The sequence below is a fragment of the Amblyomma americanum genome, chromosome 1 (assembly GCF_052857255.1).
Source record: "Amblyomma americanum isolate KBUSLIRL-KWMA chromosome 1, ASM5285725v1, whole genome shotgun sequence".
Classification (NCBI taxonomy): Eukaryota; Metazoa; Arthropoda; class Arachnida; order Ixodida; family Ixodidae; genus Amblyomma; species Amblyomma americanum.
Window position 1 is genome coordinate 99829331 of NC_135497.1, and position 124031 is coordinate 99953361.

Genomic DNA, 124031 nt, shown 5'->3' on the forward strand with positions numbered 1-124031 from the left:
GCTCATCGGAGCGCGATGAGAGCGCGACCGGTCCTTGTCCCTGCGATACGAAGGCGAGCGGCTGTGGCTACGGGTCCCCGCCGCGACGTTCGGCGCCTAGGCGGCGAGCGGTCCCTCTGCGGTCTTCGCGAGCGGTCGTCTGGGCTGGGACGGCGGCGCTCCTCCTTCTTAACGGGGGGTGGCGCAGTGTGCTGAGCGCGCGCATGGTCGATGATGCGCTGCATCTCGGCGCGGGGAGCTGAGCAGTAGCTTGATGCGCACCTCCTTGATCTTGCCGCCGTCGCGCTCCATGGCCTGGCGCGCATCTTCGTCGCTGCCAAAGGCGATGAACGCGTCTCCCTTCTCGCCGCCCACGATGTGCACACCGCCCTCCGGGATGCTGAGCCCCTGGAAGTAGCGGCGGATGTCCAGAGAGTTCGCCGCCCAGGGCAAGTTCTGCAGACGGATGATGATGAGGACATGCTGGGGTAGTTTCCTGCAAGGACAGATGGCGGCCACCTTGAGCAAGAGATTGCGGCACCGCGCACCGCGACGCTGACGGCAAGCAGGTGACTGTTCGCTCGATGCTTCCTTGCTCTGACCACTACTGGCAGCATTCGGTAACTTTGCCGGGCCACTCGGGCGCCGACTGACAATACAAACGGCGGATGGTGGCTCCAGCCGCTACATATGTGGAGTCTGCTAAATAATGTTACAAGCTGAATTCTGAAGTCAGGGGGGAAAAGTTGCGTGTTCTGTGTTTCATGACAATAACACTGTTTAAATCACCCTTTCTTTGTATCCTACTCCGGCTGCTTTCTACAGGCTTGCGAAATTTATGCCCGCAGTGAAATACCACCAGCGAAAAGGCAGGGCGCCCTCGTCTCCAAACTAAGGCAACTTAGCACCTAACGCCTCGACGTGAGGTTCATCGTACGAAATATCTTCGACCAAGTTTCACTACAAGACATCATCCCTCCCTTCAAACATCGCCAGTTCATCGGGAGCTAAAAAAAAAAGCACACCCTATTTTTTCCAAGCGAATGAAATGACCGGCATCATTGGTCCGTGTTACGTTCAGGATGTGGTTGGCACTTTGTGATGCGAAGGCAGCGCCTCTTTCATTTCGTTTCTCCATTCTGCCTGCTATCCTTTATTTCCGCTACCCCCAGCTCATGTGCTTCAGTATCGATTGGCAGGATGCCGAGGCTAGCAAAAATCTTTTCCTTCCTTTTTACTATTATTTTAAAAACCACTACCACCACCACCCTGTACGGCACGTGTAGCAACGAAGCGCACTTGTGTTTTGAATTAGAAGCACCTTTCAGAGCTTATAGAGGCGCCCGTAGTATCCGGCAGGCAAAAAGTTTGGCAAAAGAAATTGTTGAATGCAATTAACAGATTAATTCTTCCCTATAAATTGCTTAATAAAATTAAAATTTTGCGTTCGTGTTTCGCGACAGCGTCAACAAAGTGTCCGGACTGGCATGTCGCTGTTATGCTGTTTAAAACCGGAGCAGGATTGCCTGTTAGGATGGTACGAAGATATCTGAACCTTTTGCTTGGTCTTGGTTTGCTCTGTCTTGGTTCATTGTCATTCGCTTCCTACTTGAACCGTGTAGAGCAGCATTTCATGTGACATCTTAGCGAGCCGTACTTTCCCGCCTTCCGTTTTTGTGTGTGTGTGTGTGTGTGTGTGTATATATATATATATATCATGATTTGTTAAACAGCTTTGCTTTTTTTCGAGAACATAAAAAACGGCCAACAAGTGCATTTTTTTCTTAGGCGTGTAGGTAAGGTGGCAAGTATCATGAACTCATGATAAATGCATTTCTTAAGGGGGCTCTGAAACACCTTCAGAGGAGAGGACATCAACTTGCTCAATCGCTGCATTGTGTAGTCCATGAACACCTGAGCCAAACAATACACTTCTACACGCAGCAGAGAACCACAATCAAGCGCAAAAGCTTGGCGAAGCCGTTTCCGGCGACTTTTTCCATGCTCGCACCCTCCTCCTTAGTGCGGCCCGTGTTGTTACAATGTTTAAGGTCTTACGCACTAATGAGAGAAATAAGCACAGCGAATGTCTTATATGGATGAATATTTGAACCCGCAGTGCAAGTTGCCAAGGGAACCTAGTCTATGCAAAAACGTATCTAGCCTTCAATGTTCTCCTTGCGAATCTGCGCGAATTTGAAAGGCAAGCATGTTTGTGACACCGCTTGCAATACGTGAAAAATCAAATCAGGCTCAGCATTCTGGAAACGAATCTCGCAAACTGCGTTGCTTTTCTTGTTTGAAAAGTGCACCCCACAACTATTATCGCGCCCGCAAGGGAAAACGGCAGCGGGGCGGCTCGTATGCAATTCACAATTCGGCTGTCAAAACTTATTCCCTCGCGCTCACATCAAATTCAAAGCAGCTATTTGCCAATGCGAGCCATATGAACATCATAGCAGGCGACAATCGGGCGATACTAACTGGGGTGCACAGCTAAAAGCGCACTACGCAACGCTGCTTGTTATGGGGTCGCAAATGCTGCAGACGACGCGGATTTATTTCTATCGAATCAGCTAAGTACATAATCCAAACTTTGTATTGAAAAAAGCAAGACTGTACGTATGCCGTTTTGCGTCAATTCCAGCGCGAATAAGCGAGCGGTTTAAGCTATAGAATGAATCGTACGCAGTGCGCGTGAAAGCGTTGGTCTATTACATGCCCGAATATCGACGTCATTGCAATACGTCCCAGGTGTCTAGTGTAACACTGAACGCAGAACCCAGAAGTTCATGCGAGGCTGTCTCTCCTGCTCGAGATGAGCGAGTATTAGCTTTCCTTACCTTTCAACAGCAGCACGGTCATTTCATGGGACAGCCTCTTGCGCGTTTCAACGCATATACAGCTAGCTGCACGAAATGCGTTTCGGGCACTGACCGTAGTATATATGAAACGCTGCCTGGGTAACATCTTTTATTCGATGAGAAAAGTTGACTTATATTGTCACGGTGTTGGTGACAAGAGAGGACCTGTTAGAAGGCAGGGCTCGGCAGCACGTCCTTCAGTTGGCGAGACGGCGAACTTCAACGTCTTTCAAAACGAGAGCACCACGAGCGTCGTCTTCTTTCCGAGCGCCACGAACGCCACCTGGCATTCCTCCACCTCTTAAAAAAAAAAACACGCGCAGAAGAGCGCGCGAACACAAGCACACACACAAGCACACACAAGCACAATTAATCACACAAGAGAGGCACGAAGATTCTGGGTGGGTCACCGTGCCAAATACGGCTTCAGCGCAAAACATGGACGATTCTCTGGACGGGGGCTTTCGACGGGTTCTCTGCTGGGAAAGTTCAGCGTCCGGTTCTACCTCGTAATTAACGTCGCTGACGCGCCGCAAGACTTTGTAGGGACCGAAAATAGCGGCAAATGAGTTTTTCGGACAAGCCGCGTCGTCGAACAGGTATCCATACCCAAACCTGGTCGCCGGGATGGTAGGAGACTTGTCTGTGCCGGAGGTTGTATCGCCGCGAGATCTTTGTCTTGTTGCTGGGTGATGTGAATACGGGCTAGCTGACGAGCCTGCTCGGCTTCGTGGGTAAACTCCTCAGCGTCAGCAGAAAGATGGTCATCGGTTTGCGCAAGGGAGCATTGCGTCGAGCATCGTCTGAACCTCCCTGCCGTAGAGGAGGCGGAACGGTGTGAAACGGGTCGTCTCTTGAACTGCTGTGTTGTAGGGCGAATGTCACGTACGGTATGATCGTTATCCCAATTCCTGTGTTGTACATCGACGTACATCGCCCAGCATGTCCGCATAGTCTTATTAAGCCGCTCTGTCAGCCCATTTGCCTGCAGGGTGGTAAGCAGTAGTTTTCCGGTGGGTCGTCCCGCTTAGCTGAAAAATTTCGGCCATCATCTGGGAAGTAAATGTAGGTTCCTCGGTCGGTAATGACGTAGGTCGGGGCGCCGTGCCGAAGTACGATCTGATGCACGAAGAAATCCGCAACCTCGGACGCTGTGCCACGGGGTAAGGCTTTGGCCTCGGCGTATCGAGTGAGGTAGTCTGTGTGGCAATGATGATGTACCGGTTGCCACCCGAGGACAAAGGGAAACGGACCGAGAAGGTCAATGCCGACCTGATCGAATGGGGCGCGTGGTGGTGCAATAGGTTGGAGGAGTCCCGGAGGCTTGGCGGTCGGGGCCTTACGGCGCTGACATTGCCGACAGCTCTGCACATAGCGTTTGACAACAGTGGCGAGTTTGGGCCAGTAGAACAGCTGGCGGATTCTGGAAAGCGTGCGAGAGTATCCTAAATGGCCAGAGGTTGGTTCGTCATGGCACGCAGAAAGTATTTCCTCCTGAAGTGTTGTCGGCACGACGAGGAGATACGCGCGCGAACTGGAACCAGGGTTCTTCTTATAGAGCACGCCTCGTTGCAGGGAAAACGACGACAGGTGTCGAGAAAAACATTTAGGAACGGTGGCTGGCTGGCCTTCCAAATAATCGATGAGGGGTCGTAGCACTGGATCGGCGCGTTGTTGGGTTGAGAAATCAGAAGAATTGATAGCCCCAAGGAAACTGATGTCGTCGTCCGTGTCGGGGGTTGCGAGTTCGACAGGCGCACGAGAGAGGGTGTCGGCGTCTTCATGCTTATGTCCGGACTTATAAACAATGGTGAGGTCAAACTCCTGCAGGCGAAGGCTCCATCGCGCCAGGCGTCCAGACGGGTCACGCAGGTTGGTCAACCAACACAAGGAGTGGTGGTCAGTGACCACTTTGAAAGGGCGTCCATAAAGATAGGGGCGAAATTTCGCAGCAGCCCAAATAATGGCGAGGCATTCTTTTTCTGTCGTCGAATAGTTCATCTCTGCGCGTGACAGAGCGCGGCTTGCATAAGCGATGACTCGTTCAACGCCATCCTGGCGTTGCACGAGAACCGCGCCGAGGCCGATGTTGCTGGCGTCGGTGTGTATCTCAGTGTCACCTCGCTCATCAAAATGGGCAAGAACGGGCGGCGTTTGAAGTCGCAGGCGGAGCTCGGCGAAAGCCATTTCTTGCTCGTGGGACCAAACAAAAGGTGTGGTGTCACGGGTGAGGCGAGTCAGCGGTTCTGCGAGGTCAGCGAAATTTTCGATAAAACGCCGATAGTAACTGCAGAGCCCTAGGAAGCGCCGAACAGCTTTCTTGTCACGTGGCAGTGGAAATTCCGCAACCGCGGCCAGCTTGTCGGGGTCGGGCTTCACGCCGGCGGCGCTGACGACATGGCCGAGAAATTTTAGCTCCTGGTAACCGAAGTGGCATTTTTGGGGCTTCAATGTCAGGTTAGCTGAACGAAGGGCTTCGAGGACCGTCCGCAGGCGATCAAGGTGTTGGCTAAATGAGTCGGCGAAAACCACCACGTCGTCGAGATAGACTAGGCAACACTGCCATTTAAGACCAGAAAGGACAGTGTCCATCATCCGCTGAAATGTGGCAGGCGCAGAACAAAGACCGAAAGGTAGAACTTTAAATTCATAAAGGCCGTCGGGAGTGACAAAGGCCGTCTTCTCACGATCCCGCTCATCGACCTCAATTTGCCAGTAGCCACTTTTTAGGTCGATGGACGAAAAATAACGAGCGCGCCGAAGGCGGTCGAGAGAGTCGTCAATACGTGGCAATGGGTAAACGTCCTTCTTCGTGACTGCATTCAGCTTCCGGTAATCGACGCAGAAACGGAGGGTGCCGTCTTTCTTTTTAACGAGGACGACCGGCGAGGACCATGGGCTGTTGGAAGGCTGAATAACGTCATCTTCGAGCATCTCCTTAACTTGGGACTTAATGACTTCGCGCTCTGTAGACGATACCCGATAGGGGTGTTGACGGATCGGGTGTACGTCATCGTACGTCACGATGTGGTGCTTGGCTATGGTAGTTTGACGCACTTTCGACGAGGAGGCGAAACACTGTCTGAATTCGAGCAATAGTGCACACAGCTGCTCCCGTTGGCTGGTTGACAGCGCGGAGTTGACATCGAGGCTCTCGAGGGGAAAAGGAGGCTGCACTGGTTCTGAGGAGAAGCACTCGGAAACATCGGAGATGCGTTCGATAAAGGCTACGGAAGTGCCGCGAAAAAGATGCCGATGCTCGTGCGAAAAATTGGTAGCAAGTACCTGTGACTGGCCACTGTGAAGATGGATCAGACTGCGGGCCACGCACACGCCTTGCGTCAACAGTAATGACAGGTTGGTTTCGGCGATGGCGTCACCGTCTTGAAATGATTCGCACTCAACCGTAATGAAGGCGCTGGTTCGAGGCGGCAGGGTGACTGTGTCCGTAGAAACTCGAAGTGTCTGGCTTGGTCGCGGCGCGTTGGGGAGGGCGACAGCACTCTCAGTTGAAAACGTGACCTTGTTATCGCGTAGGTCAATAATCGCCCCATATTCACGCAGAAAGTCGACACCTAAGATGAGGTCGCGCGAACAGTTATTCAGAACAAGACAGCAGACGACAAATGTGGACTCCCGGATTTGAACTCGGGCGGTGCACATGCCGAGAGGTGCAATCAAATGACCGCCCGCAGTGCGAACGTGTGTGCCAGCCCATGGCGTGAGAACCTTTTTGAGGACGGCGGCGAGCTGGCTGCTTAAAATCGAATAATCAGCACCAGTATCTAATAACGCTCGAACGTGGCGACCATCCAGCATCACAGGTATGTCTAAGGAAAGCCGCTCACGAGATGCAGGCTCCGGAGAGGATGATCGGGCACAGGCGTCGTTGTCTGCAGGCTGTGCCACCGGTAGTTCGTCGGCGTGGCGTGTGCTTTCTAATGGGGTCAGTGCGTCGGAAGTATCGGAGAATGCGGGCGTCTGAATCGGTGAGGCGCCGTCATGTGTCAGTGTCGATGTGTCGAAGCGAACGGGTACTGCGGACCTCGGAACCGTCGAAGCGTCGTTATGTCGAGGGAGTGTCGCTGTGTCGGAGTGAATGGTGACCGCGGACTTCGGAACCCGCGAGGCGTCGGCATGTCGTGCCCGCGGCGATGGGGGTTCCCCTCAGAACGACGTCCAGCGAGCCCACCCCCTAAGGTCGCTGGTTGCAGTTTTCCCGCCGTGGGCTGGGCGATCGGCCTTGCGCCGCCCGGGAAAAACTCGCGGTAGAAGGTGAAGGACGACTCCCGGGCGATGGGGATCGAGCCCGCTGGCGACGAGACTGTTGCCAACGTTGGTCTTCAAGAAAATCCGCGACGGCCCTGGGTCGTTCGCCATAGCGGGGTCGAGGAGAATCGGGGGGAAACCCTTCGAGGCCCAGACGGCGGTAGGGGCAGTGCCGATACAGGTGACCTGGTTCCCCGCAGTGAAAGCATAGGGGGCGTCTGTCGGATGTGCGCCACACGTCGGCTTTGCGCGCGGACGGTCGGGGAGCTTCCACGTACTGCAGCACGGGTGCAGGCGGCCCCGGCACTTCAGCAGGAGCCGGAACGAAGGACGCCGGTGCTGGAGCAGGGGACTGCAGGGCTTCGGCGTAGGTGAGACGACGGTCAGGCGCGAAAGGAGGAGGGGATGGACGAGCCTCACCGGCAGGTAAGGACGGCCGGAGCACTTGCTGCACCTCCTCGCGGACAAAGGTCGCCATGGAGCTTTGAGCTGTGGTAGGGGCCCCGTACAGCTGCCGGATTTCTTCGTGCACAATCGACCGTATGAGATCGCGTATCCGGGAGGCATCGGTGCCGTGGAACGGTAACTCGCTGGAAACGGAGGCGGCGGATACGGGTCGATCGTACGCGGATGCTCTTTGCTGAAGAACCCTCTCGATCGTGGAAGACTCAGTGAGGAACTCGGCGACAGTCTTCGGAGGGCTGCGGACAAGGCCGGCAAAAAGTTGCTCCTTGACGCCACGCATGAGATGGCGCAGTTTTTTTGTCCTCGGGCATTGCAGGGTCCGCGCGTCTGAAAAGGCGCGTCATGTCCTCGACATACGCTGCAACATTTTCATTGGGCAGCTGAACGCGAGATTGCAGAGCGCGTTCTGCCCGTTCGCGACGATCCGAGCTGCCGTATGTGTCTAGGAGCCGACGCCGGAACTCACTCCAAGAGACCAGCTGATCTTCGCGGTTCTCGAACCAAATCCGAGCGCCGTCCTCCAGGCTAAAGTAGACGTTCCGGAGCTGGGCGGCGTCATCCCACTGGTTGAATGCGGCAACGCGCTCGTAGTGCTGCAACCAGTCTTCCACGTCTTCAAAGATGTCGCCGTGGAAGGACTTCGGGATGCGGGGGTTCTGGAGCGTGAAGTAGGGTGTCGACGCCCCAGGCATTGGGATGCTCAAGGCAGGTTGCTCCGTGGACATACCGGATGGAACAGGCTCGGGGGGTAAGCCTCGAATCCGGCGGCGAGTACGGTGAACAGGCGTCGTGACGGGAATTGGACTGGAGCTCCGACTAACGGTTGGGGTACGGGACATGAGATCGATCCGACCTCCACCAGATTTGTCACGGTGTTGGTGACAAGAGAGGACCTGTTAGAAGGCAGGGCTCGGCAGCACGTCCTTCAGTTGGCGAGACGGCGAACTTCAACGTCTTTCAAAACGAGAGCACCACGAGCGTCGTCTTCTTTCCGAGCGCCACGAACGCCACCTGGCAATATGAAGGGCGCTTAGCTTTCGCCAGCAGGGAAAATCTTCCAAGCCATGGAAAACTAAGAGGCGGTTTTGCGCGTCAGAAATCAGCAGCTGAGGAAGAAACACTGGTACCTTTCAGAATGTGAAGCAGTGTAGAAACTGCAGGTAGCAAAAACAAGGCCAATCAGAGATTTGCGCCACTAGAGACGGAGTGTGATTAAGCGAACCCACCAAAGGAGGTTCGTCGTGTATCACACATTAGAGCATCACAACGCCAAATGCACAACAACACTTTTAATGAATGATTATGGGCTGAGTAACAATGAAATATATGAACACTTTCTTACAAGCCGACGGCAGGCTATACACGCACGCACGCATGCACGCACACACACACGCACACATGCACACACACACACACACGCACACACGAAAACGGCACAGTGATTTTCACGAGTGGGTGATGCTGACTGTTGAACCCCTTGATTCTCTCGACTTGTGGATGGACAGCACAATCGGCCAGTTCACATTATGCCCAGCGATATGGATCGGCCGTGCATTGGTCGGTTGTTGAACTTGGAGAGGGCTTCCTGCGCGTCGCGCGGAGTGGGGAAGGCGATCCGCGCGTCACCCGTCGGCTGGCCCCGGTCGTTGAAGCGGCGCATGACGTTCTCCTTGGTCAATTCGTAGCCCTGGAAGAAGTGGATGATGTCGTCAACGCCGGCGCGGTACGGGATGTTGGTGGCGGTGACCACGCAGCCGGGCTTGCCGAAGCCGTCCATGCGCGGCTCCTCGTGCCGCGGCGCCCGCAGCAGAGGCCCGCCACGCTCTGGGAACAGCGGCCCCCGCCGGGGCTCGGGGAACAGCGGGGGTCTCGAGGAGCGCTCGAGCAGCGGCCGTTTGGCCGGGGGGCCGTCGCGCTCCCGAGGAGGGCCCGCCGGCGGCTCGAATCGGCCTTCGGGCCGCATCAAGCCCGGCCGCCCGCCGTCGGGTCGACCGTTACCGCGGTCATGGGGACGGCCGTCGAAGCGACCCTCGAAACGGCGGTCGAAGCGGCTGTCCGGGCGCCCGTCTGGACGACCGTCGGGCCGGCCGTCGGGACGCGGGTGGCCTCCCAGCGCTTGCGCTACTTCGCTGTACGGAATCGTCTTGAGCGCAATCACGTGAGGGCCAAGGTTGGCGCCGTCTTGCAGGAATGCCCTCTCACAGTCGGCGTGACTCCCGAACTCGGCGAAGGCGTGGCCGGTGGGAACGCCGTTGGCACCGAGCATTATGTGAATGGCGCGCGGTATCACGCCCTGTGTGCTGAAGAAGTCTGCGATGTCCCTGTCTGTGACGGTGCTCGGCAGTCCCAACATGGAGACGCAGGTGTGCCCAGGCGGCACGAGCGAGTGGCCAGGCCCATGAGCCGGGCCCATCCCCGGGCCATGCATAGGACCGGGCCCGTGACCGGGTCCAGCAGCAAGCTCTGGCCCACGCTCCGGACCCACTCCGTGCATAACGGGCGGCTCTTCTTCGCGCCGGTTCATCGGCATGGCGTCCGGGCCGACACTCTCGCCATTTCGCGCAGCGTACATGACCTCACGGCTGCCCACACCAAGCTCGATATAGCGATGGCCAATTTTGCGCCGCTGCATGTTCATCGCAGTCTCGAAGTCTCTCTTGTCTCCAAATTCCACAAAGGCCGTGCCCGTAACGCGGCCACTGCGGTCGTGTTCGACAACGATGTCCAGAACATTGAGACCGGAGAAAAACTGCAGCACGTCTTGCTCGCTGGTGTTGTAAGGGAGGCCCTTCATCATGACGACCATGTCAGCTTCGCGGGGCGGCCGGCCCTGCTGGCCCACTGGTGACGCGACCAGCAGCTCGGTTTGTTCGAAAAGGTCCTCGGGGAACGGACATATCTGGACAGGGTCGCCACACAGCACCTTGAAGTCGCCCTGAAGTGCCTCGCGAGCGTCCCACTTGTTGGCGAACCTCACCACAACGCTCTTGATGCCGTTATCTGAGGTGGCCACGCGTATGCAGCCGCCGAATATCCGCAGCCCGCGAAACAGGTCCTTCACGTCTCTTGGAGTCGGAGCCCCCGTCAGGCCTCGAATCTCGATGCAGCAAGTCTCTTCCGCGTGACGAGGCATGTCCCGCGCTCCACCTGAGGGTGCCCCGCCATCACTCTTTCGGCCCCCTTGCCATCCATTCGGCGATCGACGAAGCCTGGAGCCATGTTGCCCACGTTTTCCACATTGTTGGGCATCGCGTCGCCCATTCCAAAGGCTCCAGGCATATTGGCGCCCATCTGCCCAGGCATCCCTGCAGCCATGCCGCCGCTCGCACCTGCTCCCATGGCACCCGCGGGCATTCCGCCTAAGTGGCCGGGCATGTTGCCCGACATCCCACTGGGCACTCCGCCAGAGACGTTCCCAGGCAAGCCACCAGGCATGTTGACGGCCATGCCGCCGCCCATGTGACCGGCCAGCCCGGTGGAAAGATTTCCGGCCACGTTAGCGGGTACACCATCGCCCACGCTACCCGCCATGCCGCCCATAGCCTCGCCGCCCGCCATTATGCCACCCATCATGTTGGCAGCCAGGCCAGACAGGTTGCCCATCAGACCCACGGCGGGTAGGTTGAAGGCTGCCAAGTTGGGAAGCGCTGCGGGCTGCTGGCAGGCCATGTTGACAGGTGCCGAGCCAATTTCGTTCTGCTGCCGGGCCGGCAGGCTGCCGATGGGGAAGGTGGGCGCAGCAGCTTTGCTGGGATCCGCGAAGGCAGGCTTTTCGTCCCAGCCTTTGCGCTCGGGCACCTGGCCGTTGGACACCTTTGCGGGCTCAGCCACCCGCCCGGGCTCGTCAAAGCTTCTGCGCCGCTCATCGGAGCGCGAGGAGCGCGACCGGTCCTTGTCCCTGCGATACGAAGGCGAGCGGCTGTGGCTACGGTCCCGCCGCGACGTTCGGCGCCTAGGCGGCGAGCGGTCCCTCTGCGGTCTTCGCGAGCGGTCGTCTGGGCTGGGACGGCGGCGCTCCTCCTTCTTAACGGGGGGTGGCGCAGTGTGCTGAGCGCGCGCATGGTCGATGATGCGCTGCATCTCGGCGCGGGAGCTGAGCAGTAGCTTGATGCGCACCTCCTTGATCTTGCCGCCGTCGCGCTCCATGGCCTGGCGCGCATCTTCGTCGCTGCCAAAGGCGATGAACGCGTCTCCCTTCTCGCCGCCCACGATGTGCACACCGCCCTCCGGGATGCTGAGCCCCTGGAAGTAGCGGCGGATGTCCAGAGAGTTCGCCGCCCAGGGCAAGTTCTGCAGACGGATGATGATGGACATGCTGGGTAGTTTCCTGCAAGGACAGATGGCGGCCACCTTGAGCAAGAGATTGCGGCACCGCGCACCGCGACGCTGACGGCAAGCAGGTGACTGTTCGCTCGATGCTTCCTTGCTCTGACCACTACTGGCAGCATTCGGTAACTTTGCCGGGCCACTCGGGCGCCGACTGACAATACAAACGGCGGATGGTGGCTCCAGCCGCTACATATGTGGAGTCTGCTAAATAATGTTACAAGCTGAATTCTGAAGTCAGGGGGGAAAAGTGCGTGTTCTGTGTTTCATGACAATAACACTGTTTAAATCACCCTTTCTTTGTATCCTACTCCGGCTGCTTTCTACAGGCTTGCGAAATTTTGCCGCAGTGAAATACCACCAGCGAAAAGGCAGGGCGCCCTCGTCTCCAAACTAAGGCAACTTAGCACCTAACGCCTCGACGTGAGGTTCATCGTACGAAATATCTTCGACCAAGTTTCACTACAAGACATCATCCCTCCTTCAAACATCGCCAGTTCATCGGGAGCTAAAAAAAAAAGCACACCCTATTTTTCCAAGCGAATGAAATGACCGGCATCATTGGCCGTGTTACGTTCAGGAGTGGTTGGCACTTTGTGATGCGAAGCAGCGCCTCTTTCATTTCGTTTCTCCATTCTGCCTGCTATCCTTTATTTCCGCTACCCCAGCTCATGTGCTTCAGTATCGATGGCAGATGCCGAGGCTAGCAAAAATCTTTTCCTTCCTTTTTACTATTATTTTAAAAACCACTACCACCACCACCCTGTACGGCACGTGTAGCAACGAAGCGCACTTGTGTTTTGAATTAGAAGCACCTTTCAGAGCTTATAGAGGCGCCCGTAGTTCCGGCAGGCAAAAAGTTTGCAAAGAAATTGTTGAATGCAATTAACAGATTAATTCTTCCCTATAAATTGCTTAATAAAATTAAAATTTTGCGTTCGTGTTTCGCGACAGCGTCAACAAAGTGTCCGGACTGGCATGTCGCTGTTATGCTGTTTAAAACCGGAGCAGGATGCCTGTTAGGATGGTACGAAGATATCTGAACCTTTTGCTTGTCTTGGTTTGCTCTGTCTTGGTTCATTGTCATTCGCTTCCTACTTGAACCGTGTAGAGCAGCATTTCATGTGACATCTTAGCGAGCCGTACTTTCCCGCCTTCCGTTTTGTGTGTGTGTGTGTGTGTGTGTGTATATATATATATATCATGATTTGTTAAACAGCTTTGCTTTTTTTCGAGAACATAAAAAACGGCCAACAAGTGCATTTTTTTCTTAGGCGTGAGGTAAGGTGGCAAGTATCATGAACTCATGATAAATGCATTTCTTAAAGGGGCTCTGAAACACCCTCAGAGGAGAGGACATCAACTTGCTCAATCGCTGCATTGTGTAGTCATGAACACCTGAGCCAAACAATACACTTCTACACGCAGCAGAGAACCACAATCAAGCGCAAAAGCTGGCGAGCCGTTTCCGGCGACTTTTTCATGCTCGCACCCTCCTCCTTAGTGCGGCCCGTGTTGTTACAATGTTTAAGGTCTTACGCACTAATGAGGAAATAAGCACAGCGAATGTCTTATATGGATGAATATTTGAACCCGCAGTGCAAGTTGCCAAGGGAACCTAGTCTATGCAAAAACGTATCTAGCCTTCCAATGTTCTCCTTGCGAATCTGCGCGAATTTGAAAGGCAAGCATGTTTGTGACACCGCTTGCAATACGTGAAAAATCAAATCAGGCTCAGCATTCTGGAAACGAATCTCGCAAACTGCGTTGCTTTTCTTGTTTGAAAAGTGCACCCACACTATTATCGCGCCCGCAAGGAAAACGGCAGCGGGCGGCTCGTATGCATTCACAATTCGGCTGTCAAAACTTATTCCCTCGCGCTCACATCAAATTCAAAGCAGCTATTGCCAATGCGAGCCATATGAACATCATAGCAGGCGACAATCGGGCGATACTAACTGGGTGCACAGCTAAAAGCGCACTACGCAACGCTGCTTGTTATGGGGTCGCAAATGCTGCAGACGACGCGGATTTATTTCTAATCGAATCAGCTAAGTACATAATCCAAACTTTGTATTGAAAAAAGCAAGACTGTCGTATGCCGTTTTGCGTCAAATTCCAGCGCGAATAAGCGAGCGGTTTAAGCTATAGAAGAATCGTACGCAGTGCGCGTGAAAGCGTTGGTCTATTACATGCCCGAATATCGACGTCATTGCAATACGTCCAGGTGTCTAGTGTAACACTGAACGCAGAACCCAGAAGTTCATGCGAGGCTGTCTCTCCTGCTCGAGATGAGCGAGTATTAGCTTTCCTTACCTTTCAACAGCAGCACGGTCATTTCATGGGACAGCCTCTTGCGCGTTTCAACGCATATACAGCTAGCTGCACGAAATGCGTTTCGGGCACTGACCGTAGTATATATGAAACGCTGCCTGGGTAACATCTTTTATTCGATGAGAAAAGTTGACTTTATATTGTCACGGTGTTGGTGACAAGAGAGGACCTGTTAGAAGGCAGGGCTCGGCAGCACGTCCTTCAGTTGGCGAGACGGCGAACTTCAACGTCTTTCAAAACGAGAGCACCACGAGCGTCGTCTTCTTTCCGAGCGCCACGAACGCCACCTGGCATTCCTCCCCTCTTAAAAAAAAAAACACGCGCAGAAGAGCGCGCGAACACAAGCACACACACAAGCACACACAAGCACAATTAATCACACAAGAGAGGCACGAAGATTCTGGGTGGGTCACCGTGCCAAATACGGCTTCAGGCGCAAAACATGGACGATCTCTGGACGGGGCTTTCGACGGGTTCTCTGCTGGGAAAGTTCAGCGTCCGGTTCTACCTCGTAATTAACGTCGCTGACGCGCCGCAAGACTTTGTAGGGACCGAAATAGCGGCAAATGAGTTTTTCGGACAAGCCGCGTCGTCGAACAGGTATCCATACCCAAACCTGGTCGCCGGGATGGTAGGAGACTTGTCTGTGCCGGAGGTTGTATCGCCGCGAGTCTTTGTCTTGTTGCTGGGTGATGTGAATACGGGCTAGCTGACGAGCCTGCTCGGCTTCGTGGGTAAACTCCTCAGCGTCAGCAGAAAGATGGTCATCGGTTGCGCAAGGGAGCATTGCGTCGAGCATCGTCTGAACCTCCCTGCCGTAGAGGAGGCGGAACGGTGTGAAACGGGTCGTCTCTTGAACTGCTGTGTTGTAGGCGAATGTCACGTACGGTATGATCGTATCCCAATTCCTGTGTTGTACATCGACGTACATCGCCAGCATGTCCGCCATAGTCTTATTAAGCCGCTCTGTCAGCCCATTTGCCTGCGGGTGGTAAGCAGTAGTTTTCCGGTGGGTCGTCCCGCTTAGCTGAAAAATTTCGGCCATCATCTGGGAAGTAAATGAGGTTCCTCGGTCGGTAATGACGTAGGTCGGGGCGCCGTGCCGAAGTACGATCTGATGCACGAAGAAATCCGCAACCTCGGACGCTGTGCCACGGGGTAAGGCTTTGGCCTCGGCGTATCGAGTGAGGTAGTCTGTGGCAATGATGATGTACCGGTTGCCACCCGAGGACAAAGGGAACGGACCGAGAAGGTCAATGCCGACCTGATCGAATGGGGCGCGTGGTGGTGCAATAGGTTGGAGGAGTCCCGGAGGCTTGGCGGTCGGGGCCTTACGGCGCTGACATTGCCGACAGCTCTGCACATAGCGTTTGACAACAGTGGCGAGTTTGGGCCAGTAGAACAGCTGGCGGATTCTGGAAAGCGTGCGAGAGTATCCTAAATGGCCAGAGGTTGGTTCGTCATGGCACGCAGAAAGTATTTCCTCCTGAAGTGTTGTCGGCACGACGAGGAGATACGCGCGCGAACTGGAACCAGGGTTCTTCTTATAGAGCACGCCTCGTTGCAGGGAAAACGACGACAGGTGTCGAGAAAAACATTTAGGAACGGTGGCTGGCTGGCCTTCCAAATAATCGATGAGGGGTCGTAGCACTGGATCGGCGCGTTGTTGGGTTGAGAAATCAGAAGAATTGATAGCCCCAAGGAAACTGATGTCGTCGTCCGTGTCGGGGGTTGCGAGTTCGACAGGCGCACGAGAGAGGGTGTCGGCGTCTTCATGCTTATGTCCGGACTTATAAACAATGGTGAGGTCAAACTCCTGCAGGCGAAGGCTCCATCGCGCCAGGCGTCCAGACGGGTCACGCAGGTTGGTCAACCAACACAAGGAGTGGTGGTCAGTGACCACTTTGAAAGGGCGTCCATAAAGATAGGGGCGAAATTTCGCAGCAGCCCAAATAATGGCGAGGCATTCTTTTTCTGTCGTCGAATAGTTCATCTCTGCGCGTGACAGAGCGCGGCTTGCATAAGCGATGACTCGTTCAACGCCATCCTGGCGTTGCACGAGAACCGCGCCGAGGCCGATGTTGCTGGCGTCGGTGTGTATCTCAGTGTCACCTCGCTCATCAAAATGGGCAAGAACGGGCGGCGTTTGAAGTCGCAGGCGGAGCTCGGCGAAAGCCATTTCTTGCTCGTGGGACCAAACAAAAGGTGTGGTGTCACGGGTGAGGCGAGTCAGCGGTTCTGCGAGGTCAGCGAAATTTTCGATAAAACGCCGATAGTAACTGCAGAGCCCTAGGAAGCGCCGAACAGCTTTCTTGTCACGTGGCAGTGGAAATTCCGCAACCGCGGCCAGCTTGTCGGGGTCGGGCTTCACGCCGGCGGCGCTGACGACATGGCCGAGAAATTTTAGCTCCTGGTAACCGAAGTGGCATTTTTGGGGCTTCAATGTCAGGTTAGCTGAACGAAGGGCTTCGAGGACCGTCCGCAGGCGATCAAGGTGTTGGCTAAATGAGTCGGCGAAAACCACCACGTCGTCGAGATAGACTAGGCAACACTGCCATTTAAGACCAGAAAGGACAGTGTCCATCATCCGCTGAAATGTGGCAGGCGCAGAACAAAGACCGAAAGGTAGAACTTTAAATTCATAAAGGCCGTCGGGAGTGACAAAGGCCGTCTTCTCACGATCCCGCTCATCGACCTCAATTTGCCAGTAGCCACTTTTTAGGTCGATGGACGAAAAATAACGAGCGCGCCGAAGGCGGTCGAGAGAGTCGTCAATACGTGGCAATGGGTAAACGTCCTTCTTCGTGACTGCATTCAGCTTCCGGTAATCGACGCAGAAACGGAGGGTGCCGTCTTTCTTTTTAACGAGGACGACCGGCGAGGACCATGGGCTGTTGGAAGGCTGAATAACGTCATCTTCGAGCATCTCCTTAACTTGGGACTTAATGACTTCGCGCTCTGTAGACGATACCCGATAGGGGTGTTGACGGATCGGGTGTACGTCATCGTACGTCACGATGTGGTGCTTGGCTATGGTAGTTTGACGCACTTTCGACGAGGAGGCGAAACACTGTCTGAATTCGAGCAATAGTGCACACAGCTGCTCCCGTTGGCTGGTTGACAGCGCGGAGTTGACATCGAGGCTCTCGAGGGGAAAAGGAGGCTGCACTGGTTCTGAGGAGAAGCACTCGGAAACATCGGAGATGCGTTCGATAAAGGCTACGGAAGTGCCGCGAAAAAGATGCCGATGCTCGTGCGAAAAATTGGTAGCAAGTACCTGTGACTGGCCACTGTGAAGATGGATCAGACTGCGGGCCACGCACACGCCTTGCGTCAACAGTAATGACAGGTTGGTTTCGGCGATGGCGTCACCGTCTTGAAATGATTCGCACTCAACCGTAATGAAGGCGCTGGTTCGAGGCGGCAGGGTGACTGTGTCCGTAGAAACTCGAAGTGTCTGGCTTGGTCGCGGCGCGTTGGGGAGGGCGACAGCACTCTCAGTTGAAAACGTGACCTTGTTATCGCGTAGGTCAATAATCGCCCCATATTCACGCAGAAAGTCGACACCTAAGATGAGGTCGCGCGAACAGTTATTCAGAACAAGACAGCAGACGACAAATGTGGACTCCCGGATTTGAACTCGGGCGGTGCACATGCCGAGAGGTGCAATCAAATGACCGCCCGCAGTGCGAACGTGTGTGCCAGCCCATGGCGTGAGAACCTTTTTGAGGACGGCGGCGAGCTGGCTGCTTAAAATCGAATAATCAGCACCAGTATCTAATAACGCTCGAACGTGGCGACCATCCAGCATCACAGGTATGTCTAAGGAAAGCCGCTCACGAGATGCAGGCTCCGGAGAGGATGATCGGGCACAGGCGTCGTTGTCTGCAGGCTGTGCCACCGGTAGTTCGTCGGCGTGGCGTGTGCTTTCTAATGGGGTCAGTGCGTCGGAAGTATCGGAGAATGCGGGCGTCTGAATCGGTGAGGCGCCGTCATGTGTCAGTGTCGATGTGTCGAAGCGAACGGGTACTGCGGACCTCGGAACCGTCGAAGCGTCGTTATGTCGAGGGAGTGTCGCTGTGTCGGAGTGAATGGTGACCGCGGACTTCGGAACCCGCGAGGCGTCGGCATGTCGTGCCCGCGGCGATGGGGGTTCCCCTCAGAACGACGTCCAGCGAGCCCACCCCCTAAGGTCGCTGGTTGCAGTTTTCCCGCCGTGGGCTGGGCGATCGGCCTTGCGCCGCCCGGGAAAAACTCGCGGTAGAAGGTGAAGGACGACTCCCGGGCGATGGGGATCGAGCCCGCTGGCGACGAGACTGTTGCCAACGTTGGTCTTCAAGAAAATCCGCGACGGCCCTGGGTCGTTCGCCATAGCGGGGTCGAGGAGAATCGGGGGGAAACCCTTCGAGGCCCAGACGGCGGTAGGGGCAGTGCCGATACAGGTGACCTGGTTCCCCGCAGTGAAAGCATAGGGGGCGTCTGTCGGATGTGCGCCACACGTCGGCTTTGCGCGCGGACGGTCGGGGAGCTTCCACGTACTGCAGCACGGGTGCAGGCGGCCCCGGCACTTCAGCAGGAGCCGGAACGAAGGACGCCGGTGCTGGAGCAGGGGACTGCAGGGCTTCGGCGTAGGTGAGACGACGGTCAGGCGCGAAAGGAGGAGGGGATGGACGAGCCTCACCGGCAGGTAAGGACGGCCGGAGCACTTGCTGCACCTCCTCGCGGACAAAGGTCGCCATGGAGCTTTGAGCTGTGGTAGGGGCCCCGTACAGCTGCCGGATTTCTTCGTGCACAATCGACCGTATGAGATCGCGTATCCGGGAGGCATCGGTGCCGTGGAACGGTAACTCGCTGGAAACGGAGGCGGCGGATACGGGTCGATCGTACGCGGATGCTCTTTGCTGAAGAACCCTCTCGATCGTGGAAGACTCAGTGAGGAACTCGGCGACAGTCTTCGGAGGGCTGCGGACAAGGCCGGCAAAAAGTTGCTCCTTGACGCCACGCATGAGATGGCGCAGTTTTTTTGTCCTCGGGCATTGCAGGGTCCGCGCGTCTGAAAAGGCGCGTCATGTCCTCGACATACGCTGCAACATTTTCATTGGGCAGCTGAACGCGAGATTGCAGAGCGCGTTCTGCCCGTTCGCGACGATCCGAGCTGCCGTATGTGTCTAGGAGCCGACGCCGGAACTCACTCCAAGAGACCAGCTGATCTTCGCGGTTCTCGAACCAAATCCGAGCGCCGTCCTCCAGGCTAAAGTAGACGTTCCGGAGCTGGGCGGCGTCATCCCACTGGTTGAATGCGGCAACGCGCTCGTAGTGCTGCAACCAGTCTTCCACGTCTTCAAAGATGTCGCCGTGGAAGGACTTCGGGATGCGGGGGTTCTGGAGCGTGAAGTAGGGTGTCGACGCCCCAGGCATTGGGATGCTCAAGGCAGGTTGCTCCGTGGACATACCGGATGGAACAGGCTCGGGGGGTAAGCCTCGAATCCGGCGGCGAGTACGGTGAACAGGCGTCGTGACGGGAATTGGACTGGAGCTCCGACTAACGGTTGGGGTACGGGACATGAGATCGATCCGACCTCCACCAGATTTGTCACGGTGTTGGTGACAAGAGAGGACCTGTTAGAAGGCAGGGCTCGGCAGCACGTCCTTCAGTTGGCGAGACGGCGAACTTCAACGTCTTTCAAAACGAGAGCACCACGAGCGTCGTCTTCTTTCCGAGCGCCACGAACGCCACCTGGCAATATGAAGGGCGCTTAGCTTTCGCCAGCAGGGAAAATCTTCCAAGCCATGGAAAACTAAGAGGCGGTTTTGCGCGTCAGAAATCAGCAGCTGAGGAAGAAACACTGGTACCTTTCAGAATGTGAAGCAGTGTAGAAACTGCAGGTAGCAAAAACAAGGCCAATCAGAGATTTGCGCCACTAGAGACGGAGTGTGATTAAGCGAACCCACCAAAGGAGGTTCGTCGTGTATCACACATTAGAGCATCACAACGCCAAATGCACAACAACACTTTTAATGAATGATTATGGGCTGAGTAACAATGAAATATATGAACACTTTCTTACAAGCCGACGGCAGGCTATACACGCACGCACGCATGCACGCACACACACACGCACACATGCACACACACACACACACGCACACACGAAAACGGCACAGTGATTTTCACGAGTGGGTGATGCTGACTGTTGAACCCCTTGATTCTCTCGACTTGTGGATGGACAGCACAATCGGCCAGTTCACATTATGCCCAGCGATATGGATCGGCCGTGCATTGGTCGGTTGTTGAACTTGGAGAGGGCTTCCTGCGCGTCGCGCGGAGTGGGGAAGGCGATCCGCGCGTCACCCGTCGGCTGGCCCCGGTCGTTGAAGCGGCGCATGACGTTCTCCTTGGTCAATTCGTAGCCCTGGAAGAAGTGGATGATGTCGTCAACGCCGGCGCGGTACGGGATGTTGGTGGCGGTGACCACGCAGCCGGGCTTGCCGAAGCCGTCCATGCGCGGCTCCTCGTGCCGCGGCGCCCGCAGCAGAGGCCCGCCACGCTCTGGGAACAGCGGCCCCCGCCGGGGCTCGGGGAACAGCGGGGGTCTCGAGGAGCGCTCGAGCAGCGGCCGTTTGGCCGGGGGGCCGTCGCGCTCCCGAGGAGGGCCCGCCGGCGGCTCGAATCGGCCTTCGGGCCGCATCAAGCCCGGCCGCCCGCCGTCGGGTCGACCGTTACCGCGGTCATGGGGACGGCCGTCGAAGCGACCCTCGAAACGGCGGTCGAAGCGGCTGTCCGGGCGCCCGTCTGGACGACCGTCGGGCCGGCCGTCGGGACGCGGGTGGCCTCCCAGCGCTTGCGCTACTTCGCTGTACGGAATCGTCTTGAGCGCTATCACGTGAGGGCCAAGGTTGGCGCCGTCTTGCAGGAATGCCCTCTCACAGTCGGCGTGACTCCCGAACTCGGCGAAGGCGTGGCCGGTGGGAACGCCGTTGGCACCGAGCATTATGTGAATGGCGCGCGGTATCACGCCCTGTGTGCTGAAGAAGTCTGCGATGTCCCTGTCTGTGACGGTGCTCGGCAGTCCCAACATGGAGACGCAGGTGTGCCCAGGCGGCACGAGCGAGTGGCCAGGCCCATGAGCCGGGCCCATCCCCGGGCCATGCATAGGACCGGGCCCGTGACCGGGTCCAGCAGCAAGCTCTGGCCCACGCTCCGGACCCACTCCGTGCATAACGGGCGGCTCTTCTTCGCGCCGGTTCATCGGCATGGCGTCCGGGCCGACACTCTCGCCATTTCGCGCAGCGTACATGACCTCACGGCTGCCCACACCAAGCTCGATATAGCGATGGCCAATTTTGCGCCGCTGCATGTTCATCGCAGTCTCGAAGTCTCTCTTGTCTCCAAATTCCACAAAGGCCGTGCCCGTAACGCGGCCACTGCGGTCGTGTTCGACAACGATGTCCAGAACATTGAGACCGGAGAAAAACTGCAGCACGTCTTGCTCGCTGGTGTTGTAAGGGAGGCCCTTCATCATGACGACCATGTCAGCTTCGCGGGGCGGCCGGCCCTGCTGGCCCACTGGTGACGCGACCAGCAGCTCGGTTTGTTCGAAAAGGTCCTCGGGGAACGGACATATCTGGACAGGGTCGCCACACAGCACCTTGAAGTCGCCCTGAAGTGCCTCGCGAGCGTCCCACTTGTTGGCGAACCTCACCACAACGCTCTTGATGCCGTTATCTGAGGTGGCCACGCGTATGCAGCCGCCGAATATCCGCAGCCCGCGAAACAGGTCCTTCACGTCTCTTGGAGTCGGAGCCCCCGTCAGGCCTCGAATCTCGATGCAGCAAGTCTCTTCCGCGTGACGAGGCATGTCCCGCGCTCCACCTGAGGGTGCCCCGCCATCACTCTTTCGGCCCCCTTGCCATCCATTCGGCGATCGACGAAGCCTGGAGCCATGTTGCCCACGTTTTCCACATTGTTGGGCATCGCGTCGCCCATTCCAAAGGCTCCAGGCATATTGGCGCCCATCTGCCCAGGCATCCCTGCAGCCATGCCGCCGCTCGCACCTGCTCCCATGGCACCCGCGGGCATTCCGCCTAAGTGGCCGGGCATGTTGCCCGACATCCCACTGGGCACTCCGCCAGAGACGTTCCCAGGCAAGCCACCAGGCATGTTGACGGCCATGCCGCCGCCCATGTGACCGGCCAGCCCGGTGGAAAGATTTCCGGCCACGTTAGCGGGTACACCATCGCCCACGCTACCCGCCATGCCGCCCATAGCCTCGCCGCCCGCCATTATGCCACCCATCATGTTGGCAGCCAGGCCAGACAGGTTGCCCATCAGACCCACGGCGGGTAGGTTGAAGGCTGCCAAGTTGGGAAGCGCTGCGGGCTGCTGGCAGGCCATGTTGACAGGTGCCGAGCCAATTTCGTTCTGCTGCCGGGCCGGCAGGCTGCCGATGGGGAAGGTGGGCGCAGCAGCTTTGCTGGGATCCGCGAAGGCAGGCTTTTCGTCCCAGCCTTTGCGCTCGGGCACCTGGCCGTTGGACACCTTTGCGGGCTCAGCCACCCGCCCGGGCTCGTCAAAGCTTCTGCGCCGCTCATCGGAGCGCGAGGAGCGCGACCGGTCCTTGTCCCTGCGATACGAAGGCGAGCGGCTGTGGCTACGGTCCCGCCGCGACGTTCGGCGCCTAGGCGGCGAGCGGTCCCTCTGCGGTCTTCGCGAGCGGTCGTCTGGGCTGGGACGGCGGCGCTCCTCCTTCTTAACGGGGGGTGGCGCAGTGTGCTGAGCGCGCGCATGGTCGATGATGCGCTGCATCTCGGCGCGGGAGCTGAGCAGTAGCTTGATGCGCACCTCCTTGATCTTGCCGCCGTCGCGCTCCATGGCCTGGCGCGCATCTTCGTCGCTGCCAAAGGCGATGAACGCGTCTCCCTTCTCGCCGCCCACGATGTGCACACCGCCCTCCGGGATGCTGAGCCCCTGGAAGTAGCGGCGGATGTCCAGAGAGTTCGCCGCCCAGGGCAAGTTCTGCAGACGGATGATGATGGACATGCTGGGTAGTTTCCTGCAAGGACAGATGGCGGCCACCTTGAGCAAGAGATTGCGGCACCGCGCACCGCGACGCTGACGGCAAGCAGGTGACTGTTCGCTCGATGCTTCCTTGCTCTGACCACTACTGGCAGCATTCGGTAACTTTGCCGGGCCACTCGGGCGCCGACTGACAATACAAACGGCGGATGGTGGCTCCAGCCGCTACATATGTGGAGTCTGCTAAATAATGTTACAAGCTGAATTCTGAAGTCAGGGGGGAAAAGTGCGTGTTCTGTGTTTCATGACAATAACACTGTTTAAATCACCCTTTCTTTGTATCCTACTCCGGCTGCTTTCTACAGGCTTGCGAAATTTTGCCGCAGTGAAATACCACCAGCGAAAAGGCAGGGCGCCCTCGTCTCCAAACTAAGGCAACTTAGCACCTAACGCCTCGACGTGAGGTTCATCGTACGAAATATCTTCGACCAAGTTTCACTACAAGACATCATCCCTCCTTCAAACATCGCCAGTTCATCGGGAGCTAAAAAAAAAGCACACCCTATTTTTCCAAGCGAATGAAATGACCGGCATCATTGGCCGTGTTACGTTCAGGAGTGGTTGGCACTTTGTGATGCGAAGCAGCGCCTCTTTCATTTCGTTTCTCCATTCTGCCTGCTATCCTTTATTTCCGCTACCCCAGCTCATGTGCTTCAGTATCGATGGCAGATGCCGAGGCTAGCAAAAATCTTTTCCTTCCTTTTTACTATTATTTTAAAAACCACTACCACCACCACCCTGTACGGCACGTGTAGCAACGAAGCGCACTTGTGTTTTGAATTAGAAGCACCTTTCAGAGCTTATAGAGGCGCCCGTAGTTCCGGCAGGCAAAAAGTTTGCAAAGAAATTGTTGAATGCAATTAACAGATTAATTCTTCCCTATAAATTGCTTAATAAAATTAAAATTTTGCGTTCGTGTTTCGCGACAGCGTCAACAAAGTGTCCGGACTGGCATGTCGCTGTTATGCTGTTTAAAACCGGAGCAGGATGCCTGTTAGGATGGTACGAAGATATCTGAACCTTTTGCTTGTCTTGGTTTGCTCTGTCTTGGTTCATTGTCATTCGCTTCCTACTTGAGCCGTGTAGAGCAGCATTTCATGTGACATCTTAGCGAGCCGTACTTTCCCGCCTTCCGTTTTGTGTGTGTGTGTGTATATATATATATATCATGATTTGTTAAACAGCTTTGCTTTTTTTCGAGAACATAAAAAACGGCCAACAAGTGCATTTTTTTCTTAGGCGTGAGGTAAGGTGGCAAGTATCATGAACTCATGATAAATGCATTTCTTAAAGGGGCTCTGAAACACCTTCAGAGGAGAGGACATCAACTTGCTCAATCGCTGCATTGTGTAGTCATGAACACCTGAGCCAAACAATACACTTCTACACGCAGCAGAGAACCACAATCAAGCGCAAAAGCTGGCGAGCCGTTTCCGGCGACTTTTTCATGCTCGCACCCTCCTCCTTAGTGCGGCCCGTGTTGTTACAATGTTTAAGGTCTTACGCACTAATGAGGAAATAAGCACAGCGAATGTCTTATATGGATGAATATTTGAACCCGCAGTGCAAGTTGCCAAGGGAACCTAGTCTATGCAAAAACGTATCTAGCCTTCCAATGTTCTCCTTGCGAATCTGCGCGAATTTGAAAGGCAAGCATGTTTGTGACACCGCTTGCAATACGTGAAAAATCAAATCAGGCTCAGCATTCTGGAAACGAATCTCGCAAACTGCGTTGCTTTTCTTGTTTGAAAAGTGCACCCACACTATTATCGCGCCCGCAAGGAAAACGGCAGCGGGCGGCTCGTATGCATTCACAATTCGGCTGTCAAAACTTATTCCCTCGCGCTCACATCAAATTCAAAGCAGCTATTGCCAATGCGAGCCATATGAACATCATAGCAGGCGACAATCGGGCGATACTAACTGGGTGCACAGCTAAAAGCGCACTACGCAACGCTGCTTGTTATGGGGTCGCAAATGCTGCAGACGACGCGGATTTATTTCTAATCGAATCAGCTAAGTACATAATCCAAACTTTGTATTGAAAAAAGCAAGACTGTCGTATGCCGTTTTGCGTCAAATTCCAGCGCGAATAAGCGAGCGGTTTAAGCTATAGAAGAATCGTACGCAGTGCGCGTGAAAGCGTTGGTCTATTACATGCCCGAATATCGACGTCATTGCAATAAGTCCAGGTGTCTAGTGTAACACTGAACGCAGAACCCAGAAGTTCATGCGAGGCTGTCTCTCCTGCTCGAGATGAGCGAGTATTAGCTTTCCTTACCTTTCAACAGCAGCACGGTCATTTCATGGGACAGCCTCTTGCGCGTTTCAACGCATATACAGCTAGCTGCACGAAATGCGTTTCGGGCACTGACCGTAGTATATATGAAACGCTGCCTGGGTAACATCTTTTATTCGATGAGAAAAGTTGACTTTATATGAAGGGCGCTTAGCTTTCGCCAGCAGGGAAAATCTTCCAAGCCATGGAAAACTAAGAGGCGGTTTTGCGCGTCAAAAATCAGCAGCTGAGGAAGAAACACTGGTACCTTTCAGAATGTGAAGCAGTGTAGAAACTGCAGGTAGCAAAAACAAGGCCAATCAGAGATTTGCGCCACTAGAGACGGAGTGTGATTAAGCGAACCCACCAAAGGAGGTTCGTCGTGTATCACACATTAGAGCATCACAACGCCAAATGCACAACAACACTTTTAATGAATGATTATGGGCTGAGTAACAATGAAATATATGAACACTTTCTTACAAGCCGACGGCAGGCTATACACGCACGCACGCATGCACACACGCACACATGCACACACACACACACACGCACACACGAAAACGGCACAGTGATTTTCACGAGTGGGTGATGCTGACTGTTGAACCCCTTGATTCTCTCGACTTGTGGATGGACAGCACAATCGGCCAGTTCACATTATGCCCAGCGATATGGATCGGCCGTGCATTGGTCGGTTGTTGAACTTGGAGAGGGCTTCCTGCGCGTCGCGCGGAGTGGGGAAGGCGATCCGCGCGTCACCCGTCGGCTGGCCCCGGTCGTTGAAGCGGCGCATGACGTTCTCCTTGGTCAATTCGTAGCCCTGGAAGAAGTGGATGATGTCGTCAACGCCGGCGCGGTACGGGATGTTGGTGGCGGTGACCACGCAGCCGGGCTTGCCGAAGCCGTCCATGCGCGGCTCCTCGTGCCGCGGCGCCCGCAGCAGAGGCCCGCCACGCTCTGGGAACAGCGGCCCCCGCCGGGGCTCGGGGAACAGCGGGGGTCTCGAGGAGCGCTCGAGCAGCGGCCGTTTGGCCGGGGGGCCGTCGCGCTCCCGAGGAGGGCCCGCCGGCGGCTCGAATCGGCCTTCGGGCCGCATCAAGCCCGGCCGCCCGCCGTCGGGTCGACCGTTACCGCGGTCATGGGGACGGCCGTCGAAGCGACCCTCGAAACGGCGGTCGAAGCGGCTGTCAGGGCGCCCGTCTGGACGACCGTCGGGCCGGCCGTCGGGACGCGGGTGGCCTCCCAGCGCTTGCGCTACTTCGCTGTACGGAATCGTCTTGAGCGCTATCACGTGAGGGCCAAGGTTGGCGCCGTCTTGCAGGAATGCCCTCTCACAGTCGGCGTGACTCCCGAACTCGGCGAAGGCGTGGCCGGTGGGAACGCCGTTGGCACCGAGCATTATGTGAATGGCGCGCGGTATCACGCCCTGTGTGCTGAAGAAGTCTGCGATGTCCCTGTCTGTGACGGTGCTCGGCAGTCCCAACATGGAGACGCAGGTGTGCCCAGGCGGCACGAGCGAGTGGCCAGGCCCATGAGCCGGGCCCATCCCCGGGCCATGCATAGGACCGGGCCCGTGACCGGGTCCAGCAGCAAGCTCTGGCCCACGCTCCGGACCCACTCCGTGCATAACGGGCGGCTCTTCTTCGCGCCGGTTCATCGGCATGGCGTCCGGGCCGACACTCTCGCCATTTCGCGCAGCGTACATGACCTCACGGCTGCCCACACCAAGCTCGATATAGCGATGGCCAATTTTGCGCCGCTGCATGTTCATCGCAGTCTCGAAGTCTCTCTTGTCTCCAAATTCCACAAAGGCCGTGCCCGTAACGCGGCCACTGCGGTCGTGTTCGACAACGATGTCCAGAACATTGAGACCGGAGAAAAACTGCAGCACGTCTTGCTCGCTGGTGTTGTAAGGGAGGCCCTTCATCATGACGACCATGTCAGCTTCGCGGGGCGGCCGGCCCTGCTGGCCCACTGGTGACGCGACCAGCAGCTCGGTTTGTTCGAAAAGGTCCTCGGGGAACGGACATATCTGGACAGGGTCGCCACACAGCACCTTGAAGTCGCCCTGAAGTGCCTCGCGAGCGTCCCACTTGTTGGCGAACCTCACCACAACGCTCTTGATGCCGTTATCTGAGGTGGCCACGCGTATGCAGCCGCCGAATATCCGCAGCCCGCGAAACAGGTCCTTCACGTCTCTTGGAGTCGGAGCCCCCGTCAGGCCTCGAATCTCGATGCAGCAAGTCTCTTCCGCGTGACGAGGCATGTCCCGCGCTCCACCTGAGGGTGCCCCGCCATCACTCTTTCGGCCCCCTTGCCATCCATTCGGCGATCGACGAAGCCTGGAGCCATGTTGCCCACGTTTTCCACATTGTTGGGCATCGCGTCGCCCATTCCAAAGGCTCCAGGCATATTGGCGCCCATCTGCCCAGGCATCCCTGCAGCCATGCCGCCGCTCGCACCTGCTCCCATGGCACCCGCGGGCATTCCGCCTAAGTGGCCGGGCATGTTGCCCGACATCCCACTGGGCACTCCGCCAGAGACGTTCCCAGGCAAGCCACCAGGCATGTTGACGGCCATGCCGCCGCCCATGTGACCGGCCAGCCCGGTGGAAAGATTTCCGGCCACGTTAGCGGGTACACCATCGCCCACGCTACCCGCCATGCCGCCCATAGCCTCGCCGCCCGCCATTATGCCACCCATCATGTTGGCAGCCAGGCCAGACAGGTTGCCCATCAGACCCACGGCGGGTAGGTTGAAGGCTGCCAAGTTGGGAAGCGCTGCGGGCTGCTGGCAGGCCATGTTGACAGGTGCCGAGCCAATTTCGTTCTGCTGCCGGGCCGGCAGGCTGCCGATGGGGAAGGTGGGCGCAGCAGCTTTGCTGGGATCCGCGAAGGCAGGCTTTTCGTCCCAGCCTTTGCGCTCGGGCACCTGGCCGTTGGACACCTTTGCGGGCTCAGCCACCCGCCCGGGCTCGTCAAAGCTTCTGCGCCGCTCATCGGAGCGCGAGGAGCGCGACCGGTCCTTGTCCCTGCGATACGAAGGCGAGCGGCTGTGGCTACGGTCCCGCCGCGACGTTCGGCGCCTAGGCGGCGAGCGGTCCCTCTGCGGTCTTCGCGAGCGGTCGTCTGGGCTGGGACGGCGGCGCTCCTCCTTCTTAACGGGGGGTGGCGCAGTGTGCTGAGCGCGCGCATGGTCGATGATGCGCTGCATCTCGGCGCGGGAGCTGAGCAGTAGCTTGATGCGCACCTCCTTGATCTTGCCGCCGTCGCGCTCCATGGCCTGGCGCGCATCTTCGTCGCTGCCAAAGGCGATGAACGCGTCTCCCTTCTCGCCGCCCACGATGTGCACACCGCTCTCCGGGATGCTGAGCCCCTGGAAGTAGCGGCGGATGTCCAGAGAGTTCGCCGCCCAGGGCAAGTTCTGCAGACGGATGATGATGGACATGCTGGGTAGTTTCCTGCAAGGACAGATGGCGGCCACCTTGAGCAAGAGATTGCGGCACCACGCACCGCGACGCTGACGGCAAGCAGGTGACTGTTCGCTCGATGCTTCCTTGCTCTGACCACTACTGGCAGCATTCGGTAACTTTGCCGGCCACTCGGGCGCCGACTGACAATACAAACGGCGGATGGTGGCTCCAGCCGCTACATATGTGGAGTCTGCTAAATAATGTTACAAGCTGAATTCTGAAGTCAGGGGGGAAAAGTGCGTGTTCTGTGTTTCATGACAATAACACTGTTTAAATCACCCTTTCTTTGTATCCTACTCCGGCTGCTTTCTACAGGCTTGCGAAATTTTGCCGCAGTGAAATACCACCAGCGAAAAGGCAGGGCGCCCTCGTCTCCAAACTAAGGCAACTTAGCACCTAACGCCTCGACGTGAGGTTCAGCGTACGAAATATCTTCGACCAAGTTTCACTACAAGACATCATCCCTCCTTCAAACATCGCCAGTTCATCGGGAGCTAAAAAAAAGCACACCCTATTTTTTCCAAGCGAATGAAATGACCGGCATCATTGCCGTGTTACGTTCAGGAGTGGGTTGGCACTTTGTGATGCGAAGCAGCGCCTCTTTCATTTCGTTTCTCCATTCTGCCTGCTATCCTTTATTTCCGCTACCCCAGCTCATGTGCTTCAGTATCGATGGCAGATGCCGAGGCTAGCAAAAATCTTTTCCTTCCTTTTTACTATTATTTTAAAAACCACTACCACCACCACCCTGTACGGCACGTGTAGCAACGAAGCGCACTTGTGTTTTGAATTAGCACCTTTCAGAGCTTATAGAGGCGCCCGTAGTTCCGGCAGGCAAAAAGTTTGCAAAGAAATTGTTGAATGCAATTAACAGATTAATTCTTCCCTATAAATTGCTTAATAAAATTAAAATTTTGCGTTCGTGTTTCGCGACAGCGTCAACAAAGTGTCCGGACTGGCATGTCGCTGTATGCTGTTTAAAAACCGGAGCAGGATGCCTGTTAGGATGGTACGAAGATATCTGAACCTTTTGCTTGTCTTGGTTTGCTCTGTCTTGGTTCATTGTCATTCGCTTCCTACTTGAGCCGTGTAGAGCAGCATTTCATGTGACATCTTAGCGAGCCGTACTTTCCCGCCTTCCGTTTTGTGTGTGTGTGTATATATATATATCATGATTTGTTAAACAGCTTTGCTTTTTTTCGAGAACATAAAAAACGGCCAACAAGTGCATTTTTTTCTTAGGCGTGAGGTAAGGTGGCAAGTATCATGAACTCATGATAAATGCATTTCTTAAAGGGGCTCTGAAACACCTTCAGAGGAGAGGACATCAACTTGCTCAATCGCTGCATTGTGTAGTCATGAACACCTGAGCCAAACAATACACTTCTACACGCAGCAGAGAACCACAATCAAGCGCAAAAGCTGGCGAGCCGTTTCCGGCGACTTTTTCATGCTCGCACCCTCCTCCTTAGTGCGGCCCGTGTTGTTACAATGTTTAAGGTCTTACGCACTAATGAGGAAATAAGCACAGCGAATGTCTTATATGGATGAATATTTGAACCCGCAGTGCAAGTTGCCAAGGGAACCTAGTCTATGCAAAAACGTATCTAGCCTTCCAATGTTCTCCTTGCGAATCTGCGCGAATTTGAAAGGCAAGCATGTTTGTGACACCGCTTGCAATACGTGAAAAATCAAATCAGGCTCAGCATTCTGGAAACGAATCTCGCAAACTGCGTTGCTTTTCTTGTTTGAAAAGTGCACCCACACTATTATCGCGCCCGCAAGGAAAACGGCAGCGGGCGGCTCGTATGCATTCACAATTCGGCTGTCAAAACTTATTCCCTCGCGCTCACATCAAATTCAAAGCAGCTATTGCCAATGCGAGCCATATGAACATCATAGCAGGCGACAATCGGGCGATACTAACTGGGTGCACAGCTAAAAGCGCACTACGCAACGCTGCTTGTTATGGGGTCGCAAATGCTGCAGACGACGCGGATTTATTTCTAATCGAATCAGCTAAGTACATAATCCAAACTTTGTATTGAAAAAAGCAAGACTGTCGTATGCCGTTTTGCGTCAAATTCCAGCGCGAATAAGCGAGCGGTTTAAGCTATAGAAGAATCGTACGCAGTGCGCGTGAAAGCGTTGGTCTATTACATGCCCGAATATCGACGTCATTGCAATAAGTCCAGGTGTCTAGTGTAACACTGAACGCAGAACCCAGAAGTTCATGCGAGGCTGTCTCTCCTGCTCGAGATGAGCGAGTATTAGCTTTCCTTACCTTTCAACAGCAGCACGGTCATTTCATTGGACAGCCTCTTGCGCGTTTCAACGCATATACAGCTAGCTGCACGAAATGCGTTTCGGGCACTGACCGTAGTATATATGAAACGCTGCCTGGGTAACATCTTTTATTCGATGAGAAAAGTTGACTTTATATGAAGGGCGCTTAGCTTTCGCCAGCAGGGAAAATCTTCCAAGCCATGGAAAACTAAGAGGCGGTTTTGCGCGTCAGAAATCAGCAGCTGAGGAAGAAACACTGGTACCTTTCAGAATGTGAAGCAGTGTAGAAACTGCAGGTAGCAAAAACAAGGCCAATCAGAGATTTGCGCCACTAGAGACGGAGTGTGATTAAGCGAACCCACCAAAGGAGGTTCGTCGTGTATCACACATTAGAGCATCACAACGCCAAATGCACAACAACACTTTTAATGAATGATTATGGGCTGAGTAACAATGAAATATATGAACACTTTCTTACAAGCCGACGGCAGGCTATACACGCACGCACGCATGCACACACGCACACATGCACACACACACACACACGCACACACGAAAACGGCACAGTGATTTTCACGAGTGGGTGATGCTGACTGTTGAACCCCTTGATTCTCTCGACTTGTGGATGGACAGCACAATCGGCCAGTTCACATTATGCCCAGCGATATGGATCGGCCGTGCATTGGTCGGTTGTTGAACTTGGAGAGGGCTTCCTGCGCGTCGCGCGGAGTGGGGAAGGCGATCCGCGCGTCACCCGTCGGCTGGCCCCGGTCGTTGAAGCGGCGCATGACGTTCTCCTTGGTCAATTCGTAGCCCTGGAAGAAGTGGATGATGTCGTCAACGCCGGCGCGGTACGGGATGTTGGTGGCGGTGACCACGCAGCCGGGCTTGCCGAAGCCGTCCATGCGCGGCTCCTCGTGCCGCGGCGCCCGCAGCAGAGGCCCGCCACGCTCTGGGAACAGCGGCCCCCGCCGGGGCTCGGGGAACAGCGGGGGTCTCGAGGAGCGCTCGAGCAGCGGCCGTTTGGCCGGGGGGCCGTCGCGCTCCCGAGGAGGGCCCGCCGGCGGCTCGAATCGGCCTTCGGGCCGCATCAAGCCCGGCCGCCCGCCGTCGGGTCGACCGTTACCGCGGTCATGGGGACGGCCGTCGAAGCGACCCTCGAAACGGCGGTCGAAGCGGCTGTCAGGGCGCCCGTCTGGACGACCGTCGGGCCGGCCGTCGGGACGCGGGTGGCCTCCCAGCGCTTGCGCTACTTCGCTGTACGGAATCGTCTTGAGCGCTATCACGTGAGGGCCAAGGTTGGCGCCGTCTTGCAGGAATGCCCTCTCACAGTCGGCGTGACTCCCGAACTCGGCGAAGGCGTGGCCGGTGGGAACGCCGTTGGCACCGAGCATTATGTGAATGGCGCGCGGTATCACGCCCTGTGTGCTGAAGAAGTCTGCGATGTCCCTGTCTGTGACGGTGCTCGGCAGTCCCAACATGGAGACGCAGGTGTGCCCAGGCGGCACGAGCGAGTGGCCAGGCCCATGAGCCGGGCCCATCCCCGGGCCATGCATAGGACCGGGCCCGTGACCGGGTCCAGCAGCAAGCTCTGGCCCACGCTCCGGACCCACTCCGTGCATAACGGGCGGCTCTTCTTCGCGCCGGTTCATCGGCATGGCGTCCGGGCCGACACTCTCGCCATTTCGCGCAGCGTACATGACCTCACGGCTGCCCACACCAAGCTCGATATAGCGATGGCCAATTTTGCGCCGCTGCATGTTCATCGCAGTCTCGAAGTCTCTCTTGTCTCCAAATTCCACAAAGGCCGTGCCCGTAACGCGGCCACTGCGGTCGTGTTCGACAACGATGTCCAGAACATTGAGACCGGAGAAAAACTGCAGCACGTCTTGCTCGCTGGTGTTGTAAGGGAGGCCCTTCATCATGACGACCATGTCAGCTTCGCGGGGCGGCCGGCCCTGCTGGCCCACTGGTGACGCGACCAGCAGCTCGGTTTGTTCGAAAAGGTCCTCGGGGAACGGACATATCTGGATAGGGTCGCCACACAGCACCTTGAAGTCGCCCTGAAGTGCCTCGCGAGCGTCCCACTTGTTGGCGAACCTCACCACAACGCTCTTGATGCCGTTATCTGAGGTGGCCACGCGTATGCAGCCGCCGAATATCCGCAGCCCGCGAAACAGGTCCTTCACGTCTCTTGGAGTCGGAGCCCCCGTCAGGCCTCGAATCTCGATGCAGCAAGTCTCTTCCGCGTGCCGAGGCATGTCCCGCGCTCCACCTGAGGGTGCCCCGCCATCACTCTTTCGGTCCCCCTTGCCATCCATTCGGCGATCGACGAAGCCTGGAGCCATGTTGCCCACGTTTTCCACATTGTTGGGCATCGCGTCGCCCATTCCAAAGGCTCCAGGCATATTGGCGCCCATCTGCCCAGGCATCCCTGCAGCCATGCCGCCGCTCGCACCTGCTCCCATGGCACCCGCGGGCATTCCGCCTAAGTGGCCGGGCATGTTGCCCGACATCCCACTGGGCACTCCGCCAGAGACGTTCCCAGGCAAGCCACCAGGCATGTTGACGGCCATGCCGCCGCCCATGTGACCGGCCAGCCCGGTGGAAAGATTTCCGGCCACGTTAGCGGGTACACCGTCGCCCACGCTACCCGCCATGCCGCCCATAGCCTCGCCGCCCGCCATTATGCCACCCATCATGTTGGCAGCCAGGCCAGACAGGTTGCCCATCAGACCCACGGCGGGTAGGTTGAAGGCTGCCAAGTTGGGAAGCGCTGCGGGCTGCTGGCAGGCCATGTTGACAGGTGCCGAGCCAACTTCGTTCTGCTGCCGGGCCGGCAGGCTGCCGATGGGGAAGGTGGGCGTAGCAGCTTTGCTGGGATCCGCGAAGGCAGGCTTTTCGTCCCAGCCTTTGCGCTCGGGCACCTGGCCGTTGGACACCTTTGCGGGCTCAGCCACCCGCCCGGGCTCGTCAAAGCTTCTGCGCCGCTCATCGGAGCGCGAGGAGCGCGACCGGTCCTTGTCCCTGCGATACGAAGGCGAGCGGCTGTGGCTACGGTCCCGCCGCGACGTTCGGCGCCTAGGCGGCGAGCGGTCCCTCTGCGGTCTTCGCGAGCGGTCGTCTGGGCTGGGACGGCGGCGCTCCTCCTTCTTAACGGGGGGTGGCGCAGTGTGCTGAGCGCGCGCATGGTCGATGATGCGCTGCATCTCGGCGCGGGAGCTGAGCAGTAGCTTGATGCGCACCTCCTTGATCTTGCCGCCGTCGCGCTCCATGGCCTGGCGCGCATCTTCGTCGCTGCCAAAGGCGATGAACGCGTCGCCCTTCTCGCCGCCCACGATGTGCACACCGCCCTCCGGGATGCTGAGCCCCTGGAAGTAGCGGCGGATGTCCAGAGAGTTCGCCGCCCAGGGCAAGTTCTGCAGACGGATGATGATGGACATGCTGGGTAGTTTCCTGCAAGGACAGATGGCGGCCACCTTGAGCAAGAGATTGCGGCACCGCGCACCGCGACGCTGACGGCAAGCAGGTGACTGTTCGCTCGATGCTTCCTTGCTCTGACCACTACTGGCAGCATTCGGTAACTTTGCCGGGCCACTCGGGCGCCGACTGACAATACAAACGGCAGATGGTGGCTCCAGCCGCTACATATGTGGAGTCTGCTAAATAATGTTACAAGCTGAATTCTGAAGTCAGGGGGGAAAAGTGCGTGTTCTGTGTTTCATGACAATAACACTGTTTAAATCACCCTTTCTTTGTATCCTACTCCGGCTGCTTTCTACAGGCTTGCGAAATTTTGCCGCAGTGAAATACCACCAGCGAAAAGGCAGGGCGCCCTCGTCTCCAAACTAAGGCAACTTAGCACCTAACGCCTCGACGTGAGGTTCAGCGTACGAAATATCTTCGACCAAGTTTCACTACAAGACATCATCCCTCCTTCAAACATCGCCAGTTCATCGGGAGCTAAAAAAAAGCACACCCTATTTTTCCAGGCGAATGAAATGACCGGCATCATTGGCCGTGTTACGTTCAGGAGTGGTTGGCACTTTGTGATGCGAAGCAGCGCCTCTTTCATTTCGTTTCTCCATTCTGCCTGCTATCCTTTATTTCCGCTACCCCAGCTCATGTGCTTCAGTATCGATGGCAGATGCCGAGGCTAGCAAAAATCTTTTCCTTCCTTTTTACTATTATTTTAAAAACCACTACCACCACCACCCTGTACGGCACGTGTAGCAACGAAGCGCACTTGTGTTTTGAATTAGAAGCACCTTTCAGAGCTTATAGAGGCGCCCGTAGTTCCGGCAGGCAAAAAGTTTGCAAAGAAATTGTTGAATGCAATTAACAGATTAATTCTTCCCTATAAATTGCTTAATAAAATTAAAATTTTGCGTTCGTGTTTCGCGACAGCGTCAACAAAGTGTCCGGACTGGCATGTCGCTGTTATGCTGTTTAAAACCGGAGCAGGATGCCTGTTAGGATGGTACGAAGATATCTGAACCTTTTGCTTGTCTTGGTTTGCTCTGTCTTGGTTCATTGTCATTCGCTTCCTACTTGAACCGTGTAGAGCAGCATTTCATGTGACATCTTAGCGAGCCGTACTTTCCCGCCTTCCGTTTTGTGTGTGTGTGTATATATATATATATATATATATATATATATATATATATATATATATATATATACATACATACATATATCATGATTTGTTAAACAGCTTTGCTTTTTTTCGAGAACATAAAAAACGGCCAACAAGTGCATTTTTTTCTTAGGCGTGAGGTAAGGTGGCAAGTATCATGAACTCATGATAAATGCATTTCTTAAAGGGGCTCTGAAACACCTTCAGAGGAGAGGACATCAACTTGCTCAATCGCTGCATTGTGTAGTCATGAACACCTGAGCCAAACAATACACTTCTACACGCAGCAGAGAACCACAATCAAGCGCAAAAGCTGGCGAGCCGTTTCCGGCGACTTTTTCATGCTCGCACCCTCCTCCTTAGTACCGCTCCTGAGTATACCAGTTCAGAGGTGGCTATTGGTTAGATTCTTCCAGGCATTAGGCAGCTACCATGGCCGCGGCCAATAAGCGGCGTAATTCCGGCGGGTCAGGAAGCTCCGCCCCCGACAGTGGGGCCGCCGACCTTTCAGAGTGCGAAAATTGAGAGAGAGAAAGGCGGGAAGACGCCGGCATTCAAATTTTGGCTACATGCAAGTCAGCTTTTAGAAAGGCGATCAAAAAAAAAATCTTGCTGGAGAATATTTGTGAAGTGACGTCCTTTAAAGGGCCACAGAAAGGAGTGTTTGAACTTTGGCTACATGCAAGTCAGCTTTTAGAAAGGCGATCAAAAAAAAATCTTGCTGGAGAATATTTGTGAAGCGACGTCCTTTAAAGGGCCACAGAAAGGAGTGTTTGAGCTTGGGTTTAAAATGCTTGCACTATGTAGAGCACAGGCCACCGAGCGTCCTTGCCGCATACGAGACTTCAAAAGCGAGTGGGAAATTTACAATCTTTTTTCAAAATTCCCGCTTTCGCACCTCGCGGCGACGCGCGGTGCCGGGCCTTCGCACGAAAACCTGGCAGACGTCACGTCTTGCAAATGACGTCAGCAGCCGGAGGTAAAAAATGGTTCACAGCGCCAAATTCTTTCAGACGTCACGCGCTACCGCGGCCACTCCGCGCGCACCGCAGCCGGCGGAGGTAGGGGAGGGGCCGACTGTGTGGGGCCGGCGGAGGAGCGCCGCCGTTTTGGCGTGAGAGGAGAGGGAAAGGCGCGAAGACGCGGAAGTTGTGTTGTGTTTTATGGCACATAGGCAGCTAAGGCCATCATGCACCAAGCTCAAGGTATCGAATTGGTTTTCTGTAGAATGTTTAGGAATATGAAGAATCGTCGATGGTGTAGATGGCCTAAAAATATTGAACTGCCTAGTAAAAAACAGAGAAGAAATCTGGAAACAGCTAATGGTAAAAGCCCCAGAGAAGGTAAGGTAGCCTCAGCAACTATCCTTGGCTGGGCAAGGATCCTGAGGCTCCCAACCAATCAAATAAAAACCTCAGCCTTTTCATGAATGAGAAAGTGGCTGAGGTGTATCATGCAATAAAGCGAACCAGTGGTTCAAAATTTAGTTTTTCAAGTACCCCTGCTTCTTTTAAAAAGCTAAAAACGGAAGGTATGTTAACAATGGCATTATCATAAGAGCAGTGCTGGATGAAAAGGAATGCATTCATTATAAAATCGCAAAAAGGTTTGTCTTGTTTTGTTAGCAGGAAGTTGTGCGTAAGGTGCGTGTGGCCTCTCCGGAGACAGCATAAAATCACTTAATAGTTGAGGGTTCGACGGAAACCCGTCTGGCGAGGGAAATTCAGCATATCCTTTTAAACGAACACTCACCAAAGTCATAAATGAAAAAAAAATAACCGTAAGAGAATTGACGTTCCGGCGCCACTACGGGTGCCTTGTTCACAATGGGATGAAAAACGTAGCGTATCGTGCGGATGTATATCTCGGGTAGATTGCCCTGTGTCCTGTTAATCGCTTGGCTTGTCATTTGTATGTGAAGGGATTCCTTGAGCAGACGAGTAGATAATGATTTTTCTTTCTCAAGTATGCGCGTGGAATCCCAGTCAATTAAGTGGCCCGTGTTTTGCTGGTGTTCGGCGAGAGCGTTAGAAGTCACTTTTTTTGTTTTTGACGTCACGCTGGTGTTCTTTGAATTGTCTCCTGAAGTCCCGTTTCGCCTATATAGGCTGCACCGCATTCTTTGCAAATAATTTTGTAAACTACCCCAGGGTAGCTGGTCTTTTCAAGCGGGTCCTTTGCTCGTACCAAATGGTTTCTGAGCTTGCTGGATGGGACATGGGCAACTTGGATGTCGTAGTCAGCCAGTATCCGGCATGACGTCTCGCTGACACCAGGGGCATATGGGATGGCTGCACATTTTTTCTTATTGGCTGCTTTTGCTTCGGCTTGAGGGGCTGCAGCGTGTCGTTCTTGTGATTGTAGCACTTGACGCGGGTATACGTTCTTTGAAAGCTCCTTTCTTATGCGGCGGACTTCACGAGTTCTTTTGCATGGGCTTGAACAAAGCTTGAAGGCATGATTGTAAAGCGCCGCGGCAACGGAGCGTTTCTGCCCTATTGGGCGCGCAGAATGAAAATTCAGGTACTTCCCTGTGTGGGTAGGCTTCCTGTACACGCTCGTCGTGATGCCGTTTGCTGTTCGTTCGATGAGGACGTCGAGGAAAGGGAGGCGCCCATTGCTCTCTTCTTCCATCGTGAACTGAACGCTCTCTTGAAATGAGTTCAGGTGCCGTAGAAATTTTTCCGCATCCTGTCGTCGGATGATGCAGAAACAGTCGTCGACGTACCGCAGGAAAAACCTAGGTGGCGGGTCGAACGATGCAAGCGCACGACTCTCTATCGTTTCTAGGACCAGGTTAGAGCAGACTACGGAAATAGAGGCTCCCATTGCTGTGCCGAAGATCTGCTTGTACATCGTCTTGTTGAACACAAAGTATGTGTTTGACAAGCAGAATTTTAGGAGCCGGCACAAGTCGTCTGTCTCTACGGGCGTACGTTCTGGCAGAGACAAGTCGTTCTTCAGGGCATTCCTGCAACACTCGACTGCGAAGTCCACCGGCACGCAAGTAAACATGGACCTCGCGTCGAATGACACCATAATGTGATCATCGCCAAAAGTCGCAGTCTTCAGTTTGTCAATGAAATGTGCCGAGACTTTGACGTGCGTAGGCGTGTTTCCTGCCAATGGCGCCAGTACCCGGTGGAGGTATCCCGACAACTTGTTCAGTGGTGACCGTGTGAAGTCAACAATCGGGCGAAGTGGTACCTCCTTCTTGTGTATCTTGGGCACCCCGTATATAGCTGGCGCCGAGCCATTGTGACAAAGTAGGCGATTGTAAAGATAGCCTTTGTCGGGGGGGGGGGGGGGGGAGGGGGGGGACGAACTTGAAAACATCAGTAAGAAGTTTTTGCAGCTCGGACTCGATTTTCTTTGTACGGTCTCGCGCCAGCTTGGCGTACGTCGTTGTGTCCTCCAGAAGGGCGTACATTTTTCACACATAGTCGGTGCGGTCGAAAACGACAGTGGCGTTACCCTTGTCAGCAGGCAAGATGACGATGTCTTTGTTCTTCTGCAGCCTGGTCAGTGCTGTTTGCTCTGCGGGTGTGATAGTGCGAGTCTTGCTTTTAGCAAGCTTAGAAAGAGCTCCAATGGCCCTTGAGCGTGCTTCGCTTTGTAAACTGGGGGCGACCTTGCGTATAGCCTCTTCAACAGCGCAGGTCATGTTAACAGCATTTTGCAGGAGCGCCAGTATTGAAGTTGAGGCCACGGAGAAGTAGGCTGCGTTCATGCGGATCAAGCGTGTGCGAAGACAGCCCCGGCCTCAGGCGGACTGGCCAACAGCTGCTTGAACTTGGCATTTTGTGCCATGTTTCAATTCTTGATTCTTGGCGCCCTCGCTGTTGGCATGCAGAAGAACATCAAAGAAGTCCGCGGGAATGAGCTTTTCCAGGAACTGTTGGGCGCAATAAATGTCATTCTCCAGGCATTTGATTGTGCATTTTGTCTCGAGGATCCTTGCATGCAGTCGTCGCTTTTCAGCTTGAGCAATGGTTTGTCTTCCAGGCCTCAACTTCAATACTGGCACACCTCCAAATGCTGTTAACATGACCTGCGCTGTTGAAGAGGCTATACGCAAGGTCGCCCCCAGCTTACAAAGCGAAGCACGCTCAAGGGCCATTGGAGCTCTTTCTAAGCTTGCTAAAAGCAAGACTCGCACTATCACACCCGCAGAGCAAACAGCACTGACCAGGCTGCAGAAGAACAAAGACATCGTCATCTTGCCTGCTGACAAGGGTAACGCCACTGTCGTTTTAGACCGCACCGACTATGTGCGAAAAATGTACGCCCTTCTGGAGGACACAACGACGTACGCCAAGCTGGCGAGAGACCCTACAAAGAAAATCGAGTCCGAGCTGCAAAAACTTCTTACTGATGTTTTCAAGTTCGTCCCCCCCGACAAAGGCTATCTTTACAATCGCCTACTTTGTCACAACGGCTCGGCGCCAGCTATATACGGGGTGCCCAAGATGCACAAGAAGGAGGTACCACTTCGCCCGATTGTTGACTTCACACGGTCACCACTGAAAAAGTTGTCGGGATACCTCCACCGGGTACTGGCGCCTTTGGCAGGAAACACGCCTACGCACGTCAAAGACTCGGCACATTTCATTGACAAACTGAAGACTGCGACTTTTGGCGATGATCACATTATGGTGTCATTCGACGTGAGGTCCATGTTTACTTGCGTGCCGGTGGACTTTGCAGTCGAGTGTTGCAGGAATGGCCTGAAGAACGACTTGTCTCTGCCAGAACGTACACCCGTAGAGACAGACGACTTGTGCCAGCTCCTAAAATTCTGCTTGTCAAACACATACTTTGTGTTCAACAAGACGATGTACAAGCAGATCTTCGGCACAGCAATGGGGGCCTCCATTTCCGTAGTCTGCTCCAACCTGGCCCTAGAAACGATAGAGTCGTGCGCTTGCATCGTTCGACCCGCCGCCTAGGTTTTTCCTGCGGTACGTCGACGACTGTTTCTGCATCATCCGACGACAGGATGCGGAAAAATTTCTACGGCACCTGAACTCATTTCAAGAGAGCGTTCAGTTCACGATGGAAGAAGAGAGCAATGGGCGCCTCCCTTTCCTCGACGTCCTCATCGAACGAACAGCAAACGGCATCACGACGAGCGTGTACAGGAAGCCTACCCACACAGGGAAGTACCTGAATTTTCATTCTGCGCACCCAATAGGGCAGAAACGCTCCGTTGCCGCGGCGCTTTACAATCGTGCCTTCAAGCTTTGTTCAAGCCCATGCAAAAGCACTCGTGAAGTCCGCCGCATAAGAAAGGAGCTTTCAAAGAATGGATACCCGCGTCAAGTGCTACAATCACAAGAACGACACGCTGCGGCCCCTCAAGCCGAAGCAAAAGCAGCCAATAAGAAAAAATGTGCAGCCATCCCATATGCCCCTGGTGTCAGCGAGACGTCATGCCGGATACTGGCTGACTACGACATCCATGTTGCCCATGTCCCATCCAGCAAGCTCAGAAACCATTTGGTACGAGCAAAGGACCCGCTTGAAATGACCAGCTACCCTGGGGTAGTTTACAAAATTTCTTGCAAAGAATGCGGTGCAGCCTATATAGGCGTAACAGGGGACTTCAGGAGACGATTCAAAGAACACCAGCGTGACGTCAAGAACAAAAAAGTAACTTCTAACGCTCTCGCCGAACACCAGCAAAACACGGGCCACTTGATTGACTGGGATTCCACGCGCATACTTGAGAAAGAAAAATCATTATCTACTCGTCTGCTCAAGGAATCCCTTCACGTACAAATGACAAGCCAAGCGATTAACAGGACACAGGGCAATCTACCCGAGATATACATCCGCACGATATGCAACGTTTTCCCTACATAAGCAGCAGCCCATCTCGTTTTTCATCCCATTGTGAACAAGGCACCCGTAGTGGTGCCGAAACGTCAATTCTCTTACGGTTATTTTTTTTCCTTTATGATTTTGGTCAGTGTTCGTTTAAAAGGATATGATAAAATCACTTCCTTAAAACGTTCCTGCTGAACACGATTTAAATTCACCTAAAACCGGTTTTACCAAGTGTAGTTTATTATTCACTTCGCCATTCCATGCCGACTGCCATTTTTCTCTTAATTTATGCTGTACAAAGTTTATGCAATCCTTAAAAGGTATATTTAATTTTTTTATTTCCTTGCCATGAGCTTAAGCAGCACAGAAATCTGCCCTCTCGTTGCCTCTTATTCCGACATGACTGCGAACCCAGCAGAACTTAATGTTTTGTCCCCGAGCTGTCGCTGTTACTATCTTGTGTATGATGTCACCAAGAATCGGAGCGACTGCATTTCTAGAGAGCACAGCTGTAAGTATACTGAGGGAATCTGTGTAAATAATTCAAATTTTGTCTGCATATAACTAAGCTCCCACAAAATGCATTAAAATAATTCTTACTGGGGGATAATTATGAACCGTCTTTTAATATCCCAGAACTATCGCACCTTTATTGGGACCCCCTTTCTGGGTCCCTTTAACATCCCAGGAATACCGCAACTTTATTAGAGCCCCCTTAAACTTTGTGCATGACAATAAAATGTGGTTTAAATTGGCTTCTCCACACATTTCATATGTACGTTTCTTGTTTTGCGTGAATAAAGCCATGTGTAAGGCTCCCGTGTCCAATGCAGAGACTGCGTAAAATCCCTATGAAATTTTCTTGGCGTGTGCAGGACCCCATTCTTCCAAGAAAAGGCTTAACCAAGTGTAGTAGACTCAAATTATCTCAGTTTAGAGTCCACTAACCTCATATAACACAAGGCGCATTTGCTTTCTTGATGTTGCTGTTGTCAGCTAGTGCGGCACGTCCGCTTTTTCATTGCCCTTAATTCCGATGTTACCTGGGACCCAGCAGAATTTTATTTTATATCCTTGTGTTACGCCTGCTGTGACACTGTGTATATCTGTCAGCAACGGTATGACTGCATTTCTGGAATCAAGTGCCGTGAGTATACATAGAATTGGTGCACGCACAGTGAAACCCCAATCACGCGCCGGTCGTTCACGCGACAACCGCATTTTATGACGAACTGGCCCGGCGAACCACCGACAGGGATGATGCGTCAAAAGCAGAGATTATACGGCTGAAAATTACGCACACGACGATTCGTACGATGACCGGCGGGCACAGCGCAGAATGTCACGGGCTGGCGGAACACTTTACTGGCAGATGCCACGTCAGCCCAAGGTGTCCCAAAGTGCGCACAACGCTGAGATCCTGCGCACAACGACCTGTCATGACGGCTTTGCCAACGACGTTATGGAAATCAATCGTACATTCATACTAGCATGAAGTTTTAATGCGAAAGCATTACTAGGCTATGTCCCGTGTTTCGTGTCTGCAAAACTTGTCCGCACGATTACACCATTCTGTGAAGATAAATGTGCAAATTTGATTGTGTTAGCTAGTGCGTGATGAGATCTTGCTGTGGAAAAAATCTGGCAGACGAGTTGTAATAAAACATCAAAATTACACTTAGACGTCACAACAGCCACGAACGTCAACATAACACTTGGACGTCACCCGATGACGTCATTCAACACGTACTGGCGTCGCGGGAATTTTAAATCAAGAAAAATTAAATCAAAAATTAAAAATAAATAAAAATGCAGGGAGAAAAACACGAAAAAGACAGGCTTTCGCATTTCCTCTCTTAAGCAGACTTAAATGTAATCCTTTAAGTTTTGTGCAGGCGGTAAAATTAACGTTTCTATGATCAGCGATAGCTAGCTACGCTGTGGCTTCAGTGCGGAGCACGTTAGGTCTAGCCACACCGAGCGGGCGGCGCGCTACCACCCGGCGGGCCGCACATCACTGCAGCAAGAGCGCCGCGGGCGAGCACCGTAATTCATCTTTATTTTTTTCCTTCATGATGCGAATTAATACAGACAGTGCTGCCGCAATCAATGGCAAGGTCGTATCGCGCGTCGTTGAAAGTCTTTGAAGAGTCAGAGCGGCCATATTTCTGGCGCGTCGTCCATATCATCCGTCTAAAGCGGCCCCTAAGAATTCTCGCAGAATGCAAACAAGGCACTTTTTTATAACGCAAGGGGAAAAAGAAATATAACTGATAGCCCTGTACAATGGTTTTGCACGGTCCCTATAATCAGGGTACTACTGTAATACTATTTTCGATGTAGAGCAGACAAGGGCAGGACATGAGGGGCTCGTTATGATGTACATTTGGAGGAACCCAACAATCACCGAAAGCAAGGGAAGCATGGGGGAATGTTTTTCTTTTAATGCATGAGCATTAAAGGGGACACGTAGTGGAGAAAGTCGCGGATTAGTAAGAGAGTGAAGCGCTGGCCACCGGATTGTGAGCAAACAGCCCACCGTGGAAGGTGGCAGTTAAATTATAGATTGGTCGCAAGAGGTTGCCCAGAAAGAGCAACCTGGGTCGCACAAGCCCCACCGATGGCAGCAGCTGCCATCACACGGCAATGGTGCATTGCTTAACTGCTGCACCACTGCGCCAATAGTGGTATGAGGACACTCAGCAATCTATGATTGTAGAGAATGACCGATGTCACGGCGGTAAAAGAAGATTACGAGAATGAAGTCAGCACAAACAAAAGCTAAAATAAATCGGTGTGTGGTCAATGAGCGCAATCCGTAAAGGGGACCGCTCACACATTTCCGTCGTGTAATACATGCGACTGCCATTCAGTTTAATTTGTGGTGTTGATAAATGGAGAAATTAGGAGTGCAATCATGTTTTACATGAAATAAAATTGATAAAAAAGTAGAAGAAAAAACAACCACATGGCACCAATGGGATCTGAACCTACGACCGCCGTACGTCATGTACAGTGCTGTGCCAACTGTGGCAGCGGCTGTCCAACCTACTTTCGAGTGTATTCGTGCTGCATGTAACCTAACCTTGAGTGTTCACCAGCACCACTCTTGACCATAGCGAAAAACATAGAACATCCTGTAATAGCACAAGTGCCACGTGGAACTAGCATGAATGGTGAGGGCAGAAGCTGAGCGAGAATCCCCTTATGCTACTTGTGCATCAAAATACCATCAAGATGCTGCCATTTATTTTTTCTACACAGACACCGACAGCATAGAAGCCATATGCACAAACAGTGCAGAGAGCGATGGATGGGAAAATAACTGGTGTAACACTATGACAAAGAAAGCAGCCTGGTCCAAGCAGCCATGTGAGATAACTTCCGTTAAAATTAAAAAGAAATGGATGTGGGCAAGTCATCTAATGTCGAGATATAATAACGGTTGTTTTTTAGGGAGTCAGAATTGATGCCAAGACAAGAAGAATGTAATCCGACCAGGCCACGAGTCAGGTGAAGTGAGCAGCTCAAAAAAAAAAACATATATATATATATATAGCAGACAAGGTAAAGTAAATGAGGGGCCCGTTTGACAAACTTATGAAGGGAGCGAACAGTCACCGAAACCAAGGTGCATAGGGGAACGTTATTTTTTTTTAATATGTTGTGCTTATCAGTGAGATAATACTACTTAGATTAATAAATTGCTTAAAGAAAATTACTTGTAAAGCAGCAGAAAAAACAACCATGCCGCCGGTGGGATCCGAACCCACGACCTCCGAATATCGCGTCCGGTGCTCTTACCAACTGAGCTACGGCGACGGCTGTCCAATCTGCTGCTCTCGTGGGTATTTATGTTTTATTTGGTGTACGCGAACCTTGAGAGTGTTCACCAGCGCCACCCTCGACCATAGCGGCGGACGTAGCACGTCCTGTAATACCGCGAGCGTGACGTGGAGCGTCATCTAACGGCTTTGTTCAATGTATCCAAAATGTTGCTGTAAACAGAGGCTTTACATTACAAAGAAAGATTTCGGTTTAGAAAATCCCTCCAAGCTCTGGAAAGCAAACTGTGACAGGCTGCCGATTTCCCAGACAAAGGCCAGCATCTTGAAAAGTGAATACTCTTGATGGCCTACAAAGTTATTCATGTCCAGAAGTATAAACTTCAGTGACACAGATTTAGTCCATGAGACGCGCCTGTTCTGAACTCAAGTTCATTGCTAAATGTACTCACAAATTGAACCTGAGATGAGCATTGGTTATGTGAACTGTAACATCTATTTTGGCTGCCTGAAGTAGCAGTCAAAAGAAGCTGCTTTTATTCATGCATCCGCACAGCTTTGCTGACCCTATCGGAAAAAAAAATAATCAAAGCTGCACAGCTGGGCTCCAGATATCATGAGGCAAGTGACAAAAAAAAAACTTGTGGAACACCTGTATATGTATTTTTTTTTCTACAGTTGCAAGTCTGCACCTTGTCCCTGTGTCCAGTCTACCTTTTTCACGTTTGTCAGCCCATCACACAGTGCAAAAATGGATAAATTATAGACCGAAGAATTATAGACCGAACACTCTGATCCAAAAAATGCAGGTGCATGAATGAGTGGTAAGGTCCTTCCACTAGCATGCTACACCTTCCAAGATTTGTTTTCATAGCAGACTGGAGATACCTGTCCATCCAATTCGTCATGTTTAAGCATGGCTCCCTCTTCTTCACACTTCTTTTCACAGTCCTAAGAAACTTTAATGGCACCACAGAGCTAGTGCTTTCAACAGTAGTGCACTGCTTCTGTTCTGGCCAAAAGAAAAATTCAGGAAAAATGATTTCAAAGAAAGCACCGAATATGCATTTCAGTGTCACAAACCCGTGCAAACTATCACACACACAAGTGTTTGATGAAAAGATTTGAACCTAAATGTGAAGAAGCTATGAAGAGGGAACAGCAATTTTATTTTTCTACAGAGAGGAAATTCTTTTACACACTCCTCGGTAAGTTACCCATTTTTGAATGGGTTAATGACGAGTGAGGTGTACACAGACTGGTAAGGAATGCTACAAGTCTATGCTCCACATAAAACAACAATGAAGTGGTGAGTGGCTCTGCTGAAGAGGATGGCAGTCCATCACACATGAGCACCATTCTGGCCGCTTGAAAAGTACAACAGTGGAAAACAGTGTGGCCCATGTCCTCAACCGTATCATGGAGGATCTGCCTTGAAATACCAAAACAAATGGTAATCCCAAAAAAATGTGGGGATGTGGCTCAACCATATCATACAGGATCTGCCTTGCAATACCAAAACAAATGGTAATCCCATATAAATCTGGGGGTGTGGCTGGCCACCCTTTTTGAAAAAATTGAAAATTGGTTTTTGAGGAAAGGAAATGATGCAGTAACTACCTCACATATCTTGGTGGACACCCAAACTGCGCCATAAGAAAAGGGATAAAGGAGGGAGTGAAAGAAGAAAGGAAGAAAGAGGTGCACTGACATCCCATAGCACACAGGCGTCTTTTGCGTTTGTTTTGCCTCCATCGAAATGAGACCGCCGCGTTCGCACATGAAAGTTTTCAGAACATGGATGATGAAAACCTGATAGCAGAACAAAAGCAACAAAGGCCAGTGATTGCTCTTGCTCACATCTATCATAGGTTGGTTGGCCACCAAGACGAAAGAAGGGTGCACCATACTGACAGAGAAGCGAAGCAAAGCATCCCAGCTTCCAATAGCAAACATTTGCAGGAAAGGTCACAGCCTCTATCTTTATCTAAGACTCTAAGGAAATTCTGACCGTTGATTACTGCCAAAAAGGCAACAAGATCAATGCTGCTACTGAACTAATGAAACTAAAAGACAGAAATTCAGTGAAGGCAAAGATGCGTGCCACTTATCATAGGTTTAGGCTCTGCGAGCAACAAAATACTACAAATCAGCGGATGCCTACAATGCACGAGGCGGAACAAAAAGTAAAGCAGCCCCATTCTGCTTCAGAAAACATTTACTACACAATTCATTCACGAAAGTGAGAAAGAGTTCCACCTGGTGGCGTGCCAGACATGACAAAAATCAATTTTTTGTTTTGTCACACACCAGTTTTCCAAGCATGCAATAATTAAAGGACAGCCTACCAGTTGATAGTGCACAAACTACAACACCTACAATTGAAAAGACAAATAGCATTTTCACCCCACTGACCTATATGCTCTCATACCTGTTCAACCCACAGCAGCACTCTTGATGAAATATTACTTCAAAAAATCACCCCTGTGGAATTCCAGTACTAAAATTGAAAACCTCTTGTTCCTTGTTTAGAAAGCATTACTGATGAATAAAACTGGAGGGGACATTTAAGCTCCGCCTTAAATGATACGAAAGTGTTAATGGGAAGTATTTTTTCAACTTTTCACTGCTCTTTTTACATATGTTCAGCAGCGAATTTTTTAAACCTAGATATCTTACTTAGCAACTTTACACATAACAGTGATAAAATGAAAAGGCATAAAACATGGCCTGAAATATAGCAGTCCCTGGCAAAGGACAAGTCATCTGCTATTCTCTACATTTAAACATGGTCTCAGCGAAAAAAAGGCTACACAAAAAGCAAAAAAAAAAAGCTCCAATATACCTGCCTGCCACTGCGCTTCGCATTGGAAACATTTCTGAGTGCTGCCAGGAAAACATTTCATTTTCTTCATTTCTGCTGCAGAGATCATAACCAAACTTGGAAGGCAGGATCCTTAGTAGTATATGAACCACGTGTATGACCAAAATCCAGGTTTTTTTTTATTAACAAAATTTTTGCCCCCATTCCCCCTCTAACGTACCTAATCCATACTGCCAAAGTGTCTGCACATCAACGTGCATCATTTAGTTTACACAGTGGCATGTCCATTAAATATCCTTCAATTTTTCTTGTTTCCTCACAAATTGGGGTTAATAACAAAGGAGTATAGACACCGAACTTTTGGGTGCGTTTTTCTTTGTAATGTTGCTTAAGGCATTATTACACATGGATTACGACTTGCCATTCTCCCATAACCACTAAATAATTTATAACCGAATTTCTTTCTAGTGCTGTTTTGGTTTCAACAGCCGAACTGCGACTGCGATGTCAAAGTGTGCCATGAGTATCGAGACATGAAAAAACTGAGGTATAATTGCTGCTTCATAGTTTTAATTCACTGTAATGCCAATGGCAGCCTACCTCAAGAGATACTAGACATGAAAACCAGCTCTAAAGGAATGCAGACATGAGTGCACCATTAAGAAGTAAGATAACCAGTGGTACCTTTACAACAAAGAAATTACAATAAGGAAAAGCACGAGGGCACTGTTTAGGTCAGCGTACTTTCTAGACCACCAGTCTACTCCATGTCTCCATGCCACCCTCGACCTCCTCCTCCCTACTTTTCTTCCCACTGAAACCATTTAGCCTCCATTCATATCTGTGATATGCTCCTAAATTTCCCCTCCCCATTTTTTTTCCACTGAAACCTTTTAGCCTCGATTCATATTGGTGATCTGCTCCTAAATTTCCCCTCCCCATTTTTTTTTCCATTGAACCATTTTAGCCTCCATTCATATTGGTGATACTTGCTTCTAAATTTACAGTGTTGCAAATGTAGCTATGCTCTTAAAGCATTTTGTGTACTAGATGTTTTCTACATCACAAATCCAAATGACATTCAGAACACTGGCCAGTAGTGCTGAGCAAAGGACCGTAGTCACATGCTACAATTTCTTAGCTGAAGTGACACATATGGAACCCACACTGGCCAGAGGGCATGCCTGGATGGATGGATGGATGGATACGGCTGAACCCTTTACATCGGGCGGTGGCTCAAGCCACCTAGCCATGTCTTGTGAAATTTTACTCCTGTCTTGCTTTTAGCCACCAATCAGATAACCTTCGCTTGGTTACTTCTAAACTCTTAAAATCCACTTTCCCTTCACTATCCCTAAACCCCAATGCCTTGGGTAAGTCAGCCCCGCTGCCTTCCACTGTAGGGTGAAGCCCTTTACAGAAAAGTATCAAGTGTTCAGCCGTTTCCTCCTCCTCTCCGCACGCAATGCACAAAGTGTCTATCTCCTGGTACCTGACTCTATACTTCTTAGTCCGCAAAACTCCAGTCCTGGCCTCAAACAACAAAGAACTTCCCCTACAATTATCATAGATATTTTCTTTGACAATTTCCTGTTTAAAGGTCCGGTATGTTTCTAGTGCCGATTTCGTCAGCATCCCTGTTTTCCACAAAGCTCTCTCTGTTCCTTTAACCTTTTTCTTAACCGATAATTGCTGATTTGCCCCCTTACTGCTGTCCAGATATTTGCTTGTCAATTTTCTAGTTCGCTTTCTCCATTTCATGTCAACATTCTTTATATACAGGTATCTGAAAACTTTCCTAGCCCACCGCTTTTCCTCCATCCTTCTCAATCGTTCCTCAAATGCTATCTTACTGCTAGCCTCTCTGCTCTCGAAAGACGCCCATCCCATATCACCCTGTACCCCCTGATTTGGTGTATTGCCATGTGCTCCCAAAGCTAACCTCCCTACTCCCCGTTGCCTAATTTCCAGCCTTGCTTGAACATCTGGCCTCATACACAGGACCGCATTCCCGAAGGTCAGGCTAGGGACCATCACCCCTTTCCAGATCCCTCTTACCACCTCATACCTATTGTAATTCCACAGTGCCCTATTTTTCATGACAGCTGCATTCCTACTAGCTTTATTCATTACATATTTTTCATGCTCTGTCAGATACTCAACACTGTTATTTATCCACACCCCAAGATACTTGTACTCATTCACTACCTTTAGCACGAACTCCTGTATTCTATGCTCGCCGCCCTCTTCATTAAATGTCATGACTGCAGATTTTTCCTTACTATACTTGAAGCCTAATCTATCTCCCTCTGTACTGCATATGTCTAACAACTTCTGCAGGTCTTCCTTGTTGTCAGCCATTATCACTATATCGTCCGCATATATTAGTCCCGGTAATGTCTGTTTAATCAATTCCCCTTGCTTGAAAAAAGATAGGTTGAAACCTAGTCCGCTCCCCTCTAGCTTGGCCTCCAAACCTTGCAGGTACAACATGAACAACAAAGGGGACAGAGGACATCCTTGTCTAAGCCCCCGCTGTATCTCTACAGGCCCTGATACATTTTTTTCCCATTTTATGAGCACTCTGTTACCTCTATATATATCTTTTAAAAGATTAATTACTCCATTTTCCACATCCAATGTGCCCAATATGTCCCACAAATGCTCCTGAGTAACGTTGTCATAGGCTCCCCTAATATCCAGAAATGCCTAAATCTTGCACCCAGCGCCACCTGGTTTCAAAATGGGCAATCACATAGTAGGACGGAGCAGACGAGCCACTGGAGCTTGGCTGGCTTGGTAATTTGCTCCACGGCTTTCTGTTTCGTTCGCAGACTTCTGTCTGAGCTTTACTGCTCTGAAGAGCAAGAGCTTTTCGAGATTAGTTTAGCGACACGACTTGATCGCCGCAGCTTCTTGACAACGTCGATACTGGCCCTGCTGTAACTGCTTTGCGGAAAGCATGCCACTGTTGATGCTGCGCTAGGGGTTGCGATGTAAAACTCCTGTTTAGTATTTCTTTTGCGCTCCAGTTTTCCAGTGAACAGCGGAAGCATTTGCACAGCAAATTATTTGCACGCCGCTCAAGAAACACTCTCAAGCAAAACAAGCTTCGTGCCAATGCACGTTGTTAACATCCAAGTGTGGCAAAGTGGTTGTTTGGGCATGTTGGTGAAATATTCCAAGAACTTGAAGTGCACAAACAGACGAGGCCGAAGAAAGATGTGACACACACAAGAGCTCGTGTGTGTCATGTCTTCTTTCTTCATTCTCGTCTCTTAGTGCGCTTCAAGTCTTTGGAATCCATATGTGCTTCCGCGCTCTACCCGTCGTACACATAGTAAACCTATTTGACATTTAGTTCTGTGTGCTTTCGAAAAAATGCGCCATTATCTTAACACGGCCAAAATCTGTCCACTTTAGTTGCACTTCGCGCGTCGCAATTTATAAGACATGCAGCTGTGTGTGGGAGTGAATCAATGTAAACATAGCTGGGCATGAAGCAAGTGCTATCCTTAATACATGCGTACTACAATATAGCTTATGATCGTGTATGGCCATCTTTACGTGGGTGTCATGGAGGTTCCCACTCTTTACGCTTCCGAATCAACAGCAAGTGTGACTTCCGCAGGTGCATCATATATATCATGCATCTCCAAAGCTTGTTTTGAGGGCACTGCAATCATGGCACTGCTAAAACACTGATGCCATAATTTACGACGGTGGTAAGCCACCCTAAAAAAACGAAGGCATGAGGAGAACACAGTGACCACCTGGGGCAGACTAGTCCGCCTGAGTACGTGCTATTTTTAGGTGTAAAAAATTACTCAGCATTGGAAATTGTTTTTCAGTATCATGCAACAAAAGCGGTTCGGAGAAATTAAGAAAATCAAGTTGCTCTGCATCGCTTGCAACGCCATGCCAAATTTACGGCCTGATGGCATTAGCTGTGCGAAGTCTGCGATTGAATCAACATGCCTCCCCTGCTGCTTTAGTACACCTGCTATGGTCAAAAATCAGTGCATTGAACAAAGCGGAATGTCTTCGTGAAGCACAGCCTACAGCAGCACATTTAAATGCAGAAAAAATGTTTCTATGCTCGATGTAAAACGAATAAAGCTATGTAATCACTGGAAACTAGCATGCATCCTAAAACAAATATTGCATGAAAGTTTTCGTGCTGTGCACGCAAGCAAGCAAGTACTAACATTGAAGCTACTGAAGAACAAAATCGCTCCTAATGCTATTGAAGCAATATGGAAATATGGAGCAACTCCTGCCCTGTGAATTGTTCTTAGAGTTTATGCTCCTCAACCATCTTTAAGGATTCATTGTAGGAGCCTCGCGGTTGTATATGCTTCGAGGGAAATTGTCAACAATGCAGGGTGGTACACATACGTGGCTTAAAACCCCTGGCAAAATACTTGCTTTTTTGGGTGTCAACTGCTGGCTGGCAGACGTGATTTGCCGTCAGGACTGCGCAGTGAGTAAACAGGTTGTTATATACATGCGCCACGAGTAGCGAAGCCGCCTTGCGTTAAGCAAATCAAACCTTGTACGACAAAGCAACCAACAAATAAGGTGCATGCGGATTTGCCATACTCGTACAAGCGTCTTATTCGTACGGCCACGACGGAAACAAGTAGAAAACACTGTTGTCGTAACCCTCTTCAGTGTAGCACTTGCAAACGCCGTGGTATGCCGATGGTTTCGGGGTTTTTTTCGGGCCGCCCTTCCGTACCTCTAGCCGCAGTAGCCGCCTTCGTCCTACCAAGAAGTGCGGCGATGGCTGATAGGTGGCACTAGTGGTAGGTGGGGAAGCTCCAGCACAGGTTTCCTATAGCACAAGTTATTCAAGCCATTCTGAGCTAGCAAAAACCGTACAAGCATTCCGATGCCACTGTCAGTACATATGTACCAACAATGACAAGCGTTGGTACATAAGTTCAACTAGCCAAGGCATATATTAATGGGTGAAGTATACAGCCATTACCTTCCAACTGCCCTTAATAACAACATTGGAACTGCTCACAGTAAATTACCATTTTCAAGAAAAAAAAGATGGGACAAAGAAAGGGTGCACAGCTGCTCTTAAATATTCGACTGAAGTTTAAAAAAAAAACTGCTGTGTAGTTAGAATGGAACTAAGCCAGGTTGCCTGGAGCCAGAAGTCCTTTTATTTCATGCAAATTATTTGATTAGTTCACATTAATTACTCAACACGAAAAGTTGCAATCAGAAAGCTGAATACAATTAACATAAAACTCCTCCAGCATTTTCACCATTTTAACCCAAGTGTGATGAAAAGAAAAACGAGAAGTCCGAAACGACAACAGCAAGACTGCTTTGAGCATCACTTTTCCGATGGCATAAAAGTTCACTCAACTGCACAAGCCATCAGCAGATCTTATGCTGCTGAGCATTTTGTGCACTCAAAAGCAAAAACACAGAACGTATATTTTTGGCAACTTTGCCTCTGTGGTTTTGGTGGATGCTCTAAAACATCTCAGTACTGTCAGCACGGCTCCAACACTTTAAAAGCTAGTTAATTGGACTGACATGAAGCTGACTTGACTGTTTGCAACTGCCAACCATCAACATAGCTTCATCAGTCAATATCCTGAATACCAAGTGTGACTATCAGCTCATATTACACGGAACATCATGAAGGATCAGAAAAGCTACTGAATCAACTTTGGGCCTACACCAGTCAACTAAAATAATGTTACGAACTATAGTCGCATACAAGTCAACAAGGCAGTGGCGAATGCCCCTCAAAGAAGGCTCTCCACCAATGGCATCAACCAGTTCTCATGACGTCGCGGTTAATCGACCCTAAAGTAAAATTGCAGGAGACTGGCCAGCGCCTCCATGATATGGGATTAAACACTGCCATGACAACAGTCCTTTCCTGGCCTATGTTATGGATGATGTTTCGAAAAAGGGGTAAAGGGCATATCATGATGTGGTTCCCAAAACATTCCACTGTTGGCGGCATGGTGCAATGGATTTGGTCTCACGTAGTGACAATTTGCTTTGTTTTTCTCAATGCCGTCGAGCTGTTGCACGATGGAATGTGCTGATTGATTGAAGAGGACCAGCCTCATATATTCCTTCCGCTTTTTGGATAGCGAAAACAAGTGAAAAATGGGTTTTAGAGCTGTGCAAAGAGCTAAGTGACAGACATCAAGGGCTGTCAGGATCAACGGCATGCACTTGATTGCAGGCAGATTTACTCAGTTACTTGCGCACCCATGTATTTCTGGGTGAACAAGCAAGCACTTAGCTTGCTTTATTATCCTCCAAAATTAATTATACTGAAATAAATGACCAATCAAGTGCGTAACGGCCCAGGTGGCATGTGATGGCTGGAAGTACTCCTGATGGCTGGAAGTACTTCTAGACAGACACTTGTAGTTTATTCCAATGCGGCAGTACCTGTTCAAGAAGCTAGTTTCGGTCAAGAGATGGCTCGCAAAGGCATGCCAGCACCTTGCCCATTCAATCTCAGTCACATTTCAACCACGAATCGTAATGTACTGTGAACGATCGAGTGCTGTCATGTCCGAGTCGAAAAGCTGTTTTGCTTGCGTCATTTAAGTGACCTTTTATATATTATTGCGCTCTGCATGAATGTTCTGCAATGTTGCACAAAGCACACTTAATTACCCAGCTATTTTGAGTACAGCTAGCTCTACCGATGCGCATCGCACTGGTTGTTCCACACTGCACTTATCCTGGTTGGTGCCTGTTCTAGGAATTATATATGTTTGTCAGGAAGAACTAATTTAAACGAGACACACTAGAAATGTCTGCGCCTGAGAAAAATCACCCAGCCAAACACGGCGCTCATGCGTACACTGCTGTCTTCACTCACGAGTGCCCATGTGCACTTCGTAGGGCTCTACAGTCGCTTTTGTGAAAGGCATTTAGAATACAGTAACCTGTGCCAAGATGTGCAATAGCCCTTTTTCAACATCCCTTCCACTGCGAGGTCCTATTTTAGAGCGAAGCTCTACTCCTCCCGTACGAAGCTGAAGGTCATGTGGCTATGAAATCTGACCTTCAAACCAGGAGGAGCGGAGGCTTGGCTCTAACGTCATGCCACGTGACTCGCCACGCCTCGCCACTGCTGCGTGCTTCGAGCCGACGGCGCTCGCTTGCCTCACAACTATTGAATCACTGGACTCGCTGCGTCTTGCCACAGCTGCGTATGCGCAGCCAACGGCACTCTTGCAACTGCCCGAAATCGCGTGACGCACCGTTCGCTATATAAAAGCATGCGGCGTGTGCTTACCTTAACAGAGCTTTTGCTCACCTTAATAGGTTCAGCCAGGTTGAACCACAGCTAATGTTTTTCTTCAAGTGGTTTGTAGGATTTAAGTGCCTGCAGACTATAAGCGCCAGGCTTGTTCTAACTATAGACCTTTCCATCGGGTGAAGAGATAATCGAAATGCCCCTCTTTAGGCTATTGCAAACTGGTTCCACTGCCGCGCCCACCGCGCTAGTGCGGGGTGCGCACAACAGCCCTGCGAGCTGTGTGGCGACGCCCAAGGAGCCTTTATTGGAAAGGTCTATAGGTACACGAAAATATCTCAGAAGTGCACGTTTGCTGGAGACTTGAAATCATTTTCCAGCTGCCAATCGCTAATGGGCCCGGTACTGGGGCTGCATACTTGGTTCGTATGTAATATAGTTATAAATGTCTGGCAGAAAATGCATGTCATCAGACAGCTCTCGGATGCTCCGCACAGCAAGTAGATCAGACCAGAAAGGTCGCTTTTGCCAACCAAGTGTCCCCTTGCCCACGTGCTCCCTTGATGTCCCACGATTTGAAAAAAGGGAGAGGTCTATCGGTCGATGCCAGTGGCTGGATGGCCCCCTTTGAGGGGTGTCTGCCATTGCTTTCTTAACTTGTATCCGACTACAGCAGCTATGCCTTCAGGCACTGTAGGCACAATTTTGTGCATACTAAGCGTGCGTGCTACCCCTTAAAAGAATGGATTTCTTTAGGTTAATTATATATCTAACAAATGCAGTGTTTTCTACGTTCCCTAGTGAATACCGTAAATATCAAAATAGTCAACCAGGCAACATGTTCTTCGCAGTCAGGTAGGCCCATTCCGATATTTTCAACAACTGTAGTTGAAAACTAAGTGACTGCACTACCTCTAGTGTGCTCATTTAATTCATTACATGCTGCATTTCCTAAGCATGGCCACATGCAGGTACAGGTAGAAGCAATATGAGAGGGAACATGGGAGCGTGTGTCCTCAGCGCTTCGCAAAGCGCTGCCGCCGACAGCCGACAAGAATGGGGGGGCACCAGAGCATGCCCAGAAAGAACAGCCAACCATGCTTACTGGGCATGTGCCTTAGCAGATTTTTGCCACCTCTCAGCGATAGCGGTTCGCACAGTGCGGCGGCCACGCGCTCCTATGTTCCTTCTCATATCGCTTCTACCTATACAAAGGGTTTTGGAACTGTCCCCACTGAGTGGCACATCAAGCAGCACAATGGAAGATGGGGCTGTGTTTAACTAACAACCCGTGATATTTCATTTACAAATTTTACTGTGCTGCCTTGGTCACAGTTTTACACTGAGAAGCCATATAATACAGCACAAGGCTGCCAACAAGCTATACAAGATCTGATTGGGTGAATGTCTTGTACATGTGCAAGTAAAGGTAACTTTGCAGGGACATGATTACGGCACTGAAACCTTTCCAAGTGAACAATGAAAAAGCAAATGAAGTAATGTCATCAAAAAAAAGGCAGAAATGTCAATTTTTTTTTTAACAGCAGAAACGGACCAGAAAACCACAACTATGGGAACCGCAGAAAAATTCTGCGAATTTGTGCCTAGGTGTTGGACTTGGCGGTTTTCAAAATTTGGCACACTTTTTTCAGTTCATTTCAGGGCATGATTTTCAGTTTTGAGATGGTTGTGTTCAAAGCTCTCCTTGCACAAGAAAATCCTATCAGTGCAACAAAAAGTAAAAAGGTAAGAGTTATGTGACAACACAGTGCAACAAAAACATATGGAAGCTTAGTCCTTGTCATGCTCTTGTTGCACTCCGGGTTTATGGAAGAGCCATGCATAACATGCTCCACGTACTGACATCAGCAATATAACTACTGCTGAACCTTTTAGAAGCTAGAACATGACACTCGACAGTGCTAGCTCTTAAGATGAAGGTTCCCCGCCTTTGCGCAACAGTCGGTGCCATCATCATCATGTGTTTGGGGTGCATCTCAACCACACACTGATGGAAGCGAAAAAGGAGGGAGTCAAAAACAGGTGGTGGTTTAGCTTTGGTTAAACCTGGAGTAATGCGATAGCTATAGCTGGCCGAGTGGAACTTGGTCACGTGATCAGTCACAGCACCGCCACGCTGAAGGCTCGAAATGCTACCGTAATCTAGGTATCGCTCGAAAACGGAAGAAAGAAGCTCTGTAGTGGCACCAACATCTCACAGCACATGGGTGTAATTTTCTGTTTCACTTTATCAAAACGCGGCCACTGTAGCCGGGACTGGCCTAGCGTTGCGTCTGGCCAGAGTGAAAGATGCACCAGCCAACTAGCACCAATCGCCGGCCTTCTACTCTGCATCATGGGCTGCCTTTTTCACTGCATCCTTCACAGTACAGACTAGGTGTGCACCCAGAGTGAAATTGCTACTGGGTCTTTTTTCCTTGTGACTGCCAATGACCCAAATGCAGATGTACACTCTGTAGCTTGAGCGTCCCTTGCTACTCTTAGTGAACAGACGCAGCCTCCACAAAGGAAGGACGCTTGTGTTTTGACCTTTGCAATGACTGGTGGTGCCGGAACATCACTCTGGGGTCACTGCCTCAAAGCTGCTTCCTTCGGTGGCTAGGCTATGTCTTAGGGCATTCCACTCAGCTTGGGAAACTTCATTGCTGGGGGACGCCAACATTTTGCTACCAGTCCTCGAATTGCTATGCTGCCAAGGAGCTACCAGGATGCAGAACATTAACGAGCAGCTAGGGCTCGCAAGAGGGAAGGGGCGCAAATAGAGAAAGTGCCATTGCATCTGTCCAAGCGTGGAGCAAGGGGCAGAGACCAATGCACGGCACATGTGAGGTGTGCAATGTGTGGACGCGCAAGCTCCAAGCTCCAAGACTGCAATATCCTCAAGTATGGGGTTGCCGGGTAGAACACACCCATTAAAGACAGCAGGACTTTACTGAAGTTCATCTGCCTGCGGTAGTGGTGCATCCAACATAACCATGCTGAATCGACTAGATAAATTATAAATCCCAAAAGTATAAACCACGAAAGCACAATGAGAAAGCTATTGGTGCTCATCATCCGCATTACCACATGAGAAATTTTTTTTTTTCATGCCACTTATGCATGGTTTCACATTGACAGTGGTTTGTTTGTCTTGGTCACAAACATTGTCAATGTGTTTACATGCAGTAGAAAGCCTACTTGCAGTGTAAAAACCTACTAAACCAAGCTACAGTCCTAAACGGGTGATGACAATCTGAGTGCATGATGCAATGCTACAGACTTTGCCAGGCGAGGAACTGGAGCCTCTCAGTCTGCATCAGTGTGTCTGAGGTCACAGAGCAATGCCTCAAAACATACAAAGGATACCAACCCTTTACAGTTAAAACTGAAAAATCCAACCTCTACTTATGCCATGACGACCTCGTGGAGGCATTTGAAAAAGCCACTACTACAAGGACACAGAGGCCTGAGTAGCCTGCCTTCAAGGATAGAAGTTGCATATCTAAGCACTAATGCATGCTATGACGACACTGACTACTGGACACAAGCTTATAATCAAGGAAGGTAAACTGATGCGAACTTATGTGTTGTGGTGATGAATAAAGAAAGGTGAGCAAGGAAGTCGTTTTTCGACAGAAGCTTGTTTCAATTTTGACACCACCAACACTTTGTACAGAACACCAAATATTGGTGCCTGAAGGCAAAGACACTACACACGAAATATCCTAAATTTTTTTTTTTTTTTTCAAAGAGGAAAAGTAGCAGCCAGTTTACAATAATTTGAATCATTAACGTCCCCTTCCCACCCACTGCCACTTAGTCTACTCAACATTCACCGTTGGTCCTGGAATATGCTTAGCCATTATGGCCACATTATATGCGTCAGCACCTTTTGTTTCTATTTCTGCTGCATAGCAAGACCCATTACCAGTCTGTAGTTTTATGAATATTGTCTCACCTTGCACTAAACCTCCTGGAGTTTCTTGCAACCAGTGGTAGCGGTCACCCAACCTACAACACGACTGGCGACAGGTGAGGTTGGCGCTGTCACAGATGTGAAGCCGTTCTTTCAGTGTTACTGGCTTTTGCAAAACTTTCAGCCACAACGCCTCCTCTATTCAGTGCCAGCCACACCACTCGCTTTGCAACAGTACCCCTTAGAACGCCTAGTTTGTTTACTAATCATGATGCAGCGCTACTTATGTGAAGCGGCAGCTTACATCATAGCACTACTGCTGGCATGACTGCCAAGTGATCTTCTATAAAGCACTACCAGGAGTAGGAAACTCCAGTTAGGTTAAGTTTAAACTACATTAGCACACCTGGTGAAGAGAAATTATGCTTAAACACAAATAATTTCTGCATATGCAGGCAGCGAGAGAGGCTGCAGTGATGTTTGAATTGCATAAAGCACCGAGAAAAAAGTTGGCCTGCTTCCACCGACAGTGGTTCGAATCCCGCACGGGGGTGCAGTTTTTTTCTTCTGGATACCGCTCCCATGACAATGATATGATGGTCCAGTTGGCTTTCTTCTGGCCACTATGAGAGGAACTGGCGCCAATGTCTGCACTGGCTGGATAACGGTATATATAGGAAGTTTTCTACTCCTGGCGTTGCTAAAGGAACATTTCTTCACCCATTTCCCACAATATGTCGCTAGCCATGGGATGCTCTCTCGCTCTCACTACACATGCAGAGCAGGCACAAAGGCTAGTGACTGGGAAAGCGGATGAAAGGTTGATGGGAGATGCTTGATTTGCTGAAACTGGCCGATCCAGCAGGCATTGGAATCAAGGTGGTGCTGCCAAAGACAAGCAGTCGCACTGCTCTGCTGTATGATTCAAAATCTTAAATGCGAATCTCCACGTGCACTGTGGCCCCCCACAACTAATGCATTTTTTATTCTTACAAACTTCATTCAATGCAGAAACTTGGCGATGCATTTGATCTGAACCAAAACTGTTTGATCTGAATTTACAGCCACTGAAGGCTAAGCAAGAGAATCTAATAAGCTATCAATCTTCCAATCAGTACAAAGGAAGCTGTGAAATAATTTCAGCCCTAGAAGTGTGGTGACAATGTTTACCTACCCAGCAATGCAGCTAATAACAGACTGAAAACAAAAACATCTTACAAAAAAAAAGTCTACTGTAGTTAAGCCCACCATTCAGTTGTCATTGGTGGTAGCGTAACCTTCATTTCAATGGCTCCCCCATCACCAAGCCCCAGTAGAATACCTTTAGACATGTCACAAAAGCAAAGATGTCAAGAAAATCAGCTATATTATCAATAGGAGGCGAAATTTGCAGTCTCGATGGTTTGTAACGCTGGATGTGCATGCACAAAAATTAACATTAATTCAGTCAGCAGTCCTGAAGGACAGCTTACATAGCACAGAGAATCTGACATTCAGCTCACCTTCAAGGAGTTGCAAGCAATGTTCAAATATGCAGCAGCACATAAAAGGCTGTCAATGAATTTTGGATCACCTTCAGAAGACAGTATAGGTGAAATTCAATGAAGACTGTTTCCAACAAGTACCCAGGAGTCAAATGTAAGCATCCACAGGCATGAAGACACTCTGCCAGCCTGTTCCTTGTTGGGCAATATGAGAAGACCTGTCACAAATCTCAGTGAGTGAGCCTACCTTTAGTGTTCTTGCTGCTGCATTGAGATATGGCAAGCTGTTAGAAAACAAAAACCCTCCCCCCCTTACAGACTGGTGATGCAATGTCAAACCACGGTGCTACCCTGCTGCACTCATTTAACTGAAGCAGGCCAGAAAAGTAAATCCTGGTAATTGCACAGATTAGAATACAGCTATTCATCAATCTCCATTTAGATGTGCCATGAAGATGCACTGTCCATTCACATTTTTATAGGGCAATTTTACTGTGCGTGTGCACACTTTCCTTTGAATGCTTGTGCATCACTGGAATCTGCGAAACAAAATGGCACAGGGCTAATTTTATCAAGTTTACAAAGCAAAGCCATGTGCATATGCATGTTTTTCTGTTTTGTTACAGCAAACTATGCATGAAAGTGCTGCCTTTGCTTTACATTCTATATTCTAAAAATGTAAACAAATTTGAAGAGCTCTATCGCCTCATTCTTCTCACCCTCTTCACTTCTTTACACCTAATTTTGCTTGCCTAGCCAATGATATCATTATGAACAAGGCAGCTTGATTAGGTTTACAGGACACCTCAAGCATTCCCATGATAAATGACCATATCACAGGGCTGGGAATCAAGCCAAGAGCTCAGTACATTGGTAGTGCACATTATGTACCATATGAATCATCGTTGCCCTTACCCACTGTATGCGTCTAACTGGACCCTGTGCGAGTCCTGGCTTACCTCTATTATTCCTTTTAACAAGAAGTCTGACAAGGCTGCCTACCCCGTCATGTAGGTAGCCTACACTGGGAGCCCGCATATTGATCACAGCACAACACACAGCTCAGCTAGTAGAGGAAGTAGCTTTGCAATGCATGGACAACACTTTCATAACTCCACTTGTCCACTCGATCATCAGGAGATACGAGCATCAGCACTCTGCCACAGCCAAATATAGCGTGCATCTGCGTGACCAGGCCATATAAAATACAACAAAACGAGAAATGCTGTCAGACATGCATCTCTTTAAACTTCAGATTATGGTCCATTTTGCCATGAGTCAAGCGGCTGTCAACTAACTTCTGGCAGTACAGCGGGGCAGTTGCAGCACCACCTGGCCAGTGCAGATTCCCTATAGTGCAAATCCACGTGGGCCAATTTTAACAGTACACAACAAACAGTCAACTAGCTGAACGGTTTCCATGCCTTTTAGAAGTACTGTTTTACCATGGACATGCCACAACCTCTACTCAAAATGTCAAGTTGAGATTCATCTTCAGCCCATTCTTATACATGTAGTATTCCTCTTCCCAATTAAAATACAAGCAAGCAAAAAGGTGTTCTACACCTCAAGCTCCCACCTTGCATGAAGCTCCAAGGCTCCTAAACTACCACGCTTCCGCTGTAGTTCAGTACACAACCGTAAGTTTAGAAGTACTACCTAACCTTGAAAACACCTCCTTCACAAGATTTATCACTTGTCTTTAGAAGTATCAATCATACCACCAGCTCATCGCCTCTCCAGTCAGACAACCCACCACAAGGCCACCTACGCTCCTAGTGAAAAAACCACTGCTCATCTCTACTCACTTTTCAGCAAGCCATTATGGACTGGAATGATTTACTGTTCGACGCCATCCACCCTATCGACTCGTATGCATCTTAAGAATGCTAGAGAGGCCACCATACCATAACTGTCATGCCCACTCTCATGCAATGCCCCATACCAAGGAACTGCGATGAAGTGCAACCACACTGTCACATTTAGCACTGCCAAATTTTGCTCTTAATTTATGCAACACGAGACATTAAGCATAACTGCCAACGACTTGGTTTGAACTCTATCTATGTAATCTCTCATATACCTGTTGCAAGATAGTTTCCAGTCAGACAAAAGATAAAACACACAACAAAAGCCTAGCTTCTTAGTCACCTTGGTGGCTAGCCAATCACTGGGACTTGCTAGGATACCACATTCCTGAACATGTATGTCAGTGTCCTTTTTAAATCCTACTCTTTCTTCCCTCGTGTATTGCATCCATTGAGCACTTTTATTCAAGATTACTGCTGATAGAAACCTGCAGCTGAATGTCCTAATGGTTGCGCACCATGTGTAGGGATTTGTGAAAGACCACTGCAATCAATGAAGGCAATGCCAAGCAGCTGGAGGTGCCAGTTCCCACAGTACACATTATCAGGTACAAGGTAGTTAATCTTCTTCATCTTAAGAAAAAAAAAAGAATTTAACATCACAAGCTACCTTAGCAAGCTCAAGCAACCCAAGGAAACAAATGTACTTCGGTTCTTTTATGATGAGAACTTAAAATATATATTAAAAAAATCAAACAGCAGCTAACATGAGCATTTTCAAGCAGGCCCCAATGTCGTCCTCTTAAGTGCAGTGTTTCAGATGCCTGCGAAAGTCGCAGTTGTGGGCGATGAGGCACACCATGCTAACCTACTCCTTTCAAAAGGACAGTGCATCCATAACCACACGCAAAGATGTTGGATATTGCAGCAAGGCCTTATATCAAGGAATGGCCGTGCAGAGCCCCTGTGCACTTTTCCCCCTCCCACATTGTCTATACATGATAATAAAGCCCGACAGACATTTCCCACGATCCCATCACTCCCTACCCGCAGCCTTTTAATTCAGACCCCATGGTGTATTTTACAGTACTGTTGGAAGATCAACAAGCAGTGCTCCCCACACCAACGAATAGTTAAGGCTGCCAAGGTGGACTCAATGGCCAGTTTTGAGAGCCACTCTTAAAACAGCACCAAGCCACTGCATGCATCTTTGATAAGACAGAACTATAGGTGTATCAAATTGCATGTCAAACATTTCATTTCTCAAAAATTTAAGGCCATTTTTTCGTGGGCAACCCACGAAAACCCCACGCAGTATGCTCAAGGATTGCACAAGTATTATGCGAGGTAATATTAGCCCCCACTGGCACTTTGCTTTCTTCGCACTGTATGAAGAATGTTCAAATATGTGATGACCTCACGAAACATACTAAGCCTCCCTCTGCTGGCGTCAGTGTGTATTTTCTTTAGCAGTGGCAAACCACTGTGCCACCTCCGAGGCCAGTCAGCTTGGCCACAAAAAACTAAGCTGGGCTGACTGGAACGGCAGCAGCATCTGCCAGAATTGCACAGAACTATAGTCCAAGAAAACAGATTCTGTTGAAAAAAAGTGATGGTTCTGTATGGCAGATTATGCTTGGCAGTATGTATTCCATTCATTTCTGCTAACACCAGCGGCGAGTTATAAAATTCAGGGGGGCACTTTGTTGACCTAAAGTGCGGTGAGGTGAAAGCATTTAGCAGGGTGCTGCTGCTTGTGTCACTGATGTGTGGTAAGATGTGAAGTACACAACTGTTTGTGAATCTTAAATGCTGGAGACACTGGAGGGCGTTTGGGAGGCATCCGCCTGATTCGACGCCTTTCCGCAAACACTCTCAGCGTCCTAGACAAGGGAAGCTACATATGTGTTGGCAGGAAGTAGCGTAGTCGTTACCACGCTTGACTGCAGAATGCAAGGATGGTGGTTCGAATCCCATCGTGCACAGTTTTTTTTTTCTTATTGAGTTGAAGAGTGTAACCATTGGACAGACAGGGTCGCGAGCATGAGACATTAAAGGCTTTCGCCTTAAAAACAAAGCCACGCCAACTGCCAAGAGGGCGGTCAAAAATACTATGGAGATGCAACAGCAGTTCTGTACAGTTTTCATCAGTTTTGGGCACATGATTGGACAACACATTCTTCAACAGGCCAGACGGTCTTATAAAATGCACACTACATTAAAGGGTCCCTGAAATGATATTGATGGTCATATTCTAATATAACAAATCTGTAGAGATGTTCTTTGCAAATATTTAAGTCAAATTTAAAGGCTCTCTGCTGGGACCGTATAATTATCAAATAATTTTTAAAAATCTCTGCTTGCAGTAGCTCACAACCAATTATAGTCAGATACAACTTGAAGTCTCCTCAGCACAGAATTCAGCCACGATGAGAAAGTAGTCCGTAGTTAAAAAAAACTCTTTGTTTACCTAAACAAGAGGCTAACCACCAGACGAAATTATAAGCTAAAAAATTTTGATGCCTCTGGCTTGTTAAACAGTCAAACACCAAAAAGCAGATTCCGTTTACTGGTTTGATTGGTCAGTGGAATAACACAGCAGGATGCCGCAGACCGTGGCCCATGGTTATCAACTGCTGCCTTTTAAACTTGTATAATACTAGTGGGAGACACACCACTGTGCATCCCCTACCCCGATGCTGTCAGTGGGCAGTCTGGGCGGCCGTTCTCATTGCGCATGCCCAGGAAACGTGTGTGGGTGGGGATAGATGGGGCACAAAGGAGTGCAGTTCGGACCCATTGTTTCTTTTTCTGGCATGTAGGCATGTATGAGTTGAGGGGGCGAGGAGGAGCACTATTTTGAATTGCAGGTATCTTCGGTGTTAATAAAGCTAGCTCAAAAAACTTTTCGGTGCAGCGATGCATTATGCAATACCAATCACGTGCGTTTTTGCAGACGTCAGGGTACACCATTTCATGATCTCTTTAATACCACATGTACTGTGCCTGCACCCACTGAACCTAAATATAATTAAATCCTTCACTGCCCCTAGAAGCACTACATATCATCAGCCAGCACAGATACCATGATGCTTTCTCTAAACATATCCATGGTGCCAGTTGCAGGTAATATTAAATTTTCCTTTGGTAGTGCCCATTATTGTCAAGTTATAATACATTCCTCAAAGTTTCAGGGGCAAAAGCCACAAACCACACTTTATTCTTTATATGACAGTAACGAGATCAAGTCAAAGTTCACTGCAGATGTTGGGTTGCTCAGGTTAGTGAAATAACTAATAAAGAGCACTTGCCTTCAGCAACACCAAACATATAGTTACCAGAAGTCATTAAAAATGTACAGCCAAGAATAATTCCAGCTGCTTGCCTTTCTTTCATTTCTATCAAATTATGTGTATGTATCACCATGTGCAGTCTTAGCATTTTCGTGTCCGTGTCGTGTTGTGCCTTACCTTAACTGAGAGAGAGAGAGTCCTTTCGTTGCAGCTTCCATTTGGAATGCACTAGAGTTAACACAGTGCAGAGGTGATCGCGGTACACTGAGGCTAACAAGAAAATGCATCTAACAAGGCATGGCATGCAATATGGCCAAAAGATTCTGTTTATGATGATGTTTATGGATTTTTATGGCACAAGTGCATCTATGACCAAAGAGCGCCATGGCACAAGGTAAATTTGACTTTCAATGGGGTCAAAGACCCATTTCCCAAGCATTTCACCTTAATAAGTCGAGCACCAGACCAGGGGATAGCTTGTACCCATTGTATCATCGGTGGGTATGCGGCGGCACTGGGGATCGAACCATGCACCTCCCGCATATACGAGGCGGATTCTCAACCAATTGGCCGCCACTGCGGTCAGATTCTACGTTTAAAAAGCGGTGCATACTGCCAGAAAAAAGTGCATGTTGGTGGTCGCGCAGCACAAGCAGAAGTATGACTCCATTCCAGTGCAATTATTATTTTTATACACAACTTCTGCACACAGGAAAGAGGAAAAGATTCATTGTAAGCATAGTTTTTCTACGCTTGAAGGAAGCTTGTGAAACCCTGGTGGACAGGAGTGCAAGACTGTGAAAACGCGAGTGTATTAAGACATCGAGGTGCAGCGAGCTCAGCCTTTGTGTTGGTGCCAACAGGGGACTGCGATTGTATGTAAAATGTTCCGTGCTGGACAGGCCCACACTTTGTTCAAAAGCACAAAAACCCTTAATGAAGGATACGGTTTTGTGGGTTTTTTGTTTCTCTGCAAATTTCGAATTTAAAACATGTGTGCTGTATCCTCAGTGTTTTGAAAGTTGATTTCAAACAGCTTAGATTAACAATGCTGCCTTTTCATACCTGAAACATTTTTTTTTTACCGCAACGGCTGCACGAGGAACCTTCAGAAGGATAAACAGCGTCAGCGTCCAAAGGTCGGCAAACTCAATATACTCCGTTTCGTACATAGCAGGCAACGCTGGGGAGGCTGCAGAAGTAGTGCGTCCGCCACATATCATTCGTTCTTATCGAAACTTCGACGAGCATTTGGACGAAAACAAAGAGTGGTACAAAACGAAGTGGTAGCATTGAAATCACGGTCGAAGCTGTGAGGCGCTCAGTATTCGGGCCCTCTGATTATAATCTTCAGTGAGTGTGAACTATTTTAGGGCGCGGACTGAGTGAGAGTGATTCGCCCTAACAACTGCCACATGTTGCCACGTCATTCTTGCGTCTCGAATTCTCATTGAGCCACAGGACAAAATTGTGGCAAGAGGTAAAGCAAAGCCAGAAGGTGCCAGCCATGGCACTTAATGTCTGTCGCAGTGAAATATGAATGTGTGCACTTTGGTTGTATGGTGGACTATTTTTTGCGTGTGGACTTAACCCGAGTGAACAAAGAGCACTAGTTTTGGCAGCGTTGCCTGCTATGTATGAAACGCAAAATACAGAGCTCATTCAGGATGATCCGAGTGGTCGGGATGACTGGGAAGTCCTGCTCACGTCTGCAGACCCAACATCGCAGCTTGCTGCAGTGACTCGGGCTGCCGACGTCATGTCGTGGCATGACTAATCTGATGCAGTGCGGGACCATGCAGTGGCCCAGGGACCCAGCGGGGTCTAAAACTCGCTTGCAAAAAAAGTTTTTCTGTCTGTCTGAGCGAGTCGGGACTCTCACTAAAATCATGTTACGAGTCATGAAAGAGTTCGGACTCACATTCAGATCATGTACGAGTCGTGAGCGAGTCCAAACTGACATTAAGGTCATGATCTGAGTCGAGAGCAAGTCCAAGCTTGGGCTCAGATCATGACCGGCATTTTCGCGATGACAGCGTAAGCTTGGTTTCTTATTTCTTGCTGGCTGGCAGCGGAAGAGAGGAAAGATTTATTGCCACAACAAGCATGCTTGAGAGCGAGGCAGACTGGCGACGTCCATGGGGGACCAAAGAGGATTCCGCAGAAGCGAGGAAGACGGTGTTTTGTCCTTTCCCCAATGCTAGTTTACATGGATGAGGGTGCAGTAATGAGCCATGCGAAAATGTATCAGAAGCTTTGTCAGTTTCACCATGTCACTGCGCAGGGGGTGGAGGTCCCTTGACACATACCTAGGCAGGCTCAGGGGCATGCCACTTGGGCACTTCAGTGAGCCCATCTGTGTCTTGGCTTGAAACGAGTGAGTGAGCAGCCCAAATGAGTTGAGAGTCGAAATGGATGAGTGAGCCTAAAGTTGGGAGTCGAAGTGAGTCGTAACGAATGGCCGACCTTGGATGAGTCGCGATTCGGAGGGAATTTACACGAGCTGTGAAACAGTCTGAATTCATGGGTTTGAGTGATTAAACCACTGTGCGAGCCTGAGTGAGCCCATAGGTAGACGAAACTTTTGTGAGTGAGCCCGAGTGAGCACTCATGATTTTGCCAAGGTATGTCAGCGTCAAAGTTTACCGGAAAAATAACTTCGACATTTACACACTACCTCAAAAGTGTTGCCCAGGAGGGCACGAGTCCCAGCAGGCATAGGAGGCACGACTAACAGTGTGCGATTTGTGGTCATGCGACACAGGTGGACAATTCGGAAGGAGAGGAGGTGCAATGCACCTATTGCAGCCAGTTATTTACCCCAAGGAAAGGAGAGCAGTTTTTTGTTTTGCTTTCTTACCAGTTCATGTGTTACTGGCCACCCTGTACACTCCTTCAACCACTGCTCCCGGAAAATAGAGCAGGTCACTGTTAGCAGCTGCCGTCCAACTCTCCAATGTGAAGCTATGTGTTGGGTAACAAGGATCAAAATAGCTAAAAGATAGACCAATTTGACTCAAAGACCTTTCTGGAGAACACAACCAGTTGGAGTTTGTGGGGAAGTAGCTTATCAGGGAAAAATAAGATCCAACTCCATTGTTTAGTAAACTAGTTCTGGGATTACGGCAATAAAACTGCGTTTTGCACAAAGTTTTCGAAAAAGGGCTCATATATGTCTATGAAAAAAACGAAGTTCCACTAGTCAGCATCACTCGTCAGCTGTTTGCTTAACGCAATGTGGAACGCTGTCACCAACATGAAACCAGTGTTCTGCGCCAAGTACTGGCACAGTTGTATCTGCCGGCAGAGTACAATACTATCCAAGAGCCATGTGACTGGTGGGGCAGTAGGCACCAACAAATAGTAAAACCCATCGTTGTCGGTAACGCGTTACAAGTAACAGCGTTACCAGTAACGTGTTACTTTTTTCGCTACCTTTGTAATATACTCGTTACCATTTCGGAACTGTGACGGGTAACATACTTACGTTAACATTTTTCGGTAACATGAGGTGTCACACTACTAGTTACTTTGTTTCAATTGTAACCCACTCTGCCCCCTTTTTTAGAAAAAAAAAGCGCAGAGCACCTAAAGTGATGTTGTAAAACAAAATGTACAGGTGCTCTCGAGGACGTAAACACCTGCCCTTGAGGACGTACTCAGCAAAAGAAAAACAGAATACCCATAAAGCGTGAAACGCGTGCACGAACACGCATTCACTCATTTGCCTTCACCTACCTCCCCTTCCCAAACCACTCACACACACAACTCTAAAGAGTGGAAGCATGCGGAGCATTTTGGAACATCACATTTTTCAGAATTACTTTAAATTTGTTGAGAGTTCAGCGATGTTTTCTTTGTGAAGTTATAACTGATGATGAAGTGTCATTTTGTGTTTAATGTCACGTTCAGAAAATGGCTTCACCATGTGCCATAGTGCGGTGGAAACACTAAAGCACCTGCTCCTTCACTGTGCCGCGTAAGCCAATGCTCGTCGCGATGTGCTTGCAGCCTATAGGGTGCTGGGCATACTACCAGACTCCCTCAAGACTCTATTGTGGCCGCAGGGCAGTGCGCGCACTCGTGAGCGAACCAAGGTCAGTTTCTGTGCATTCCTCGAACAGACTGGCTTGACGTCCTGTCTGTTCTCCACAAGGCATTTACACGCAGTGATCGAACGCTCCCAGAGTTCTACCTTGGACGATTAACAACTGGACGCCCCACTCCAGTTGTAGCCAACAGTGTTGTGCGTGCGTTATTACTCCATCATGAACTAATCGCGCGCACAACCTTGACACATTTCTTATTGCGTAAATAGTTTGTGTATATTACCTCTCCCCCATCCTCTCTTCCTGTCCCCTCACCTCTTTCATTTCTCCATTGTGCCTGCTATCCTTTACTTCCACTGTCCCAGCTCAGGTGCTTCAGTATCGATGGCAGATGCCGGGGCTAGCAAAAATCTTTTCCCTCCTTTTTATTATTTTAATAAAAACCACTTACCATGTGCCATAGAGCTAGAAGCCACAACATGTAACTATGCAGGGACCTCTGTACCTGTTTCCGTGTTTTTTGGGTGATTTTTATTTAGATGGCACTCTAACATTGCTAAGCTCCTGCACATTTGTTCAAAGTATTCTCGTTAAATCAGGATTTCGCGTAAAATCTTGTTTGGGCTGGAAGTTTTATGTGAAATGTGAGCTTTATAAGATTGTTATCGCAAGTTCTTAAGGCGAAGACTAATTAAAATTAATGGCCATGAAGTAACGGCAAAGTAACATGCGGTACTTTATTTCGGTAACGGTAACGCGTTACCTTTCTCTGTAGGTAACGTAGGGCGGTAACGCGTTCCTTTTTGTTTAGCGTAACGAGTAATGTATTCAGTTACTTTTTTTCGGTAACGCCTACAACACTGGTAAAACCTAACATATCACTTGCATACATTAACAGTAACTTAATTCCAACCAACTGCACTGCTTACAGGGGCAGCCAACTATAGAAACATGTTTCATAGATGCATCTTTAGCAGCCCACCTTGATGCACCTTTAGCAGCCCGCACCATCCAGTGGAAGCTACCATACACAACGCAGTTTTCTTTCATTCATACTGTTATCCTATGCAACTTTGTATATGTCCTGTTGGAATAACATTGTGCAATCTTGAGACCAGGCAAAAGCTTAGGTTCTTCACGAATCAGGTTGAGCAGGTGCAAAAAACTCGCTGGGATGGCAGATGCTAGAAAAACGCAGATATTGTTTGAGGTTAAAATTTTTTCATAATATTTACAATTGTAGAACTGGCATAAACTGTGACCTGTATATCTATGCACCAAACTATGTTTCGCTACGCCGTGACCATCCATTAAAAGTGAAGGAACTGTAAATAAGAAATGTACACGTATACCTTTTCCACCAAGGTCTAAAAGAGACTGGAATAGGCTCCCTGAAGAGGTAGTGTTAATTACGCCATGTGATTTATTCTCATCTCTGTGAATGCTGTTGTTGGCTTGTATTGATGTTGCGTTCGTGGTTGCATTGTATGTGTAGCAATTTGTAACCTTTTTTCGTTTGCCATGATGTGCTTCCCCCCCTCCCCCCTCCCCTGTAATGCCACATGTGGCACTGTGGGTATTACAGTAAATAAGTAAATGTGTTGCCAAGCATGCCCTGAGGCTAGAAGTTTCCATCGTAGACTGGAATAGGCTCTCTGAAGAGGTAGTGTTAATTACGCCATGTGATTTATTCTCGTCTCAGTGAATGCTGTTGCTGGGCTGTAATGATGTTGCATTCGTGGTTGCATTGTATGTGTAGCAATTTGCAACCTTCTTTCGTTTGCATGATGTGTTTCACCCCCTGTAATGCCACATGTGGCACTGTGGGTATTACAGTAAATAAATGTGTTGTCAAGCATGCCCCGAGACTAGAAGTTTCCACCATCATGCTGCAATTTACTCTGCACTGCTTAACAAAAAAGATGAGAAACGCAAGTATAGTTGAACTGATTTCTTTAGGGTGCTTTCGGCCGAAGTGAAGAGTTTTCACCACAAGGTGGATAAAGTGCTGCTAAGTGTGGTATCAAAAGTTTGTGCTACACTGCATTAAAGTCACCAACAAGAAGGTTTTTGGGGTGACCAGCTAGATGCTCAGCCCTTCAAATAAAAAACGGCAAAAGAAGTGTGGAGGAGACAGCTCCTATCTATTGTCCTGAAGAGTTTCAAGCACTGATCATTCCACACAATGTACATGAAGGCTTCACAGAGTGGTGCTTTGCTTCTGAGACAGTCTAAGGTCTTGTAAGTTCCTCCATTTGTGTTAGTGTGCCAATTTACTCCGATACATGCCCAAATGAAAACGAGCAACATCAGTCATGTCGCAAGTCATCCTGTTAATACCACTAATGGGCTGTATTGTTCAAAGTGTACTATCTGGGACAAAAGCCTCCAGGACGTGTTACCTGGAACCGAAGTTGATAGCTCCCTGATTAGTGGCGGGTTGGTGAGATACAGTTGTCGAGGTGAAAGTGACTCGCGTGCTGTGATGTGTGCTAGTAGTAGCATGTGATCGCTAACAAACATGGCAGCTATTAGCCAAAATCGCTTGTCACGCGTCCTGGAGAATTTTGTCACCGATAGTACATTCAGCTGTTCTGAAGAGGTAAGATCAATATACAAATAAGTCAAAGTACAACGCAAAAGGAGAGATTCTAAAACTGTTATAAAGGATAGTGACAAATATGAAATTAGGCCTCACAAATTCCCTCGATGACAATTGCAGGAAATGACAATGGTGCCTGCATGCAGAACCCTTCTGTCATTTTGTGGGCCTTTGGTTTCAAACACTTATGCCCCCATTTTCTAGACAAAACATGAGGGCTCTTACACCTTGCCTTCCTCACCACACTAGAATCGACGCTAATATAAGGCAGACTTTCAGTGGTCAGAAAGGTATGTAAAGCTCTGAACGCATAAGCAGTACAGCAAGAGTGGGGAAATAACACCAACAGAAAAGGGTCATTTAGTTAGCACACACGTAATGACTATGAACACTGCTTTCATTCTGCACGACTCAAGTGCAATAAAAAAAAGGCGCTGGCTAGGCGAGTAGGGGCACATTCTTGGAAGTAAGCAGTACAATCATAATGAGAACACTACGATTGGTTCTCTCGAGTGGTTCTGGCGACTCAAGATAAAAAACCATATAAGATGGTAAAAATGGAGGCCTAGCTAATGAACTTCTCAGGAGTTTCGAAAGCAAGTCAGGCATATACTGAATTCATAGAAAAAAAAACTTGGGGCCTTCTTAACCACATTCTCAGAGAAGAAAATTCAATGGCATTTAGTCTAATGTCTAATGAGCGCAATGTTTTTCATTCAATTTTCCCACCAAAACTCCATTTGAAACCCGTTCCACTGCCCCTAAACTGTATGCATGAGTCATCACCTTTGAGTGGTCACAAGACACAAGTCTTGTTTGCTTTGTTTCATAAACAGTCACTTATTCAGCTGCTACACGTAGCAGATAGTTACAAGCTTGAACAAAAAAACTATTACAAAAGGGATTGTATATTGGTATGTATATTACAAAAGGGATTGTATATTGGTATTGTGTACCAGAACAAACACTAGCAACAGCTCATATAGGTGGCATAAATTGTATTCAATAGCCCTACATGCTGTCCGCCAGGTTGTTAAACATAGCAATGAGTCCAGCAAGCTGCTTTTAAGCACCAGCCTTTGGCTCCGAGCGCTCTGGTCCATGCCAGAGCAGTTGAACCAGTGGAGTCGCAAGGCCACTTTGGCTGAACTTGTGCAGTGCCGATGGTGCAACTTGGTTAGAATATGGATTCACTGTTGCAATGCAGACTTGTACGAATGTTTGCTGATCATTCGTGCCTTTAAGCAGTAACCGCATGAGGCAATAGCTGACAGTAATGCAATCAGCAACAACTTTGGGCAACAGGCTCAGAGCCACAGAGTTGCCGTCTATTGCCGCTTTACTTCACTCTGGGTTTTTAGAAAACATCACCCACTAATCAAATGGCTCATAAGACTAGCAAATGACAGACCTAACAAGTACTTTATATTTGGGTCATACTGCACACGAAAAATGTTTTCTCGGCACACTTTCAGCAGAGAACCTGCCATTGCTTGCTTCATCATGGCCCAGGCGTCGGTAACCAGCAGTGGAACCGGAAAGGGTGTTACGAAATGTTTCACGGACACGACAGGTCTCAGCACCTTTGCTTGGCACATCGCACTGTCCCTAGGGTTCATGTAATAAATGCAATTCATTACCAAAAATTATCAGAGCATCTACTGAGCTTTGTTATTTAATGTCTTAAAAACGGGTTATCAACGCCGTTCTTGTTTGATAATGCAAGGTGACTTCACACTGAAGCAGCCATAATCAAGCAACACGGAAATGCGCTGCTCGGCCTGCAAGCAGACCAACGTGCACTGTGCACGCAGTGACTGCATGCGAGCAGCAGGTATAGAGAACGGCCATCGCCACCGTACGTCATGTCAGGAGGAAACATCACCTCATGTGGTTACCACTTTATTCTTTTTGCGGCACTTGGGAGCAGCTAAACGAGTACCTGTCAAAAGTATTGCTTATTGAGAACTGGTACAAGAGTTTAATGTATGCAGGAAAATATTTTAAACTGAAGGTATTCTTTAATTATGAAGTATGGGCTGAAACATTGTGCCATGAGTTGTTTGCAGTCATGCTGCCTTCAAGTGCTGCCTCAATGATACCACCAGTTTGAAGGTGGGTTGAGTATGCAGGTTAAGCATGAAGCTTGTGCGATGTACACTGGGTTTTCTTGGGTAAGCACTATACCCGACGGGTCTGAGCAAGCAGCTGATATATACCTTTTAGTGAAACCGGTATGTTACGTCAGAAGTAAACTGAAACAAGGATTACGATTATGACCCTGCATCACATGCAAAAAAGGAGTTCTACAGATCGGTTATGTTGCATCCATGACTTTTTCGCAGAGAGAATGTAATGTGTCCCATGTACAACGGACTGTCCCACAGCTTGCATGGACGATGTGAGCAATGTAAGTGTAAACTAACTGTCAAGTTTCTACTGAGAATTATTGTGGCCAGAATTACTCATGCAGAGCAAAGCTGGCTGCGCCTCCAATGGCCAGACGACTTGTGTTTAACTTTGCTCTGCAAGATTGTTCTTCACTACTTCCATAAAAAAGAAATCTGTTGAACATAAAAAAAATGCCCTCACCATTAGCAGACTGAGAGGCACAAGTGCTACACACCTCTGCTGCAACAGTTAGCCAAGCAGAAATATTTACGTGTCAGGCGTGCTATGTATAGATAGTTCGAGTCGCATCAAGAGCACCATCTCTGGGCACAGAGGCTTTCTTACAGTGTACGCGAGAACCGGTGGGCGATAAGAAGATTAGGAAAATGCCGAAGCTTTCGCTCCGCTTTCAGGTCCCAACAATGGTGGCTGCTATGACGTCAGTCCAAGGTATGTGTATCATTGCCTTCATGAATGAAGCCCAAGGAAATATTGAGCACATTCGCTGTTCTAATTGTGTCAGTGATATACAAGCAGTGGTGTTGAGAGAACCTACTTACAGTGCTCAATCAGCATACAATATCTGCCCAAGTGTCTAATACTTTCTTTTTCTAATCATTTAGGCAGATCTAAATAGCAGCCCTGACAAATGAGCTGGACAAAACTATTGTGCTTTACGAGCTCAAAAGTTTGTTCTCGAAACAATTGGCACATTACTGCAGCACTTACTGCAGTGCCTTTATGTAAGGTGTAGGTATGCCAATAAGTGTCCCATCTGAATATATGCCCCTGCCAAGTTTTCTGAGAGCAGTTCCTCTGGTTGTAATTATTCAAGCACTAGGTAGGCCAACCAGATTGTAGTCAACTGGTTTCAAAAAGTCCTTCACGTAAATGCTGAGTGCACGCAACACTGGATGAAATCGGCAGCTTACATACACAGGCGTAAAAGCATGTGAAATATTGGGTTTTAAACCGTACAAATCATACACGAAGCTGAATAGAAATATAACAAAGAAGGCCGGCAAGACTTGCATGTGTAAAATGAAGTTTGTACACCTTTCCATTGTGAACACGCAGATATGAAAACATCCTCACCGGACTGTTGCAAACTGGCCTAGTGAGCTCACACTACCACTCCACTGCGCTAGGGCCGGGTGCACACAACAGTCCTACTAGAAATGTGGCAATGCCCAGGGACTTATTGGAAAGGTATATAGGTGGCGACATTGGCTCAATGCTCGCCTTTGGGGTTAAACTTGTAGCATGTCTTTAGTACATGGCAGCCATTAACTTAGTGACAGGTTTGACTGCTTGTTTCCGGTGTGGTAATAAGCTCTAGATCTGTTTTGCCTTCAACGGCTGAGGTCACGGCGCCGTCAAAAGTAAGGCTTGATTACGCAGAAATGCCAACGGCTGCTTTTGAAAGCCATGGCAATGGTTTGTCGCATGCTACAGCGATATGCCCAACGAGATGCAAGGGCGAGATGTAACCCGCCTTAGGTCGGTAGTACTGTCAACGATCAGGCGTATCGAAGGCCGCCGTCGCTGTCACGAGCCCAGACTGCATGAAGCAGATAAGGCGGGCGGGTCCGTTCCTTTCGCAGCAGCATGGAGCCCGTTGCTCGTGGATGCCTGTGCTGTCGCAGGTTCGTCAGAAACTTGTCGCGTTTCCCTTTGAACGCTCTGTGGTCAGTGCACGATTTCCCACCGCGACGTCACGCCGGTTTTAGCAAACAGCAGTTTTCTTTTTATTTGTTCAAGTATAAGTGCAAGCACGTAACCATAACGCGATTCTTCTGTGTACAGTGACAGATGTAGGAACCTCCGCGTCAAACAATGTAATCCAACAAGCCATAGGGCCGCCCGCGGAACAACTCAAGTGTTACATCACTAACCTTCAAAGTGACTGGAAATAAATGAGCATTGGTCGAGACTTCGTGTAGCAAGCTGCCACCTCAGGCGGATCGCTTGATAAGTCTTCCTTTGAAAAACGGCAACAACCTGCAAGAGAAACAACACAGGCAAATCAGTTCGTCCCGAAACTACCCTGATAAAGCCAGTTTCACATGCAAGCGAAAATGCTAGCAAATCCAGCCGGCGTGGCGGAAAAACCTAAGCCTGTTTCACATGCAAGTGAAAATGCTCGCGATTCCTGTCGCCACGGCGTAAAAACCTGTTTCGACCAGTCGCGGCAGCTGCGCCTGCCAGAGCGAAGGGGTTCGAACAAGTTGGAAATTTTTCGCAGCGACAGAGCGACAGCTCCGCCCGCTGACCAATGACTGCACGGCGGAAAAGACACGTGACAAGAAGAGGATTCGTGCGGGAAAGACCGACCAGCGCCGTGGCATTGGGAGCTCCAGCAACGCTTTTTTTTTCTTGGGTAGACAGTAGGTCTCTTCGATTTGTCTGCACTTTCTGCACCAGTTCAAGGAGTGCAGCACTTTCGCATTCGTTTTGCCAGTGCAGCGCGCGCCCGCGGCACTTGCGTCTTCGTTTTACAGAAGTGCCACACTAGTGCAGCGAGAGTTCTTGGCTGACTTGCACTCTCCCAAGTGGAAGTGCAGCTGTAGTGCAGCAATATGGCAGTGCCTATGTGTAGATAGGAGAAGCGAAGATATGGCAGTGGTCTCTAAATTAAACTATGTCAGTTCTTTCTTGAAAGGAGGAGGTGAAGTGTTCATGGCGTCATAATTTTAAACCTAAGCGGCCAAGTCGAGCATCAGGGGCGGCATTTCAGCGCATATTCGTAAATCGTCTGCGTGTATACATGCAACGACACTTTTTTTCTATGAAACGACTATTTCCTGGGACTGGTTCATGGCGACACTTCATTGGGATTTCTTGCTTGAAAAATACTTAACGTAGTTTGGGATTTTGGCACCCGTTGATGTCGGCGGCACGCAGTTGGCTGTAATTTGGTAGCGACGCTAAGGCTAGCAGACGACCAGGCCTGCACTCGACCATTCGTTTTGGAAGCAGCCACTGCCAAGATGCACTTGAACTGACGCTGCACGCTGGCGGCACCGCCGCGGAACTAGTGCAGTGAGTGCAGCCAAATCAAAGAGACCTAGTATCCCTCTAGCAAGAGATGGCTACGACGAGTCAAATGTTTCGCATACATCCATTTCGGACGACTCCACGGTACCGGCGCTCGATCCACCGTGCCGCTGGGCTCCAACTGAATATACGTGCAGAAACACTGCGCATTCTCACTGGTATATTATAGTTTGCTCACTTAAATCAGATTGCGGTGACAGTTTATGGGAGCGTCTTTACTAAGCCGAGTGCACAGGCACCGAACGAAAGCACACCTCGCCTGTGGATCCGTGATTTGACTTCGTCTCCGCAAGCACGCCGGCTTGGTTATCTCCGCTGGCGTAGCGGAAATATTTATTTTTCCCCGACTATGAGGCACACTCACTAAATTTTGAGAGAGAGAACAGTTACGGGCCTGTTTATTAAGCTCGTGCGCGCAAGCACGGAGTCCGCTGGCACGTCGCGGGTGCGCGTCACCAGCCGCCTTCGCTTGCATGGAGGTTGCCCACTAAGCGACGTCGCCGCGGCGCCTCGCTCTCTTTTTCTCGTACACGGAGCCCATGCCACACATGCAAGCGACATGAGCGGCGCGTCGCAGCGAAGATTTCCTACTTGTTGGAACCTCGTCGCTCACCACCGCGACGACTCAAAACAGGTTTTTTCCGCCGCGGCGGCAAGATTCGCTAGCATTTTCGCTTGCATGTGACCACGCACATGAAAAAATTATGGCGGCGAAAGGGCCACACACAGCTCACCGCCATTTTGTCTACGCAACCACAACGTTAGGCCTACAAAGATTGCTAGATCTGCGCACCCATCTAGTCCCTCGGAATGCGTTCAATGTAAGAACACGGAGAACCAGTTGCATCACACTTTACACGTTGCTTACAATTCATTCTTTACCGAACACTAACATATGACTAACGCCAACCTACACACAATACCAAATCTGACCGCTCCAAGAGCATAGGCACCACAACGCACTCAAGCTTACCGTTTGCGTGCGGTCTTCGTTTGGATGCTTAATGCCGGTACCTTCGAGATAATGTAGCCTGGAAAGAGTAAAATCCCGAAATATTAAAAAGGACGGGCAACAAATATACAGCCGAGGTAGACCGTGACCGCCTGTCTCTAGCGGCTTACAGAAAAAAAAACACGGACCTATTGGATCAATGTGGCCAGACCAAATTCCGCTGCAAGGTCCGCTGAGCGCTCCTGCCGCAGGCCTCTGGGGTGATTCTCGATAATCGCCACTCCACCCAGAGCGGGGCGTGCCCGTGACACAAACCACGGGGCGGTGCCAAGGTACGTAAACGCGTAATAAGATGACGAAATTGAAGATGAAGAAAAAGGTACGAAAAAAATAGATACTGTCGTCTGCTACTTGGCGCCAAGTACAAAAAACACTGATGCCCTAAAGTAGAGTGAACTAGAATAGGGGAATATTCTAGTGCACTGTACCAGTGCTGTGGCATGTTGCAAGTTGCGCGTCCGCGCCATAAGTGTCGCCACGGTCGGAACGATTGCAGCGATCCTGGTATCTGGCGGCTCATGTGTTCTAGGTTTCCATAATGGAATTTATTAATTTTGATTTTTAGAACGATTGTCACTGATATTGCAATGCCCAAGATGCCTAAAATCACTTTTGTACATCGATTGTCACTACTGATGTTTCCTTTAATAAACTGTTCTTTGGAGAAAACTATTTACGTTTTTGGTACTCGAGCGAGCGCCCTAAGCAGCTGCTAATCAGCCGCGCTGGCCGCGCCGCCAACTCCCAGGCACCGCCACCGTCGCATTTCAAAATCGTCCCCATTGGCTCTACGGGAATGTCACACCCTTGACTGTACCTAAAGCACTGCCTGAAGCAAAGCTTCCTGAAGAACATGCCTGAAGCGTCAGGGGTTTTTCTGTCCGCCGTATGGCGGCGCTGTCAGATGACCCTCTAGCAGACGACACGCAGGCAGCAAAGAATTTTATTGTGACTGCCGTTGCAGCAAAAAGTGTGCCTTCTGGTGCGCTGTTTCTTATAATATTTGTGTGGTGTGTTTAGTGTTACCGTTTGACAAGTGACGGGTCGATGACTGCAGTTGCTGGAGGGAGTAGCGAGTGAAAATGTATTGCTTTTGCGTTCCGTTTTGCATGTCCAGTCAGCGAAACTAGAAGCCCAGCGTTTCGTTCCATGAAATTCCTGTCGACTTAGAACTCCGGGAAAGACTGCTCAAGGTAATTAGAAGAAAGTACTGGCAGCCAAAAACAATATCAAATTATTCTGCAGTTTGTAGCTTGCATTTCCAGCCAAGGAAATGCTGCTGTAGACAGTTTGACTGCCCACCAAGACAGGGGTGGACTCTTTTACCCGACGTCAGCGCTCCGAAGAGTGTTACATGGCCTCAAGAAGTGTGTCGATATCATGCTCAAAGACCGAACGCATTTTCAAAGGCCACTGGACACATGCTTGTTCTACAGTGTGAATAGAATCGCGGGTTTGCCTGTCCGGACCTGTGAGAACAAGGATAGCGGCATATTATATGCAAGAAGTTCATCAAACCGTTGCTAATTAAACCACGCACTTGACATAACAGACCAGAACGCAGTTGCAAAGATGTACAACAAGAAACCTCCTTCCCGAAAATTCTTGAAACTGCTGCTGTATAAAACGATTTCCGCCGCTTTCATCGTACCGACGCATGCCATTTTTCCTTGTAAGTGCGCACTTGTGTGTGCATTCAAGCGTTTTTTTTTTATATATTCACAAGTCACTTGCCATGCATATGTCTGATACTCCCCTTGTTCCAGTTGTCATTTCATTAACGCACGTGCTTGTCATTTCAAGAAATCCTGTTAGGCCTGCATGTGTTACTCCCAAAGTAACTTTGCGCGTGTGCCTCCCACAGGAACCTAGTGAGCTGTGTTTCTTGCAGAAAGAATAGAAAAGAGGGGTATGGCTTTATTTGATGTCTGTCAACGTTATTCAAGGAGGTACCGTTCGGCGAAATCTCGTCGGAAAAATGACCAGAAACAGCGCAGTCTGGGCCTTCCAAGATCTGCTTCGAACGATAGAAACATCTCCCGCAATGCTCCGCAGCAAGATTGTAACAGATGCGCGCTTCGCAAAGTTCCAAGATTAGATATGAGGGATGTGCCACCTGCGGGCCAACACCTCCCCAGGCAGGTTACCGCGACGCCTCCGACTTACATCCATTGAGCGCCATGCAGTCCTTCTTTCCTACGGGTCACCTAGCTACAGTTGAGCACTCAGGTGATTCCGGGCTTCCTCCTGTCCTTATTCTATTATGTGGAGTATTCTCCCTTTTTGCTTGTCCGAAGTAGTTATTGATTTCTTGCTACTGGCGGCAGTGCATATACAACCATGCGTCATGCAGTGTAAATACTTATTTTACGGAATTTCTAGCCACTTTAAGCACTTGTTGCAATATGGATGGTTCGACCATGTTCCTTCTGTTGTAAACCGTGCAAAAGTTACTGATTATGCAGCAGACAAAAGGTCCTAACGGCATGATAGAACGGCGTGCATAGCACGCTTTCAAATTTCGAAATCGAAACTATTGATCCTCTTTCAGTATTATGTGGAAGTAAGCTCAGACTTCTTAAGCATTTGCTGCACTCTTGGACATTCAAAAACATTTTTTTTTGTCATTAACAAAATAAAAGTTGTTGCTCAAAGCCCGAAAAAAAGGATGAAACAGCATGATTGGGAGCTGCGCATCTCAGTCTCCAAGCCATTGAAACCGAAATTGAGGGTAATCTTTTTGCGCCGCCTCGCGGCCAGTCTGCGCAACATCGTGGCGATCTCGGGGCCCATTGAAATTGAGGCGACGCTGCAGGCATGTTCTTCAGGAGGCATTGCCTGAAGCCGAGCCAGGCCGAGCGCAGCTGCGGCGCGAGGCGTCGCACCATAGCTAGAGTGTACTAGAAACATTCTAGTACACTCTACCATAGCATGCACCACAGAAAAGCTGCGTCGCACAGTAGCGCCGAAACGTTGTTGTTGTTAGTGGCTATTTATTAATAAAATAACAATGGAAGGAAAAGATGTTGCTAGCCGCGGCATCTGCCATCGAAATCAAGCATCTGAGCTGCGGCTAGCGGGAATAAAAAGACAGGGAGAGGGAAAAGAAAGGGGGTAGAGATAGTGAGAAAGGATAGTGGTAGGGAGTAATATACACTACGTGTGTACAAATACAGAATAAGAAATAAATGCGGGGTGCTGCGCCGCGCTTCATAGGAGCACTGCGCCGAATAGAGGAACAGTGAAATGCGGTGAAATATTGTATCCTGCCAGTACTAAAAAAAAAAAACAGCTAAACGTCCACTGACAACAGAATAGATGTCGCAGTCCTAGAATTTCAAGCAATCTGAATAGGACATATACCTCATTAGCACGCCGTGAGGTACACATCTTTTGCTTTGTGAACATTAAATATGAAGTTTGGTTTATGGATTGTGGTGGTTTAACGTCCCAAAGCGTCTCAGGCTATGAGGGACGCCGTAGTGAAGGGCTCCGGAAATTTCGACCACCTGGGGTTCTTTAACGTGCACTGACATCGCACATCACACGGGCCTCTAGAATTTCGCCTCCATCGAAATTCGACCGCCGCGGCCAGGACCAAACCCACGTCTTTCGGGTCAGCAGCCAAGCGCCATAACCACTGAGCCACCGCATGCAGACTTCACAAAAACTTTATATAAAAGCATGTCACATGTGCACTGTGTAGAGTGGCAGATACATGTTTTCATTCAAATAAAAAAAGGTTCTCAATAGTGCTACTTGCGTTTCAATGTTTGGAAAGGCCCTCAATCCTGTTAGTTTTGACATGAGCACAAAACGCTTACCAAAAGCATATAGGCAGCTACACAGCTCGTGTGATGCAAATGAGAGGTGAAACAAAATTTGTGATGCACAGCCCTACAATTCTTTTGCTGTATGTAGGACAACAGTAATGCATCTACAGCAGCACCAGGCAGCTGCTTTCAATTCAGCAAGACTCCTCATAAAAGGGAAAGGTTTAATGTCAGGAAAGGTGAAGTCGGCTGGAAGAAAACTTCTTCACATATGCTATACTCAACTATGGAGAAGGGGAGGAACGTAGAGGTGCAGAGCGAAGATGGAATTAAGGTGAAGACATATTACAATGGCTTTAATTTTCTACTGCTCAAAGAAATTTCACGCGTGTGACAGAAGCCTTGAAGAAGAGTCGTGTTTTCATCCCCATAGTTTTGGCGAGCAAAAAAGAAAAAAACAGTTCAGGGATGAACAACAAGAAAAATTGGTGGTGGTTTAGCTCTGGTTAAATCTGGAGTGATGCGATAGCTACAGCTGGCCGAGTGGAACTTGGTCACCTGGCCAACCACGTCATCAGACACGGCGCCGCGCCGCCGGCAGCTGCTCCGCACCACGTGACAGTGTGTCGGCGCAGCCACAGGGTGGCGGCGCCGCCACGCTGAAGGCTCGGAATGCTACCGTAATGTAGCTATCGCTACAATAAAGGGCTAAGGGCATCTGCAAAAGGCCGGAAAGAAGTGTCCAACAGATCATCTAAAAGACAAGCGAGGCAAAATGCAGTTGTGACCAATACGTGTAGTGTGTGTATAAAAGTTTGCTCTGTACAGAATATGTCCAGCTGCAGTATGCAGCTAGCCTGATTCATGTTTCCGAGCAAAGGATTAACTGAAGTACACATTTATAAACTCTTTCTAAATGGATATCTCACTGCAAAGTAGAAAAGTACGCCATATGCGTGTTCACGATCGATTCCGGCCTGACTGTCTGGCTGACCAAATGTGCAGCACGCAGCCCTTCACGAATGCCATAGGCACGTACAACCACATAACACATCAAGCAGATCGACAATACATATCATAAATGCTTGGTAACCTCCTTAGAGAAACTTATCAGGGAACAAATTGAAGGTCTTCTTTAGAAGCCAAATAACTTACAATATGGTTGCATTGGAGCCCTCAAACAACACTGTGCATCGGAGTGTGAAAAGCATAAAAATGCTTAAAAATTGTCTGCTTGCGAAGTCTTCAGCTGTCACTTTTAAGGAGTGGTAGCTTCGCGCATGTGGTGTCCCTCTGACTTGTGCGCGCATGGTTGTGTGCAACTGTGGTAATGCTACACATGTACATATCTTATCACCGCACGCCGATATATAAGGAAGGCAGAAATAAACAGAAGGCTTTTTGCCTCTTGGCTGTTAGCCAGCGTGTCTGAGTGCTCTCTTAACACGTGCCATGCCCTAGACACGGCAATGCATTGCACATCTTTGCCTTTGTTCCCAAAAGGTAGAAAATATGACTGTATCTGCTGAGGTACCAATGCCGCAATAAAGCACTACCAATTACTGAAGCTTACATGCATCCATAATCCTTTCCTTGACTGAAAAGCCGAACAAAAACACAAAAGAATTTTTCCATTTTGATCCTTAATTTCAGTCACCCAGCCCATTTCAACAGTCATTTATTTATTCATTTGTTTAATGATGCCTCAAAAGGTCCTTGCTGGGGCACTTAAGTACTGAAAACTGGGCAAGCAGGAGCGAAATAATGTTCATCATCGTCATTAGCCTGACTGCGCCCACTGCAGGGCAAAGGCCTCTCCCATGTCTCTCCAATTAACCCTGTCCTTTGCCAGCTGTGGTCACTGTATCCCCACAAACTTCTTAATCTCATCCGCCTACCTAACTTTCTGCTGGTCCCCTGCTATGCTTGCCTTCTCTTGGAATCCACTCCATCACTTAAGGACCAGAGGTTATCTTGCCTACGCATTGCATGCCTTGCCCGAGCCCCTTTCTTCCAATGCAATGCAAAAAGCACAGACAGCAGACAGAGAATTTTAGACAACACAAGCACACCAGTATTACGGCAAGGGCGGATTGTCACACCTCATAGATTTTTTCAGTAAATGCTTTAAGCGCACAAGATTAGAGTGGTGAACTGCATCGGCACGAAGACAATTGCAGTCCTCGGCTGTATGAACAAACAAAAATTAAGATGCACAGTGGTGTGTGCACATGGAGAGTAACTTGCTTTTTTAACATGATTAAGGCAGTGTGAAACATAGCAAGCAAGTAAGACGCTGAATTTTCAAGTCTCAAGTGGTAAAATTCAAGAATAACACAAACAATTAATCTCTAATATAATGGTAGAAAAGGTTTAAAAATGCGTAAATTTTAGGCTCCCTGATAAATATAACTTTACCTACTCCTGTGTTGGCAATTTTCTTTTGAAGGTCAAGCAGAAGTATCAAAGCAAAGCAAGTCAGGCTTTTTTCTTTATACTGCCACCACTAAAAAAAAGTTTTTTTTTTGTCATACTACCAGATAATAGCACCAGTGCTGTACAGCATGTGGCAAAGTGTTAAGAAGCAACTTAGCAAATGTGCAACAGTAGAAAAAAGGTATAGAAATCCTGTGCACATCACAGTAATGGATAGATTTTTTTGGGAGCAAGACACATTGCTATGCCTAAGAGGAGTGAGGTGTGTTTTTTGCCCACAGTTTACACATTGTGGAAAGAAATGTTGGTGAAATTTAATTCCATCACTGTCCTTCATGCATGCTGGAAAATACATTATGCAGCCTAATCGCAATTCAATACCTATAGTGCAACATTAAATATTGACCAGTATGGCTCGCACACAAAGAAATTTTTTTCGACAGAGCTGCCTTCCATAATCATCAAAGTGGAGCAGAAAAAGTCCCCCTTGTTAAACTGAAAAATGGCAACATGTTCATCATTGTCCAGTCACATTAAGAGTGAAGAGGCTAATCAGGTTGTCTGCAATTTTCCTTAAAATCACCTAACAGCATCACCACCTTACACGGAGCAAAGTGCTCATCACTAAGTCAGTGAAGCAGGATCTAACACAGTGCCACTAAGCTCACAGGTGGGCAGTGATCTTGTGTCGCATGCATACAAGGTTGACAGCCCATGTCAAAAAAAAAAAGATTCCATTTCAAGTTCGATCATTGAGGTGGAAATCATACCCTTCCAGCTGCAAACTACTTTTGCACCTTAATTATTGACACAGAAATTATGTACAGCTTAATAAATTATACTTCCAAATGGCATGAGGCACAGCATGTTGCGAGATTATCAAACAAACTGTGCCACACAAAATGTGTTGCACCCTGAAGACATGTTGTAAATGACTACAGACACAGCGACCATGCTGCATGTTGAGCATGTTGTGCACTGCTGGCTCTCCACGAACACCAAAGCAAACAGAAAAGCACTGGTGAAAGCATGTCCAGTCAACTCTGGTGCTAGAAGGAAAACATTTTGGTACCTTCCTGTCTTTCACTGAACTGAAGCAACAAATCAAATGTGTGTTGTGTACAAGCAGAACACACAAGGAGGCACTACACAAAGGAATGGCATTTCTTCACAATCACCAAAGAATGTGTTGAAGCACACACTGAGCAAGTTGGCCAACGGTAGGCGGAAAGCACATGGAAACTTCTCGACTCACGAAAAATTGCAGCACCAAAGAAAACTAATCTCTATTGTCATGCATACTACTAATAAATTGAAATCCAAAAATATGGTCTGTTTAAAGAAGAGCACCAAAATGACTAAGATTCACCAGCTTCCCAGCACTATGCGATCAAACTTGAACGCGAGAAAATTTACATTGATTGCTTGTGGCATAGCTACCCGTGAAAACCACGGCAGTGACTGCATTCCCACATGTAGCTGATCACACACTTCCTGTCTGCCAGGCAGAATCCAAATGGTGCTGTGTCCTCCTCCTTGTTGTAGATGTTGATGCTCCTGCTATTATCACCATTTGCCGGTGGTGCCACGGTCCTGCAGCTGAGTGTGGACGAATACATTGTGTTGCACAATGCAAGCTGTGCTGATCTTCGTAGAGAACTCCTGATCATGCCATAGAGCACTTGACACTTTTGCAGACACCTCATGCAATTAATTGTTCAGGAGTCTGGTATGGCCACCCAGCTAGGTAACCAGTCCAGCCAAGGGGTGAGCGAAGATGAATCTGGCATCAGGACTTCCGAGCACACGAGACCCCATGGGGAGAGTGGTCCGCCACGTCTGCATAAGACGCACACTATCACCTGCACGCTAATCAATGTTGTCCACTGAAAACTTCGAACAAGTTAGATACTGGATTTCCAAACATGTGAAATTGTTGAAGCTGCAAGTTCAGCTACAGTCTAGTTTAAAATATGCTCAGTGCAAAACCAATCATTAGTAACAAAACGAACTGTTTCCATAATAGCTACAGGCACTTGATTGCAGACTTTCCAAACTGATGGGCACAAATAATTTAGTATTAGAGTTTTTTAATCTCAAGTAAAGGAAACCACTACAAAATACATTGCACGGAAGGGCACAAGTTCAATTATTTATAATTACTTTGAGTATTTTAGTATAAGCATGCTTTTGCATTTTGCACCCATCAAAATGAGGCTGCCTTGACATGGTGGTATTAAGAGAAATCCAAATCCACAGAACAACACTGCGTGTCACCCACATCTATCCCTGCTATCATCTGAAAACTATAGACATGATTTAGTTACATTATTTTGATATGCGGTTCTATTTACACTGTCCTTCCTTGCTCAGTAAGCTATATATACAAGTGCAATCAGATGTCACTAGCCATACGAAATCTTACTCCAAGTAAACATGTTATCCCTTCATGCCTGCCACAACACACTGACGACATGCTCACCAGATTGACGATTTCCATGCGGGCAGTACAGGAGAATGAAGATATTCCACACAAATGGGTCATGGATGGATCTCGCACACACTTCTTGTGCGCTGGAACCTTCACCGGCAGAACAGCACACCTGTAAAAAAAAAATGTACAAGACTCATATACTTTTGTTTTCTGCGTGCCCTTACAGAAATATTTTTTTTCACCCTCCTGTGGTCATTTCCACGTAAGTGCTGTGCAACTGATGCTGTCACACTTCTTTGAAAATTCCAGCTGGAGTAGCGAAATCACATTTATGTGCTTCATTAATAATGCTTAAGCCCGGTTATAGTATTCTTATACGCTTTCACGCATTTTTTTCTTTTTTTTCACACTTAAGGAAACTCCTCTCAGCTGATTTCACCTATGCTGCCTTTCACATTCATCGACACCAAAAACCAAGAAATCGACCAACGTACTAGCCTACTAGGCTTTGTTTCCTCAACTTGGCGCTGTGTGCAAAAACTGAAACACAATATGGTGCAAAAAGCAACGCGAAATGCCGAATAGAAATTCCGGATTCGCAGCATGTGACCTGCACATACTCCTTTGCCTGATTTAAAGTCATTTCCAGCCTGCATGCAGAAGGAATGAGAATGACGCTGGGCAAACTGTTTCCTTACCTCAATGATGCTGGAGGCGTTGTCACGTTGTTCGTTTCCCGACAGAAGTTTACGCTGTCTTGCTGACAGCGCTGTGGTCAGACAGTGCGCCAGCGCACATGGACGCCTCGTCGAGAAGCCCGACACATTCCTGGAGTCTGTTGCTCAGCCGCGCGAACACCTATCGTGCCAGCCACTCATCACGCGCCCAAAGCCCATCCGTTCAGCGACGTTCACTGCTGGCGATCCCACCTCACAGCTCGACAGTTCGGCACTGCCTCTCATCGCAATGCATCCTTGCATAGTCACCGCATCATACGCCTCGTCAGATGACTGCACAAAGAGCTGTCTAGTCGGAGACAACTCGAAAGCATTGTGGTGCTCTCGAAGGTAGCTTCTAGGGCTTAACAAACGACGAATAAATGCAACGAGCAGCAAAACTCACTTAGCAAAACGCACCGCCAACGCTGCCGCGCTACATTAACCGCACGGACCGATGATCTCTCACTGCGAGCAACGTTGCTGTGAGCGAAGGGTTTGCACCGGGAGAGCAGTTAGCGCCCATATGCGGCTGCACATTTAAGCTTCAGATGTTGATGCCGTTTCATTGCATTTTTAATTTTTTTTTAATTGGTTTTTGGGGAAAGGAAATGGCGCAGTATCTGTCTCATATATCGTTGGACACCTGAACCGCGCCGTAAGGGAAGGGATAAAGGAGGGAGTGAAAGAAGAAAGGAAGAAGAGGTGCCGTAGTGGAGGGCTCCGGAATAATTTCGACCACCTGGGGATCTTTAACGTGCACTGACATCGCACAGCACACGGGCGCCTTAGCGTTTTTCCTCCATAAAAACTCAGCCGCCGTTTCATTGCATTGTGCAATCAAAACAAGACTTTTATCAAAATAAGACGGGATAGTTTTGTGCAGATTCATTGCAGCGCCATATGAGCTGGATTGTTTAAATAGCAGTGAGTAGGTTGTCTTTGTAGCTCGGTTTTGAGATGGCTCCAGCTGTATGGTGAACATCGGGAATAATGCTTCTTGTGCAGTGATGTTGGAAATCTCTTGCCTGTTGTGCCCTTATATGAACTACACCACGCAGATGAGAAACGGCCTGTTTGGTGATGCTGTGGCAGTGCGTTACAGATATACGCAACTGTATTTGTCTTATCTTTCAGATATCGATCGAAGTGGTGAGGGTATTACCAAGAGAGGACCATCTTGGATGATGGCACAGGAAATCAACCATCAACTACTTCTGTCTCAGCTACATTGTGCAGGCAAGAGAAGCCTGTTTGCAAGACACAAAGATATACAGCACAGGAAGGACTGTGAGTACATACTTTTCTTTTGTCTAAATTTATCGCAAACTTCTGACAGGGACAGGCATCTCTTTCTCAAGGTAAAGAACAAAACACAAAAGTCGAATGTTCTGAACTCAAGTTTATGGTAAGGCCGTGCACTTGCAATTGACATTGACGGCATGTCCATGAGTCACTTCGTGGGTTTCGGTGTCTACTGGCTGTTTGAATTTTACTTTTGTTAATGATCTCCACGGCAGATGGCTCCTAGATCAAGTTTGTGGTGGTCCAGTGCACAAATGCTACTGACAGTGAAATTCTGTGCGTCTAACTTTAGTTTGCTGATATTTTTGCTTGTGCTGGGTGGAGAACTGTTTTTACATGCATGTTACCTCCTGATGTGGCCTAGTCTTCTGACTACTGCTATGCCATTCCAGGCGCAGCTAACTGGGCATGCATGTGGTTCACTTAATATTTTTCACTTCTGGAGGCTTCCGAACAGAGCTGAATTTGACTCCCTCATATGTTACCTCCTAGGTGGCACTATCCTTGCTGGAGAAGTTATTTTGAGAATAGCGGTCAAGCTGTGCTCTTTGCCGTTTACTTAAGAGCAGTTTGCTTATGAAAGCATCCAAATGGTTACCATTTTAATGTAAACCAAACCAATGGACTTGCCTCCTCAATGGCAATTAACATTATTTTCCTTGTTGGTTTCTTTTTTCTGCATTTTTTAAAATATGTACAGTCTTTACAAAAAGTAACCAGGCTGCATGGTTTGCTTCTCATTCGAATAGTGGAGCCCTAACGGCTTCCCTAAAGATCAAAAAGTTCTCGGAAGGTGAGGACAAGGGTCTTCCTTACCTTACAGAGATTTAGAGCTTGAAGGCTGGCATAATAGCTTCTATATACGACTGAGAATCAAACCACGTAGTCTGGTTACTTTTGGCAAAGGCTATACATTGGATTCAATAATAACACAGCGAGTTAGCAGTGTGTTTTCTTTTCACAGTTAGCATATTCATTTACGGCTCATGACTAGAGCCATTCACCTATTGTAATTTGTGCTTATTGTTTTCATTATTGCAGATCAGCTTCTAGCTAAGTTTCTTTGCAGAGGCATCGATAGCAGTTGATACAACCATCAAACTGCCATCTGTGCACATCTACTAGACGTACAAATGTCCAGCCGTAACATCTGTACAACATCCTATTTTAGAGGTAGGGACGCATTTCTGATGATCCATTGTATATCTCCTCAATGTTATGTGGAGAAATCTGGTGATCTACTGGACATACATGTCCAGCAAGTGCCGTATTCAAGATGTCTAAAGGCTGTAGTATTGAATCGAATTGAATTGAAGTTTATTTTGGAACATTTATACAAAGCATATTTGAAACAACATATGGATCCCTAGCTAAAAGCTAGTTGGGATCCATGTAAAACATATCAATTGAAACTAAGTGCAGGCATCAGAAAAAACTATTTACATTACACATGGTGAAGGCTCTTGCATTCAAATAGAAAGTTGAAATCTTCTTAACCAACAAAGGTATAAACTAAACAAATATGTATATACATACATATACGAAGTCGCTACACAATACAGCATACAAAGAAAAAACATACTGTAGAGAAAATACACTCTAATCACTATTTATATATTTTTTTAACAGGAGTGGAAAATTTCTGCTTTGCTTCACACAATCTGTAAGAAAATTCCACAGCTTCGTCCGCACATGAGCTGGGGAGAAAAATATATAACAGCAGTATCTTACCGGTACTGACCTACGGGGCAGAAACGTGGGGGCTAACGAAAAAGATTCAGCTTAAAGGGCCCCAGAAAGGGGCTCTCAATAAAGTTGCGATAAGTCTGGGAAGTTAAAAGACGCCACTTCATAATTATCCTCCAGCAAGAATTATTTTGACGCGTTTTGTGGAAGCTGAGTTACATGCAGAAAAAATTTGCACTTCCGCGTCTTCACGCCTTTCCCTCTTCTCTGGTACGCCAAAACGGCGGCGCTCCTCCGCCAGCCCTAACGCCTCTTGATAGCCAGCCCCACCCACTCGGCCCCTCCCCTCCATCCGCCGGCTTCGGCGCGCGCAGAGGTGGCAGAGGCCGCGGTAGCGCGTGACGTCTGAAAGAATTTGGCGCTCTGAACCAATGATAACCCCCGGCTGCTGACGTCACTTTCACAACGTGTCGTCGTATGCCAGGTTTTGGTGCGAAAGCCCGACACCGTGCGTCACCGCGAGGTGCGAAAGCGAGAATTTTTAAAAATGTATTGTAAATTTCCTGCTCGCTTTTGAGGTCTCGAACGTGGCATGGACGCTCGGTGGCCTGTACTCTACGGAGTGCAAGCACTTTAAAGCCAAGCTCAAACACCCCTTTCTGTGGCCCTCTAAGTTAAGGACAATGCTGCGAGTATGGAAAGAAAAATGATAGGTGTAACATTAAAAGACCGGAAGCGGGCAGAGTGGGTGAGGGAAGAAACACGGGTTAGTGACATCCTAGCCAAAGAAATCAGCTTGGGCAGGACATGTAATGCGAAGGCAAGATAACCGATGGCCCATTGGATTCCAAGAGAAGGCAAGCGTAGCAGGGGGTGGCAGAAAGTTTGGTGGGCGGTTGAGATTAAGAAGTTTGCGGGGATACGGTGGCCGCAGCTGGCAAAGGACATGGTTAATTGGAGAGACATGACAGAGGCATTTGCCCTGCAGTGGGCGTGTTTAAATTCCCTTGCTTTGGTATTTTAGGCGTTGTCAGGCTGATGGTGATGATGAATCAGATCTTGTACTCCGCGAGCGGCGACGTTCGTGGTGGCCGGCAAGTGTGTGGAAAAGCGAGAAACAGCAGCGGCGCATCGGTTCTGCCTCGCCCGGGCGTCAACAGATGAGAAGAGGTTCTAGTTTTGCGGGTTTGGTTCTTGAGGAAAGTAAATGGCGCAGTAATTCTCTCACATCTGGGTGGACACCCGAACAGCACCCACCGTGAGGGAAGGGAGGAAGGTGGGAGTGAAAGAAGGAAGGAAGAGGTGGCGTAGTGGAGGGCTCCGGAATAATTTCGACCACCTGGGGATCTTTAACGTGCACTGACATCGCGCAGCACACGGGCGCCTTTTGCGTTTCGCCTCCATCGAAAGGTGGCCGCCGAGGCCGTGATCAAAGACCGAATCCGCTGCGCGCCGGATTTTTGGACGAGTGTGAGCGAACGCTAAAGTGCTATTCGCAATGCACTACGACGACCAGGAGGATGTCGTGGCGGTTTTGATGTGCACCGAGGCCGTACAAGCGTCATGATGATAGGGAGGCACTTCTCAGGGCCCCCGCCGGCTTCAAAAATGCGCTAATGTTTGTTCGCGTGCATACCAAGCTCTGGAGTAGAGGAATGTCAAAAATGAATCATTTGAGGATCGTTGGCCAATACCTAGTTGCTGGTAGAAGTGATAAATGCGATACAAGCTAGGCTTCTTCCCATAGCCGCTCTGCTGCTGCTGCCCAACGTGGCTCGCCTGGCGTCTGCTAGCTCCGCTGATGAAGGCGCCGCGGAAATCGACCATATCTTTATTTTAACGCGACAGCGTTAAGGGCCCCGTGTCGCAGAAAAGCCGGTGTCGTCGGCAGCGTTGGCCGTGAGCGAAAAATCCCAGAAGCGCGCATGTAGCGCCATCAGGCGGCGCTCACTAAAACCACTCCCTCCTCCTCCTCTTCCTCGCAATGTACCCCACTGCCCCAACAGATAGCGCGCGACGGTAGCGACTCCCGCTCGTCTCGTTCGGGCGCAGTGGGGCCGTGCGGGGTCGCAGAAATCGCGCGGTGAGCGGCGAACGCAGCGCTCATCCAAGGCGCGTTCACCACGAAGCTTGCGGCTTGCTGCCCGTTCGTTCGGCGCGGAAGCTATGCTGGCGTTAGTGGCATCGGGTTTGTCGAGAACGATGTCTGCAACTTGAGTCCCGCGCGTTTCGGCAAGGCGCCTCACGTGGTTTACCGCTGCGCGCGTCCGTTTCACCGTACGTAGCAGAAGGATTTGGCTAACGGTCAAGGCGTCGCGGCGTACGGTCGATAGCGTTCCGTGGACTCCCTGGCAGTGCTGCAACACGCTGTCGCGTTTCACTCTTAAAGGCGAAGCTTAAGCGTCCTCCAGTTTTTATTGTGACACGAGGTTCACAGTAAAATGGTGACGAGAGTAGCACCTTTACTTCAGCGTTGGCCAGTTCCGAAGTACAACTGCAGCATCGATGTGAAGCGGTTAGGCTTAGCGGCGACTACGGCAGCCAGGGATCAGCGCAGTTAGTCGCCCGGCGCGTCCGTGGGCGGCGTCGTTGCCGAAAGCACGACTCGATTGCTGATTGGTTCAACAGTTTGCGACTCACACTCACAAGGCTGGAAAATCGAGCGGCGAGAGAGAGATAGAATAAACTTTGTTTGAGTCTTTGAAGAGAAATTCTCCCTCCTGGCGCAGGTGGACTACTAGCTGCATTCAATTCAGCTGTGGTTCACTACACCGCCTGCACCGGTTCATGGTGCACCAAAGCCCTCGATTCACAGCGCCCTCTGCACCGCTATCGCGATTGATTTGGGTGCAGCCTTGGTGCCGCTTTGGTGCAAGGAACCATGGCACCAGCCGCCAAGGAGGTGCAAAAAGTTGTGCTCGACGGCTTTCAGCAGACGAGGCATGTTAGCTCGCAAATATTGAATGTGAATTGAGGGACGTTTTCTCTGTCGCCGGTGGGTTCGATGTCATTCTGCGAGAAAATGGCGCTGACGCCTACGTGACAGCAGGTAACTTTGTGTTTTGTGCTGTAGCTGCCATGTTATTTGTGACAGGCCGTCAGTGTGCGTGCGAGTTCATACGAAACTTCGGCGCAAGAACGGTGTGTGGGCTGTTGGCAAACTGCGGGCAGGGCGAATCCGAGCATGTTTTGCTACAACCGGCGCCGGTACCTGCTGCGCTAAGCATGCAGGCAGAATGTCGCAGGCGCACGTAATAAGTCGGATCTGCTACGCGACGCCGTACTTAAACATGAGCAAGGCAGAAATTGAGAAGGTAGACAAAATATTGAGGAAATGCGCCAATTGAGCTCTGGGAATCCCCATACCCACGTCGACGGAGCGGCTTGAGAAAATGGGGGTACACAATAGATGGGTTGAGCTGGCAGAGGGGGTGAGCATATTCAAATTAGAACGGCTCGGCCAGTCTGAAACGGGCAGGACAATACTCGGATGGGTAGGAATCCAGCCAGAAAGTATAGCACGCACAAGATGGTAAACATCCCGGCAGGAGTCAGAGCCAAGATATATGCGTCCCACCGATGCCGCGGAAGATGCACCCCGAGTATAAAAATGAAAGGCGAGAACATAGGGCTAATGCCTACGAGGGGAAGATGAAAGAGCGACCGGCAGACCTGGTGGCATATGTAGACGCGGCGTGACAGCACGGGGCAGGAGTACCAACGGTAGCGGCTTCGAGCCGCACGAGAGATGCCAACGCGGCGGAAGAATTGGCGATAGCGCTCGCTTGCATCGGTACCAAAGCCACGACGATTTTAAGTGACAGCAAAAATGCGCTGAGGGACTTCGGGAAAGGAAGAATTTCGGAAGAGGCCAAACTCGTCCTCGAGGTGAGGCCGGTAGAATGTAACATAGAGATAATATGGATTGCAGCTCACGGGTATATTGCAGGAAATGACGCTGCACTCGACCTTGCCCGAGCTCTCTATCACCGGGTGGCCGTAGAGCAACCCTCTCGCGTAGACATGAAAGATAGCTTGATTTCATACCACGAGGTCACGGAACATTATAAGCTGAGCAGGAGGGTCTATCCGCCGCCCGACCGTTCCCTCGGAAACTAGGAGGCAATTTCGTGGAGAATATTACAAGGGGGAAATCATATAAGCCCCTTCTAGTTATACACAACAATCTCGAAAGAGGAGAAAGACCAATATTGCATAACGTGTGGGGAGGGGGGCACTCTCGACCACGTAGTATGAGAATGTGCTGGCAGCCCGGGCGCCGAGCAACAGATAGAAGATAGAGAAGCCTGGGAGACCTTGCTGCGGAGCGAGGACCCCGCTCAACAGCAACGAGCCATCTGCCTGGCGGCTGTGGCCGTGAAGTGACAGTGTATCTTCACCAAACCTTAGTTTGCGACGCTCCTGAGTAGGGCTCCCTTAGGCCTGCGTGGCGGGGGGGTCCAAAAAGGAGTTTCATTTCGGGGGAAATAAAATATTTGATGATGATGATGATGTGCACTTATGATATATGTTGCTCAAGCCAGCGTCGGCGCTTCGGTGGACACGGTTTTGCTCCGCGGCTGTTTCCATCATTTAACTTATGATAAGGATTTTTTTATCGAGTTAATTTCGTGATCGGTGTGACATTACTTGAGATCGGACATGACCTGAGTCCGGACAAGGTCGTGGCCGCAAGTGTGAGCCATTAAAGGCTTTCGCCTTAATACACGCGAGAACTCAACACCTCCACGGCGAGCAGACGACAAAATCTGCCTTCACGCTCTCGATTGAAAATTGTCGCATCTATGAGGTGTGGCGCAGCTGACGCGCACCACAGCACTGGATCTGCACCGCGCTAGCACCAGCGGCACTTTTTCAGGATTGGCGCCGTGAACCAGCACTGAATCGAATGCAGCTATACTGTCGCTTGGTGCAGGGCCGGATTAAGAAAAATGGGGCCCCTGGGCTAATGCGCATGCAGGCCCCCTTTCCCTATACTGAACCCCCCCCCCCCCCCCCCTGTCGCCTGCTATACGCTACTGGAAATATGCCATGTTTCATTTTAATTCCACCAAATTAAAAAGAACAAAGTGCGATCAACGGTGTTATTACTATTGTTATTACTATAAGGAAAACAACAAAACTTGCTTGAAACGCGTGCTGTTGTAAACACCAACACATATGTTCGCTTTGTGATTAATCTGGATTGTTTTTAGCAAAAGCTTGGCTTTAAGGAAAAGTTTAGTGCACTCAAGACGAACAAGAACGTAGAAAAGACAGCAAAGCTCAGACGTCGATCCTTCTGAAGCTAGGCTTTGTATCACTAAGTTTAATCCTGTGAGGACACGCATGCTTGTATCCAAAACATTCTTTATTAAAATTCAAGCATCAGATTGCAGTAATCGTTATACACGTTACTCTATAAATATGCAATATTTACAATACTTAAGGCAAACAAACACCATAAAAATGCACTAGAATACAGGTGAAAATCACCAACTGTAAATACAAAACATTATTTGAAAATATTTTCGTTAAAGATAAGACAAGCAAGGATGGCACCTAATAAACGTGGCACTATCAAAAACAACAAAAATACAGTTCTTTATAAGCACGCTAAATACCACAAGAACAAACAAGAGACGAACAACGAAGATTTGCATATCTTGAATTACACTGCTCAGCGTTTCATTGGCAACGTGGAGGCTGGGAGGCGACACAACGAACTTAATGGAACTGTTGATGTACAGCGCAAACAGTCCTCTTTTAAAATAACACTTTTCGCGCCTTCGCTTTGGCGAAATCAGATATAGTCTGTTCGAAGGATAGATCGCGGAGGAGGTCACTCTCAATGGACATGATAGCAAGCGAGTTCACCTTGTCGTCAAGGAGGCTCGAACGAAGGCGATTTTTTATCAGCGACAATTTGGAAAACGATCGTTCTGTCTCACAGTTTCCCACGGGTATGCTTAAGCACATTCGCAAAGCAATAGAGAGTTCGGAAACACATCAATAAGCTTTCTTTTGTGCAGCAACTTCATTATTTCCATGGGACTCGTGTCCTGGCTCACAGATTTGTTCAGAAAGTTCGCAAGCTGAACGATTTCAGCGGAAAATGCTGGCTCCAAATCATTTTTGCAGGTTTTCACCAACTTCTCAGCCTGCTGTGCCAGAGAGGCCTCGATACCAACTTCTGCCAGCAATTTTAAGAATCCGAACCTTTCGCAGAGTTCAGAGTAGGCAGCCTTTCGCACTCGCAAAGCAGAGCCTAGACTTTCAATTACAACATTGTAGGTCTCTACGATCAACTTTTTTCTACCTTGTAGCGCACTATCGCTTTGTCCGTCCGGGTGCTTACTCAAAACGATGCGTTTGCCCTCACCCTTTTGACATTGATTGGTACTTAGCGTGCGTGCGCTCTCTTCGAAGGTATCAAAGAGAGGTCGCGAAGGATTAACAAAGCCTTCTAGAGAGCTCAGCAGGTCTACAGTAGTTGAAATGTCTACAGACCTGGTTTCTGAAGTGCTACGCTAGTTTTCTCAAAGCGCTCCAAAATTTCACTCCAGAAAATCGCCATGAATGCAGTCTATAGTTTTGTCATTTTCTCGAAGAGAGAGTGCGCTTCGTTCCTAGTGTCACCGTTTTCTTCCTCGTTCTTTGATATAGCTTCAAGGCAACACAAGACTGCATTGAAATTTTTCAGAATGGCCTTGCATGATTCAGCGTGTCTCTACCACCTGGTCTCAGGGAGACTTTTCAAAACATGCTGCTGGCCAGTTCCACCCATGCTGTCCAAAAGATACCTCCATCGCTTAGGTGAGGCAGCAAGGAACACATACAGTCTCTGAATTGAGTGAAAAATTTGGCTGCCTCAAGGCAACTGCCAACGCTACACGCGCCAACTAAGTTCTGTGAATGATCAGCACACGGGACGTAGACTGCCAATTCGTTCAGGTGTTTGATTTGAACTTGCACTCCTTTGTATTTTCCTGACATATTACTCGCATTATCATAAGCTTGGCCCCTACAATCATCAATTGAGATGCCATTGGTCGTCAAGAGGGACATCACGGTATCGAAAAGATGCAAGCCGGTATGCGATTCGATTGGAACAAATCCAAGAAAGCGTTCGTACATTTTCCGATTTAAACAGTATCGTAAAACAATTGTCAGCTGATCAACGTGAGTAAGGTCTGTAGTCGAATCAACAATTAAAGAGAAATATTTTGCGCGTTTCACTTCGTCAACGAGACGTTCCTTGACAGCCTTTGCCATATCCTCGATAAATTCTTCACAAATGGTTTTTGACAGATACGATGGGCGACCGTTTCCTTTGTTCCCGTAGCGCTTGATGTGTTCTCCTAGAAAGGGATCAAACTTGGCAATGGCCTCAAGCACTCCCATATAATTGCCATTTCTCGGTGCACCAAAAATCTCCTCACTGCCCCTAAACGCTAGGTTGCGCTCAGATAGAAGCTTAACTACAACGACTACGCGCTTTAACACCTCTGTCCAGTAAGCGGTCTCAGTGACAAGACGCTTAACCAGCTCCTTGTCAATTGTGCTGCTCGAGTTAGAGCGGGCGAGCCATGCTGCCACGCAGCTCCGATGCTCGACGCTATTTTCATGTCCGCAAACCTTTTCTTCTGCTCTTTTTCAATCAGAAAAGCCGTGCGCGGTGAAAGCACTGGGGTTGCTTGAAATCGAAAATAGTTTGCACATGAAACAGTAAACGGAACCTTTGGACTCCGAGTACATTAACCAGTGTCGCTCGTACGCCTCCCTATTTACCGCCTTTCGCACGAAAAGATGAGGTGACATATAGCGTGTCTGAGTTTTGTATTGCATTTCGGAAGACGGAAAATTTTCTGCCCAATTTTGAAAATACAATGGCCTTTTCTCAAGGCATACACTCCGAAAGCTCTCAGTAATAACGTCCGACCACATAGCAGGGTCACTTCGGAGAATCTCGCAACGTACCTCTTGCTGCGGGGGTGTCTACTTCTCTGTTGCCACAACGAGAAGCCGTCTCATTCGTCCTCTCGAGACACACTTTGTGGGTGGCAATATGATTATTTGAAGCCAAACTAACAGGAAACAAGTGAGTCGGTTCTAGGAGTGTTGTTTCCTGGCGCTCGTCAGAAGGAGGCTCATCGGGGAGGTTTGGCACCTGTTGATCAGCAGTAGTAAAAATCTGGCGTGGCGGACCGGACACCTGGAGCTCTGTGGCAGGCTCTGTGGCAGGGGCCCGGCCGAGTAGCATAGACGCTGCTGACTCAGGAACAGGACAGGGCTCGGTTAGCATAGGTTGCTCAGAAATATGGACGACCGAGGTTGGCACCGTTTTCACAGGATCCAGACAACCAAGATAAGTCAAGCCTTGCCTCTTGCCAGGAAACCGTGGTGATGGAGTTGGCAATTAAGTCCTCCACAGAAGCACAGTCGGTATTATTGGGAGTTTGACACGGACTCTGGGTAGTGCGATCATACTGTTCCGCGGAAGCTGCATTCAGTACGTACTTTCTCATCTTGGTAGCTCCTTTTCACGCTCTTCTCTAAGTTCGCCTTTCGTTTAGACGCACTACTTTGATGCATCCGACCGCATCGGGCACTTCGTCAGTCCGACGCGACCGCAGGTGTCCAACGGTGGCCGTCCCGATGACTGGCGCACGCTGCCTGGATGGTCCGTGGCTGGCCAAGCCTGGTGCGTCCCCCGGGAGCTCCTCAGCGGACGGGCTTATGCAAGCTTAACCGGCGACTTGGGGCTGAATCGCAGCCCGCGATCAACTTCCTTTCATAGACGCGTGCCGCGTCTCTCTGTTACTACCGCCAAAGCAGGCGTTCACGTAAGCATGGAGTTCCTTGTACAAATTCCTTCCTTCTCCGTACAAACTAACTCCTTCTCCCGTTCCCGTCTCCTTCTCCCGTTCCCGTCTCGTCTTCCTATCGGCTAGGAGCAATCGTCTGTTCTGGGAGGTTCTCGATTTTTCTTTCTTCCCGTCGACGCCGAGCGCAAGAACGAAGGGGAGGGGGCGACTCCTAGCGCGGGCGAAGTTACGCGCCCTCCGTCGCCTCTGCGTCATCTTTTTCTACTTCTTTCTAGAAAGTTCGGCGGCCAGTCTGACCTACTTTTTCCGTCGAGCGCGCGCGAGGGTGCGCAGCCACTAGGCAGGAATGGGCCCTGTAGACAGGCCTTTGTGTACAGCTCTCCAACTTCCCCCTTCACTCTTCCACAACCCTAGCCCGAACAGTGAACAGTCCACGCCCCACGGCACGCGGACAAAAGCACGTGTGACGTCTTCTTTCCTTTCGTGCCTAGACTCTGCCATCAGACTCACCATCATCTGCTATCGGACTCATCCTCCCTCGCCCAGATTACTATCACGGTAAAGAAAAGTCGAATGGGAGGCACTGTTGGATACTGCAGCGAATCCTTTCTATGAGAAGGACAGCGGCGGAACTATTTGATAGGTGGAGGGTGGCATGGTGGTGACGAGGGGCACGGGAGATTTAGGTCCTCATCCCACATTACATGTTTTAGGTGTTCCCCTTGCCCCTCCTCTCCACACAGCACTGGACAGACGGACTGACAGGAAGCCACGAAAACTCTTCCAAGCAAACGCACCTCGCTTCGTAAGAAAGAGGGCCCCGCCAGGGTGGCGGGGGATTCCTGTTTTTGCAGCTCGTCAAGCTCTCCCCAAATGATCAGGCTAAAGGCATGCTGTTGCATTAGGCGGGGGGCCCCGTCTGCTCGTTCTGGTTTTCTCGCTTCATACATGTCGCTCGAAGTTCCGTTGCCCATGGTTCCATATACTAAGCAGATTAGAATAAATGGGCCCCCTTCTCCTACTGTCCGAGGTGAGGCCATGGGCTGCAGCCCCCATAGCCCCCCCCCCCCCCCCCCCCCCCCCTTAATCCAGCGCTGGCTTGGTGGCCTTGATCTCTTGGATCCCAGCGGCCTGTTCAGCCACAGGTCCGAGCTGCGCAGCGCGGTCTCCCACTGCTCCTCTGTGGTTTCGGCTGAAAGGGTTCTTTCTTACTGCAGGCCCACATGATGTGGTTGAGGTTAGCGTACTTGCCGCAGCTTTTGCATTCTGCAGAATATATATCTGGATAATTCTGGCTAGTATACTGCTGGGAATGGGAATGTGTGTGTTCGGAGCTGCCTGAGAGTGGTTGCTTGCTGTTGCGTGAGCGTGGGGCTGGGAGGGGGATATTCCATTCTGCTCCTTTGATAGGAACTCATGATTTCATTAAATGTGGTGCCCCGCTGATCTGGCCCCGTGGTTTGGGAACGCGCCTGGTCCTGCGCAGATAGTTCTCGGGCTGTGTTGCTTACGTATTCGTTTCCTGGGAGGCGCGCCGCATTGTGCAGGGTGTACCAGCCACAGACACGCTGATAACGGAGCGAGACAGCCACCGATGGATCCGGGAGCGGGAAAGACGCCGCAGGATTTATTGACAGCGCTTATACAGACAGCGATGGGTTTGTGCGCGTTCGTGCGCAACGCAGTGCGCATCACGTGCCCTGGTCGGCATGACCTGGCATGATATACAGGGGTCCATATCAGTTTGAGTTTCTGGGCGGTATTTGCTGATTAATTTTGCAGCCGAGGGGAGGGGGGGGGGTGTACTCTGCCTTTGATAAAGTTATTTTTCGCAGTTTTTGAGTCGCTTACGGTCTTTTCCTGCGAGCCGTTCATGGACATGGCGTATGCTATATAGCTGCAAGCTGCTTCTGCTTCTTCCGGACTTTTCGCTGGTGCGGTCGCAATCAGAGGTGGGCATTTGACCTCAAAAATCTGGACCTCACCTCAACCTCAAAAAGGCCGACCTCACTCAACCTCATCAGTAGAGGTTGAAGTCTCCTTAGACGCCCTCACCTGACTTCCTGAGACTGCTGCTGACCTCACTCAACCTCACCTCAACCTCAAATTGTGAGGTTGAGGTGGGCTGCTCGACCCCAGAAAACAAACGAAAAACAAAGCAAGAAGCGATTAAGAAGTTTTTCAGTTAAAAATTCTGAGAATCCTGTGAGACAGGAAAGCCAAAATGATACTGGTACTATTTAATAAGGTGTACGTATACAGACACTATTGATGTGCACGCAATAGGAGAAGCTTATAATCTGGGATGAACCCTGAGAGTATATGGCCTCCGGGCAGGGGTGTCCCATACGCGGTTACCACTAGTATGTTGGTGAGTACTTTATATGTGTCAACATTTGGAAACCTGCTTCGTGTATACTTGTTCGTATCGGAAGCCTCTCGCTCGTTCACGCACGAACCGGCAATTGACAAACACAGACCTTCTACACCATCTACCAGAGATTGGGGGGAGGGGGGAGGTATTTATTTATTTATTAATACTGCAGGCCAACATACTGGCCCATGCAGGAGGGGCAATACAGTTGACAAGGTAAGGACAATGCAACAAGGGTGACAAAAAAATGCGTATATAAACAGTGCATGAAAATTATGCAGCCCATAGCCACGTTACAAAAATCTAAATGCTTGCCTTAGTACAGCATTCAAGGTACTCTTTTCAGGCTTGAGAATAGTTACCGAATATATGGAAACTGATCGTCGATGTACTTTCCAATGCGACGGTTATGCAGACGCATATAAGAATATTTCGATTTTCTAGCTCTATCCATCATAGCGAGAGTGCTCTTTTCAGTCCTCTGTATGTTGCCTTGGAAAACAACAAGCTGCGAGTGTAGTACACCAACAGAGGCACGTTGTATTTATGTCTGTGTAGAAGCGAGGGGCTTCTTTCATTAATGTGAAAGCATTAGATGGCTCACTTTCAAGGTCGTATCCCCACAAAAAAGTCCGCAGGAAACGGCACCATGTGACTCCACGAGCCGACGAGTCACGCCACAAGGACGATGACGTCACATAATTAATGTTAATTAATATAACTAGGTAACGCTAATACTAATTAGTATAATTAGTGATGCCACCATGTGAGTGTGACGTCATACCAGGTCATGTGATAGTGATGTAATGTGCCTTCAAACCTAGTCACGTGATGACGCTGTAATATGACATCACACCTACTTAAGTGACAAGGATGTAATTTCTCGTCACACCAGGCCCCCTTGCACTCCCATTTCAGGATCCATATGGATCCCATATTACTACACATGCGCGCAAGACGCATTACAAGTGCTGTTGTTCTCGCGATCCCTTCCTGCTGTTGAGGTCGGCGAAGTTGGACAGGGGGGAGGATTCCCTGAAAACCACCGCGAAGGTGAATGAGCCCTGTGGAAGAAACGTGGCTGCAGGAACATCGGGTGCAGCGACGATAATAGCGTCCCCACGTGTTCGTTCCGGTCATCAGACGACGAAGTACAAGATCAGTGTTGCCCTCTTCAGTCACGCTGGGGTTGAACAATTGCCCGAGTGCCACGCCTTCGACAAAGGTTCCGCGTTCCGGTCATCAGTACAAGATCTTTCAACCCCTGCTGGGAGACAGCCTGCATTCCTGTGTCACGCAGACGCCTTCCGGGTCTACATGGGCGCGGTCCGGACACACGTGCGTGCCCACCTGGAGGCCGCGTGGACGACAACGTGACCGGGTCCTTTTCCCTTTCCCTCGACCGAGCTGCGAGAGAACATCAGGACCGCCCTGCCGTGGGTGGTACCATCAGTGTCATCGTGTGGTTGGACATCATTCTTCGAACTGTATTCCCCAGCTAGGGATCTGCGGAATACGAAGAGTATTTAAGGAGCTGCTGGTTTGGTACCAGAGAGAGCCCCCCTCTTGAGAGATACCCTTTGCTGGGAGAGACTCCCGACTGCTAAGAAGCTCTCTTTACTGAGAAGCACTCTCAGTTGCCCTTATTTGCACATTATGTAAATAGACTTTGTATAAAGTTTTCCAAGATTTCTTCCCCCGATCGTCCTCGTCTCTTCTCCGGCCCAGTCACGCTACCTGAATCCCAACAGTGCCCACAACCCGGTCCACATTAAGAACATTTGGATTGTCCAGCAGGTAAACGCGCCAGTTCTCATATGACCTACCGCAAAGATCATGCAACGACACATGTCTTTGACTCTCGAGGTGATGGCGATGATGAGGATGTTAACAATGTACCCTTATGAGCCCGGGGAAGTCTTATATAGCGCTACTAAATTAAGAGTTGCCAGAATATTGATTAAATATTGTACATTACCCACCAACCGAAGACAATTATTGTGCGGGAAAATAGGAATACTTGCAGCTAATAATTAAGGATAATGATGTTGATGTTTCTGGGAGGTCAAGACCCTCCCCCGTTTCCGCCACTTCCCTCCAGGTGGCGATGGTAATGGCTTCGAAATCCTGGGAATTCTCCGATAACTCGCTGAACCCGCGGCATTTTGAAAGAAAGGGCTAGATTACGTCTTCGAACACTGCGCCAACTATTAAAATCACACGGGTCAAAACAACTGGCCTAGAGTGGGCAGCGTGAACCGCTAGCTCTTTCTGTCAAAAGCACCATGGCGCTCCGCTCAAATTTCCCCGCAGCGAAATCTTTTTCGCTTCGGAAGCGGCACTCGTCGGAGTAAGAAGTGCATGCAACTGCAAAAAGTCTCGACCTCAAAATTTCGACCTCACTTAATGACGAGCTCACTCAACCTCAAACTCATGCGTGAGGTTGAGGTCTGATTTGCTGACCTCACTCACAAAATTTCGAGCCGTCGCCGACCTCACCTCACGACGTGAGGTTGAGGTCATTTTGAGCTTGAGGTCGACCTCATGAGGTCGAAGCCTCATGAGGTTGCCCACCTCTGGTCGCAATTGCTATCCGCTCTCCTGTGTGGTCAGCTATAGCCACAACATTGTTGTCGACGCAACCACCTTTTCCCAGATTTGATGTTTTACCAGCAAGTAAAGTCTATTTATGCATACTGGAACAGCGAATATATAAAAAGAAACTCCGCAGTGTTTACACACCTGTTTTGGCTCAATATGATATCCGTAACCCCAAACGCAGAAATAAAAAGTGAGAACAAATTATGGAAAACAAGATGTGGAATACCAGGTAATAGACATGTTAAATAACTCTGCTTCCATTTTAGATTTCTGCCTACCCAGAAGAAGGTTCAAACGTGAACTGCGGGCAATTTTGTTTTCCGTTGAGATTGTTAAGTAACAATGATAAATGTAAATTTTATTTTCAATTGTTGACTTCTTTTTACGTGTTTTTTGTGATATTTGAGCGAATCTTCAATGTGATTAAAAAAAACTGTCCATAGTGCTTAAGTACAGCCATGTTGTATAGGATGTATGCGTGTACTATCTGTAACGCAGCTTCTATTTTTTGTACCAGCTCTCTGATGTGCTGCTGTAGGTTGCTCCTGTTGTTTCGGGGGCAGAGACCTCGTCAGGCAACCATGCTTTTAGTCTCTGCCACCCGCAGGATGATGTGATTTTCCTGCAAATAAAAACTGACCGACATATGCCTCTTTGCGCCGGCATACGGCAGCGTCGACATACAGCACTGACTTGTCGTCTGTAAGTTTATTGTGTATATTTGCCGCGCGGGCTTTTCTGCTGAAGTTGTGCGAGGGGTGAATGCTTTTCGGGAGGGGTGATATTATGATACATCCCCTTATTTCCCCATCGAGATTCATGATTTGAGGTGAGTTTTGCCTCCATTTTACGTTTGCACTTTCTGTGATTTTTCTGGCGGCTGCAGTTTTGGAAAGTCGTGTTACCTGCCCGATCAACTGCGCCTCAGTGTGTTCTTCCACCGTTTTTATTACGCCTAGACCCATGGGCCTAGCTGTTGGGGTGTTGGGTGGTAGTCTCAAAGCCGTTTTGTATGCCCTGCGTATTATAGCGTCTATCCTATCCCTTTCCTTTTGCGTGAGTCTAAGATATGGGAGTGCGTAGCATATATGCGGCTGAGCACAAAGGCTTGCGAGCGACTGGCCTGCGACTGTCGCTTTTCGACGAAATCAGCCAGTGTGAATGGGACGCCAGTATGCGGCCGCGTTCTTCGACACGTCCATGCGTTTGATACGGCCCCACATCGGAGCTAAGTGGCATTCTCGCATGAGGATCTGGAGGTGGTGCTTCGCGTCGTCTGCCACTTCATTTTCTTGAGCGGCCGGGGGAGACGAATTGGCGCTCCGAAGAGCGCGGCCGCGTACTGGCGTGTTCACGGTAAGAGTGCATCACCCTGTACAGTGGTGAGCAGCCTTGACGGTGCTCTGCGGAGTTGAGTCAGCGCCATCTAACGTTAGGCTCTGGGTTTGAGTTATGCGTCCCGTGCGCATGCGCGGCCAAAATAAAGCGGTGCCTGCTCGTGGATTCTCGGCCTCATTTCCTCTCATTGCTTGCGCTTCACGCCGCCAGGGCTGCGCTGAGTATTATGTAATAGCGGCCGGAAAACCAACGCGTTTCGCACGAATCGCAAGGCGCGTAGGCAAGCAAGTGCAAGTGATATCGGGTGATCGCGCGTTTCAAACACGCACCTAAGAGTGCGAGAATGGGGCTTAGTTGGTTGTTTCGTGTCCGTTTCCATTTCGTCCGTATAAGGTTAGCGCTTTACTGTACCACGCACCATGCGCTGCAGGCGTATTGTTTGATTGCATGTCTTTGCGCTGTGTTATCAGTTACAAGGGACACTGCATTTGGCATCCGTACAGATCTAGGAACTTGGATGCAAAAACGCCGATCACCCGGTATCACTCGCGCTTACTTGCCTGGCCATCCTGTTACCCTCATGGAACACGGCGGCATGGCGACGCCCCACCGTCACAGCGTCACAAATGCAGACAGCGCGTCCCTGGCGGCACGAAACGAACTCGCACGGTGGGGGCTGGACAAGGAAGCGATGAGCAGGCATCCCTCTGTTTTTGCCGCGCATGCGCACGGGACGCATAACTCAAACCAAGAGCCTAACGTTAGATGGCGCTGACTTGCTCCGCAGAGCACCGTCGGCGCGCTCTAGACAGGACTGCTCACCACTGTACACAAGCTTTCGCTTTTACATTACGACCTTACTAAACTAAATTTTGTGGATCCGGGGAAGAAATTACACGTAACGGAGAAAGAAAAAATGTTTCTACACGGCCAAGCATGCTAGTCGAGTGGAAAACCTGGTGAAGTATGCGACATGTACCGCGCGCTGGGTCATAACCCGCTGCTGAGTCGTGGGGCAGATGAACTTCAAACTCTGTGAACACAAGCGCACTGTTCCTCTAATTTATTTCAGTTCTTAAGCCATCTTTGTACTCAATTTCTGCGGTAATATTAGCTTTACGCTCGTAAGACCTGTGGCGCGAATGTGGTGTTCTGTGCGAGTGGTGCCGAACCACAGGCGCGACGCAAGCATCACGACAGACCAATACTTCGCACTACATTCTTTTTGCTTCGGCGGGACCGCGTCTGTCATCGCGGAGATTACGCCTCGCGCAACTCGCCCGTCGCAAAGCTAGCACTGCAGCGGCTGTTACTGTACTGTGCCCGGCGGTGCTTAAACACTTCAATACATCCTTTGATGGCACGTGCCAGTTCTGTGGGGAGGTGTCTGACACCTTCCACATGGTTTGGGCGTGTCAATCTAACCCATCTATTCCCCCCAACCCCAACCCCACCAGAGAGGACTGGGAGGCGGCCCTGCTCGGCTGTCAAGACCTGAAGAGCCAAAAGGCCTTGGTTCAACGGACGCGGGCGGCGTTGCTTGCCAATGGGGCCCCGGAATAGGGGCTCCACCTAGTACTGTGAGGGGAAAGGGCCAATAGGGTCCTACCCCAATCACCTTTCTGTAAAAATTTAATTGCTTATAAATGTTTTTCACCACCACCACCACCGGCGGCGCCCCGACTTTTCACGCTTCGCCGCCGCAGCGCTGGCGTCGCGCCCCCGAACTTGAGCTTGGTTCCCTTGCCTTACAGTGTTCCGCCACCGCGCGCTGCGTTCCCTGTTCATTTGTTTGACATCCGCTTTTGTGCTGCATCATTCTTTCGGCGAAGCGCTTGGTTTCGCCAATGTATGACGCCGAGTGTATGGTTTATTCTTTTTCGTTCGCTGCATTCCCGGGATCGGCAGTGTGAACCGGAACGCTTGCCTCCACGAGTTTCACATAAATGGAAGGTGTAAGGAAACTGGAAGCGAGGAGGAAACTGCTTCTTTCCAGCTTACAAGATACCACATTTTGGAACTAGGCATCTAACGAATCAGAAAGGCAGCGCTCAGTATGGTTGCCACTTCGTTGTCCTCTGCCGAAAATCGTCGCTACGTTTCGACGCCACCAAGCCGGAAAATGTAACAATTTAGGCAATCTCCTTGGGCGCTAAGGCATCGCCATGTCCTATGCTATGACTAAAAAGAATAAAATCGCGTGTTTTTGTCACATATATTAAGGAGCCTAAATTAAATTTTAAAGGAAAGAGGTGTGATGAAGACAAAGTGGATTAACCGAAGAATAAAGAAGAAGAAGCATTCGGTGAGGTGGTAGTAGCAGTAAGTGGTTTTATTAAAATAATAATAAAAAGGAAGGAAAAGATTTTTGCTAGCCCCGGCATCTGCTATCCATACTGAAGCACCTGAGCTGGGGTAGCGGAAGTAAAGGATAGCAGGCAGAATGGAGAAATGAAATGAAAGAGGTGAGGGGACAGAAAGAGAGGATTGGGGGAGAGGTAATATACACAAACTATTTACGCAATAAGAAATGTGTGCAGGTTGTGCATTTGATTAGTTCATTATGGAGCAAAAAGGTCTATTAAAAGGCTTCCCCTTTACTCAAACTCTGCATATTTGGAACAAATATTTAGTTCACTTTGAGTCTGTATTATCGAGAGTCAAGTATACTATTATGCATATTAGTGCAAATAAAGCTGGAAGCAATTCTGCGCAGATATAGCAGTGCCTACAGGATCTGGTTGATGCTAGGCTGTTGAATTTTGAAGAAAAAAAAATTATTGATTACATAACTGCAAACGGTTTTAATGTTCCTCACTTCATTTACATTTCCAGACTGCCAACACTGCAACTTTGCTTTAGTTTGGCTGAGGAAGCCGGGCGACTGATTTTTAACAGATACATGAAGCAATCTTAAAAATCAGTCGCCCGGCTTCCTCAGCCAAACTAAAGCAAAGTTGCAGTGTTGGCAGTCTGGAGGAGAGAGATGATTGGTGGAGAAGTATTCGGTGAGGTGGAGAGAGATGATTGGTGGAGAAGAGAAGACGACTACAAGGCTTACGTGGACTAACACCGAGGCTATAAAAGGGCGAGTGAGAGCGAGGCACGGGGGGAACAGCAGAGAAGCGGAGGCTCCGGCGGGTCAGGGACACATCGGCTGGAAGAGAGCGACTCCGGCTACTGCTCTGGTGAGCTCGCATTCTACGGCATCGCATCGTGGACTTCCTGCCATGCCTGAGCCCGTTCCGGGGAGTCAACGGAGGACGCCACCACCTGCTACGGCCAGGGGTGTCTCCAGCGCTGTTGCCACCCATCCGGGTGGTGCCCCCATTGCCAACAACACCGGCACCACCTCCACTGGCGCTTGGACCGGGAGCTTATACGACGCAGCCAGCGAAGCCGTCAGCAACGCCAGCCCAAGCACGCCGAACGCCGCCTCGACGCCGGCTACGGGATCCATACAACGCCGCAGCCGCACCGAACCAACCGTGAGCACGAACGCCGACCACGAATAGTAGAACGCTAGTAGTAGACGCTGGTAGCAGTGTTCCCGGGTCGTGTGTATTTATAGCCTTTGTGTTTTGTGTTAGTTTTGTTAGTTTTGTGTTTTAGTGTGTGTGTCACGTAGGGTGTATTAAATGTGAGTTTGTGTGGGTACACCCGTCGCCTAGTCCATTCTTTCGGTCCGAGTGTCCTCCGGGGAGATCCGTGACAGCTTTGTTTGCATCACAAGGCCCTCTTAAAACACGGGAAAGAGCAACCGATTCGGGCAGGCGAGGTTTTCTTCTTATAGCTGTTCATAATGTGACGAAAATTCAGGGATCCCAACGGCCGAGACTTTTCACCCTGCTCATTGCCTGTACAGCATTTCCAATATTCATGGGGCGTAAATACATGGGGACAGTTTGGTCCCTATGAAACCTGGCCATACTTCCAGTTGTAACGTAAGGAGCCACGGCTGTACAACTGCCACGCACTTTTTTCAGCCGCATGCAACAATAAATTTCTCAGATGCTTGCTTAGTGACGGCTGAATGAGTTGACTCCTCGGGACGACGATGAAGCCATTTTTCTCGGCGCACCCGGGGTTCACAGCAAGTCGCCGCGCACTGAAGGAGTGCCGTTAAGTGCATGCGCATCAGTGGCATCAAAGGAGAGTTCGATACTGCTGTCTTTTGTATCGCTGCAGGTTCACCCCCCCCCCCCCCCCCCTCGCTAAGGCTGCTTCCACAGGATGCCTCAACACAATCAGATGTTCAAAATAACAGTACAATCATAATTACAGCCTGTCAACGATCAAAGGATATGCCTTGACTACGTGTGATTGTGTTTAATTTAACTTTAAGCCTGCTTTTCTGGCATCAGTTCTATACTGCGCGTTCGAGGGTCGGCACCACGCAAAGCTTGGAGGCTTTCTTCGGGGTCTTTCTCTTGTTCGGACCTGGCTAACGTTTTAACAGTGCACGAGACAGGCGTTGGCAGATGTGAGTCGCCTTGGCGGCATGCATAAAACTGCTTCATAGTAAAAAAAAGGAAATGAATAAAACATTGAGCAATGTCTACCGCCGTCACCTTCACTTTCTTAAAACTGCCGGCCCGGTTAGAAAATTGTGAATGTCCCTTCCAACGTCTCGGACCCGCGCTTTCTATGAGCGAAAATTAAGTTAACATGGATGATTATAAAGCGAGAAAGCAATGCTGTTTAAATGCTGCAGAATATAGCACAACCGCTGAACTGGAATGTTTAAAGGGCACAACGCTGGCTTCAGATTCGAGGAACGAAGCAAAACATAACTGTATATTCGGCGCTAGACGTCTGCACGAGCCGGTTTCTAGACTGGGCCCGGCCCTACTCGCCGCTACATCGGTCCGGACTGCGAACCCGACCGTGGCCCGGTATCAGTTTTTCTCAGACCGGCCCGGTGCTCATTTGGTCAGGCCCGTGGAGGTCCGTTTCATTTCATGACGGAACATGGCTCGTTAAAAAAAAAGTGAGAAATACAACAAGCAGTAAACAAACATTTGTGTAGCAGCTGAAAAAGTTTCAGAAAGCAAGAAGCGCTACATCGTTTTCGTACCAGCGACGGGTGCCTACTTAAGGTGTGCACAACCGAAATAAATAGGGTTATAAAAACAGCACTGCATGCCATCCTTCTCAGTGGCTCGTGAGGCAACACTTTAGGAGAGAGATTTCTAAAAACAGCGACTTTAGCGCACGCGTAACCTGTTGCCCTCGTAAGCGCACTAGGGTGCTTAGCGTTGTAGCGCACTATGAGCGCGTTGTTACGGACTTAGCTTTACTCACATGGCAAGGAGATTCGTAAGGCAGTGAGAAATATGAAATCATATCGTTTTCAAATAAGGAGAGAGCTTCCCTTCGAGCAGGGCTGGTAGCTTTATAAAGTCCAGACACTATATTCCATATATCCCAAGGGAGGGATTCACAACCCCTAGGACCACATGCGCATCGGTTATGCAAAGGTTGTCCGAAAATACGAAGTGTCTTCAGTTAATAAGCTTTCATACGTTAGGAACTCGGGCGAATTGTACCATTCTGTTCAAGCGGAAAACATCCACCTTTAAACAATGCGGCGCAGTGTGCTGCATTTAAATGTGCGCATGGGGCACTATGCAGGGTTTGTAGCTGGTCGGTACATAAGGGCCTTTCGCGAGGGCTTGTTTTTGAGCTTCCTCTTGTCGGCTGTCCAGTTTGTTCCACTGCATCGCCCCCGGTGAGCTAGGCTTCTGCTGACAGCGGCGGCTTTGTCGCTACTTCGGGCCATACCCGCATCTGGGTGCTGTTAGACCGCATGGGGAGCAGGGGGGGGGGGGGGGGGGGGGGGGCAGGAGAGCCGTGCACCCCCTTGAAATTTTGGGGGGATTTAGGCCACTAAAGCAGCAAGAGCAGAGACGAGAAACACTACGAGAACCGAGCAAGCAGCGACGAGGGAGCCAGCGTCGTCACCTGCAAGCGCGGCAATCCGGCAGCTGCCACAAGGCGGCGGGTGCAAGGCCCGAAGGAGTATTCAAGCCGACGTACTCCTGTTTGGAGTAGTAAAATCATGTGAATGCTTTATTTTGCTCCTTGATTTCGTGACACGAGTAAAAAATGGGGATTTCCTCATTTTCACCGGTCCGACCGTTTTACAAGGAGTTTAAAAGTGGACGGTAGCCATTTAGACTCCTATTCGCGAGCTAATTAACTTATGTTTACTGTGTGTCTCGGATCTGGCATTGACGATGGTCGATCGTCACAAACGCCTAGGGGGTCCTCCTCAGCGGCGGCTAGATCACCACCACCAGTACTGAAGATGCGGAGGAGACGGGCCGTGGCCCTGGCCCTCACCCTACCCACAGCTGCCGCCACCGTTGGGCCGCATATCGGCCGGAATACGCGGCCGTGATTCTCAGAGACTTCATCTCCACTCACATTGCAGTAACGAGTCCGCCCAAGACACTTTCTGAGGAAACAGGGAAAGCGGCTTTACCTTTCATAGGGATCTACTGGTCAGCTATCAAGAAATTACACAAGCATACCGCCTCGCTCGCGAACACCCCGCCGGCCGCATATCCCTCACCAAGGCCCAGGAACATACCTGGCGATGGTTGCAGAAACAGACCCTTAACACTAAATATCCACACACTTCCCAGTAAAAAAACAAAAACAAAAAAAACAATTGGAACCAGTTGAGTTTCCAACTGGTTTCAGTTGGTTCTAGTTGGTCTGAATGGGTTTCCAACTGATTCCACTTGGAATGGTGTTCCTACTGGATAGTCCAAATGGACAGCCAATTGGACCAGCTGAGTTTCCAATTCCAATTGGAATTGTTGCTCCAATTAGACACTCTATATTAATAGAGTGCCAGTTGGACACAGCAGTAGTCTGGTAATTCACGTTACCCATTGGATGCTCAGTTGAATCAGTCTTCGCCAATTAACTGGTGAGCCCAATTGGTCTTACCAACTGCATCCAATTGGTCTAACTGCACTCAATGTATTCATGTGAACAATTACATATGTAAAAAACACGGCAATACTAATTAGGTTATGATAAGAACTATGTGCACCTTAATCTGCTAAACTGTGTACATCATTTATGATATCTCTGCAGTCGAAAATGAATTAAATAACTATGCTTAACTGATCAGCACCTCTATAGCCCCATTATGAGAGTCCTACATATGGGATATATAAGCAAGAGCAAAAGTTTATTGTACAGGTGGATATGTGTTGGGCTTATGTTATGTGTGTGACTGCACTAGCGGTTTCTTGAGTTTAATGTATGACTCGTTTGATTTCCGAAAAAGATTAAATTCCTTTAAGAACTTGGTATGAGGTAGAACATCTCAGCCCGCAGTCCTTACAGATAAGTTTTTGCTTTTGCACCTTAATATCTCTCACATTGTGTACTTGCGCAGCTTAATTAATTGGGTGGTAGACTTTGTGAAAGTTTCCTGGATGAAATAATTGCCTGCATGGGACCTAACGGGAACTATTATTCGAGTTGGGCCAATTGGTCCAATTGTGTACTAATTTACTATTGGAAATTGCAATTGGTACCAAATGGAAATTTCCCAATTGCAGCCAATTGCTTTTTTTAACTGGGTTATCATGCACGGACATTTGCAAATCCTGCCCTAAGCCATCCAGCCTAACCCACCTGATGTGGGGTTGCTCATACAGACTGTTCCACAGTTAAACGCGCGCCGTAGAATGCTTCTTATCAGCTAAACTGGTGAATTGTCCCAGCTCAAATTTGTCCCAGCTCAAAAAAAGAAATGGCATTCGGTCGGCAGAATTGTTTTATACTACATTTGCTTGGGGCACTTGACTGAATCGACAAAAAAAAAAAAGTCGGATATTCGCATCGTCTGCGGCGACGACGAAATAAATCAAGCCCTTATCTCGGCGATTCTACCGGTGGCGCCATCTCGTTTGTCGGCCGTGGAGATATACCCTAATCTAGTACACTATAGTGGAGATTCGGCAAAGGAGGGGGTGGGGTTGCCGGAGGTTTGAAGACATTTTTTCAGCTGCTTTATGGATGATCACAGCAATCTTAGTTTGGCCAAAACTCCACTAAATTTCAAGTCTTTCGTGCAGAAGAGTCTTCAAACCTCCCGCAAACCATTCCCTCCGTTGTCGAATCTCCAGGGCCGACAAACGAGATGGCGCCACCGGTGCAATCGCTGAGATAACGGCTTGTTTTGCTTCGTCGTCGCCGCAGACGATGCGAACATCCGAGTTTTTTTTTTTTTTATCGATTCAGGCAAGTACCCCAAACAACTGGTAGTAGTTACATTGAGTTTAATGGCGCAAAAGCACCAAACAACTGTAAGATAAAACAATTCTGCCGACCATATGCCGTTTTCGTGCGAAATTTGAGCGCGCGCAATTCACCAGTTTAGCTGAGAGAAGCATTCTACAGCGCGAGTTTAATAGCGGAACACGCTGTATCTCCCAGAAGGAGGTACTGATAGCGCTGATAGCACTGATGCGCAACTCAGACCCAGTCGTGCGAGCGACGGCCTGAGAATGGGCAGCAGAGGCAGCCGGAGAACAAGGGCTCCCGTTGACCCCACCAGCCTTCCCCTCTGAATTCATGAACCATAAAATCTTCGACAACATTCATTCATTCATTCATTCATTCATTCATTCATTCATTCATTCATTCATTCATTCATTCAATATTCGTTCGTTCGTTCATTTGTTCGCCTTTTGCTGCTAGCGTCCTCCATGAGAGCTTTAGAGATCTATCACTAAGTGTGTTCACAACCGTGCAGATGGCGCTACCTCTGCAAATTTGCCATGAAGTGAGCGTTTTGCGCTCGCCCGAGCGCCCGCCCGCCAGTGGTAATTCCGTCGCTATCGTACGCCTGCGTTGATTTGTGCGGGTAAAATCTGTTTACTGTGTGAGAAATTTATCTTCCATTTTCTCAGCTACTGCGAGGACGCCTCCTTAGCATTGAGATGATACTAATAACAGCGATTGTGCCTATCAACAGAAGTCGATTTACTGATATTCCATTCTCTACGCTTTGGAAATCTGTACTGAAGTTTAAAAACGAAAAAAAGAAGTAGTAAAAATACGAATGTGGTAATCTGATCTTCAGAGCATGGTTATGATAACTATGGTTATCTATATGTGCACGAGCGGCCGGCTCGCTGCAGTCAGTTATAGCGTACGTACGGGAACTGCTGTCCCTATAAATATAAGGTTTGCACTGCATTAGTGGAGCGGAAATGTTCTAAAAAGTTTGTGCTGCTCAAAGATTTCTCAATATTTCGGCACGAAAATGTAAGTACTCACCGTGGCGTTACAGATTTGACGAATAACCTTTATTCATTATGAGGAAGAAGGAAAATTCAGCTGTGTCCACGCAAGTAACGAATTAACGTTATGCCAAACTTCCAGCCTGCTTTATAACTAAAGCGTTAACGAAGCGAAGTGCGCCGCAGTGCAAATGCGCGAACCGAGCTAGCCACTTCTCCATCGCTACTGTGCTTCTCCACTTGCTCCGCGTTGTCTTCCTCCTTCCTCTATGGCGCCACCTGTTTGAGCGCCGTGCGCATGCGCGCCCGTTCCGTCAACTTCCTGTGTGCACGCATCATGTCTCACCCGCATCCCTGATTCCCCCCCCCCCCCCCCCCTACCACCACCAAGGTAGGTGGTTGTGTTAGGATTCCCCTTGTTTTTCGCCGCAGTGTGCCTTAAACGTTGCGATCGGATGCCGAGCAACGACCACCGAACGTCAACGACCACTGTCAGCGACGAGTAAGCGCTCGGTAAGCCTTTTCGTTTCCTCTCGCCGCGAAGTTGCCGCTCCAAACTTTTGTTGAAGAAATCCTCCCTCGCTCTCCGTGATGGCGGCTGCGCCGAGATCGCTCCCCCTTTATGTGCGGTTCTGTGTTGAACTCGGCCCTTGTACTCTGTGGCAGCGTTACTGCCGCTTAGGATTGACCAGTCACAGCGCGTTGGCGTAGCCTGTTATTTGTGTCGGTCGCGTACACAGCGTGCCGATGCCTGAGAGCAGCTTCTCCCTGCTGCGGAGGGTGCTCGAGAGGCGTCACGCAGGGCCACCTCTGGCTATGGATGCATCCTCTCGGTTGCGGCATCGCTGTGTTTTCTTTAGCTGGCGCAAAAACGCAGTCAAGCCACAGCTGTGGATTGAGGCGTGCTGAGGTCACTCGAGGGCGAGCCTTGATGTTTACGCCTGCTACTACTCGCGATCACTGGAGGAAACAAAAGCCTGGCCGGCTGCGCCGTCCGCTGCGAATCAACAAGTGGTAGCCCATCTCGCACGGCTGCCGGGCGCTTCGTTGCTGTGGGTTAAGCAACACGGCGCTCGGCCGTTTACGAGACCTGCATGACGTCGCTTGCATAAACGCCGGCGAAGTGAAAACGCGTCGTAGCCTCATTCGGTCTGAGAAAAAGAAAAAAGTATAGAGGATGGGTGACATATCGCTCGACGGGCGCTCGGGAGTCCCTCGTCTATATATCTCTGGAACCCAGCATTCGCGTTGATTGTTGGAGCCACTCCATTGTCTTTCGCTTTATCTAGCGCCTGAGGCAGCCGCGCTGCTCGCCGAGGCGTTGTGTTCGCGACTGCAGCATCTTGCTTACTGAAGGCTTTTGGATGCACTATACGCTCCACCGTTGTCTGTTCGCGCGGCGCGCATGCACGGGACTGGCTGCTATAGCTGCGCATACTTAGCTACCGTTACCCCGCTCTTTGGACAGGCATCGCGTTACTCGATAGGCATGACGCGGAAGAGAAGACGCAGGAATTGAAAGAGAAGCCAGCAGCGAATTGTTCGGATCTGCGTCATCTCTTCGGCGCAAATGGCCAAGGAAGAGCGTGATGAGTAACTTGAATACGCCGCAAGGCACTTTGGTCGCTGCTTCGTGTTCGCATTACATGACCACCTGCAACGCTGCCGTATTTTACAAGCAGTGCCTTATGTTCCTTTCTTATTGTCTCCCAGTGAGAGTTTTTAACATGGCTCGAGCTACATGCGCTACTTCCAAATTCCGCCGCGAAAGAAAACGTCAAGAAATAAAAATGGTTTCACATTTTTCTGACGTGACTTGTTAAGGGAACCGCATTGTGATGAACAGTAGCTTGCGTGAAAGTTGATGCTGACAGGCATCGGAGGGGGTAGCCATATGCTAGCAGTCTCCCGTTACTTTTAACAATCTCGCGATTGTTTATTTTGGCAGTCACACGATTGTTCATTTTACGCAGTTAAGAATAGCTGCCCTTATCGAGTGTGTGTTAACTGTCCACATTTGTGCTCTGCTAAGCTTGAATTCGTCGGTCGACCCTCAGCACAGGACGATTTTAGATTGATCCCCCATGCGCCGAGTTCGCTTGTTCGTTCATTTTGCACTTTCCGTGCGTGCCATTTCCTCTTCTGAGCGCTTGTTAGTGCGTGCGTGCGTGATGATAGTCGATGACCCAACGGAAAGAGAAAAGCTGCCTTTCTCCGGGCGCCTGCGTTTTCTAGAGTGGGTCAACGCGCGTCGCGCTCGCCCGCTGAACCTCCCTGCGACTGTGTCTCCACCACGCGGCCTCAGGTGCAGACTCGGTCGCGCAGGGAGAACCGCAACAATGGTGACCGTATCACGGGCGGTACGAGGAGCGTCAGATGTGCCGGCGCGTGACGTCGGAGCTTCAAGGGGAGCGGGTGTCGCCGAGCAAGCAGGCGGGGTCAGAACCCCCGCCGGCGCTTTGGCGGCGAAACGCACGCGCGCTTGCACGTAGGCTTGCTCGCTTGCTCCGTCGGTTCGTGCTTTCGCCGCGCGGGCAGGAGAGCTCTTGCGTGTCTGTGCAAGCCGTTGCCGTAGCCTGCCTGTTGGCCCATCGGTGCGGAGCTTGAGCCAGACGCCAGAACCTTGGCGAAGGCGTTGACAGCGCCTGCCCCTGCAGAGGCGCTCGTGAGAAACTGGCCGCTTATTCTTCGTCATGCCGCCCGAGAGACGTCTGCCAGCTGCGTGATGTCAGCGCTCTTTATTTGCGAGTGCTTTTTGGTTTCTTTAGCATTCCCCCGGCACATGTCGAATTCGTTCGCCCACAAGGCACGCATGCTTCCACATGCATATATGCCACTGTTTCATGCGTCTTATTTTCCTCGTTTTGGTGTGCAGCGTTTTTTTTTTCTTTGTTCGCACTTCGTAATCGCCGCTTTTACCCAGTAGGCAATTTCGGCGCCTCCTTATTTATTAATGGAAGTTGGCACGTTTTAATGCACCGAACAGCATTCGATGCGAGCGAGGTGCACGCATTACTGCGGTCAGTTGGCAGCATTTTTGTCTTTTTTTTTTGCTAAATATTCTGTGCGAGCTCTCGCTGGCGAAGGCACGGACGCGTGCAGAGCATTTTCCCGTTGACCTTGGCCAGCGTTGCCCCCTCGTGAGCAATCCTGGCAATCGTCCGGGGGTAATCTTGGGTGGAAAGTAACGTTTCTGCTGCCGAGACGCAAAGAAACCGAGCTCTGTACACTAGAACGGTGCGCAGGCGCATAATGGAGACAGCCGTGCTCAAAAGTATGTCAGAGAGTACGCGGAGTAAGGGCAGCAAAGGCGGTGCCTGAACCGCTGCGGGCGCTTGCCATGGAGAGAGACCGTTCGCCCTCGTGTTAGTTGCTGGTTCCACGCGAGCTGGTGCGGCAGCACTGGCCACGGCGAGGCGGCACGAATTTGTACCGAGTACTACCTCCCGACCAGGCCCATGTTGGACACAGAAGAGCCGCGCGGACCGGAGAGGTCTCCTCCTGCGTAGACTGGCTGTCGGGAGGGGGGGGGGGGGGGGTGCATGAAGAGGGGCTGCGTGCGTCAAGCTTTGGCCCTCGCGGAGTGTGGAGGAGAAGGAAAAGAGGCACAAGGGGTGGGGAAGAAGGTATCGAGCGTGCAGCCGCTTCTGGAAAAGGGTATGTTGACAATGGCGCCCGTCATTTTTTGAGCCCAGGGAGCGGCAGTGCAAGACCTTCGTCTTCTGCTACCGCTCCCTGTAGCGGCCTTGAAATTTCGGATTTCGGATTTCGGATTCGGAACGTGGCAGCATTGGTTCCCCCGACCGAATGGCCGTCGCAATTCGTGTCAGCATGCCCGGAAGCAGGCAGTTTTCCGCCGAGAGTTTCGTCGCCGCGTTTTGAACGCGTCGGAAAGGTCGGCACAGCGCCTGTCGCTACCCAACGCGTCCTCCGCGGTGTGAACAGGTCCGGCGCTCAACCGTCCAGCTTCGCGGCTGTCAACCGCCGGCAGTTTGTCGACCGTCTCGTCGCTTGTCTAGCGCGCTGCATTCGAGCTGGTATCAGTTGACCGCAGTGAGTGTGCGCGGTCAGATAAAAGCCCCGAGTCCGATGGTTCCGTGATGGGGGACTGCCCGCATGGAACGCGGTGATATCAGCGCTACTTCGCGGCCTTCTCGGCGTTGCTGAGGCATATTTTATTCTTCCCCCCGCGCCTAGCTGTGCTATGCTTGTACTGGACGGTCGCCAAAACACTTCGCGACAATGATTCTTTGCTATGATTTAGCTCGCTCGCTGCAAGCAATCGCATTTTTCAGCGCGCAGTGTTTTTCGCACTCTATTTTCAGTCAGTGTTGCCGCATTGGCCAGTTGGTTTTTCCCAGGTGTCGGGTAAAAATTTCCCATTTTTTCCCACAAATATATATATTTTTTCAAAATATAGTAATTTCAGACTGAATACAGCCAAGGTAATAAATATAAGAATGAGTGAAATAAAATAAATACAAATCCCATTAATAATAAACATCAGGGCTGGATTGTTCTTGATCACATCATCGCCAATAACCACTTCGTTTTTATTAGTTTTTGCGTCGGAACGCGGACCAGCTCGGCTACTTTCTTCTAGCCTCTCCTGTATAGACCGTAGAAATTTTCGGGAATTCCTTTACAACACAGGGGATTGTGTGACTAAGGAAGTGGATGGAAGCAATTAATGGAAGGGTCACTGCCACTATAGCTGGAAGAAATCCAAGGACACAGCACTCGAAGCCTAAATGAACGTGAATGGGCCAGGGCTCTGTATCCAAGGCTATAGGCAGCAAATTAAAGGGGAACATCAAGCCAAATTTCTTCTCGCAACACTAGTCAGGCCGCCATGATAACAGCATTTTCCCTTCATCTCTGTACATTTTCCCGAGAAGGCACATTAGAACACCGGTTGCCCCGCCGCGGTGGCTCAGTGGTTAGGGCGCTCGACTACTGATCTGGAGTTCCCGGGTTCGAACCCGACCGCGGCGGCCGCGTTTTTTATGGAGGAAAAACGCTAAGGCGCCCGTGTGCTGTGCGATGTCAGTGCACGTTAAAGATCCCCAGGTGGTCGAAATTATTCCGGAGCCCTCCACTACGGCACCTCTCTCTTCCTGTCTTCTTTCACTCCCTCCTTTACCCTTCCCTTACGGCGCGGTTCAGGTGTCCAACGATATATGAGACAGATACTGCGCCATTTCCTTTCCCCCCAAAAAACCAATTATTATTATTAACACCGGTAATTAGCGAAACCAAAATTTCCCGCGTTTTCAGTGGGTTATTAAACAAAATTCGCTTTTTTCCTCAGTGGCTTGATTTTCCCCACGATATGGGAAATTTCCCACGATTCGGCAACACTGTTTTCAGTCACGTTGATGATCGTTGGGCCCTGTACTACGCTGTTACCAAGCCGTCTGCGGCAAAAATGTTCGCCACTGTTGGCGAACTTTTCGTTTAGAAGTTGCGCAGAATAGTAGCCAGGCCATTTCTCGCACAAGCATCATGCATGCCGCCCTTGCGTTAGAGCTTCCTGAGCTGCTTGCCATATTTGCATAAAACCAGGCGTAGGTGCGCTCTAGCTTCGTTTCAACGCCGATGAAAAGAGACGTCGGTCTAGCCAATTTCTCCACGTCTTATTTTGCTGGTTTGTCTCGCCGTAGCGCGGCATGTGTGCCTCGTTGACGAGTGTGGCTCGCGATTAACTTTATTTATTTATTTACCTACCGTAAGGTCCCAGAAGGGGTGTTACATAGAGGAAGTTGTTGAATACGATATAACAAAAACCTTCACAATACAGGCAAATACAAAAATACAAGAAATTCGTGGAAACAGTTCGCCCCGCGGAGTCGCGACCACGTGCGGCGCTTGTGTTTCGAACAATGCCGGTGTCTGAAAATTGTCAGGGAAAGTGGTATCGTGCTTGGCTACTCGCTGCAAGCTGCCAATAATGCCACTCGGTAACCCTGACGGCTACCCAGTGACCTCCTTCGGCCCTACAGGCTAGCTTGCATTGCATCTGGATGGGAATGGGTGGGTGGCGGTGCTGTTTCGCGCTCATCGGCGCGTTAGGACTAGACCGAAACGGCGGCTGCCCCACTCCGGCGCCAACCGGAGCGCTCCCAGATGTGTGCTGCAGAGCGAGGACCGCTTTTCTGACGCCCTGCCGCGGTTGTCGTTCGCGTCTTTTTCCGGTGGCATGTGCCCACGATGAGGGATTGGGCAGAGTCTGGTGCCAATTGCACCCCCCCCCCCCTCCCCCCCCCGTTCCCATCTGCTTGGAAAAAGGTTCAAAAACCTGCATTATAACGCATGTGTCAAAAGAACTTAGGAAGAGAAGGAAAGAGGAGTCTGTGTTTACAAAAAGATTGAAATAATTTGAAATGATCGTTACAAGAGTGTGAAAAGTGAAAAAACAAAAGTTGGTGGTGTTTTAACGTAGCTAAATCGAGCAGACGTTCAAAGGCATGTGTTTAGCCTGTTTTGCTTGCTGGATAGTCGACACGAATTTGGTGACGATATTAAACTCAGGGTGAACTGAACTGAACTGAACTGAACTGATCTGATCTGATCTGTCCGCAACGCAGATGGAAACGACGATGTGCAGTGCACAGCGCGAGTGCGTGTTGCAGTTTAACAAGAGTCGTGACCGGCTGCGGATTAGCTGCGTCGATAGCCTAGTGCACAGCGGCCTACGAAGCTGATCTGTTCGCGCCGCCGTGGGTTCGATTCCCGGTCGTGGATATTTATTTTTATTTACGTGCGTAGATGACAAGATTCTTAATCGGAGTTGGTGGAGCGAGTGCTTTATCACTGAAAGTTTGAAAGTGCGTCCTGCGTCAGCGGCGGCTTTCGACGCGTCGGAGCTGCGGAGGCACGTTTCTTTCTGTCCACCCTGCTGCGCGAGCCTACGTCGGCAGGAATGGAAAACACTTTAATGGAAGGCATTATCTGGATCCCGACCAAGTGCGTGCCGCGGCGCGAGGAAGAGATACGATACGCGGCCGCTCCCGGCGCATCCGACGGTTGCGACACGTGCGCGGCGGGGATGCGTCGGACTTGCGCCGCGGTCGCGCGTGCATTGCGCCGGGCGCGGAAAGCGTAGCGGGAAATCGCCTCGCGATTCCTCTCGCATGTATGCTATACGTGCTGGCGCGGCGGAGTCCCGGCGGTGCAAAGGCCGTGTCCTGGGCTGGGCTGAGCGCGAAGAGCTGCTTTCGACGGCTGGGTGTTTTTTTTTCTTTCTTTTTTTCCAGGCGGTAGAGAGGGCAGTCGTGACATGCGTGCACCGGAGGGAGTGCGATCCCTGACGGTTCGCATCTGCGGCTTTCCCTCTCGCCTCGCCGCCGCGCGGCTGAGGGCGTTGTCGGCCGCGCGCTTCGGATGCTGTTTCTGCGGGGGGGGGGGGGGTGATGATCGGTTGCGGCGTTCCGTACATTGCTCGGCGCAGCCAGCTGCTCGCCCGTATATCTCGGGGGAAGGGGGGGGGAGGGGGGGGGGGGGGCGTCGTCGTTGGCCGCGCTTTGCACGCACCCTTCCTCTGCCTTGTCGAGTATTCCAACTGGCGATCCGGAGCAAGCTTTCTTGCGAAACCGAAGATGGGTTTTAATGGCCGAATCGGATGCAGATCCCGAGTTCTGATTGAGCCGCGACGAATGTCTTGCTCCTTCGCGATTCGGAGAGCTGCTGCCATTTGGAATACGCCATTAGGTCCCACAGCGTGCGCTTAATTCGAAGCGCACCGACGGCTTTCTCATTCTTAAAAAAAATGAAAAGTAAATAAAAGTGCAGCCCGCGCCGCGGGACGCCGATATTTGTGGTCCCTCCCTTGCTGAGTCTCCGCAAGGCCCGAGTTTTACGACGTGGCTCGAGCGTAGTGTGGGCGCGGTAGCTGAGAGAGCAGTTCATCTGAGCTTTGGCGGCGTGTCTGGGGTGAAGCACCCGCGGGCCGCTGCTACAAAGGCGACAAAGG

General features: G+C 49.8%; 1 protein-coding gene, 1 long non-coding RNA gene and 3 pseudogenes across 5 annotated transcripts; all 5 read right to left on the reverse strand.

Moving 5' to 3' along the window:
- Positions 1-8851: 8851 nt before the first annotated feature.
- On the reverse strand, positions 8852-12385 carry LOC144113341 (epithelial splicing regulatory protein 2-like; annotated as a pseudogene).
- Positions 12386-20237: 7852 nt separating this feature from the next.
- On the reverse strand, positions 20238-23790 carry LOC144113342 (RNA-binding protein 12-like; annotated as a pseudogene).
- A 2216-nt stretch (positions 23791-26006) lies between these two features.
- LOC144113343 (RNA-binding protein 12-like) lies at positions 26007-29063 on the reverse strand (annotated as a pseudogene).
- Positions 29064-31759: 2696 nt separating this feature from the next.
- On the reverse strand, positions 31760-79563 carry LOC144113344 (epithelial splicing regulatory protein 2-like). Of its 4 annotated transcripts, none has more exons than XM_077646367.1 (4): positions 79425-79563; positions 79258-79315; positions 77123-77228; positions 31760-34805 (listed from the first exon to the last, which is right to left on the reverse strand). In XM_077646367.1, exon 4 carries the CDS (start codon positions 34790-34792, stop codon positions 31997-31999), a length of 2796 nt encoding a protein of 931 aa, XP_077502493.1. In that variant the 5' UTR covers positions 34793-34805; positions 77123-77228; positions 79258-79315; positions 79425-79563; the 3' UTR covers positions 31760-31996. The 4 variants fall into 4 exon arrangements, 3 of the variants coding, with proteins under 3 accessions (XP_077502493.1, XP_077502492.1, XP_077502491.1); XM_077646366.1 differs by lacking the exon at positions 79425-79563 and adding an exon at positions 43116-43234 and having other exon boundaries at positions 79258-79396; XM_077646365.1 differs by lacking the exon at positions 79425-79563 and having other exon boundaries at positions 79258-79396.
- Positions 79564-82951: 3388 nt separating this feature from the next.
- Positions 82952-89106, reverse strand: LOC144113345 (uncharacterized). The gene is made up of 3 exons (XR_013310729.1): positions 88638-89106; positions 87988-88108; positions 82952-87344 (listed from the first exon to the last, which is right to left on the reverse strand). It is a non-coding gene; the product is annotated as an uncharacterized LOC144113345 (long non-coding RNA).
- Between the last annotated feature and the right edge of the window lie 34925 nt (positions 89107-124031).

What these genes read in the sequence shown, in the direction of transcription:
- LOC144113344 (XM_077646367.1), bottom strand. Translation starts at nt 34,792, where the DNA reads ATGTCCATCATCATCCGTCTGCAGAACTTGCCCTGGGCGGCGAACTCT.